This window comes from Cervus canadensis, chromosome 18 (genome assembly GCF_019320065.1).
Source record: "Cervus canadensis isolate Bull #8, Minnesota chromosome 18, ASM1932006v1, whole genome shotgun sequence".
NCBI classification, from domain to species: domain Eukaryota; kingdom Metazoa; phylum Chordata; class Mammalia; order Artiodactyla; family Cervidae; genus Cervus; species Cervus canadensis.
Window position 1 is genome coordinate 49,573,118 of NC_057403.1, and position 144,179 is coordinate 49,717,296.

Sequence of the window (144,179 nt, forward strand, 5' to 3'; positions counted from 1 at the left end):
GGAACTGGGTCTCCTGTATTGCAGGAAGATTCTTTACCAGCTGAGCTACCAGGGAAGCCCATAAGAGCTATCGAGAAAAGTAAATGGATCTGGGCAGTTCTCTCTGTACATTTATACTGTGAAATGAAATACAGAAGAATACATATGAAAATATAATTCTTTAGCCTGATTTCTATACTTTTATTGTTGTTATCAAACATCAGATTATATAGCATTCTCTCACAATGCACCAAGCATTATACATATAGTTGAACTCAGGATGTTAAATGTATGTGGATCAATTGCAGTATTTACATGATTGACTGACTTGAGCACCTGTGCTTCTGTAAGACTCAACTCCTTCATATAAAATGTACCATATTTTATAAATACCTATTACTGTGTATTCACTTGCTAGCAGTTTTGTTTATATCCATATTTAGCATTTCAACAATGGTATACTTCATAATAATAAAAGTTGAAGAAATATAATAGCAAGGGAGAGACCTAGGGTTCTCATGTTCTAAGAAAATTTACTGTCTGTTCTAAATCTTTTAGGAAGATGGACAGCCAGTGTCAGCTAAAAGTAGAATAATAAATTGATACATGCTCAATTACATGTGGGAAATTTAGCAAAAAATTTTTGAGCATGAATCTAATCAAGGGAAACAAATATGATATATAAAATCTGTGTCAGCCAAGCTTTTAAAATGCTGTTGTTCATAGGTCTTAGAAACTCCTTCCTCCCTTCCACATAAGTGAACCTCAGAAACCAAGTAGAATACCAAATGAGAGTGATACATAATGATCATTTTTCATATACTATAGAGTTTGATATAGTTCTAAAGAGTGAAAGAGAATCATAGACTGCCTGAATTCAAATTCCTTTTGCATTATAGCCATTACAGCTGGGGTATTTAAACAGACTTACTCAGGTTTTCTTCCCACGGTACATAAGCTGAACTCATGGCCTTTCCCACAGTGGTTATAGTCTCTTTACATCTTCAGTAACTTACTGTTTGTTAGCATGAGTATCCTAACATGAGAATCACAGTTTATTAGTAATATTCTCTATAAATTTTCATTATCATAAGTATGCCATTACTCCAATGTTTTAAATCTATCATTATCTCCAAAAGAAAATTTTATCTCACATTCAATGTGAGGGTGGGATATTTCAAAAGAACAGCATGTATGCTATCTATGGTGAAACAGATCACCAGCCCAGGTGGGATGCATGAGACAAGTGCTCGGGCCTGGTACACTGGGAAGACCCAGAGGAATCGGGTGGAAAGGGAGGTGGGAGGGGGGATCGGGATGGGGAATACGTGTAAATCTATGGCTGATTCATATCAATGTATGACAAAACCCACTGAAATGTTGTGAAGTAATTAGTCTCCAACTAATATAAAAAAAATAAATTAAAAAAATAAAATAAAAAAGAAAATTTTATCTCACATTCAAGTAATGGTAAAGTAAATTTGAATAATGAGCTTAAATCTTAAATTCGGTCACTTCAGGTCACTCAAGGCCAAGAAAGACCTGACATGAGAAAAGCTTTTAGCTTTATAGAGCACTGTGTTACATCTGCTTTTTCTTTCAGAGTTTTAGTTAATTATCTGTACTTTTGTCCTCTGCTTAATAAAAGGTTTAATAGGTGATTATGTATACATTCCTGGTTTAATCTTATTTTAATTATTTTCATTGATGGGATAATGCCCTTTTTTTGAGATATGTAATTATCTTAACACAGCATGTTGTCAGGCTTTTCCTAAAAAGGAAAATGTATTTGGTTCTTCTGTCTCACAGGTATTCAAGTACAGAGGATTTCTTACCTTTCATGAACCGATGAATATTTCATAGATTTTAGAATATGGTGTAAACATGAAATATGGCTGGTGACAGGACAATTTGTTTTCCTTGATTGAATTGTATTAGTATCGCCAATTCTAAATGAATCTGACTGATATTTATCTAAAATACTGATGACTCAAGTTGTCCAAAGGAGTCACCTTGGTAGAAGAAACGTTTTCTTTTTTTTTTTTAATTGAAGGATAGTTGCTTTACAGAATTTTGCTGTTTTCTGTCAAACTACAACATGAATCAGCCATAGGTATACATATATCCCCTCCCTTTTGAACCTCCCTCCCAGCTCCCTCCCCATCCCACCCCTCTAGAGTGGTACTGAGCCTCTGTTTGAGTTTCCTGAGCCATACAGCAAATTCCTGTTGGCTGTCTATTTTGCATATGGTAATATATGTTTCCATGTTACTCTTTCCATACATTTCACCCTCTTCTGCCTTCTCCCCATATTCATAAGTCCGTTCTCTATGTCTGTTTCTCCATTGTTGCCCTGTAAATAAATTCTTCAGTACCATTTTTCTAGATTGCATATATGTGTGTTAGAATACAGTATTTATCTTTCTCTTTCGGACTCACTTCCCTCTGTATAATAGATTCTAGGTTCATCCACCTCATTAGAACTGACTCAAATGTGTTCCTTTTTATGGCTGGGTAATATTCCATTGTGTATATCTACCACAACTTGTTTATCCATTCATCTGTCGATGGACATCTAGGTCACTTCCATGTTCTTCTAGCTATTATAAATAGTGCTGCAGTGAACAGTAGGATATATGTATCTCTTTCAATTTTGGTTTCCTCAGGGTATATGCCTAGGAGTGGGATTGCTGGGTCATATGGTGGTTTTATTCCTATTTTTTTAAAGGAATCTCCATACCATCTTCCATAGTGGCTGTATCAATTTACATTCCCACCAACAGTGCAAGAGTGTTCCTTTTTCTCCATGAAAAGATGCTCAACATTGCTCATTATTAGAGAAATGCAAATCAAAACTACAGTGAGATATCACCTCACACCAGTCAGAATGGCCCTGATCAAAAAGTCTACAAACAATAAATGCTGGAAAGGGTACGAAGAAACATTTCTTTAATAAACAGAGAAGTTCATCTGTAGGAATTGGCTATATGAAGAGCGGTTGCTATAGGGATGGGATTCTGTATGAGGATGATTGGAATTTAGTAGAGTTGATGATTGTACAGCTTTGTGAATGTACCAAAGACTGCTAAATTGAACACTTTTAAATGATGAATTGTTTGGTAAATTGTCTCAGTTAAAAATAAATCAGTGAAAGAACAAGACTCACAAAAGTCTCACTGTATTATATATACTTTGATTTTGTATAAATATTTCACTCAGTTCAGTTCAGTCACTCAGTCGTGTCTGACTCTTTGCAACCCCATGGACTTCAGTATGCCAGGCTCCCCTTTCCATCACCAACTCCCATAGCTTGCTCAAACTCTTGTCCATCGAGTCAGTGATGCTATCCAACCATCTCATCCTCTGTCATCCCCTTCTCCTGCCTTCAATCTTTCCCAGCATCAAGGTCTTTTCCAGTGAGTCGCATTGATTCTTTGCGTCAGGTGGCCAAGTATTGGAGTTTCAGTTTCAGCATCAGTCCTTCCATTGAATATTCAGGACTGATTTCCTTTAGGATTGACTGGTTTTTTCTCCTCAATCAAACCAGATCAAATGAGATCAAATATCTCACTAACCAACATATTTACTGACCTTAACCATAATACTAGGGCTTCCCAGGTGGCAGTAGTGGTAAAGAATCTACCTGCCAGTGCAGGAGACATAAGAGTCATGGGTTTGATCCCTGGGTCAGGAAGATCCCCTGGAGGAGGAAATGGCAACCCACTCCAGTATTCTTGCCTGGAGAATCCCATGGATAAAGGAGCATGGTGGGCTACAGTCTATAGGGTTGCAAAGAGTCAGACACAGCTGAGCATCTGAGTACATATAGCACACAACTGTAACACTTAAGTTTACATTTACTGCTCACACTGAAGACTTACCATCACTGGGAATGTTAGCAGATTCAATGTCTTCTGAAGGCATTCTCAAAGAGGATCACAAAACTGTCCTCAACAATGACATTGAAGTGAGTATAGAGCATCACAAGGAGCTTGCTTGGAGGACACACAATTTATAAAAATCAGTCGTAGTAACTTATTACATTCAGTTTTTCTTGTGCAGCAATCCCAGGCTACTCTGGGCCTTATGAGGTATCTCATGAGGCAGCTCAGAAAAGTATTTGGCCCTCCTCAGAGTCAGATTCTTCACAAGGGTGCAAGTAGACTGCATCTCCATTTTCCTTTTCTTCTAACACATTTGATTACTTCAAAAATAGAGGACCTGAGGAGAAAGATGACCATGCTTAACAATAAATTAAGCTTTTAGTGTTTACTTTCTTGTTAAAAAACATTACCTGTTATCTTTTACTTTAAAAATATTTATTGAGGGCCTATTCTACTGAAGCAGATTCTGAATGCTGATGATACAAGAGTGAATGCTGCTGCTGCTGCTGCTGCTGCTAAGTCGCTTCAGTCGTGTCCGACTCTGTGCGACCCCATAGACGGCAGCCACCAGGCTCCCCCGTCCCTGGGATTCTCCAGACAAGAACACTGGAGTGGGTTACCATTTCCTTCTCCAAAGCATGAAAGTGAAAAGTGGAAGTGAAGTCGCTCAGTCGTGTCCGACTCTTCGAGACCCCATGGACTGCAGCCTACCAGGCTCCTCCGTCCATGGGATTTTCCAGGCAAGAGTACTGGAGTGGGGTGCCATTTCCTTCTCCGCAAGAGTGAATGAGAGAGATAAATTTAGGAAGAGTAGACAGTAAACAAGCAAATCATAAATAAAAATATAAAGCAGTGCTAAATCTGTGCAGTGAATTGAAGTAGGTGATGTAGAGTGACTGGTGACTACACGAAAGTATTGTTTTCTGCCTACTACAAAAATCTACATACAAATCAAACATACTTAAACCCCTGCCCACCAAGAGATAACCACTGTTAGCCTTGGCTTCATATCCTTCCAAACCCTGCTGTGTGTGCTCAGGAGTATGTATAAAGATGTATGTGATGTTTTGTATATATTGTAAAACAAGATCATACTACTTTTTTCATTTAACATATTATGAACTATTTTGCATGTCAGTAATACTACTTTTATAATGCTGTTTTAACAGTTATAAAATATTCCATTTGGTTGATTTAATCAGTTTCCAATTATTGGATGCTTAGAGTATATTGCATTACTCAAAAAAATCACATGAAAGGATGTCATATTAAGCTAATGCTCACATAATTAGAAATATTATTCATTTATAATATTGAATGATTCAAGTTTCTCTCCATCACTGTTAAGATATATACTTTTCATTCTTCTGATTTGGTTTGTTGTTTGGGGTTTGTTTGTTTTTTGTTTGTTTTATTGTTTTGACTGCATTGCAAAGCATGTAGGATCTTTAGTTCCCCGACCCGGGATCGAACCTAATACTCAAGCAGAAGTGCAGAGTCTTAACCACTGGACCACCAGTGTACTGGTGTACCACCAGTGTAGTCCTGGATGTTTTTTGTTTTGTTTTGTTTTTTAATCTTCTATCTACCCCCTGGATACATCCCACAAGGCAGAATCTTCAACTGTTGACTTTTTTCCCCTGTATTTCTTTCCTCAGCGATTGCATTCATATTTACAGCACAAGTTTCTTAAATTCTAGTTGAAAAACCCCTAGATCTTTATCTCAAACCTTGTCATCTCTGCCCCATGGCTGTCTGACCATTTCCCCAATCTTATCAGAAACCAAACTTAATCATACCTGCTGACTCTTCAAAGCCAACTCTTCCTCATAATTTCCCTATTTATTACAAAGATAACCTCATGGCCAAATCATTTTAGCCTAGAAAAGTTCAACGACCTTTGACTCCTCCATGAAGCAGGTACAGTCTTCTTTCATAATGTAATTTTCCATCAACACTGCCACCTTCCTAGTTCAAGGCACTTTCTGCTTAGCCTGAATTATTAACAGTTTCCTCATTGATTTTTTTTTTTCAATTTGGTAACCCCTTCCTTTCAATACTGCCTATATCCTCTGGATCTTGCTCCATCAATTATCCCCCCTTTGACTTTAGAACCTTCTCATACCACCCTCTTTTCCCTCCAATCTTTATTTAAATACATACAAGTCTCCCTAAACTTAAAGATATTTTTGTGACTGTGGACAGCTGTCTCTACTTTATTACCTGAAATTTACCCTTAATCTGCCACAGTCTGGCTTCAGGCCATCCTACTCTACTAAACCTCTCATTCAGTCCCACTGACCTCTAATTGATAAATCCAGTAGATACTTAACAGTCTTTATGTCACCAAGTTTTCATCCACATTTGCTGTTGATAACTTACTCCTAAAACTTTTCTGGTTCTCTCTATATTCTAACTTTTCCTATACAATCTCTTCTGAGAATTCTTCTTTACCTTGACAACTTTAAATACTGGTATTTCTTAGGGTTCCATGCTCAGCCCTTGTTCTCACTCTGCATATTCTTCATCTATTTTGGCCACTTCAGTTACCATTTAGAAGCTGAAGTGAAGTGAAGTCATTCAGTCGTGTCCAACTCTTTACGACCCCATGGACTGTCGCCTCCCAGGCTCCTCAGTCCATGGAATTTTCCAGGCAAGAGTACTAGAGTAGGTTGCCATTTCCTTCTCCAGGGGATCTTCCCGACCCAGGGATTGAACCCAGGTCTCCCGCATTGCAGGCAGATGCTTTACGGCCTGAACCACCTGGGAAGCCATAAATCTTGGCATCTGGACCTCACATTTGTGTGTATAACTGCCTGGTGGATCTTCTCTTGGGTGCTCTACCAGTGGCACCACAAACCTGAAACTATCTTCTCTTCCCTAAAACTGTTCTTAGTTTTCTGTTTATCTCAGATGGTGTTACCTTCGTTCACCCAGTCATTCAGATCAGAAATATGGAAGCCATTTTTCATTTCCCTTTCATTTCATCCTTCCCTTTTCTCTCATCCAGCTCATCACTGCATTGTACAGTATTCACAACTAAACAAGAACTAGTGTAGTTTCCTAACCAATCTTTGTTCCTCTGTGTTTATACCTCATAAGTTGTGGTGTATCCATGAATTCCTTACATTGAAAGTCTCAATATCCTGTTTATACCATTACCCAACTAACAAACAAAATGACCATTATATTTCACTTTACATAATTTAAAACACAAATATAATACCTAGAAAAGAAAAATGTTGTAGTGGCCACCAAATTAGCTCATGTAAGGAATGCCTTTGACTAAAGATAAAGCAAAACATGACAGGATCTTTTCTAACCACTTATTTGACAGGAGCTTACCAGTCAGTCTTTTCATCGTATTAAGTTTGGCCTTTTCAGTTGGCCTTGCTCTGCTGAAGATGCTTGCTTCCTCTATTCATTCAAGAAACATTTACTGTTTGCCCACTGACTCTCATAGCCTAGCTGCTATTAGGGGAATAAAAGTGTTGCTTTGCCCAGAGCTCAAGTGAACTTTACTCTGGACATCAAGTTTATCATCACTTTTCATATATATATATACACATACACCTATCCATACATACACATATTACCTTAGGTTAAGATTCTGCATTTAGCAATGGCTGGGCAGCATGGATTTCAGAGCAACAACTCAAGAAAAGAAATATTTCATGCTTTTTAGAGGATTCCTGATTGACTTATTTGTATCTCTTCTTAATTTGTTTTTCTTCTGTGTGTAGAACTGCCTTTCTTAAGGTTTACACAGAAAGACAGACATATCCCCAAATTGAAGCTCCTTTCCTTCCTTGTGAGCCTAGGCTGATAATGAAATTGGGGAATTAGGAGAAAGAGTTACAGACCATCTAGAAGAGCAGAAAGCACTAGATATAGAAATGACTAAAGCAGCCAGGAAGAAAATCAAGCTTAAAAGTTAAATGGTCCATCAGCTACCTTTCTTAATGAGAAATAAGACAGATGCACACAACATATTAGCAATAACAGCTTAAGATAACCCAGTTTTTCAAGTGGTAGCCAGTTTTATAGCCATGAAGAGATATTAAAACCAGCCTCAAGGCTGCACACTGGAAGTGTAAATATTGGCCTGTTCAGAGAAGAGGCATCTGATACTGTGCATTTTGCATATTGTCACTTAAACATTTCCTATGGGTGTTTTTTGTGGTTTAAAATTTTCTGCACACATTGTGTGAAATGGAGAAGACAAGTGTCAAAACCGTAGAATTTTTAGGTTTTTTTTTTTGTTGGGGGGGGGGGATTGTTTGTTTTTTGCCATGCTGTGCAGCATGCAGGATCTCAATTTCTGACCATTGCTCCCTGCAATGGAAGCACAAAGTCCTAACCACTGGACTGCCAAAAAACACCTTATTTTTTATTAACAGCTTTACTAGGCAACAATTCACCTACTATGTGCAATTCAGTGGCTTTTAGTGCGCTCACAGAGTTGTGCATGCATCACCACAATTTTAGAACATTTTCTTTGTCTGAAGAAGAAGCAACCTGCCTTAGCCACAACTCTCCAATCTCACTAGCCCTAAGAAATGACTCATTTTATCTCATGTTTGCCTATTCTTAGCACTTCATATAAATGCAGTCATATAATATTATTACATAGTAGTCTATGACTGGCTTGTTTGACTTAGCTTGTGTTTTCAGGGTTCAAGTATATGGTAGAATCTATCAGTACTTCATTTGTTGTTGAATAATATTTCATTGTATGGATACACCACATTTCATTTAGTCATCAGTTGGTGTGTATTCAAGTTGTTTCTCCTTTGGGGCTATTTTGAATAACAGTGCTGTGAACGTTCATATACAAGTTTTTGTGTGGACATGTTTTTGTCCTATTAAAATATACCTAGAAATGGAATATACTTAGAAATAGAACTCTTTGTTGAACCATTTGAAGAGCAACCAGACTATTTTCTAAAGCATCTGCACTGTTTTACATTCCCATCAGCTCTGTATGAGTTCCAACCTTCCCATAAACTCACCAGTATTTGTTATTACCTGTCCTTTCTATTGTCACTATCCTAATAGGTATGAAGTGTTACCACACCGTGGTTTGCAGTTTCCTGATGTGTGATGAGGTTGAGCTTCTTTTTGTGTGCTTACTGGCCATTTGTGTATCTTGCTTGGATATTCATCCACTTTGATCCTTTACCCATTTCTAAATTGAGTTACTTGTCTTTTTATTGTTGAGTTATAATTCCCAACAATATATGTGTTGGTGAGTTTATTTCTTCTCTGTCTATTCTGTTACAATGATCTGTTGTCCATCTTTGCGGCAGTACCACATGCTTTAATTACTATTGGTTTATAATGAATAGTGAATTCGTGTAGTATAAATCCTCAAACTTTATTCTTCTTTACCAACATCATTTTGGCCATGCTAGGTCCTTAACGTTATCTGTAAATTTCAAGATCAGTTTTTCAATTTCTCAGGGAAAAAGTCTCCTGAGATTTTGATTGATATTACATTGACTCTATAAATCAATATGGGGATAGTAACATCTTAATATCAAATCTTCTGCCCAATATCAAATCTTCTGCCCATAATTGCTGTGTGTGTGTATGTGTCCTTTTTTTTAAATTTAGGTCTTTAATGTTCCCAGCAGTAATTACAGTTTTCAGTTTACAGGTCTTGTGCATCTTTTATCACTTTCCTAAGTATTGCATTTTTTATTGCTTTCTCATTCATACATTTGTACTGAAACTGATGATTGTTGTTTGCTAGTGTATAGAAATGCAATTGACCTTTGTTTATTGATCTTGTATTCTGCCACCTAGTTAGCCCTATGTGCTTATTATTTCTAGTAGTTTTTTTGTAGATATTAATAGGATTTTCTAAATAGGTGATCAGATAATTTATGAACAAAGACAGTTTTTCTTCTTTCTTAACAATCTTGTTGCTTTTTATTCATTTTTCTCACCATTTGCAATAGCTACAATGTAAATATTATGTTGAATGGATGTGGTGAGGGAAGATATCTTTGTCTTGGAGGAACAATGCTACTAGGAGAATAGCATTCAGTCTTTAACTGTTAGTATGATGCTCATTGTACATTTTCTGTGGATGCCTTGTATCACATTGAGAAAGTTCCTTCTGTTTCTAGTTTGCATCGGGGATGGATATTGGATTTTGTTAAATATTTTTCTACCTTTATTGAGATGATCATGTGGTTTTCCTTTTTTTGTCTATTAGTCTGCTGAATTAAACTGATTTATTTTAAAATATTAAAGCAACTTTGCATTCCTGCAATATATCCTATTTGATCATGATGTTTTTATCTTTTTACTCTATCTGTAGTCCTCACTTTGAGAGATACTTAATTTGCTGAAACATGTCCATATCAGAGTCATGTCATATCTTTTCATGGTTCCTTGGATATCATGAAGCAGAGACATGATTTCAAAATGCATGAATTTGAGTGAACTCTGTATTGGTCAGAGCATAATCTGAATCTACTGTTGAATTTTATTTTCTAGAATTTTGTTAAAAATTTTTATATCTGTGTTCATGAAGAATATTTGTCTGTAGTTCTCTTAAAGTATCTTGATCTAATCTGATGTATATGATGTGGCTTCACGGACTATTTTCTCAAGAGTTTGTGTAGGACTGGTATTATTTCTTCTCTAAATTTTTGGTAGAATTCATCATTCAAACCATTTTTACCTGAAGTTTTTCAGGGTTTTTTAGAAGGCTTAAAATTACAATTCAGATTTCCTTATCTTCTGAATTAGCATTGGTTGCTTGTGGCTTCCAAGGAATTTGTTCATTTCATCCAACTTATCTATTATATTGGCACAAAATTTTCATAACATTCCTTTATTATCCCTTTAATATCAGTAAAATCTGTTGTGATGTTACCTGTCTCATTTTTGTTATTTGTAATTTCTGTCTTATCTCTTTTTTTAAAAATAGCAATTCTAATTGGAAGTTTATCCATTTGAAAACTGTTCTTTCCAAAGAAACTGACTTTTGGTTTTGTTGATCTTTACTGTTTTTCTGTTCTCTACTTCATTGCTTTCCTCTTTGTTACTGCGTCCTTTCTTCTACTTATTTTAAATTTTATTTGCTCTTCTATGTCCAGTTTCTTAGGATCATTGATTTGAAATCTTTCTTCTTTTCTAATAAAGTGTTTAGTGCTATAAATTTCCCCTTAATACTGCCTTAATGACATACTACAGATCTTGATGTGCTGTCTTTATTTCCATTCACTTCAAAGTACTTTGAGATTTCTCTTCTGCTTTCTTCTTTTGCTCATAGTTATTTAGTGGTATTAAATTTCCAAATATTTGGAGATTTTCCAGATATCTTTTATTGATTTCTTTTTTTTTTTTTCGTGTCTTCCAGTTTTATGAGACATAACTGACATATACTGACATTGTGTAATTTTAAGGTTTATGGTATTATTTGATAAATGTATGTGTTGGAAAATGTTTACTACATTGAGGTAGTTCAGTTCAGTTGCTCAGTCGTGTCCAACTATTCAACTCCATGGACTGCAGCACGCCCTGTCCATCACCATCTCCTGGAGATTAATCAAACTCATGTCCATCAAGTCAGTGATGCCATACAACCATCTCATCCTCTGTTGTCCCCTTCTCCTCCGTCCATCAATCTTTCCCAGCATCAGGGTTTTTTTCAATGAGTCAGTTCTTCACATCAGGTGGCCAAAGTATTGGAATTTCAGCTTCAACATCAGTCCTTCCAATGAACATTCAAGACTGATTTCCTTTAGGATGGACTGGTTTGATCTCCTTGCAGTCCAAGGGACTCTCAAGAGTCTTTTCCAACACCACAGTTCAAAAGCATCAATTCTTCCGTGCTCAGCTTTCTTTATAGTCCAACTCTCATGTCCATACATGACCACTGAAAAAACCATAGCTTTGACTAGACGGACCTCTGTGGACAAAATAATGTCTCTGTTTTTAATATGCTGTCTAGGTTGGTCATAACTTTTCTTCCGAGGAGTAAGTGTCTTTTAACTTCATGGCTGCAATCACCATCTGCAGTGATTTTGGAGCCCAAAAAAATAGTTTCTCACTGTTTCCATTGTTTCCCAATCTGTTCACCATGAAGTGATGAGACTGGATGCCATGATCTTAGTTTTCTGAATGTTGAGCTTTAAGCCAACTTTTTCATTCTCCTCTTTCACTTTCATCAAGAGGCTTGTTAGTTCTTCTTCACTTTCTGCCATAAGGATGGTATCATCTGCATGTCTGAGGTTATTGATATTTCTCCCAGAAATCTTGATTCGAGTTTGTGCTTCATCCAGCCCGGCATTTCACATGATGTACTCTGCATATAAGTTAAATAAGCAGGGTGACAATATACAGCCTTGACGTACTCCTTTTCCTATTTGGAACCAGTCTGTTGCTCCTTGTCCAGTTCTAACTGTTGCTTCTTGACCTGCATACAGATTTCTCAGGAGGCAGGTAAGGTGGTCTGGTATTCCCTGTCTTGAAGGATTTTCCAGAGTTTGTTGTGATCCACACAAAGGCTTTGGCATAGTCAACAAAGCAGTAGTACATATTTTTCTGGAACTCTTCCTTTTTTGATTATCCAGTGGATGTTGGCAATTTGATCTCTGGTTCCTCTGCCTTTTCTAAATCCAGCTTGACATCTGGAAGTTCACATACTGTTGAAGCCTGGCTTGGAGAATTTTGAGCATTACTTTGCTAGTGTGAGATGAGTGCAGTTGTGCGGTAGTTGGAACATTCTTTGGTATTGCCTTTCTTTGGGGTTAGAATGAAAACTAACCTTTTCCAATCCTGTGGCCACTGCTGAGTTTTCCAAATTTCCAAATATGCTGGCATATCAAGTGCAGCACTTTCACAGCATCATCTTTTAGGATTTGAAATAACTCAACTGGAATTCCTTCACCTCCACTAGCTTTGTTTGTAGTGATGCTTCCTAAGGCCCATTTGACTTGGCATTCCAGGATGTCCGGCCCTAGGTGAGTGATCAAACCATTGTGGTTATCTGGATCATGGAGATCTTTTTTGTATAGTTCTTCTGTGTATTCTTGCCACCTCTTCTTAATATCTTCTGCTTCTATTAAGTCCATACCATTTCTATCCGTTACTGTGCCCATCTTTGCATGAAATGTTCCCTTGGTATCTAATTTTCTTGAAGAGATCTCTAGTCTTTCCCATTCTGTTGTTTTCCTCTATTTCTTTGCATTGACCGCTTCAGAAAGCTTTCTTATCTCTCCTTGCTATTCTTTGGAATTCTGCATCGAAATGGGTGTATCTTTCCTTTTCTCCTTTGCCTTCCACTTCTCTTCTTTTCATAGCTATTTGTAAGGCTTCCTCCAACAGCCATTTTGCTTTTTTGCATTTCTTTTTCTTGGGGATGGTCTTGATCACTCCTTCTGTACGATATCTCAAACTTCTGTCTGTAATTCTTCAGGCTCTATCAAATCTAATCCCTTGAATCTATTTGTCACTTCCACTGTAAAATTATAAGGGATTTGATTTAGGTCAAACCTGAATGATCTAGTGATTTTCCCTACTTTCTTCAATTTAAGTCTGAATTTTGCAATAATACATTATCCCACATGATTGCCATTTTCTTCTTAATATGGTTAAAACATTAACTCATAGCAGCTTTCTTGATGGCTCAGATAATAAAGAATCCACCTGCAATGCAAGAGACCTGGGTTCGTTCCCGGGTTAGGAAGATCCCCTGGAGGAGGCTATGACAATCCACTCCAGTATTCTTGCCTGGCAGATCCCCATGGACAGAGGAGCCTGGCAGGCTACAGTCCACGGGGTCTCAAAGAGCTGGACACGACTGAGTGACTAAGCACAGCACAGCGCAGTGTTATTAACTGCAGGCACCATGCCACACATGCATCCCCTGGACCCAGTCACCTCATAGCTGAGAGTTGGTGCCCTTTGACCAACATCTCCCCATTTCTCCCACCCCTCAGCCACTGGCAGCCACCATTCCACTCTGTCACATATAAGCAATATCACACAGTATTTGTCTTTCTGCATCTGATTTATTTCACTTAGCATAGTGTCCTCTAGGTTCATCCATGTTGTCACATGGCAGAATTTTCTTCTGTTCTTTAAGGCTTAATATTCCACTGTATGTGTATACCACATTTTCTTTATTCATTCCTCCAATAATGGACACTTAGATTGTTTTCATATCTTGACTGTTGTGAGTATTGCTACAACAAACATGTGAGTTCAGCTCTCTTTGAGATCTTGATTTCAATTATTTTCAATCTATATCCAGAAGTAGGATTGCTATATGGTAGTTCAGTTTTTAGTCTTTTGAGGAAACTTTGTATTTTACATCTGCTTATGTCATTAAGAACATATTGAAAAGCAGAGACATTGCTTTGCCGACAAAGGTCCATATAGTCAAAGCTATGGACATGACTGTTTTTCCAGTAGTCATGTATGGATGTGAGAGTTGGACCATAAGGAAGGCTGAGTGCTGAAGAACTGATGCTTTTGAACTGTGAAGTTGGAGAAGACTCTTTGAGAGTCCCATGGACTTCAAGGAGATCAAACCAATCAATCCTAAAGGAACTCAATCCTGAATATTCATTGGAGGGGCTGATGCTGAAGCTGAAGTTCCAACACTTTGGGCATCTGATGCGAAGACCTGACCTTTAAAAGAGACCCTGATGCTGGGAAAGATTGAAGGTAGGAGGAGAAGGGGATGACAGGACAAAATGGTTGCATGGCATCACCAACCCAATGCACATGAGTTTAAGCAAGCTCCAGGAGATGGTGAAGGACAGGGAAGCCTGGTGTGCTGCAGACCATGAGGCTGAAAAGAGTCGGACACAACTGAGCAACTGAACAACAAAATATCATTAACAGGCCTTCACAGTGGCTCACTGGTAAAGAATCTACCTGCCAGTACAGAAGACACAGGAGATGAGGGTTCGTTCCCTGGGTTGGTAAGATCCCCTGGACAAGGAAATGATCATTCACTCCAGTATTCTTGCCTGGGAAATTCCATGGGTAGTGGAGCCTGGCAGGCTACAATCCATGGGGTTGCAAAGAGTCAGATATGACTTAGCAATTAAACAACAAAGTCTTTAACACTACAATGTGTTGTTTAATTATCAATTATCTTTCAAGAGACTTAAATAACAGGATTAAAGCTCAACATTCATAAAACTAAGATCATGGCATCCGGTCCCATCAGTTCATGACAAATAGATGGGGAAACAGTGGAAACAGTGGCTGACTTTATTTTTCTGGGCTCCAAAATCACTACAGATGGTGATTGCAGCCATGAAATTAGAAGATGCTTACTCCTTGGAAGGAAAGTTATGACCAACCTAGACAGCATACTAAAAAGCAGAGACATTACTTTGCCAACAAAGGTCCATCTAGTCAAGGCTATGGTTTTTCCAGTGGTCATGTATGGATGTGAGAGTTGGACTATAAAGAAAGCTGAGCGCTGAAGAATTGATGCTTTTGAACTGTGGTGTTGGAGAAGACTCTTGAGAGTCCCTTGGACTGTAAACAGATCCAACCAGTCCATCCTAAAGGAGATCAGTCCTGGGTGTTCATTGGAGGGACTGATGTTGAAGCTGAAGCTCCATACATCGTCACTTGATGCAAAGACCTGACCCATTGGAAAAGACCCTGATGCTGGGAAAGATTGAGGGAAGGAGGAGAAGAGGATGACAGAGGATGAGATGGTTGGATGGCATCACCGACTCAATGGACATGGGTTTGGGTGTACTCCGGGAATTGGTGATGGACAGGGAGACCTGGCGTGCTGCGGTTCATGGGGTGCAAAGAGTCGGACACGACTGAGCAACTGAACTGAACTGAAATAACAGGAAAATCTTTTCTGTTTGCCTGCGTATTTCACATTTTCACTGCTCTTCATTCATTTTTGTAAATGCACATACTCCTCTGGTGTTTTTTTCTATCTGCCTGATAGATTTTCTTTAACATTTATTATAGTACATAAGAAAAATAAACAAGTATTTATGTATTATTATAGGGCTTCCCTAGTAGCTTAAACAGTAACGAATTTGCCTGCAATGCAGGAGACCCAGTTTTGATCCCTGAGTTGGGAAGATCCCCTGGAGAAGATGATGGCATTCCACTCCAGTAGTCTTGCCTAAAGAATTCCACAGACAGAGGAGCCTGTTAGGCCACAGTCCATGGTGTCACAAAGAGTTGGGCACGACTAAGTGACTAACAGTTTCATGTATTATTAATCATTTAGTTAAACCATGCATTGATAAGCAAAATAAAAGGCTGGAGTGACATGTTTGGAACATATCAGAGTAATAACATCATGTATAATAATAACCGCAGATATTGAAAGTGTTCTTTGCTATGTACTGGGCACCATATTAAACCATAAACCATTTATCATTTATTTTCTCCTTTAATCCTTACAACAGCCATTTTAGGTAATGTACTGTTTTTACCCTCATTTTACAAGTAAAAATATGAGAATCCCAGGTAGGGGCTAATGCCCTTAACAATCAGAGATCTAAAATCCAATAATTAAAAAAAGTAAAGTACCAGTTCTTAAAAGAAATATGAATAGATAATAAACATAAAGGTAATACTCAGCATCTCTCATAATCAGGAAAGTGAGATAATTTTTCAGCTACCCAATTGGCAAAACTAAGCAGTGTTACTAATATTGGCAAAATAAGAAGGATATACTTGTATACTACTAGAAGTATAAATTGGTACATTTTTTAGAAGACCATTTAGCTTTACCTGTTAATATTTAAAATATGCATATCCTTTGACTAGATGACTTTATTTGGAAACCCTTATACAAATTCTCAATGAAAAATGATGTGTGTGTGTGTGTAATGGGGAACAGTTGAAGACAACCTGACTATCAGTAGCGGGGTATTGAAACTGAATGATGACTTAGCTGTATGATGGAGGAAGCTTTGAAAAGGATGCACGTGTGGGGAGACAGGCAGCGTGCTGTGCTGCTGCTGAGGAATATAAATCGGTACAGCTTCTCTGGGGGTAATTTTCAAAATAGATATCAACAGTCCTCATTCAGACTGTATCCCTTTTCCCATTTGTATGCTATATTATTGAATAGAACGAAAAATATTGCAGAATCATACGTATAGTAGAACTCAACTGGGTTTTTTTTTTTTTTTAAGGATATATGTACTTAAATTTTCTATGTCCCCAGATGAAGGTTTGGAAAGAAGCTCACTAAATTGTAAACAGTGATTATCCCTGGAAAGAAAAAATTTCAACTTTTTTAATGTCTCTATTGCTTGAATTTTATAACTTTTGAAATAGTTTTTTAAAAGTTATATTGGTTGTAATTGTGTAATTGCAAAAAAACATAGAGCAATTGACTCAAAGAAGCAAGACTGTTTCCCCCAAGGGTTTCCAAACCTAATGAATCAGTATTGTGTCTTCCTGGGCTTAAATGGAATTTTATTTTTATAGATGTGGGGCTCTACCTAGAGGGGTCAGTAGAGCTTAGAAGAACTGACATTTTTCAGACCCCATGTTGCAGAATACAAGACAAACCTGTTTAGTGAGTGTTTAGCCAAGAACTGTGATATGTAGCATTTGTAATCTTTACAAATTCATATCAGAAGTTAAAATGACATATTAAATTATTCAAATGCAATTAGAGTTTTTGTTGCAGGTTACATTGTGTATTTGAAACTATGGCTAGAGTTGTAATACAATAATGAAATCCTTGCATCCCCATTTTGAAAAGGGAAACCAGAGACAAGTGCTCACTCAGAATGTTGCCAGTGTGATGCATTGGTCGTAGAAGATTGTTGAAAGGCTGCACTGGCTCTCCAGTGGTAAGACTCAGTGCTTTCACTGCCGTGGGCCCAGGTTCAATCCCTGGTCAGAGAGCTAGGATTCCACAAGCTGCATGGCATATCCAAAAAGAGAAAAGAAAAGTCACCTTTGTCACTGGTTCTCATGTTTTAATATTATTTAATAACAACATAGAGTATTCTTCATTTCTGTGAAATATATAGTAAAATTGTTTAGCTAAAAAGGTTGGATGGGTAAATACCTGTAGAAAGGTATTAGGTTGGTGCAAAAGTAATTGCAGTTTTGCACTGTTGAACTTTGCCATTTGATAGTAGAATATATTCTTAAATAAATGTGGTTATGTTATACATCATTCTAAGGTGCATTTCTTGCTTTATGTATTTTTGCTAATGAAATATTGCTGTTTATTTTATATGTATTTTAGACTAGGGAAATGATGTTAGACAAAAAGCAAATTCAAGCAATTTTCTTATTCGAGTTCAAAGTGGGTTGTTAAGCAACAGAGACAACTCGCAACATCAACAATGCATTTGGCCCAGGAACTGCTAATGAACATACAGTGCAGTGGTGGTTCAAGAAGTTTTGCAAAGGAGATGAGGAGCACAGTGACTGGCCATTGGAAGTTGACAGCGACCAACTGAGAGGATCATCAAAGCTGATCCTCTTTCAACGACACAAGAAATTGCTAAAGGACTCAACATCAACCATTCTATGATTATTTGGCATTTGAAGCAAATTGAAAAGGTGAAAAAGCTTGATAAGTGGGTGCCTCATGAGCTGACCACAAACCAAAAAATTGTTTGTTTTGAAGTATCATCTTCTCTTATTCTAGGCATCAACAATGAACTATTTCTTGATCAGATTGTGAAATGTGATGAAAAGTGGATTTTATACACCAACTGATATCCACCAGCTCAATAGCTAGACTGAGAAGAAGCTCCAAAGCACTTCTCAAAGCCACACTTGCACTGATAAAAGGGTCACGGTCACTGTTTGGTGGTCTGCTGCCGATCTGATCCACTACAGCTTTCTGAATTTCAGCAAAACCATTACACATGTTAAGTATGCTCAGCAAATGATGAGATGCACCAGGAGCTGCAACACTGCAGCCAGCATTGGTCAACAGAAAGGGCTCAATTCTCCATGATGACTGACCACACGTCACACAGCCAACGTTTCAAAAGTTGAACTAATTTGGCTATGAAGTTTTGCCTCATCTGCCACATTCACTTGACCTCTCGCCAATCGACTACCACTTCTTCAAGCATCTCGACAACCTTTGCAGGGAAAATGCTTCCACAAGCAGCAGGAGGTGGAAAAGGCTTTCCAAGAATTTGTCAATTCCCAAAGCACAGATTTTTATGCTACAGGAATAAGCAAACTTATTTCTTGTTGGAAAAAATGTTTTGATTGAAATGGCTCCTGTTTTTATTAATAAAGATGTGTTTGAGCCTACTTATAATGATTTAAAATCCAGAGTCCAAAACTACTATTACTTTTGCACCAACCTAACATTACAAAATAGAATTTTAAAATCAGTTATTAGGAGACAAAGTAGAAGTTATTTTTCCTTCTGGTAGAAGAACATTATTATATGTTAGGTCTTGATCAAAGTCACCTCAGAATGTTCCATGTAAATGTTGTAATCTGTAAGTTTAAACTATTTGTGGTAAAATTTTTTAACTAGGAAAATAATGTGAAACCAATCATATATTAAGTACATCAAACGAATGTTTTACTTGTGTTTCATTACTGTCTTGAACACGAAAATATTTACCTTTCTTACAATAGAACTTTCTTTTCTAAAATGCCCAAACCCAAAGTAATACCCAAAATAATATTTTCACATGAAAAAAGAAATGTCTTTATAGTTTTATTTAAAATAATTATTAGAGAAAATTGAACAGTAATAAAATTTAAACCTTTTAGCTTATTATTTTCTATGTAACATAAAGGGACATTAAGGAATGTAAATACTAGAAAATGCCTAATACAGGAGTCATTTTATAAAATCACACTATTTACTAAAGTTATTTCTGTATTTAAAGAAAATATTTTTACATGGCATGGTGTTACACTACTTAATAACAGTGATGATAATAGTATAAACACTTTTACTAAGATTGGACTGGATGGCAGGAATTGTTCTAAGTGCTCTGCAGTCAGTATTTCATTTCTTTTTTATAACAATTCTATAAGTACTTATTACTCAGCTTACAAATAAGGATCTGAGTCTTCAAGAGTTAAAATAACTTTCTTAAGGTCACATAACTGCTAAATGACAGAAACAGAATTTGAATCCAGGTAGTCTGATTCCAAAATCTGAATTCATAAGCACATTGCCTATAGAGTAAGATTGTCAAAGGGGAGGGTTTCATAGCTATGCGAAATACAATAGTTTTTTTTTTTTTTCTATCTTTTATCTGAAAGGTGCTCAGCCTACTATCCACCTGGGAAGCTAAAATTCTGTCATTGTAGACTTATTGCTTAGGGTTTGTAAGACTTAGGGATGTCAGGAATCTCCAGTTAAAATGCAGATATTCACCTGAGGAGTTATACACATCTAAAGGGATTATGACAGTGTCCAGGAACCCAGTAATAAAACACTGGGTTCACTGGCTGTGGAGCAGCAAAGGAGAGCAGAGAGATAGACTTGGGAACCAAAAAAGAAGAGAGAGAAGCCAACAACTGACTAACCTGAGGATTTTTGCCAAAGGCTGAAAAAGGATAGCCCACAACTGACTAACCTGAGGATTTTTGCCAAAGGCTGAAAAAGGATAGCCAACAATTTAAGCTTTTTGTGACTCAGGACAACAATTATTAAGACATTGAGATTTTTTTCATATTTCTTCAGTAGATACCATTTACCATCTCTTTGATTCTAGGAAATATAGCACAGCTGACGTTACTCAGCACTGATATGTTTTATTATTAACTAAATACCTCTCCTTTGTCTCACAGCAATCAGCAGGCCTTTTTATTGGAGAATGTCCCTTGTAATAATGCAAGCTGTGAGGGGGCACATCGTATGTTTAAAGTCTACTGGGAGCTGATGGACCTAAACCAAATCAGAGATGCAGTGGTTGCCACCTTCTTTGACATTTACGAAGATGTGAGTTCAGAGCTCTTCTGTGTGTTTGGAATCTAATTGCCTTCTACCTTGTCTCATTTTCACTTCACCCTATTTAACCAGACAATAGATGAGATAATGAAAGCAAACGAGTTAATTAAAGAAAACCCCTTTTAATGTTAAATGACAGAAAGAACAAATTAATTGATACCACTGGCTGATCAGAACAGTGAAATATGAAAGCGTCTTTATCTCATTTTATGCTTGTTTAGATGAAACCACTAGAGAATTATGCTCATGGCAATTGTGCATGTGCCCAAGTAGAGAAAACAACAGCCAACAGATGACAAACCCTTAAACCTAAGCAGGATCACAGAAGAATGAGTTGAGTGTGTACTCTCTCTTAACCTCGTGAACTGGAGGTAGCATCTATTGCCCCAGATTCTTGTGACTGTCCTCAGTTGCCAGGTGGCCTGGGAAAGGCACACAGGGTCCTGGTTTTCTTCTTTCTAATGTCAAAAGCCAGTTTTGGAGGAAAAAGTAAATTCTGATAAAAATGTGTTAAATTCCAGAGTTAATATGTCACAATATATCCTTGTAAAATAACTTGATTATTTTAAAAAGTTAAATCTCCATCAGGAAAACTGTGTCCAATGCTAACCCAGTTGGTTTTGTTTGGAGGACCCAAACCCAGTTGCTTTTTGTAGGAGGCTGATCTTCAATTACAAGTATCTTCCAGGTCTTTGTTTTCCTCTCTCTGCTACCAACTCTTGTGTTGTTTGACTTTTTATAAGCAATTTCCAAGCCTAAAAGTAATTGGGTAAAAATATAACAAGAGGAAAAATCAATAGAATTAACTGTAAATCAGCTTTTAATTTCTATACATTAAAAAAAACATAAATGAAATTTAAAATTGCATCTAAATCTAGGAGATAAATTAGCTATGAAAGAGTTAAATAATTAACATTCTTAACATGCGTGTGTGCCTGCTAAGTTGCTTCAGTCATGTCCAACTCATTGTAACCCTATGGGCTGTAGCCTGCCAGGTTCCTCTGTCCATTGGATTCTCCAGACAAGAATACTGGAGTGGGTTGCCATGGCTACCTCCAGGGGATCTTCCCAACCCAGGGATCAAACCCATGTCTCTTATATCTCCTTCAATGGCAGGCAGATTCTTTACCACTAGCACCTGGGAAACCCACATTCATAACAGGCTGTGCTGTGCTTTGTCGCTCAGTCGTGTCCGACTCTTTGCAACCCCATGGACCGTAACCTGCCAGGCTCTTGTGTCCTTAGGAAGTCTTCAGGCAAGAAGACTGAAGTGGGTTGCCATGCCCTCCTCCAGGGTATCTTCCCAACCCAGGGATTGAACCCAGGTCTCCAGCATTGTAGGTAGATTCTTTATCGTCTGAGCCACCAGGGAAGCCCACATTCATAACATAAAAAGGGTTTATTCAAACTGATACAAGTCACCAGAAACTCCTACTGGGAAAACAACATGATTAAGTCAATTTACAGAAAAAACAAAAAGATGTGAGTAAAAAAAGCTAATGTGAAATATGGATCTTCCCTGTAGCTCAGATGGTAAAGAATCCGCTTGCAGTGCAGGAGCCCTGGGTTCAATTCCCAGGTTGGGAAGATCCCCTGGAGAAGGAAATGGCAATCCACTCCAGTAGTCTTGCCTGGAGAATCCCATGGATAGAGGAGCTTGGTGAGCTACAGTTCGTGGGGTCGCAAAGAGTCAGACACGACTGGGTAACTAACACTAACTAACATGTGAAAAGATAGGATAAATGATTGACCTCATTAAGAGTCAGCAGAATGAAAGTTTAAATGAGCACCTTTTTTACCCCCAATAAAATTAGCAAAGCTTTCCACTTTTTTTAGAAAAAAAGATAAGAACCAGCGCAAATAAAAAGTTACCTTCTTTCTCTGATGATTGGAAACACTTCGGTAATCCATATCAAAGGCCTTTAAAAATTAATGCATGGGGCTCCATAGTAGATCAATGGTAAAGAATCCTCTTGCCAATGCAGGAGACATAGGTTCTATCCCTGATCTGGGAAGATACAACATGCTGTGGAGCAACTAATCCCAAGTGCCACAACTACTGGGCCTGTGCTCCAGAGCCTGGGAGCCACAACTGCTGAATCCCACGCAACCTAGAACTTGTGCTCCACGAGGGAAGCTATCACAGTAAGAAGCCTGTACACCACACGCAGCTGGAGAGTAGTTGGGTGTGTAGGCTGTCTGCAATGAGAAAAGCCCACACAGCAACAGAGACCCAGCACCATGAATAATAAATAAATAAGTTTTTTTTTTAATTCATGCAGATAAGCCTGGAAGGAAATACGTGTAAGAGTAACATTTATCTTCAGAGATTTAAATTATAGGTGTTTTTTTTTTTTCATTTTATTTAAAGTTTAATATTCTAGGTTTTATATTTTTAATAGTATTTTTATTTTAAATATCAAGTTTAATAAGTAAGGTCTGTGTTTGCATGATAAACATGTCATGCATTTTCATCATTTTTTTCAGTCAGTCCAGTAGTTTGTTCTTACCATTTTTATGTTTTTTCCAGGGAATCTTGGACATTGTAGTACTAAGCAAAGGGTATACAAAGAGTGATTTTGCCATCCATACCCTAAAAAATAACTTTGAAGCAGATGCTTATTTTGTTAAAGTCATTGGTGAGTATTTGTTTTATATGCTTTATTATTAAGTATTAACGTCTGATTTTGTGTTCTATCAATGCACATTTTCCAAAGGGTGAAACATGCTTCTGTGTAACAACTCTCCAAAGCAGACAAATCAACTTCCGTACAACACAACCACCCTGTTAAAATTTTTCCAGCTGTCCCAACAATGGCTTTTTCCTTTCTGATCCAAAGTCTGTTCAGGAATACTATGTCACATCTTCTCCAGTCTGGACAGTTCCTTTTCATGCCCTTAGCAGTTTTAAAAAATACAGGCCTACATTCTGTAGTGTAACCCTGTTTCTTCTTTACCCAGTTCAAGATACACATTCTTTGCAGAAACTTCACTACATGGACTTTGGTGGAACCTATGCTGTGGCCTTTCAATGCATCATATCAAGAAGCACATGATGTTGACCTGTCCCACCACCATGATGATACCCTTGATCATCTGGTCATCTTGATGACTGCTAGTTTTCCCACCTTAAATTAACTTTTCCCCCTTTATAATTGATTAGTATTTTGTGGAGAGGTATTCTGATACTTAATATACTTTCTCCATATCAAATTTTTACCAGTTTTAGAATCCATTGACAACTCCTGCCTAAATCAGCCTTCTATATGACAGTTGTCAACGAGTAGTTCTCTGTTTCCAATGCTGCTGCATTTTTTAGTTGGCATTCTACTCTACATCTGCCATCTCCTCCACCTAACACTTACGTTAATCATAGAGATCCTGAACATGTTTTGTTAAGTGTGTGCCTAAGTATTTTGTTTTCTTTGACATAATTATAAATGATACTGTGTTTTTAAGTTTAGTTTCCACATACTTGTTTCCAATGTATAGAAATACAGTTGATTTTTGTGCGTTGATCTTATATACTGCAACCTTGTTCAACTCATTTATTAGTTCCAGGGGAATTTTTTAATTTTTATTCTGTGTAACTTTATTTTTTTCTAAACTTTTTATTGTGTATGGAGTATAGCTGATTAGCAGTGTTGTGATAGTTTCAAGTGAACAGCCATGGGACTCAGCCATACATACACAAGTATCCATTCTTCTCCAAACTCCCCTCCTATCCAGGCTGCCATATAACATTGAATCCAGTTCCCTATACTATACAAAAGGTCCTTGTTGGTTATCCATTTTGAATATAGCAGTGTGTACATGTCCATCCCAAACTCCCTGACTACCCCTTCCCCCACTTCCTTCCCTCTGGCAACTGTAAGTTCATTCTCTAAGTCTGTGAGTCTCTTTCTGTTTTGTAAGTAAGCTCATTTGTGTCCTTTATTTTTAGAGTCCACGTATAAGGAATGTCATGATATTTCTCCTTCTCTCTCCGACTTACTTCACTTAGCATGACAGTCTCTAGGTGCATCAGTGTTGCTGCAAATGGAATTATTTCGTTCTTTTTAATGGCCAAGTAATACTCCATTGTATATATCTACCCCATCTTCTTTATCCATTCTCCATCAATGGATATTTAGGTTGCTTCCGTGTCTTGGTCACTGTAAACAGTGTTGCAATGAACATTGGGGTATATATATTATCTTTTCAGATCATGTTTTTCTTCAGATATATGCCCAGGAGTGGGATTGCAGGGTCATATGGTAACTCTTTTTTTAGTTTTTTAAGGAACTTCCATACTGTTCTCCATAGTAGCTGTACCAATTTACAGTCCCACCAACAGTGTAGGGTTCCCTTCTCTCCATACCCTCTCCACCATTTATTGTTTGTGGGTTTTTTGATGATAGCCATTCTGGTAGGTGTGAGGTGATATCTCATTATAGTTTTGATTTGCATTTATCTAATAACCAGAGATGTTGAACATCTCCTCATGTGCCTCTTGGCCATCTATATGTCTTGTTTGGAGAAATGTCTATTTAGATCTTCTGCACAGGCAGAAGGATAAAATTAACCTTCTGCCTGTGCTGTTACTGATTCCCACAACAGCACAGATCCACAGAATGCTCTTTAGACAGGAGACTTTCTGGGCTACAGAATTGGAGGGGTTCCCTAGCTCCCCTGAATCAGAACTAGCTCCTGGCTCTAATTTTTTTCCTCATTCCTGTCAGCTTTTAGAGCTTTTCATTCTGATTCTACTAATACTTAACACAAATTTCTAACAAACATACATGAACCTGTATTTCCTTGGATTGTTAAAATTTTAACAGTATCTTCACCTTTCACTTCCCAAATAAGATGAGACCTTTCAAAAGCTTTTATTCCCCTGCCTGCTTCCAGATTTTGTTGAAATAATGTGGAAATTTATTTCTGGATGATTGACTTAGTTTTACCTTTTTTTTTTTTTTGAAGGATAATTGCTTTACTGAATTTTGTTGTTTTCTGTCAAATATCAACATGAATCAGCCATAGGTATACATATGTGCCCTCCCTCTTGAACCTTCCTCCCATCTCCCTCCCCATCCCACCCCTCTAGGTTGATACAGAGCCCCTCTTTGAGTTCCCTGAGACTTACAGCAAATTCCCATTGACTGTCTATTTAACATATGGTAACGTAAGTTTCCATGTTACTTTCTACATACATCTCACCCTCTCCTCCCCTCTCCCCATGTCCATAAGGCTCTATGTCTGTCTCTCCACTGCTGCCTTGCAAATAATTCATCAGTACCATCTTTCTAGGTTCCATATATATATGTGTTAGTATGCAATATTTATCTTTCTCTTTCTGACTTACTTCATTCTGTATAATAGGCTCTGGGTTCATCCACCTCATTAGAACTGACTCAAATGTGTTCCTTTTTATGGCTGAGTAATATACCATTGTGTATATGTGCCACAGCTTCTTTATCCATTCATCTGTCAGTGGATATCTAGGTTGCTTCCATGTTCTAGCTATTGTAAGTAATGCTGCAGTTAATATTGGGGTACATGTGTCTTTTTCACCTTTGGTTTCCTCAGGCTATATGCCTAGGAGTGGGATTGCTGGGTCATATGGTGGTTTTATTCCTAGTTTTTTAAGGAATCTCCATACCGTCTTCCATAGTGTCTATATCGATTTACATTCCCACCAACAGTGCAAGAGTGTTCCCTTTTCTCCACACCCTCTCCAACATTTATTGTTTGTAGGCTTTTTGATGATGGCCATTCTAACTGGTGTGAGGTGATATCTCATTGTAGTTTTGATTTGCATTACTCTAGTAATGAGCAATGTTGAGCATCTTTTCATGTGTTTGTTAGCCATCTATTTGACAAAATTCAGCACCCGTTTATGATTAAAACTCTTCAAAAAATGGGCATAGAAGGAACATACCTCAACATAGTAAAGCCAATATATGATAAGCCCACAGGAAACCTTATTCTCAATGGTGAAAAACTGAAAGCATTCCCCCTAAGATCAGGAACAAGACAAGGGCGTCCACTCTCACCACTGTTATTCAACAAGTTTTGGAAGTCCTGGCTACTTCCAAATTGCTGCAGCAATCAGAGAAGAAAAAGAAAGAAAGGGAATTCAGATAGGAAAAGAAGAAGTAAAGCTCTCACTGTTTGCAGATGATGTAATACTATACATAGAAAACCCTAAAGAAAACTATCAGAAAATTACTAGAGCTAATCAATGAATTTAGCAAAGTCACAGGATACAGAATCAATACACAGAAGTTACTTGCATTCCTATATAGTAACAATGAAAAATCAGAAAGAGAAATTAAGGACTCAATCCCACTCACCACTGCAACAGAAAGAATAAAATATCTAGGAATAAACCTACCTAAGAAGACAAAAGAATGTATATAGAAAATTATAAGATACTAATGAAAGAAATCAAAGACAACATAAACAGATAGAGAGATATTCCATGTTCCTGGGTAGTAAGAATCAGTATTGTGAAAATGACTAAGCTTCCAAATGCAATCAACAGATTCAGTGCAATCCCTATCAGATTACCAATGGCATTTTTCATAGAACTAGAACAAAAAATTTCACAATTCATATGGTTTTACCTTTTGTACCTTCTATTTTCTAAATCCTTAACAATTTATAGCCATGTTAGCAATGATTGTTTAAACTTAACAAGTTTCACTAGCTTTACTGTCACCATATATTTATATACCACATGTTTACCTTTCTTCATTCAAATTCTGGAGTGTTTCTTCAAGAGATTTTCAGAAAGGTATACATAGGTTAATATATTTTCTGAGTACTGGTATGTTTTAAAATATCTTTTATTAATCACAGAATTTTTTTAATTTAAACAATTTAATTTAAATTAACTTTTAACTTAATTTAAAAAATGAATGAAAGATAGGTAATCAATGACAGATAAAAAGTTTTCTATATACAGTCTAAAATAATGTCTAAATGACAAGAATGGCTGAAATGGGAGTCTTTATTTCACATGTAACAAAAACTAAAGACATTTTCAGAGAAATGAATGTGAATAGCCACCCATAATCCAGGCAAGACTTTTCCATTTCAAATGTTACTAAAACCATTATACAGTATTGACCTTTAGTTTTGACTTTCTATCATTCTTCTCCCAACCTGTACATTTATTTAGTGTTACAATATTTATGCACAATTATTGCAGGTTTTTTTTGGTTTTGGCATTTGTGTAAAGTAGCTAATGTAAACTAAATCACAAAACTGGAAGTGAAAGTTTTATACTTGAAATATCTTTAAGTATACAAAGACTATAATGTATAGTGTGGTTTAGCATGAAATGTTAAGATCCTGAGCATTGTCATTTTAAAGAAAACTTACAGATTGCACATCCCATTGGACATGTTTTAAGCTAATTTAATAACCAGTAATGCACATAGCTCATTAAACATTTTAATTGCAGTTTTTCATTTAACTCTGTGACTAGGCTGTCTTCTTAAATTTCATTAATCTTTTTTAAACAACTTTGGTTTTTAAAGTCTAGGGGTATTAGAAATTACTTTTTAGAACAGTTTATTTAAAGGGGTATTATTATAAAATGCTATAATAAATCTCTTTTGACCTTTATGATGTGGTTATAAATACTAATAAATTATAAAAGTTGATGAAATTGTTAAAAATCCTTAAACTAGACTGTGGCTCAACCAAGGACACCTAGTTAGTAGGAAAACATTTATTGACAACTTAAAATGAGAAACATCATGTTGAGGCTTGACAGGACACAACAAAATTCTATAAAGCAATTATCCTTCAATTAAAAAATAAATAAATTTTAAGAAAAGAAAAAAATGAGATACTTCAAAACTAAAGAATTAAAAAAGAGTTCTTGATATCAAGAAGCTCACAGTGGCCAAAAAAAAAAAAAACACAAATAGTAGGAGGCAGAAATTATATACCAGTATCTGTCCTGTTGGGGCTTCCAAGTTGGCTTGGTAATGAAGAATCTGCTTGCCAGTACAAGAGACGTGTGTTTGATCCCTGGGTCAGGAAGATCCCCTGGAGAAGGAAATGGCAACCACTTCAGTGTTCTTGCCTGGGAAATCCCATGAACAGAGAAGCCTAGCGGGCTTCAGTCCATGGTGTCGCAAAAGAGTCAGAACACAACTTACCAACTTGTTCAGTTGCTCAGTCAAATAAACTATCTATCAATAAGAACTGATTAAATTATGTTGTATCCATACTGTTGGTGGTGTTCAGTTGCTAAGTCATGTCCAACTCTTTGCAGTCCCATGAACTGCAACACGCCAGGCTTCCCTGTCTCTCACCATCTCCCAAAGCTTGCTCAAATTCATGTCCATTGAGTCAGTGATGCATTCCAATCATCTCGTCCTCTGTCGTCCCCTTCTCTTGCCTTCAGTCTTTCCCAGCATCAGGGTCTTTTCATTAAGTAAACAACAACAACAATAAAAGCTATGCTGTTAAATTTCCCTTTCCCATAGTGGGCCCTTTTATGTGTTTTAGCTGTTCCCAGTTTTTGTTATAGTTGCTTATGAAAAATATTTTACTGTACTTATGTGTGCTCAGACACTCAGCCATGTCAAACTCTTTGCGACCCCATACCTGATGCGAAGAACTGACTCATTTGAAAAGACCCTGATGCTGGGGAAGATTGAAGGCGGGAGGAGAAGGGGACGACAGAGGATGAGATGGTTGGATGGCATCACTGACTCAATGGACATGAGTTTGAGTAAACTCAGGGAGTTGGTGATGGACAGGGAGGCCTAGCATGCCATAGTCCATGGGGTTGCAAAAAGTCAGACATGACTGAGTGACTGAACTGAATTGAACTGAAACGATCGGCCCCCAGGCTCCTTTGCCTGTGGGATTCTCCTGGCAAAAATACCGGAGAAGGGGACAATTTTCTCCTCCAGGGGATCTTCCTGACCCCAGGATCAAAACTGCATCTCTTACATCTCCTGCATTGGCAGACGGATTCTTTACCACTGGTGCCACCTGGGAAGGCCTTTATTATACTTATAGCCATATGTTTTAAACAAAAAATATAACTGTCCCACTTCTAGGAATTGAGCTTTTACTATAATAATAACTTCTACCTTGGAACATTTAGGAGTTGTTTGTTTTGTTTTGTTTTTTTCCTAACTAAAGCACAAAGGATGGCATTTTTATTTTGATGTCACTGAGGAAATTACATTCTTGCACTGATTTAATTCACTATTGGTACTTTTTATTTGTTCCTCAGCTTGACACTTGGAGTCTTAAGATAGTAATTTCAGAGTGACATTTATAAAAACATTTCCTTTTGATTATGTAAGAGAATTTTAAGGCATTATTCTTTTTTTATTTGTAAATTTTTAATTTGGTATTTATTTTGCTTTTTCATTATAAAAATAAGGCAGCCTGTTGTAAAAACATTTGGAAAATCTGGAAAAGTATTAATATTTTTAAAAAGCTGTGATCTTTACCACTTACTAGATACAATTACTCTGAACACTGAGCATTCTGCTAGTTCCCTAAAATTTCAAAAGTAGCTGCAACAATGAAAGCTGATGCTTTTAAATCCTGGAGTCCATGATGATAGTATCTATAATTTATTTTATTTCATTTTTCTATAATTTATTTTAAAAGACAAACAAGACTAGCTAATATTTATTGTTTAACATGTACCAGGTCCTCTGTGTATTTTGCATGTGTTATCCCATATAATAATACCTATACATGATAATTTTTAATATATGTGAAGTATAACTTTTCAAAATATTATAATCTTACATATTCTGTAAGGAGAAAGAGAAAGAAAATTTAGCTTACAATACAAGAAGTTATACTTCTGGTTCTTGTCTTCATTTCTGACTTTAGAGAGCATGTGTCATCCATGATTCAGCCTCATTCATTCAGACTCTGCCTGTTCAAGGCTCCCACTTTTCTAGATAATTTTCTTGTATGTGAGCAAACTTATACAAGGAACCCTTTAAAACCAGACTACTTCCCTCTGTGCCAGGTCAGAGTGTTAAGCACCCGAAGCAAGATAGATCCTGTTTGGAATCATAGGATTTGGAAGTTTTTGTAAACCTTATAAATTATTTTAAAATAAGGAAAGGTGAAGTGAATTGCGTTGGCTCACACAGCAAGAGATGGCCACGCTTAATGGAATATCCTATACTGCATGATTAGAAAGCCTAAGAAGAGCTGAACTTCAGGTTTTTAGCCAGTGTTAGTATCAGGTAGTTACTTTGGGATTTGCTCTTGGTGAGCAGTAATGACCTATATAGATTTTAGTATGATTAATCTGATATATACTGAAGCTGACAACAACAAAAATCCTGTTAATAACAGAAGATGAACTACTAACACATATATAAAATGTATGCTATATTGTGTTTCTCAGCAACATTTGATTCAGTTCTTTCTTTCTTTTTGAAGAAACTACATCTAATTATAATATGTTTAAACATTAAAGCTATGTTTAAACCGTACTGTGAACCTGTCACCTTAATATACTAAGATGAGAAGAGAAATGAAAATAAAACTTTTCCTGTTATAGTCTATTATTTAAAGAAACCTAATGTTTTTCAGACTTTTTTAAAATTTTATTAGTTCAAGGGAGAAAGATAGTAAGATGTATGTATGTGAGTAGGTGTGTTCCTTTTTTTCTTTAATGGTAAAACTAAGGAGGGTCACAGAAGGATTTAGAGATAAAGCCAAAGCTAAGTAAAATTTCAGTGTTCTCTAGCATTCCTTAACAAAAGCAGTATAACAGCTGAAAGTAGCCAAAGACATTTTTTTTTTCTGCCTTACATCAAACATACATAGTGAGTGCAGCCCAGAAATGATACAGTCTAAATATGCCTTTCCTGCTGCAGTACCTATATAGATGTCACTGGAAAAAAGGTCAGGTTGTTTTATAGTGAAATAATAATTTCATGCTAAGAACAAGTTAACCTTTATTTGGGAGTTCTGCATTCCTAATTAAACAGTTATCAATATTATCAACAATATTAAACAATGAACATTCTTAATTAAACAATAACATTAATTAAGCCCAAGGATTAGTATTATTCCTTCTTGTGTCTTTAGTTGCAAAACTCAAGGAAATGCATATTCTATCTGTATTATGTAGACAGCTCTTTTTATAAGACATATATGTGTACAGACACACCTCAGAGATACTGCGGGTACTTGGTTACAGATGACTGCAGTAACTGAGTATCACAATAATGTGAGTTAACAAGCTTTTTTGGTTTCCCAATGCCTATGAAAATTATGTTTATATTATGCTTTAGTCTATTAACTGTTCAACATCATTATGTCTTAAAAATTATAATTAAAAAATATTTTATTGCTAAAATATGCTAAGCATCGTCTGAACTTTCAGCAAGTCATAGTAATAACATCAAAGATGGGTGAGCACAGATCATTGTAACAAATGATAAAGTTTGAAATATTGTGAGAATTACCAAAATGTGACACAGAGACACAAAGTGAACAAATGCTGATAGAACAATGGCGCTGACAGATTTGCTTGACACCAGGTTGCCACAGATCTTCAATTTATTTTAAAAAAACACAATGTCTGAGAAGTGTAATAATGCAAAGCTCAGTAAAACAACATATACCTATATAATATATATGACATATGTATGATATGTATATCTATGATACATTTAAATCTTCTCATTATGATCCTATTATACACTATAGTGTGAAACTTCAAATTTAATAGAGGAAGTCTTGTTAAAAACAAAAATAGATACAGGAACTCAGTTTTTATCTTGGTATATATAAAATGAAAGAGACTCATGTAATTTTTAATAAATACTCTCAACTATGCTAAATAAAACACAGATATTTTGTACAGAAAATAAAATAATTCAATGGTTCATTGATTTCCCATCTTATATAAATATAGGATAATGTGTTTTTTAAATGAGTTAGTGTCTAGTGACCACGTGGTCTTTCAAGAGTGTCGTTCCCTTTCTGACCTTGAGTAATGTACTGGCCCAAGCTTCAGTTTCTGCTCCTGAAGAAAAAAGGATGGGAGGAGGAGGGTAATTAGACTTACTTCACAGCCTTGCTGTGAGGATTAAGGAAGAGCATATATGAAACTTCAGCATATGAACTTTGGGGGCGTGTTGGTACAAACATTCAATCCATGACAGTGGATTAAAATAAGTTGGTAACAGTATCTGGATAGTTCAGTTAAAGTGATTTTTATTTTCTCCTTCCTGCTCTATATTTTAAAATTTTTTCTCGAATAACATATGTTATTTTAGAAAAGTATTCACAAATATATATAGTAAGTGAATGGTAGATTAGTGGTTGTTTTGGGCCAGGGGTGGGAATGGAGCATGACAGATAAAAGGTACAGGGTTTCTTTATTGTGATGAAAACTGATTGTGTTGATGATTGCACAATTCTGGGAATTTACTAAAAACCATTGAATAGGACCCTTTGAACGGGTGAATGCTCTGATATGTGAATTATATCTCAGTAAAGTTGCTACAAAAATGAATGTATGAAGGGAGGGTTTTGGAAATATTGTAGATCTGTTTATTAGCACTTACAGTCACTATATCTAGTAATCTTCTCCCACATTTGCACATTATTGTCTTCACTTTGACTGCTGCTTAGTTTTTCTCAGTGAGGATCTATCCATTTATGTAGCAACCATCTATCGTTGTCAACTTGGAAGAGGAAGAGGTATGCATGTAAAATAGCTAAAGGACAGTGAAAAGAACTTTATACTCAAATGTTGAATGGAACTATATATATATAAGATTATTAAGATCAAAGAAGTCTTCTGTGAAGATGATAGTTGAGAACCTAGATCCTTGAAAGATGGTTAAGGTTTAGAAAAACCAAAATGAGTAGTGGTATAACATTCTAGGAAGGAGAGGCCATGATCATAGTAAGCAAGAATGAGCAGATAGAAGTATAAACTAACTCACCTCCATGTACTCTGTTGAAGATTAATAAGAGAGAATATTGATAGTATCATTGATAAATGGGCACCTATGGCAAAGAAAAGATTTTGTCACTGACCCAATAACTACAGAGACTTACTGAATTAATCAAGATTCTCCAGAAAAACAACATCAATAGAATACAGAGAAAAAGAAAGATTTATTATAAGGAATTAATTCATAAAGTTATGGAAGCTGGCACGTCCAAAATCTGCAGAGCCAGTGTCCCACTTTGAGTCACAAGGCCAGCAGGCAGCTGTACAACCAGGAAGAATGGTGTCCAGTTCATCGGGCAGGAAAAGGTGATGTTCTAGTTTGAGGACCCATCAGGCAGGAAGCTTCTTCCTAAGGAGAGGCCAGTCTTTTGTTCTATTCACCTGGGTGGATGAGGCCCACACATTACGAAAAACAATCCACTTTACCCAGTTTACTGATTAAATGTTAATGTTATCTGAAAACACCCTCACAGACACACCTAGAGTAATATTTGATCAAATACCTGGACACCTCATGACCCAGTCAAGTTGGCACTTAAAATTATCTGTCACACTTACTATTTAGATTCTTCATCAAAAAAGTCTGTGATCAAGTGTGCAGATAAAGAAGATGAATTTTACAGCAATGTCCAGAAGAAAAAAATAGATGTTCATTAAAAAAATTGATGTTCTGACCTGAGGGCTTTGACGAGAGTAACCACCTAGGAATACAGACATCTAGGTGTGAGCTGACAAGACAGTAGAAATACAGTTGTGGCAATGGGTGTTCATGTGCATAGCTTGGTAAGATTTTACATAGGTACCTTCCCTTATAGCCACACTCCAATCGAAATAAAATACTTCCCGTACCCAAGAAGGGTCCCTTCCTTATATTCCCTGCAAAAGTATAACCACTGTTCTGATCTCTGTCACCACAGTTTTTCCTTTTCTAGCTGTCCTATAAATGTAATCATACAGTATATACTCTGTGTCTGACTTCTTTTATTTAATATTGTATCTATGAAATTCATCCAACATATACATTTGTAAATATAATCTTACTGAACATATCTGCCTTTGTCTTTTTTTTTTTTTTTTTTTACCTTAGCAAGAGAGTATAAACCCCCTTTCATGTCAACAGTTGTAGGTAGTCTCATGCTTTAGATGGCAAGGCATCTGCCTACAATGTGGGAGACCTGGGTTCGATCCCTGGGTCAGGAATATCCTCTGGAGAAGGAAATGGCAATCCACTCCAGTATTCTTGCCTGGAGAACCCCATGGACTGGGGAGCCTGGTGGGCTACAGTCCATGGGGTGGCAAAGAGTCGGACATGACTGAGCGACTTCACTTTCACTTTCACGCTTTAATAGCTCCATGTCATTCCATAAAACTATAGATGTTCCATAATTTATTTAGCATTTTCACTCTTAGTGGACACATAGGTGGTTTCTAATATTTCATATACATGAATTTGATGAGTTGAGAGGCTGTGTTTTTAGTGTTAATCAGTTCAGTTCAGTCACTCAGTCGTGTCCGACTCTTTGCAACCCCATGAATCGCAGCACGCCAGGCCTCCCTGTCCATCACAAACTCCTGGAGTTTACTCAAACTCATGCCCATCGAGTCGGTGATGCCATCCAGCCATCTCATCCTCTGTCGTCCCCTTCTCCTGCCCCCAATCCCTCCCAGCATCAGGGTCTTTTCCAGTGAGTCAGCTCTCTGCATCAGGTGGCCAAAGTATTGGAGTTTCAGCTTCAGCATCAGTCCTTCCAATGAACACCCAGGACTGATCTCCTTTAGGATGGACTGGTTGAATCTCCTTGCTTTAGTGTTAATAGACAGTACTAAATTACCTTTCCCAAAGATCACAGACATTTATATCCCACCAGCATAACACTGTCCTGTTTACCACATATTCATCTGAGCACTCTGAATTTTTATTTCACTAAGAAATTTGGTTTTTTACTAAATTTGTTTTTCACCATGTAAATGGTGAAAAAAATACAAGAGTCTATAATGGTGAAAAGTAAGTCCCTTTTGCACCAGTTTCCCAGTGGTCCATTTATTGCCCCGCAAAGCAACCTCTTCTTTGTGTCTGTCCAAGATATTTTATGCACTTAAACAAGCACATGTGTTGATATGCTTTTATTTTACGTAAATGGTAGTTCTAGACTTTGCTTTCTCCACTTAACAATGTATCTTAGAGATTATACCTTAACAATATAGTCTAGAGCTACCTCATTATTTTAACTATCAAACAGTATCATGTAGTATGGATACTGTTCATGTTCATGGGTTCTCAGAAAATGGAGAAGAGGGCAGCAAAGGATGAGACAGGTAGCATCACCAACTCAGTGGACGTGAATTTGAGCAAACTCTGGGAGATGGTGAAGGACAGAGAAGCCTGGCGTGCTGCCATCCATGGGGTTGCAAAGAGTCAGACAAGACTTAGCAACTGAACAACAACAGTATGAATACAACATAATTTAATCAGTTCTGATTGATAGATTACCAGTTTATTTTCATTCTCTTGTTATTATAATTAATACCTGTAGAATAAATTCCTAAAAATGGAACTACTAAAAAATTATGTATGTACACTTTTAAAATAAACTCTGTTGAACTATACATGTAGAAAAGTGTACATAAGTACAGAGGTCTGCACGTTTTGACAAAGTAAATATACACATGTGACTACACCCAGATCAAGAAAAACATTATACCAGCAATCAGAATCTTCCTCCTGCCCACCCTTTCTGCTACTAGCCCAGTTCACCTAAAGGTAACCAGTAATTTAATTTCCAACACCTTAGATTAATTCTGCCTGGTTTTGAATTTGTAAGTATCTTTTATTTTAACAGATATCCCTTCATGAAAATTTGATGTTGACACTTCTACTTTTATATAGGAGAATTCACATTTCCTAACACCTTCACCAACCCAAAAGATTATTAAACTTTTTGAGTTTTGCCAACTATAAAGTGAAAAGTGTTGTCTTATTTTGCATTCTTCTTATACTGAGTAAAGTTCTGCATCTTTTCATATGTTCAAGAGCCATTTGTACTTTTATTTCTATGAATGGATTTATACCATAGTATATATTAGATTAATCTTTTATGATATAATTTGTAAATATTCTTCATAGTTTGTCATTTATCTTTGGTTTTGTTTTTCCTACAGACATTTTTATTGGTCTTTCATTTTTTCCTTTCTGTTAGGGTATAAAATTGATTTTTTTTTCCTGACTAGTGAGGCTGAGTATCTTTCATCCTGGTTTTTTTATTATTATTTGTATTTTATCTTCTGGATATTGCTTCTCTATATCCTTTGTTTTTATTAGATTATCATCTCCTCATCCATATCTAGAAGCCTTCTGAATGTTAGCAAGTATCTCTTTGTGTTTTTTTTAAAAGTTCACAGCCCCTTGTCATTTTTTTAATTTTATGGTATCTTTTATTTTGTAACAGCTTTATTGAGATGTAATTTACATACCATGCTGTTTGCCCATTTCAAGTATACAATTCAATGGCTTTTAGCATATTTACAGAATTGTGCGAGTATCACCACAGACATTTTCATCACCACAGAAGAAGCCTATACCCTTTTTAAAAAATTTTTAATTTTATACTATAGTTGATTAACAATGTTGTGACAGTTTCATGTGTACTGCAAACTGATTTAGTTATATATATACATGTATCCTTTTTCATGTCATTTTCCCATTTAGGTTGTTATACAATATTGAGCAGAGTTGCTGGTTTTAGACAGTAGGTCCTAGTATAGCAGTAGGTACATCTCAATTCCAAACATTTTATCCCTTCCCCCCACCCCCACCCTGCTCTCCTGGTTCATCCTCTAAGTCTGTGAGTCTGTTTCTGTTTTGTAAATAAGTTCATTTGTACCAGTTCTTTTTCAATTCTGCATATATCTTATGTTTCTTTCTCTGACTTACTTCACTCAGTATATAGCAAAAACTAAAAATAGAGCTACCATATGATCCTGAAGCCCTGTACCCTTTAGCTGCCACTATCAATCCCCCAGCCCCAGCCCTAGGCAACCACTGCTTTCTGTATTCATAGATTTGTCTATTCCTGGATATGTCATATGAATGGGGTCATGTAATACGCGGTCTTTTGGGACTGACTTCTTTCACTTACCATACTGTTTTTAAGATCCATCTTTGATATAGCATGCATCAGCACTTTATTCCTTTTATTGTCAAATATCCACATGAATTGTCAAATATCTATATGAATATTCCACATTTTGTTTATCCATCAGTTGATAGACATTTGGATGATTTCTACTTTTTGGCTATCATCAATAATACTGTTGTGAACATTCATGTACAAGTTTTTGTGTGGACATATATTTTAATTCCTCTTGCTATATACCTAAGAATGAAATGGCTGGGTTAAATGGGAATTCTTTGTTCACCTTTTTAAGGAATTGCCATTTCCAAAGCAGCTGGGCCATTTTGCATTCCCATAGAAATGTATGAATATGCAGTTTCTCCACATCTTCACCCAAATTTGTAATCTGACTTTTTGATCATACCCATTCTAATGGATACGAAGCCTGGCGTGCTGCAGTCCATGGGGTCGCAAAGAGTCAGGCACAACTTGGCAACTGAACAACAACAAAAATGGGTATGAAACGGTATCTCATTTGTTTGTTGTTTAGTTGCTAAGTCGTGTCCAACTCTTTGCTACCCCATAAGACTGTAGCCCACTAAGCTCCTCTGTCCATGAGGTTTCCCAAGCAAGAATACTGGAATGGGTTGCCATTTCCTTCTCCAGGGAATCTACCCAGGGATCAAACCCAGGTCTCCTGCATTGGCAGGCGAATTCTTTACCACTGAGACACCAGGGAAGCCAGTATCTCATTATGGGTTTGTTTGTTTACAATCTTAACCTTTTAGTGTGTGTGGTTAAAAAAAAAAGTAACATAAAATTTACTATCTTAACCATTTTTAAATGTTCAGTAGTGTTAAGTATATTCATACTGTTGTGAACCAGATTCCGGAACTTTTTCATCTTGTAAATTTGAAACTCTGCACCCATTTAACAGCTGTCCCCTTTCCCTCCCCCTAAACCCTGGTAACCACCATTCTACTTTGTTTCTCTGAATTTGACAAACTTAGATAGCTCATGTAAGTGGTATCATACAGTATTTGTCTTTTTATGACTGGCTTGCTTAGCATAATGTCCTCAAAGTTCATCCATGTTTTAACATGTGACAGGATTTCCTCCCCTTTTAAAGTTGAATTATATTTCTTCTGAGTGTATACCAAGTTTTGTCTGTTCATTCATCTGCTGCTGCTGTTATTGTTCAGTCTGTGAGTCATGTCTGGCTCTTTGCAGCCCCATGGACTGCAGTATGTCAGGCTTCCCAATCCTTCACTATCTCCCAGAGTGTGCTCAGAGTCATTTATCTGCTAATGGACATTCGTTTGGGTCGTTTCCACCTCGTGGACATTGTGAATTGTGTACATTTCATTGTGATTTTGCTATGCATTTCCCTGATCACTAATGATGCTGAGCCTCTTTTCATGAGCTTTTTGTATCTCTATATCATCTTTGGAGAAATTCCTATTCAGATCCTTTGCCCATTTTTTAACTGGGTTGGCTTTTTATTACTGAAGCATAAGAGTTCTTTATATTAGTTATGTCTTTGCCCAGTGTAATTTTCATGTTATGAATCAAAGTCTAACTTTATTTTCCTCCAAGTATCCAACTATCCAGTACCATTTATTGAATAATCCATCTTTTACCTTTTTTAACAAGCATTTATTGAGCAAATAGATTTGGCTAGGCCCTAAAAACATGATAAAAATTATGCAGAACTTTCATACTGGTACAAAGACAGACTTGTGAGTAAATAGTGTACTGTTTAGCAAGATAATGTGTTAATGAAAATTTAGGAAAATCATTTTAGGACAAGTGAAAAATAAGTACTAATGTCTGCCTAGAGTTGAGCCCATGGCTGATTCATGTCAGTGTATGGCAACAACCACTACAGTATTGTAATTAGCCTCCAATTAAAACAAATAAATTAATTTTAATAAAAGGAGAGGGAGAAATAAGGTCATGGAGTGTTTGAGAATAAGAGAGTGAGAACTAGGCACTATGCTGGGGTAAGGAACTTAAACATTAAAAACTGATTTGGAGGTATAAAATATTTTTTTCAGGTCATATTTAATATAAATGTTTTGTAGTAAATAAACAGGCATTTTCCTTTGTGATGAAATATGTCATGTTCATTTCTTAATGCCTTTGCATTTTATATACCCTTCCCAAGTATAAGATTTCTGTTAGAATGATTATCATTTCACATTTGTGGAATATAAATGAACATAAAGAACCATTTTCCTATGGTTATATTTAACTAGCCAGTAATCACAATTATTATTCATACAATTCATTACTGAGTGGTATTATCAGCTATTTTCCTTTAATTTATAACATATAAAATATTTAATAGCACATAAAGTGTGCCTTCTTACAAAGAAATTAGTTTGCATGAGGTGGTAGTAGTATAGTTATGTTTCAAAGCTTATATTAGTTATAGAAAGAATATTCAGATATCCTTGTGGTTGTTGTTCAGTTGCTCAGCCATGTCCGACTCTTTGTGACCCCATGGAAACAAGCAAGTTGACAATATATACAGCCTTGACATTCCTTTCCCAATTTGGAACCAATCCATTGCTTCATGTCTGTTTCTAACTGTTGCTTCTTGACCTGAGTACAGGTTTCTCAGGAGGCAGGTAAGGTGGTCTGGTATTCCCATCTCTTGAAGAATTTTCCAGTTTGTTGTGATCCACACAGTCAAAGGCTTTAGTATAGTCAGTGAAGCAGATGTTGTTCTGCAATTCCCTTGCTTTTTCTATGATCCAATGGATGTTGGCAATTTGATCTCTGGTTCCTATGCCTTTTCTGAATCTAGTTTGTCTTATACATCTGTAAGTTCTCAGTTCACATGCTGTTGAAGCCTGTCTGGAAGGATTTTGAGCATTACCATGCTAGCATGTGAAATAAACCCAATTGTGTGGTAGTTTGACCATTCTTTGGCATTGCCTGTCCTTGGGATTGGAATAAAAACTGACCTTTTCCAGTCCTGTGCCACTGCTGAGTTTTCCAAATTTGCTGGCATATGTAGTTATGTTTTCCATAAAAGTTATCAAGGGTGCCTAAATTCTTTGACCCAGAAAATTTGAGTAGATAAATGGTAACAGTCGTTTGAGATATGAAATATTAAATGTTCTATTTGGTTTTTTTCAGTATAAGTTTTAATTGGTTTGTACTTCTCTGTCAGATTCTAAGCCATCCTTGGAATGTAGCTAACCAGCTGGGAAATAGGGCCAACAGATACGTTATATATACATAGTTAATCATATCACCTATATATTTCAAAAAATGGCATCAGCTTGACTGCTTAATAAAGGCTTTTGAAATAACTGGCATAAAGTGAACAACAGAAATTTAATTTACTCAGATCTTAGGAAACTGGGTTGATTTTTACTTGTGATCATGAATCAATAGGGCATATTAATAGATTTTTAGGGGAAAATTAGAGCTCACTTTAAATATAAGCTTACATTATAACAGTAATAATAGGCTTTTTTTAATTTTTCCACAGTTCTTAGTGGTCTCTGTTCTAATGACTGTCCTCGTAAGATAACAGTAAGTAACCTTAATTCTTAGTTGTAAATATTTCTGTTAAAGTTCTCTGCATGATAGATACACACAAAATAGTTGTTATAGGTTTAACTAAATTGATATTACTTTTAGAAGTGATTAAAATGTCCTTCATTGCTCAAGTAAAGTTTACTAGGAATAAAGTTCCTTTCCTAAAAACTTTCTCATCTCAAGGTTTATTTCCTTATTGAATCTTCTCTGATACACTTGGAAAAATGACCACAGCTCCCATCATTTCTGGGCATCCTGCTGCCATTTCACATGTGTAATACTTGGTCACACTTTATCTGTTCATATTTAATGCATTTCCCCAGACTGTAATCCCTTGAGGTCAAGAACCATACCATCTTTGAATACCTCACTCATAGCACAGGATCAAGCATACAGTAGATAAATAATGAATTTTTGGTATAATCTTAATATTGACTTGCTGTCTAGTGGAATGTTTCCATGAAATAACAAATGTGAAAATAATAAGAAATTGCCAATTCATTTAAATTGTAATAAGAATACTACATTTCATTTAAAAGCATGAGCGCATTCACATGTGTGTCTTTGTGTGTGTGTGTTGGTATATTCTGGTTTGAGTCCTTGTAGTAACCGTTGTTACATAAGGAATTATCCTGAATTTAAAGATGAGGAAACTTGAGGCTCAGAGAAATAAACTATCCAAAGTCATAGAGCCATTAAGTAGTGTAACTAAAAGACAGAACTAGGTATTCTGATTATAGCCTCATATTTTTAACACACCTTTAAAGCATTGCTTCATCATCAATGTCCTATGTACGGTTGGGAAACGTCCTATATTTAAGACATTTGGAATACCTGACCCAGAGATTTGCATGCAAAGATTTAATCTAGACTCTTCTTGAGAGTAAGACCTCTGGAGTAATGAAGACTGTCAGAAGAAGTTGATCTGTGAGCTGTGAAGCAAAGATGGTTTTTCAAAGATGGCCCAGATTGAAGCAAAAGGGCCATGCCTTTGTATTCTGCATCAATCAGACATTGCATGCAGGCAGTCCCCAGGAAGGGGTTATAATTTATACAAGCCAGCTCCCTTTGGCTGAGAACAATTTTTAGGTTAAGAACTCAGCTGTGAGCTATCCTCAACCAATACTTGGAGCAGCTCAGGGAATATTGTCTCAATCCTAAAGGGGAGGTCTGTCACCACAGCCACTGTGAGTACCACATGAGTACCTGGTCAGACATACCTGCTTTCATATCAAAAATGTGAACATCTTGAAGGGGAGGTCTGAGGAGGAGAGATGCAGAGGGTACATGGGAATTCTTTGGACTTTCCACTTAATTTTGCTGTGAATCTGAAACTGCTAATAAAAATAATGTCTTTTTTTTTTAATTAAGTGCAAGTCTGACTAATTGGAGGCCAAAGATTAACTTGGTTATTCAAGAAATGTCTACCCAGTTTATGAAACATTCAGAGCCTTTGTTCTTGTTCTTTTCTCTGATTGACGATTTTCCCATCATGTGGCTCTTTCATTACCCTAGTCAAGCAAAGAACTTTACAGAAGTTGAAACTGAACCAACTCATTTTACCGACAAGTTCTAGCAGAAAAATTGGTAGAAAAGGCCATTTGCTTAAGGCAGGTTGTATTTGTATTTCTGAGATCACTAGTGCTCCCATTCTCCATATCTTAAATTTACATCATGTGGAGAACAGAGTCATTGAGAAAGTCACGTAAGTAAAGTGCAGCATGCAGAGCTGCTCTTACAATGGTTGTCTTAGCAGTCCAGCACCTTTGGGCTTTTCTGCAGGTGATATGCCTGCCTCCCATTCACTCATTGATTTCTTTATTTGAAGTTCAGATCCTGTTGAACTGCCCTTCACATTTTCCTTCCCCACTGATATCATAGATCACAATTTTGTGGCAAACTAAAAGAAACAAATACACACTATACTACCCCAGTTCTCCATATATCAAACATATGCCCACTTGTGAAATTATTTATTTCATGATAAAGTGGGCCTTCTTCATATTGCTTTGATATCAGATCTACTTGATCATAGTAGAAAATGTTATGTTAGATATGACCCAGTATAAGACTAAGAGGAAAAGGTGCATACCATATGATATTCTTACCAGTTGAGTTAAATTATGAATTGAATAAATACTGTCCTGCTGCCTATATATTCCCACCTGCTACAGGCAACCTGTCTGCTATATGGAGAGAGGAAAGAATATTTAAATCAGCAATTCATCTCACCCAAATTCGTTTGTTTCCAGACTCCTTCATCTTCATTCAGCTTTAACTGCTCGCTCCTGTGTCCGTGTGATAGGCCCGCTGCTTCGTTTGCTCTGTGTTCGGTCGCTGAGTCATGTCTGACCCTTTGCGACCCTGTGGACTGTAGCCCACCTGGCTCCTCTGTCCATGGGATCTTCCCAGCAAGAATACTGGAGTGGGTTGCCATTTCCTCCTCTGGGGGATCTTCCCAACCCAAGGATCAAACCCGTGGCTACCCGTTTCTCCTGACTTGCAGGTGGATTCTTTACCGCTATAATGATGGACCTTATCTATCAGAAATGTTTAACTTTTGAAATCTCAGTGCCATCCATCAACTCTAATCCAAAGCTATTTTTTCCAGTCTTCTCACACTTGTTATTATAACTATACCTATTCAATTTTAAATCTGTTAGTTTCTTGACCTGTATCAACCTGTTTTCTGTACCTCCCTCCTTATTTAGCTACCATATATCAACCATCACTTTTGCCACTATGTTTAACTCCCATAAGCACTATGCTTTTCCTCTACCTGCCTGGCAAAGATACACCCCTGGGTTAATCCAACTGTCTCTCTTGTTCACTCCCAGCTCTCGGCTACTAGGCATTTCTAAAGAAAAATACACAGCCATGAATGTTGTCACCACCACTGACTCATTGTCGTGAACCTCAAATGAGTATTTCTAATTGTATCATAGTGTTACATGGATTCCTTTACACCTTTTCTTAGGGTACTTTCAGGATTTTCTCTTTGTCTTTGATTTTCTACTGATTTGAGTGTGATATGTATAGATATAGGTTTTTAGGTATTTTTCCTGTTTGGTATTCTCTAAACTTCCTGGATCTGTGGTTTGGTGTCTGTCACTAATTTTGGAAAATTCTTATATTATTTCCTCAAATATTTCTTGGGTTCTTTTTTCCCTTTTCCTTTTGGTAGTCCCACAATACATATGTTACACCTTTGATAATTGTCCCACAGTTCTTAGATAGTCTGTTCCAAATTTTCATTAGTTTTTCTCTTTCCAATTCAGTTTTGGAAGTTTCTATTGATATATCTTCAGGCTTACTGATCCTTTCCTCATCTGTATGCAGTCTACTGATGAGCTCATCAAAGGCATTTTTCATTTCTATTGCAGTATTTTTTATTTCCTCCATTTCCTTTAGATTCTTTCTTGGCATTTCCATCTCTTTGCCTACATTAACAACCTTTCATTGCATATTGTCTACTTTTGTCCATTAGAGGTGTTGTCATATTAATCATAGTTACTTTAATTTCTGGTCTGATAATTCCAGCATCGCCATATCTGAGTCTGGTTCGGATGCTTGCTTTGTCCTCTCACACTTTGTTTTCTGCCTTTTGGCATGCATTGAAATTTTTGTTGAGCACCAGACATGAGCTACTGGGTGAAAGGAACTGTGGTAGATAAGCCTTCATGATGAGGGTTTATGTTTATCTGCTAGGAGTTAAGACTGTTCCTGTTGGCAGTAGCTGTGCTGTGAAGAGACAGAGTTTTCCTCTAGCATCTTTGTTTTTGTCTCTATTGTCTTTGTGTCACCCTTAAATGGATCAGAGGTCTTCAGATCTTTTAACTGTAATCTCATTACTAGGAACCCAATTGATGTGGTGGTGAAGTATAAAACTATGGTAGGAAAAGCATCCTGTAATCCTCTGATTAAATCTCAGACTTCAGTGAGCCTGTGTCCCTAATCTGTGACTTGCACAAGTGCTTCTCAGCTGGCCCTCCTCTACAGGTTAAATAGGAACTCTCAAATTAGTTCACACTGATTCTCCAGCAATTTCTCAATCAGTTTAAGTGTTCCCCCCCAGTACTGGCTCTAATTTCAGTCTTTTGCTTCTGAGCTTCTGCTCCCAGTAAGCTGTGATTCCTAAAACATGTTAAATGTTATGATATAAGGGTAAGAGGGCTTTCCCAGTGACTCAGTGGTAAAGAATCCTCCTGCCAATGCAGGAGATGCAGGTTCAATCCCTGGGTCAGGAAGATCCCCTGGAGGAGGAAATGGCAACCGACTCCAGTATTCATGCCAGGAAAATCCCATGGACAGAGGAGCCTGGTGGGCTGCAATCCATGGGAGGGCAAAGAGTCAGACACAACTGAGCAGCCGAGCATGCATGCCTCCCAAGGGGTAAGAAACCAAACACATAGGCTCAGGGGTCAGTCATATCATGTCCATTGGGAAGGCAGAGTAAAGATTGAAGTACTCATTATGTACATAGTACAGAGCAGCAGTTCTCAAAACTTCTTATTCTGAAGACTACAAATAGTTGTTCTTAGGTGAGTTTTGTTTATCAATATTTCTATTTGAAATTAAAACTGGAACAATTTTAAATATTTCTATTAAATCATTTTAAAACAATAAAACCATTACATGTTAACCTCTGTTTTATTACATAATAATTTCCTGAAATTCAGCAGTAGCAGTTACTTAAGTTAGTTGTAATGTGGAATTTGAAGCTATATCAGTGAATTTTTCCAACTCTGTCACATAACTTACTGGTTATTTAGAAGTCTGTTGTTTAATTTCCACTCATTTATGAATTCCTCATGTTTGTTTCTGTGGTTGTTTTTGTTTGTTTTGTTTTATTTTGTTTTTTTGCTGCACTGCGTCTTCATTGCAGTGCAAAAGCTCCTCATTGTTGTGCGTGGGCTCTGTTACTGATTGCCAGTTTAATTCTGTTGTGGTCAGAGAACAAACTTTGTAAAAATTTCAGTACTTTTACATTGATTGGAACTTGTTTTATGGTCTAGTATATGTTTCCCCTTAGAGAATATTCCTTGTATGTTTGAGAAGAGTTATGTATTCTGCTAAAGTTGCATAGTGTTCTAGTCTACTAAATCTATTCTAGTGTTGTCCAAGTCTTCTGTTTCCTTATGGATCTTATGCTTCATCGGTCTATCCATCAATGACACTAGTGTTATTATTAGTACTTGTAAGAGTATCCCCTATTGTTATCTATTTCAACCATCAATACCTCATATATTTGAGAGCTCAATTAGGCACATTTATGTTTATAATTTTGTCTCCTTGATGGATTGACTCTTTAGTTGTTACAAACTCCCATTTTCTGTCTCCAATAACATTTTTATGTTAAAGTCTGTTTTGTCTGATATTAATATGGCTACTCCAGCTCTTATTTGGTTACTGTTTGCATGGTATATCTTTTCCATGCTTTTACTTACTTCAGCCTATTTGTTGTAAAAGCATTTGTTTTTAAAGTGTGTCTTTTATAGACAGCATATACTTAGATGATGTTCTATCCTGCTCATCTCTGCCTTTTGATAGCAGAGTTTAATCTATTTACATTTAATATAATTACTAGTAAGGTAGATTTATGTCTGCCATTTTGCTATTTTGTTCTTTAGTGTTGCTGCTAATGCCCACACTTTTTACCAATGGGGCTTTTGGACTCCAGGGGTCCTTGCACCACACTTTGAGAACCGTTGTATGAAGGAATCACGTCTGGATTTCTGGATTCTTGTTTTTCAATGTCAGAGTGACTGGTGCATGGTAGGAAGTTAATTTCAGCTTTAGGACTCATAACAGAGACTTGCTTATATGATTTTTTTCAATTGACTGTAGAACAAAAGAAAAAACTTATAAAATCTGTAAAATAAGATATTATAGATAGGAGTATGAAATTTTCCAAATGAGGATTAGAAAAAAATATTCAAGAATTTAATTGGGAAGGTTCACAAAATACAGTACTTACAGCCTAAGATACCAGTCTTCCAGTACATAAACTCGACCATGGGTAATAAAATGAATCTGAGGTTACAACACTGTGATAAATATAGTCTCACAAGTATTATCTCCAAGCCTCACTGCAATGAGACAGGTTTAAAATATTAAAGAGCATTCACCATTCCAAAGAAACAAACCCATAAGAGATGAAATATTTTGTATTAAGAAGTGTATATCACATTAGTGATGTTTGTTACTAAGCGTGTGAAGTAATTTACAGCTAGTAGAAGTGATAAATGTTTGCATTTATGCATTTGGTGACATACATAAGAATCATGTTTATCATGGCAAAAAAAATGGAAATGAGTGTTGATCAACAAAAGAATGAAAAATATTTGTGCTGTAATCATGCAGTGGAGTACTCCACCTGTGCATAGGTGGCATACATAAGAATGCCATGTTTATCATGGCCAAAGAAGATGGAAATGAGTGTTGATCAACAAAATAATGAAAAATACTTATGCTATAATCATGCAGTAGAATACAACCTTGAACTATAGTACATGCTTAATCATGGATGAGTCTCACATTAATATATTTTTTAAACAGTCACAGAAGGATACATAAAGTATTGTTCCATTCACGTAGAAATTTAAAAGAGGCATAACCAAATATATTTTAACATGTATATATATATGATAAAACTTACATTTTCCTTAACTGGAAAAGAATGTATTCTCTAAGTCTAGTGCAGGATGTAAAATGTTTTAGAACTACTCATCAGTATTTTTTATCCTATTAGGATTACAATGGATGGATTTTATTTATATTTACTGGGAAAATATAAACTATTCCAGTTCATTCCCGAAGGGAAAAGCAATGCTATATAGTCAACAGAAATGTCATAATAAAACTACTCAAGGTGGGACCAAAAGTAGTAAAGAAAAGTCTTCCTTAAATATTCATCTTTATGTAATAAAGAAGAGACATTATTAGATTTTAGAACCATCCAATAAAATTAATGGACTATATAAATAAAATTACCAAATCACTTAAAGTTAAGACTTTCTACTAATACAAGGTTTTTTAATAGATAACACTGGTTATCTATTTATGAACATGTTCTCTAACTGCTATCTAATATGAATGAATTTTATATAGAAGTATTTACTTTTTGGAATAGATTTGCCTGAAACTTCTGATGATGCATTTACTTTCCAAGGCTTAACTATTTCTTTTTTATTGTAGCCCTTTGGAGTAAATCAACCTGGACCTTACATCATGTATACAACTGTAGATGCAAATGGATATCTCAAAAATGGTTCAGGTAAGACTAGATATGCATAATAGTACATTTAATCAATATATTGGGTTGGCCAAAAATTTTGTAACATCTTCCAGAAAAACCCAAACAAACTTTTTGGCCAACCGAATATTAACAAAGTAAACTGAATGGCAAAAATTATCGTTCTGTTTTCACACTCTTTATAAAATCTTCACTTTTTATATTATACCTTGTCTTTCTGTGTACTTACATCAGTAGATTACAAAAAGTCCTCGTGACAAATATATTAACACTAAATTCTTTATATATCCCTAATGTATGTAGCCAAATCATTGTCCTTATTTTTCAGTTGAAGTAACAGAGGTTAGGAATGATTACTTGAGATATCTTGATCAAAGTATGAAGTGGTGAATTAGTTAACAGAGCTCATCTTAAAAGAAGTAAAAATTAGGATTCAATTTACTAGATTAATCCTAGTTTTTTTTCATATGTTGAATAGAAACTGGAATATTATACAAATTTATATAACATGTAAATTGTTTTGATATGTGACTATAAAGAAAAATCTTGTTTTACATTAGATAAAAGGAAATGCAATCAAAGCAAATGGGAAATAATACAAAGCAAAGGATGTCTAATCTTAACAGATGGCTTAGCTGACTGAGATAAGGTCCAAACATTTCAATTCTCTAAGAAGGAAAAGGAATCCTTACATACAACATAAGCTTCTTTGAGACTGCTCAAGTCCTAACCATGAAGTTACATGTAAACAGAGGTATTGTTACTCCTCCATTTTTAAATGAACTAAATTAAAAAAGAACTCATTATATGGCAATTTTCATTTTATATAATTTTATTAAATATGCCAGAGTGCACTTCCTTTAAGCTAATTGTACACATTTAACATTGTCATCATGCTGCTTCATAAGCACAGAATTTCTACATTCCATAAAACAAAAACTGAAAAATTCAAGGAGAAACTGACAAACTCAATTACAGTTTACCCTTGAACAACACGGGAGGTTAGGTGCACCAACCCTCTGTGCAGTTGAAAATCTGCCTATAATCTATAGTTGGGCCTAATTCCTCTATATCCTTCAATTCAGCCAAGTGTGAATTATGTAGTACTGTAGTATTTACTATTGAGAAAAATCTGCATATGAGCAGACCTGAGCAGTTCAAATTTGTGTTATTCAAGAGTCAATTATATAGTCAAATATGTTGATATACCGCTGTCAAAGAAACTTAAATCTGGATATAGATGATTTGAACAAATTATACTTTAAAACATACGTATATTAAACCGTACAATAGATTCCAAGACAAAAACTGGTTTTATTTTTTATCAATTACCTCTTTTAGACTTTCTTCTGTAAAGCATATTTCTTTTACCTTTGCCTGCACTGGGCCTTCGTCATGGCATACTGTGGTGCTCATGCTCCAGAGAGCGTGGGCTCTGTGATCCGGTCAGGCTGCCCCACAGCATGCGGGGTCCTGGTCCATGAGCAGGGGTCGAGCCCATGTCCCCTGCACCAGAAGGCGGATTCTCAATCACTGCACCACCAGGGAAGTCCCTCTTTCAGACTTTCAAGATGCCGATAATTTCAGTTCTAGATTAAATGTTTCAGAATGCTGAAAAAGATGAAGTTATTCATTCATGTTATGAAGCTAATATAACTTCATAAAGCTAATATAATTTTATAGCTAGTTTACAAAGCTACTCCTATATGGATCACAGCCTTGTCATGGCAAAGGGGCTGACGTAACTCAATGAAACTATGACCCGTGCTGTGCAGGGCCACCCAAGATGGATGGGTCACAGTGAAGAGTTCTGACAAAACATGCTTCACTGGAGGAGGAAATGGCAATCCACTCCAGTAGTCTTGCCGTGAGAACCCCATGAACAATATCAAAAAGCAAAAAGATATGACACCGGAAGATGAGGCCCCCAGGTCAGACGGTGTACAGTATGCTACTAGGGAACAGCATAGGGCAATTACTAATAGTTTCAGAAAGAATGAAACGACTGGGGCAAAGCAGAAAGAATGTCAGTTGTGGATGTGAAAATGATGGTGGTGAAAATACAGTCCAATGCTATAAAACAATACTGCATAGGAACCTGGAACATTAGGTCCATTAAACAAGGTAAATGAGATGTGGTCACGCAGGAGAAGGCAAGAGAGAACATCAACATCTTAAAATCAGTGAACTAAAATGGATGGATGAAACTGGAGCCCATTATACAGAGTGAAATAAGCCAGAAAGATAAACACCAATACAGTATACTAATGCATATATATGGAATTTAAAAAGATGGTAACGGTAACCCTATATGCAAAACAGAAAAAGAGACACAGATGTACAGAACGGACTTTTGGACTCTGTGGGAGAAGGCGAGGGTGGGATGTTCTGAGAGAATAGCATTGAAACAAGTATACTATTAAGTGTGAAACAGATCACCAGCCCAGGTTGGATGCATGAGACAAGTGCTCAGGGCTGGTGCACTGGGAAGACCCAGAGCAATGGGATGGGGAAGAAGGCGGGAGGGGGGATCGGGATGGGGAACACATGTAAATCCAATGCTGATTCATGTCAATGTATGGCAACAACCACTACAACATTGTAAAGTAATTAGCCTCCAACTATTAAAAATAAATGAAAAATAAATAAATAAATAAAATGGATGAAAATGGACGAATTTAATTCAGGAGACCATTGTATCTATTACTGTGGGCAAGAATCCCTTAGAAGAAATGGAGTAGGCCTCACAGTCAACAAAAGAGTCCAAAACATAGTACTTGGGTGCAGTGGCAAAAACAACAGAAGGATCTCGGCTCATTTCCAAGGCAAACCATTCAGCATCACAGTAATCCAAGTCTATGCCCCAACCATTAATGCCAAAGAAACTGAAGTTGACCAGTTCTCTGAAGACCTACATCAGTTTCTAGAACTAACATTAAATGTCCTTTGGTGTCCTTTTCATCATAGGGGATTGGAATGCAAAAGTAGTAAGTCAAGAGATACCCAGAATAACAGGCAAGTTTGGCCATGGAGCACAAAATGAAGCAGGGCAAAAAATAACAGAGTTTTGTCAAGAGAACATGCTGATCATAGCAAATACACTTTTCCAGTAAGCCAAAAGATGACTCTACACATGGATATCACCAGGTGGGCAATACAGAAATCAGACTGATTATGTTATTTGCAGCTGAAGATGGAGAAGCTTTATATAAAATCACCAAAATCAAGACCTGGAGCTGATTGTGGCTCAGATCATGAGCTCCTTATTGCAAAATTCAGCATTAAATTGAAGAAAGCAGGGAAGAGCACTAAGCCATTCGGGTATGACCTGCATTAAATCCTTTTCGTTTAAATAGTGGAGGTGACGAATAGATTCAAGGGATTAGATCTGGTAGACAGAGTGCCTGAAGAACTATGTATGGAGGTATGTAACATGATACAGGAGGCACTGACCAAAGCCACCCCAAAGAAAAAGAAATGCAAGAAGGCAAAATGGTTGTTTGAGGAGGCTTTACCAATAGCTCAGGAAAGAACAGAAGCCAAAAGCAAGGGAGAAAGGGAAAGATACACCCAACTGACTGCAGAGTTCCAGAGAATAGCAAGGAGAAGTAAACAGGCCTCCTTAAATGAACAATGCAAAGAAATAGAGGAAAACAGTAGAATAGGGAAGACTAGAGATCTCTTCAAGAAAATTAGAGATACCAAGGGAACAGTTCATGCAAAGATGGGCACAATAAAGGACAGAAATGGCAAGGACCTAACAGAAGCAGAAGAGCACTGAAGGCTGAGCACTGAAGAATTAATGCTTTCCATTTGTGGTGCTGGAGAAGACTCTTGAGAGTCTCTTGAACTGCAAGGAGACCAAATCAGTCAATCATAAAAGAAATCAACCCTGAATATTCATTGGAAGGCCTGATGCTGAAGCTGAAACTCCAGTACTCTGGCCATCTGATGTGAAGAGCCAACTTATTGGAAAAGACTGTGATGCTGGGAAAGATTGAAGGAAAAAAGAGAAGGGGGCAACAGAGGAAGAGGTGGTTAGATAGCAGCACCAACTCAGTGGGCGTGAATTTGAACAAATTCCAGGAGATGGTGGAGGGCAGAGGAGCCTGGCGTTCTGCAGACCATGGGGTCACAAGGACTCAAACACAATTTAGGGACTGAGCAACAACAACGATACAAAGTCAGCATATCTAAAACCGAAAATTTAGCCCACTTGCAAACTATCAGTCAAAAATGCTATCAAAAATACTATTCATTTAATTACATTTGTATTTTGAAAGAATTTCTTAAGACCGTCAAGCAGGTGATTATCACAGGAATGCACTGATGGTTTAAAAATGGGGGAAAATCTCTTTATTTTCATAAAGGTAGATCAGTTTTTTAAAGACTTGTCTTCTTTTTTTTTCATATAATAATACATTATTTAAATCTTTCCATGTCCATACAGCTAGTCCTAATTTTTTAAATTGAAGTATAGTTGACTTAGTGTTATATTAATTTCAGGAGTACAATATAGTTATTCAGTATTTTTATAGATTATATTTCATTTAAAGTTATTATAAAATATTGGTTATATTTCCTGTGCTGAAATTATATCTGTGTATCTTATTTATTTTATACCTAGTTGTTCTTAACTCTTAATTCCCATCCCCTCCATTGCCCATCACCTCACTGCTCTTCCCTCTGGTGGTGATGGTAGTTTAGTTGCTAAGTTGTGTCCAACTCTTGTGACCCCGTGAACTATAGCCCACCAGGATCCTCTGTCCATGGGATTCTCCAGGCAAGAATACTGGAGTGGGTTGCCATTTCCTCCTCCACGTCCCTCGGGTAACCACTGGTTTATACTCTCTATCTATAAGTCTGTTTCTCTTTTGTTGTATTCGTTTGTTCTACTTTTTAGACTCCATATAAGTAAAAATACAGTATTTGTCTTTCTATGACTTACTTCAATAAGCATAATACCTTCAAAGTCCATCCTTGTTGTTGCAAATGGCAAAATTCCATTCTTTTTAGTTCTAGTTTCCTGTGAAATTGTTTTACATGTGGATACAATAACTGGATAATTTGCTCTTTTTTCCCCAACAGTAAAGATAACAGTAAAGATATATTTGATATGTTTTTGTGTACTTAAATGAATAATACTTCATAGAAAAAAATCTAGAAAAATACTCATCAAATTGTTAACATTTATCTTCGGAGAGCAAGATTTCAAGAGATTCACTTCCTATTTGTTACATTTTCATAACTATTTACTACTTTTAGTGCTTTTTCATTTTTTAAAAAAAAGGTAAATTATATGCAAATTTAAACCTACCAAAATACTACTCTTAAAATCACATACAGAAAATTTTTTTTAAGAGGGATTGTTGTTTACAATATATATTTATTGAACTTCTACTACAAGCCAGGCATTGACACCTAGTAATATATCTAATTAGATGTTAAAAACCCATTCGATGATACTTACTACCCACTGCTGTTTCTAAGTGAACGGAACAGTATCCTCAATTTGGTTGCCCGAAACAAAAACAGGACTTTGGGCTTATTCTCAGTCATTTAAATATTTACTTCTTCCTAGACTGGGAAGGGATCTGTAAGCATAAAAACAAAGGAGAAAATATCTATAGAAAAATAAATGCAACTGAATTAATAAATCAAATAAATGCATACATTTTCATGGCCAAAAATAAAAGGCTGTAGCAAACTGGGAAAATCTAAATGTCCAAAAATAGAGAAATAATAAATGATGACATTTTATTATAGTTTCCAGCCTGCGAAATATTTTAGAATAATTTTTGATGAACAGATGTTTAGTGTCTAACACTTGGGAAGGAGGCACATCTGTGTGCATAATCTAATTGTATGAGTGTAGATGTCTTTAGTATACCCATGTGTAGGAAAAATATAAAAATAAAATGACATATAGAAATGTTACTAGGATTATCTTTTGGTTGTGGGATTTTCTTTATATAATTTTTGCATTTTAGTTTACTACACTGATCATATGTTGCTATGAAAAATATATTTAATTTGAGAAATATGTTAAATAATCATAAATATTTTTTAAATATTTTAACCATATGCTATATTTCATGTATAAATATACATTCTAAACAGGGAAGTAGCAGTTACTTAGGGAAGTAATATTGTGAAAACCTATGGCAAAATTTAAAGGATGAAATTTCTATTTTAAATGTTAATTAAGCATGTTGATGGGCTTCCCTGGTGGCTCAGATGGGAAAGAATCTGCCTGCAGTGCGAGACCTGGGTTCGACCCCTGGGTTGGGAGGACCACCTGAAGAAGGGCATGGTAACCCACTCCGGTATTCTGGCTAGAGAACTCCATGGGCAGAGGAGCCTGGCGGGCTGCAGTCCAGGGGGTCGCAGAGTCAGACACAACTGAGCAACTTTCACTTTCACTTTTCAAGCATGTTGGAATCTAAAGAAATTGGTTAAGCCATACCTTCCAACCTATCCAGCCCCACTTGTAGAGTACTTTCTACTCTAGGAAGAGAATGACCACATAAATAGCCCTGGTTTTCTTATAGAGCAGCTAAGGTCACTACTCATTAGTGAGTCATGAAATGATTTTAATGATTTCTGGTAAGGGCCTTATATTTAATAGAATAAAAGGTAAAAAATATCAACAGTATCCCACATTTAGTGTTGTTTCATAAAAGTTTTAGTGTTTGTGTTCTTAACTGGGTGATGACATAAAATTTAGCTTTTATTGTGGACTGTGGTCAAAAATGTTTGAAAGCCACTGTCAGAGACAATAACTTGCCTTCGTGTTATTCAGAAAAGGCCTGGCCTAATTATCCTTTTTGCTTATAGACAGATTTTATCATTATTACCAAGTATTCTGTGGTCCTACTCCACTTCCTGCCTAAGTCAATAGCTAAATGTTGTTAGACAATTATATTACAGAGGAGTCATGAATTTTCTAAATAACTGTTTACTACTCTTATAAATTAGCTAGAGATCTACAATAAGGACCCAAATTTCCTAAATAATATTAAATAAGAACTTAGTAGATCGGAGCATGTAGGCCAGATTGTGTGCATTAGTGAGTTGTTGGTCATTTCTAAATAATAACATTATTAGACCAAGAAGTATTTTTTTACCTCTTAAATTGCTTATTTAGCCCTGCTGTTATAAAATTATTTCCTGTTAGTCCTCTAAAGTTTTGTTAACATATTTGTTAACATATCTGAGAAAAGCATTAGTAACCTTTACCTACTATACACCCTTCATCATAAGCCTCAAATATAAGAACAATTAAAATATATGGCAGACTGATATAAAAGAAGCACTGAGAAAAAATGATTTGTTGTAACACATAATAAGCACATTGTCTTTCTAAAATTTTAACCTTTCAGGTTTCTCCATTTTAATAAATCACTGTCAATTAATTACATCTTCCAGTGTCAAAAAAATGTATTATTCTTTATGTTCATTTCTCACCTACATATTTTCTGAAATTATCTCCAGAGTATAGTCATGTTCCATTTATCCACATGTAATTATCTATAAAAGAATTTTTTAGTCCTAGGTCATTTTATTTTAATCACTCATCATACTTTAAATTGTCATACCCAGAAATTTTAGCTTGAGCAATATTTAATCAGGCATATTTTTGTGTCAAAAACCATAATTCATAACAAAAGAGAATGGAGTTGTTGTGCCCTGCTGGGTTATCCATGACATTCTTTTTATCTTAAAGAATGAATTCTTCTCACAAGAAGAATCATTCCCTTTCCTTAATCTTATACCAACTAAAGATCTGATAGGGATTGTCAAATCCACAGAGATTAAGATGAGGGCATGGCTAATGATGATTTTTTTTCAGTGGAATGAAAGAAAGGGAGGGAGGGAAATACGAAATAGCTTGTAAGCAGTACTGATATATCCTCTTCATTTAATTGTAAGTTGAATTTATTAATTATTTAATTATAAGAAATGCAGAAAGTCTGAGAAACTGCAAGGGAAATTTACAAATTATTCAGCTGTTGAGCAGTTAAAAATTCCATCTGCACAGTACAAGTGAGTCAAAGTCATGTTCTGGGAAACCAAAAGAAAGAAAATAAGAAATTATAGTGTCAGTGAAACCAAAAAAATTGGTTCATGAAATTCTGTTTATGAACTGAGTTCTAGTATCATAGATACTAGATTGTAATACTAATACTGAAGGGAAAACTACCACATAACAGCTTTGAGAACAGAAAGTGGGGCAAAGAATATAATTTGTCTATTCTGTGGTTTCTGCTAGCAAATGTTTTGTCATCCTACAAGGTGTAAATTACTCAGCAAATTCTGTCTACAGTAAGTATATTTGGTAAAGGAATTTCATTAAAATCTCACTCATTACTCAGTAATACTATTCCTTCTCATTCCTAAGTCTTACTTAAGGACTACTGTCATTAGCCATGTTTCCCTCTAACTTAAGTTATGCACAACAGGAACCATAGAAAGTTGCTAAGTGCTACAGTGAAGATTTAAATTCACAAATATATTATGTATACAATGCCTGTTACTTAAGAACCACTCAGTATACCCTGAACAAATGCAAGAATGAAATAAAATTCTGAAGATGAAATAGAATGGCATTTGGAAAAAAAAAAAAAGAAGGTATTTGAAAATAACTAGATTTTGCATCTCCTTAATTAATTTTTCACCACTCCCTATCTTAAATTCATTAGAAATACAGTACAAGGTAAAGTCAAATAAGTAAGTTTAAAGAAAGTACTAATTTAATCACAAATTATATTTTTAACAACTTCCTCATAAGTATTTCCCTTTTTAAACTAGCTCTACCCTAAAATTCTAAATTTTTATCTTCTCATGTGTTTTTTCCATTATTGATCTGGACTTTCTAGACAACAGAAAAACAAATGTATGTTACAGACCCATAATGATAATGTGCTACTCAACATAATGCCTCATAGGTCCCCACACTACTCCCACAAAGACCTAAATCATGGATCAATATTTTCTCATCTTCCCATAATCTCTTGACATTGCTCATTGTAAATTTAGATAACAGTTGCCTGAACAGTTGTGCTCGGTAACATAGAGATTAGTTTCTAGAATGCTGAGATCTCTTAGAAATCTAGTTTCTTGCTTTTATATCCCTAAGTGGCTTCCTTCTGCCTAAGAATCAAGGGTTTTCATAATTGAACCCTAAATTACCTACCAGCCTTATCTTTTCTTATTCCCTTTATGCATCTGATACATATCCAGTTTGGTTTCCCATTTATCCAGCTTCAAAGACCTTCCAAGATAAAGGCCTTTGTTCATGTTTTCAATCTCTAACTCTTCCCCATCTTATATCTCAGAACTTCAAATTTAACAATATCAGCACCATCCCATTGGCTCTCAAAACCGGAAATAAACTCTCTTTCCACCAAATGTCAATAGAATATTATCTCGTACTTCTCCTTACAACACCTACCCCACTCTACCTTGTATCATTTGTTTTGTCTTATCTCCCATATACTGTAGGTGCATTGAGGAGTGTATTTTGTATTTATGTGTGTTGCCCATTCTAGGACATCCAAATAGTTGTTGAATGAATGATTACATGAAATCAGTACTAAGACTTCCATTTCTTTAAAATAAGATTTAAGGCAGAAAACTTTACCAAAATCGATCATAGTGACAGTTCGTAACTGATTATAAGCAAATTTTTAAAAATCTAACATAAAGTAGTGGAATTAGTTCATAAAAACTGAAGTAAGATTACTAGAGCTGTGGATGTTTATATAAAGCCCCTGCCTTGTGCTGGACACCATTCGGACCCACTACATGTCCTCTCATTGAATTTCACAGGAGCCTTGCTAGGCAGTCCTCATTCTACAGCTGAGACTCTGAGAACTAAAGTAATTTAGCTGTGTCATTCAGCTGTTAACTAGTCAAGCTAGATTATTCAAGACTAACTACAAACCCACACATTCTTAACAGTACTCCAGTATTTTTAAATGTCATCTTGTCAAAAGCTTAGCATATTTCTAAAAAAGGAAATCATTCCTAACTCTGTTTCATTTCTATTTAAACTGTGGTAACTGTGTAAAGTGAAATGATGACTACAGTTTAACAAACACAACTTTGTTTTATGATGCTTCTGTTTCTTTTTTATTGCTATAGGCGTATGATTTTTATACTTCATGATCTTTTATTTTTCATAATGATTTCAGAAACAGCACTTGGGTAATGGGTACATTCTTTGCTTTCTGGGATGTTGCTGAATTTATCCCTGCTCGATATCACCTTACCACTACACACAGGCTGAAGAAATAAAGCAAACATCAGAACCAGACTCAGATAAGTCACAGATTTTGGAATTATCAGATAGGAAGGATACAATAATTATGATTAACATATAAGGGCTCCAATAGAAAAAGTGAACATAATGTAAAAACAGATGGATAATGTGGGCAGAGAGATGAAAATTCTAAGAAAGAATTGAAAAGAAATGCAAAAAATCAAAATAGTGGTAACAAAATTAAAGAATGCCTTTCTTTGATAGGCTCATCAGTAGAGTGGACATGCACAAGGAAAAAATCAGTGACCTGAAGACATGTCAATAGTAATTCCCCAATCTGAAATGGAAAAACAAACAAACCAAAAAAACAATAGGGGAGGAAAAATACAACAGAACATCCAAGAACTGTGGGACAAATTCAAGGTGAAATATATATATATATATATATAATTGGAGTATAAAAGGAGAAGAAAGGACAGAACATAAAAAATATTTGAAGAAATAATGTCCAAGAATTTTCCAAAATTAATGACATATACCACAGTTCCAGGAAGCTCAGAGAACATCATATGGGATAAATGTCAAATCTTCACCAATGCATATTATAATCAAACTGCAGAAAACCAAAGACAAAGAGAAAATCTTAAAAATAAGCCAGAGGAAAAAAATATCTTACGTCTAGCAGAGTAAAGGTACAAATTACAGCCAACTTTTTGTCAGAAACCAGTGCAAGCAAGAAGGGAATGAAATATTTGAATTGTTGAGAGAAAAAGCTATCAACCTATATATTTAGCAAAATTATCTTTTCAACATGAAGGAGAAATAGACTTTATCAGACCAACAAAAACTGAGGGAAGCATCCCCAGTAGATATGCTACCCAAAAATAGTTAAAGAGGTTCTTCAGGGAGGACTATGACAGGTCAGAAACTCGTATCTACATAAGAAAGGAATAAATATTCCAAGAAGAAATAAATGAAGATAAAATAAGCCCTTTTATTTCTTAGTTGATCTAAAAAATAACTTTTAGATTGTTTAAAGTAATGATAATAACAGTGTGCTGGGTGATGACGGCATATGAATGAGTAATATGAATGACAGCATTGTCATAAGCGATCGGAGAGGGAATCGGGAATACTCTGATGTTTATTTAAATTAGTCCTTTCCGTTTACTTAAATGACAATCAGGATATCCTTACCATCAGATTTGCATGATAGCCTCTTTCAGAGAAACAATAGTAGGTTATAAAACTTAAATATACTTTATCGTTACATCCACATTCATTTGTTCACCACATATATTTACGTTTATCACAGCCTCCCTTGTGACTCAAATGGTAAAGAATCTGCCTGCATTGCGGGAGGCCTGGGTTTGATCCCTGGGTTGGGAAGATCCCCTGGAGGAGTCCATGGCAATCCATTCCAGTATTCTTGTCTGGAGAATTCCAAGGACAGCAGAGCCTGGCGGGCTACAGTCCATGGGGTCGTAAAGAGTCCAGACAGAACAGAGCAACTGAGCACAGCACAGCATAATTTTATTGGTGCTTCCTTGGTGCCGATTTACCGGTCCAGTGGTAAATGCAGGGGACAGGAGTTCAATCCCTAGTCAGGGAACTAAGATCCAAAGTGCCACAGAGCAACAAGCCCTCGCACCATGACTAATGGACTCCACCTGCCACAACTGGAGAGTCTGTGCACCACAAGGATCCTGCATGACACAACGAAGATCTCGAATGCCACAGCTAAGCCCCAATGCAGCCAAACAAATATTTTTAGAAATTGTAATTATAATTATGTATGTTTTCTGAGAATGGGGGCTATGCATACAGTAAATTGCACAGAGATAGTGGTTTGCTGTATGAAGATTTTTTATTGTTATTCAAAAAATATTTATTGAACATACAAGTACAGCCTGTAATCCTAGATACTTTTAAAAGTATGAAATATAATCAGGGGCTTGCTGGTGGCTCAGTGGTAGAGAGTCTGCCTGCCAGTGCAGAGGACACAGGTTTGGTCCCTGGTCTGGGAACATCCCACATGCAATGGAGCAACTCAGCCCGTGCACCACAGCTATCAAGCCTGTGCTCTAGAGCCAAGGAGCTGCAGTTATGGAGCCCTCCTGCCAAAACCACTAAAGCCTGTGCACCCTGAGCCCCTCAGCAAGAGAAGCCACTACAATGAGAAGCCCACTAGAGAGTAGCTCCCACTCACCAAAACTAGAGAAAAGCCTGTGCAGAAGCGAAGACCCAGCACAGCCAAAAATAAAAGATTCACAGTTCACATTAAAATATATATATAGTCATTATCCTCAAAAAGTCTACAGTTTATTTGGGAAGTAAAATCAAGAAAAAATAAGATGATAAAGTACTAATGAAAGACAAAATATTTGTAGAAGACTAATAACTTTCTGGAAGATGACTTACTTCAGTATTCACAGACCTCTTCTATGAGACTTAGGTGTCTAGAGTGAAATAATGAGAAAGGACTACAATTCCATATCATTACCTACAAAACTTCCTAGAAATCTGATATTCTTCTCCTTATTTGCCTGAATAACTTAAGATGAGACTTTGCCAGGTGCTATGAATGTGCAAAAATATTAAGACATGGTTACTTTATATTTCAAATATCAGGAACGTTATATTTCAAGAACTAGACATATGTTTTAAACTATCTTCTTAAATAGTAATTACAAAGCAATAAGCATCAAATTAGTGACAACAATAAGTGTGATAGGAACTCAAAGAAGGAAGAGGCCATTGTAGACTGATTTACAGGTGACATTTTTGTGAAGGAAATCAGTTGAAGGATTGGTGTATAATATGGATAGCACTGGAAAAGTCAAAACGTGAAAAACGTAACTTTATTAGTGAAAGTGAAAGTCACTCAGTCCTGTCCAACTCTTTGTAACCCCATGGACTATATACAGTCCATGGAATTCTCCAGGCCAGAATACTGGAGTGGGTAACTTTCCCTTCTCCAGGGGGTCTTTCCAACCCAGGGATCGAACCCAGGTCTCCCACATTGCAGGTGGATTCTTTACTAGCTGAGCTGCCAGGGAAGCACAGGAATACTGGAGTGGATAGCCTATCCCTTCTCCAGTAGATCTTCCCGACCCAGAAATCAAACTGGAGTCTCCTGCATTGCAGGTGGATTCTTTATTAGGAATGACACAAAAAGGATTTTGTCAATCAGTAAAGAAAATCTTATTCTCTTTGTTAAAATCTGTTTTGTACACACAAAAGCTATAGTATCTTTGACTATTTCCTTTTTATTTTCATAAGTGCATTGAGGAAAAACTCTAGTAGCCTAGATAGATGTTCCCTCTGGTTTTATTTAGTTGCTTCAGTGTTTTTGTGTAACTTGGCAATGGCCTGGAACTTAGTTCAGTCATTGGTCTTTACACAAAATATTTATTATTTTAAAATTTAATTCAGTGAGCAGTTTACTAACCATTATGATACATTTTACTTAATTGTGTATGTTTATAAAAAGCATCAATTTAGAATATGAATCGGAGAAGGCAATGGCAACCCACTCCTGTACTCTTGCCTGGAAAATTCCATGGACAGAGGAGCCTGGTAGGCTGCAGTCCATGGGGTCGCAAAGAATTGGACACGACTAAGCAACTTCACTTTCACTTTTCACTTTCATGCATTGGAGAAGGAAATGGCAACCCACTGCAGTGTTCTTGCCTGGAGAATCCCAGGGATGGCAGAGCCTGGTGGGCTGCCGTCTATGGGGTTGCACAGAGTCGGACACGACTGAAGCGACTTAGCAGCAGCAGCAGAATATGAATGCTACTGATTTCAAGATTTTATATTGTTTTAAAAATCAATGAACAATGTAAAATAGACCTGATTGCCCATTTCCTAAAATATATTTTAGAGTGAAAGAGAAAGAAAAAAAGTGAATGAAAAATCTCCATTTAACAAGTACAGTATTGGAGACTTCTGGTTTCTGGACCAACATGTAAAGAGCTTAGAAATCATACTCCAATCCTCCCCTTCCACCTCACCCCACCCCCCTACCACCCACCCCCACCTGCCAAAAGATGACCAAAATGAAAATCAATAACTCTTGTTAGATCCATTAGAGAATTGAAGACATGGGGCAAACCCTGCCCCCACACTAGAAAGACAGACAAATGCATAGAATGGCAGTTTATCAGAGCAGAAGCCACAGCTAGGACCACCCACAGGCAGGAACACTTCAAGTGTAATCCTGGAGAAATCCTGCCCTTGGGGACCCAAACTTTAATGATTTTTACCTCAGTGAGCCACACAAAGTTCTCAGGGTCAATATCTAAGAAAAATTCCCTTGTGCTTCTGTCAGGAGAAAGAGAAAATTGTTGTTGTACAGTCATTAAGTCGTGTCTGACTCTTTGCGACCCCACAGGCTTCCGCATGCCAGGCTTCCCTGTTCTTCACTGTCACCTGGAGTTTGCTCAAACTCATGCCCGTTGACTCGGTGATGCCATCCAACCATCTCATCCTCTGTCGCCCCCTTCTCCTCCTGTCCTCAATCTTTTCCAGCATCAGTCTTTTCCAGTGATTCAGCTCTTCACATCAGGTGGCCAAAGTACTGGAGCTTCAGCTTCTGCATCAGTCCTTCCAGTGAATATTCCTAGTTGATTTCCTTTAGGAATAATTGGTTTGATCTCCTTGCTGTCCAAGGGACTCTCAAGAATCTACTTTAGCATCACAGTTGAAAAGAGTCAATTCTCGGCACTCAGCCGTGTTTATGGTCAAACTCTCACATCCATATATGACTACTGGAAAAACCATAGTTTTGACCCTGTGGACCTTTGTCAGCAAAGTGATGTCTCTGCTTTTTAATACACTGTCTAGATTTATCATAGCTTTTTTCCCTAGGAGCAAGCTGCTTTTAATGTCATGGCTGTAGTCACCATCTGCAGTGATTTTGGAGTCCAAAAAATTAAGTCTGTTGCTGTTTCCATTTATTCCCCATCTGTTTGCCATAAAGGGATGTAACCAGATGCCATGATCTTGGTTTTCTGAATGTAAGAGGTTCTTTAGTTCCTCTTCACTTTCTACCATTAGGCTGGTATTACCTGCATATATGAGGTTGTTGATATCTCTCCCAGCAGTCTTGATTCCAGCTTGTACTTCATCCAGCCCAGGATTTTGCATGATGTACTCTGAATATGTTAAATAAACAAGGTGGCTTTATACAGCCTTGTTGTACTCCTTCCCAATTTTGAACCAGTCCATTGTTCCATGTCCAGTTCTATCTGTTGCTTCTTGATTCGCAGGTTTCTCAGGAGGCAGGTAAGGTGGTCCGGTATTCCCATCTCTTGAAGAATTTTCCACAGTTTGTTGTGATCCAGACAGTCAAAGGCTTTAAAGTAGTCAATGAAGCAGAAGTAGATGTGTTTTTGGAATTCCCTTGCTTTTTCTATGACCCAGCAGATGTTGGAAATTTGATCTCTGGTTCTTCTGCCTTTTCTAAATCCAGTTTGTACATCTGGAAGTTCTTGGTTCATGTACTGTTGAGGGCTAGCTTGAAGGATTTTGAGCTTTACCTTGCTAGCATGTGAAATGAGTGCAACTGTATGGTAGTTTGAACATTCTTTGGCATTCCCTTTTTTGGGACTGGAATAAAAACTAACCTTTTCCAGTCCTGTGGCCACTGCTGAGTTTTCCAAATTTGCTGGGATATTGAGTACAGTGCTTTAACAGCATCATCTTTTAGAATTTGAAATAGCTCAGCTGGAATTCCGTCACCTCCACTAGCTTTGTTCATAGTAATGCTTCCTAAGGCCAACTTGACTTCACTCTCTAGGATGTCTTGCTCTAGGTGAGTGACCACACCATCATGGTTATCTGGGTCATGAAGATCTTTATTGCATAGTTCTACTGTGTATTCTTACCATCTCTTCTTAATATCTTCTGCTTCTGTAAAGTCCTTGCCGTTTCTGTCATTTATTGTGCACATCTTTGCATGAAATGTTCCCTTGGTATCTCCAGTTTTCTTGAAGAGATCTCTAGTCTTTCCCATTCTTTTGTTTTCCTTTATTTCTTTGCATTGTTCATTTAAGAAGGTTTTCTTAACTCTCCTTGCTATTCTCTGGAACTCTGCATTCAGTTGGGTGTATCTTTCCCTTTCTCCTTTGCCTTTTGCTTCTCTTCTTTTCTCAACTATTTGTAAGGCCTCCTCAGACAACCAGTTTGCCTTCTTGCATTGCTTTTTCTTTGGATGGTTTTGGTCACCATCTCCTGTACTATGTTATAAATCTCCATCCATAGTTCTTCAGGCACTCTGTCTACCAGATTTAATCCCTTGAATCTATTCGTCAGCTCTACTGTGTAATCATAAGGGATTTGAATTATGTCATACCTGAATGGTCTGGGATTCCCTGGTGGCTCAGATGGTAAAGAATCTGCCAGCTATGCGGGAGACCCGAGTTCCATCCCTGGGTCAGGAAGATTCCCCTGGAAAAGGAAATGGCAACCCACTCAGGTATTCTTGCCTGGAAAATCCCATGGACAAAGGAGCCTGATGGGCTACAGTCCATAGGGTCACAGAGTTGGACACAACTGAGTAGCTTCACTTTCACTTGCATACCTGAATGGTCTAGTGGTTTTCCCTATTGTCTTCAATTTAAGCCTGAATAAGGGGGAAAATAAACATTTTCAAATATTCCCAGAGCTACTGTTCTCGAGGGCCTGCCCTCGAGGGAAATTATTTTACCAAAATGTAAGCAACTTTGTTTTTAACCAGAGCCTAATTGACTTGATGGAAATGAAATATCCAGCTCGAGCCCTCTCCAGTCTTCCTGCCTCACCTATGAGGATGGATTGGGGGTGGAGAGGCACTTACGAAAGTCACAGCCCAGGGTCACAGACTCACTGAAAACTGAGACCTTATCACAGGGCTGGAGAGCACTTCCCCTCCCTTTATATCTCACCACCACATCAGTCAGGTTCCTGTATAACAACAGGGGATTACAGCCGAGCAAGGTAAAGGAAACCCAAAAATAAAAGAAGAAACAATAACAAGGACAGGAGAGGAAATTTTAGCCTCTGACACCTGCAGTTACAGGAACCAGTAAATGCAGTGCAATTCATAGCCAGGTAAACAAAAACTAAAGGCCTGTTTATCTTAGTTCTTTTTGCTCAAAACATCAGCTCCAGCTTTCAACAGAAAATTTCAGGACATGCTAAAAGGCAAAAAAAAAACTGTACTTTGAATAGACAAAGAAAACATTAGAACCAGACTCAGTTATGACAGATTTTGTAATTATAAGGCTAGGAATCTAAGGTAATATGATTAATATCCTAAGGGCTCAAATGAAAAAAAAAAATTGAAATGCTAGAAAGCAAAAACACCATAACAGAAATGAAGAATGCCTTTGATTGGCTCAACAGCAGCTTGGACATGGTCAAGGATAGAATCAGTGAGCTCAAAGATGTGAATAGAAACTTCCCAAACTAGAAAGAAAGTGAAAGGGAATACAAAATATAGTATGTCTTAATGAATATTGAGGTATGAATTGCTACATTAATGGCCACAATGACTCAGAATAGTCTTGTTCCACATTCACTCTGCTTAACCAAGGGGACATCAGCAAACATGACACAAATAGAGCTTTGGTAAACTCTTAGACTTTGAGACCTACCTTTTTAGAATGCTGCCTGAAGTCTGCCCAGTCTAGTCACCTTAAGAATGAAAGAGAGTAAAGAGAGATGCCTACTCAGGCATTCCAACTGACCTACCAGCTTAATGCAACCAGTAAGTCCAGCCAATCCACAGAATTATGAGAAATAAAATGGTTAGGATTGTAAGCCACTAAACTTTGAGTTGGCTTGTTATATGATAATATATAATCACTAAAAATAATGTATTCTGTTTGCTTAAGAGCCAAATATGAAAGAATTTACAGAAATGGACCTATCAACATTATGAAAAAGGTACGTTTGGGAAGTACAGTAAATACGAGTACATTTGAATAGACTGTAAAAGGAAAGAAGTATGGAAAAGGAGAAAATGAAAACTTAAGAGTTTAAGAGAACATGGTTACTGATATTCACAATTTTAATCACATCCTCTAGGGAAAAGGTACATGTGAAATAAGTGACTTTAGTAAAGGAAAATTTATAAGGTATTTTTGGGTTTTGTTTCTATTGATAGCCAAGAATTGCATCTACCTCTCTCCAAGTTGACTAACATGTGACATCTACCTACTCTAATAAACATTTACTTTTAAATCACATTTCATTATATATAACCTATCTTGTGATTTGAAACTAAAAAATGGCTGCCTCTTACCTTTGGTTTATAAAGTAGTCATGTGTCTTTTATCCTTATATCAGAACTAAACAGTTTTACTCCCTTCTGGTTTTCATCACCACCAAAAAACAGCTTATAGCAAAACTCTGTGGCCTGTTGGTTTGCCTCTCAAAGGGGTATAGATCTCCAACTTGAAAAACAAAATGCACTAAAGCACAAGTCAAGCTATTCCCACTTAGGTCATTTATACCACATCGTCCACTTTGGAAATCAGAGTTCTATCTTTTTAATCCAGAGAATGATAGCTGAAATATAATAGCACATAATCTCAGGAAGGTTTACTTCCTTTATACAACTCTGTAAAGGAGCACAGACCATTAAATTAGACAATAACACCCAATGCAGTTCAGCTTTATGAGAGCTGTGGATATATTTTATTGTTTCCCTTTGTATTCTTTTTTCATGCATTGACAGTGGCTTTTATCATTCCTTCATTAGATGCTTATGTGCATTAGGTTCTAGAAAAGCAGTTATCAAAATCAAACCTACTCAGTTACTTAAGAACCTAATGAACCATTAATTCCACTCTTATGTATATTGCCAAGAGTCTAAAATATATGTCACACAAAAATTTCTACATGTATATTCATAGCATAATATTTGTATTCATAATAGCCAAAAAGTCTAACAAACAAACCAAATGTCCATGAACTAATAAATGAATAAACAAAATGTGGCATATCAGTACAATGGAAAATTATTCCATTAAAAACATGAAACATGCTATAACCTGGATGAACCTTGTAAAACAGTATTCTAAGTGAAAGAAACCAGATACGAAAGGCTTCATATTACATGATTCTATTTATATTAAATGTCTAGAAAAGGCAAATCTGTAGAAATAGAAAGGAACTGACAGTGTGGGGTACCAAGAACTGGGCTGGAGAAGAAATGGGAAGTGACTGCTAATGGGTCCAGGGTTCCTTTTTGGAGTGATAAATGTTCTGGAACTAGTGGTGACAGTTGTACAACCTTGTAACTAGAGAAAAAACCACTGAATTGTGGACTTTTTTTTTTTTTTTGAATTGTGTACTTTGAATTGGTGAACTATAAAGTACATGTGAACTATGTATCAGTTTAACAAAAGAAAAGGAAGGAGAATACTCACATTCTAAATTTATAATTGGAAAGCAGGATGACAGGGAAAGCTTGAATCAGGGTTTTAGGCTTCCTCATTTATTCCAAAAGAGAAATCAAAAACTTCTATGAAAAACTGGTGTTACGGTGTTTTTCAGGAACTAACAAATATCACGTTGAAATTCAGCCTAAGAAAAAAACAGAAACCATGAGGAATGAATAATCAAAATAGCAAGTAACATTAGTATAGTGCTTTGCAATTTTTAAAGCACTTTTATATACATTAAGAGTAAGTTCTGATGTAGTAATTACCTTATAAAAACCTGTTCAGTAGGTGGTATTGTAATTCTAATTTTATAGATGAGGAAACATTCAAGTTATATTTTTCTGTTGTTATATCTTTAAGCACCCCCAAGTCAAGATTTGCCTTTTTCATCTCTGTTAAAGGCCTAAAATGTGCATTCAACAAATGTTAAGGTGAATGAATAAACAGATAAATTAAGGCTTAGAGAAGGCAAGGAACTTTCTAAAGATCAAACAAAGCAGGGTCCCCTACTGTCTTTGGCATTCAAATCCTGTGTGCTTTCCATCATATCACATCACAGGTCTCCTGTGTTAAGGAACATATTTGTTCAAGTTCCAACCTTTAAGCTGGTATCAAAGTTATTTTAATTCAAAGCCAAAATGGAGGTCTTCAACAGCAATCATTTATATGGCATATTACTAAACCTCATGAAAAACTAAACAGTTGTACACATTATATTTTGTTATTTACTACCAAATTATATATTTGTTATTTACTTCAGGTAAGTAAAGCAGACATTTACCAGATGCCTGATATGTGTCAGCTACTATGTGGGCCTTGGTAATGGAGCATTCAGTTCAGTTCAGTTGCTCAGTCATGTCCGACTCTTTGTGACCCCACGGACTGCAGCATGCCAGGTTTCCCTGTCCATCACCAACTCCTGAAGCTTGCTCAAACTCATGTCCATCAAGTTGGTGATGCCATCCAACTATCTCATCCTCTGTCATTCCCTTCTCCTCCTGCCTTCAATCCTTCATAGCATCAGGCTCTTTTCAAATGAGTCAGTTCTTCGCATCAGGTAGCCAAGGTATTGGAGCTTCAGTTTCAGCATTAGTCCTTCCAATGAATATTCAGGACTGATTTCCTTTAGGATGGACTGGTTTGATCTCCCTGCATTCCAAGGGACTCTCAAGAGTCATCTCCAACACCAAAGTTCAAAAGCATCAATTGTTCAATGCTCAGCTTTCTTTATGGTCCAACTCTCACATCCATACATACTACTTGAAAAACCTTCAGCAAAGTAATGTCTCTGCTTTTTAATATGCTATCTAGGATCGTCATAGCTTTTCTTCCAAGAAGCAAGCATCTTTTCATTCACGGCTGCAGTCACCATCTGCAGTGATTTGGGAGCCCAAGAAAATAGTCTGTCACTATCTCCATTGTTTTCCCATCTATTTGCCATGAAGTGATGGGACCAGATGCCATGATCTTAGTTTTTTGAATGTTGAGTTTTAAGCCAGCTTTTTTACTCTCCTCTGTGGAATGGGGCATAGAAATGAAGAAGTCACTAGATTGGAAACACGTAAGCACCTGTTCTTTTTATTTTTTTTTTCTTTGTTATTTTTTAAATAATCAAAGATGATAATACATTTTCAGGAGATTTGGAAAATATAGAACAAAGTTACATATAGTTTCACTAATCAAGGTTTTTAGTTGCAGTTTCAATATCAAACTCTCAAAAATTAACAGAATGAATATACAGAAAAGTAGAAAGATATAGTAGGCCTGAAAAGCACTGTGAACCAATTCAACATAATTAAGACTTCTACAGCTTTCACACAACAGTAGGATGCAAATTCTATTCAAGTTCCCATAGACTATAAACTAGGGGACACTGGAATGTATCCAGGGACATAAAACAAGGTGCCAAAATGTGATGGTCTAAAGGTACTGAAATCATACAGAGTGTGTCCAGTTATCATTGTGGAATTATGTTAGAAATCAGTATCAAAAGATATTTGAAAATAACCTACATATTTTCAAGTACAATGTGACATTTACCAAGAGAGATCTTTGACTTAGCCATTGAAAGCCTCAATAAAGTTAGAAGACTGAAAAAAACACAAAAGGTGATGGCAGAGAAGAAAGCATTTTATCAAAATGTGAAATTAATATCAAAGATACTTTTTTAAAACCCAGGTATTTGGAAATTAAATGTCCACTTTTAAATGATGGGTTTATCTAAGAAGCCAGAAAAAGGAAAATTAGAAAATATTTGTAACAGATTAAAAATGAAAAGAGAATTTACCAGAATTTGTTGCATGCAGCTGAAGCTGCTCAATGCAATTAAATACCATTTGGAGTCTTGAATAAGGTATGAAAACAAATAATGGACTCTAGCATAAAATTTTGTGAAATTTGAGTAAAATCTATACTTTAATAATACTGTATCACATGTTAGTTTACTTTTTTTTTTTACAACATAGTATTTCTCCATATTCTGAGAATTGGACTAGAAGTTTCAAGCCTCATTCAAAATTTTTTTTAAAAACCACTAAAATAATAAACCTTCTAGGCTTTCAGCAGGAATATTAGATGCCAAAATACATGGAACTATGTCAAAGTTTTGAGTGAATATAAATTAGAAATCTAGTGTTCTATTCATTCTAAGTCAAACAAGTGGAATTCTAAATGTCATAAATTTTTTAAACTAGGCAAAAATTCATTAAGTTTTCTAAAATATATTATACATACTATTTATGTATATGTGTGTATACAGAAGCTTTTCTACTATGATTGATAAAGACCTAAGTACCTGTTCTTATGGAGCTATTTTCAGTCTAGTAAGAGATTCTTCTACATGTTACATCACTTTATCTTTGTCAGTTATCTAGAAGCTGGGTTCAGAAATAAGTCAGAATACTCCAAAGGATAGTCAATGGATTCCTTTACTCTCCATTAAAAGCCCCCCACTGGCTACAAGGAAAAGAAGCCAACCATTATTTTAAGAAATTTTCCATAAATTGCTATAATACTGACTTCTGAAATCCAGGAATTCAGCATTTAGGCATGTAGCTTCATGAATTCTCCATGCAGTGTTTACTTATTAAAAATACAATTAAAAATACAGGCTCGCTCTTCTGGATCTACATTCAAGAGCGCCTAGTAACACCACATACTATTTAAAGCTCTTAACTACTTTCTATACATGGATTATGCCTTTTTATGAAGACAGCCTATTTCTTATTTTTAGGATGATTGCTAACTAGGACTGTTAAAAACCAAAGAGTATTTATACAGTTACATTAAATTAACATGTGTCTTAGATTTATAATTTGATCACAAATTGATTAAGGTGCTTCTCCAGTTGACAGAGTATCTGATATATAGCAGGAGCTTAATATCTATAGAACAAACAAGGTAATTAATTAATCACAAACCTTAATAAGTAAGTGATTAGTAAGAATCCATTTACACTCTAAACTAGGTTTTCTAAAATTAAAAAAAAAAATTGTCTTAGTCGTACAAACCAGTAGAAGATTTTACCTTCAAGCAGAAAACTGCTTCATTTATGTTTTCTGTGTGAGTTGCCATACATTTAATTTAAATCAATGAATTTTAAGACAGAAATAAGAAGACAAGCTATGATTTAGTAAATGTTTTAAATGTCAAGTGTCTGTAGCCAAATTTTAAAATTAAACACCAATATTTTTATTATTCTCAGTCAAAAATTTTTTGGCTTCTCCTTCCAAAGCTATTCTGTCCTCTTTTTTCCCCACTTCTGAATTCTGGTGTCACATTACAATATGATGTCAAGAAGCACAGGTAAGTTTAGCCTGTTAACAATAAGTAGCCTTTCTTATTACTATGTTCTATATATAGGAATTAGCTGTCTCTCCCTAAAACTGACTAAAGACTTCAGCACTGAATTTAAATATTTAAAATCATCACTGTTTTAATACATTTTTGTTGTTTTTTGTTTGTTTTTTTATATTTTTTTAATACATTTTATCAGTTTTCTTTCTTTGTTGATAATTTATTATTTAAAAAGTAGTCATCTGTATATTACTGGAAATCATCCTATTATAACAGCTATGGTATTTTAAATTGTCCAGAAATTTGGGGCATGGGGTCTCAGATCAACTCAAATATTTTTTTAAGCCACAAAGATCACCTTAGATTTTGTAATTAATTTCAGAATTAGAATATATATATATATATATATGTATATATATATATATAACATCTGACATAGAGATTCTTTTCTGTAAAATTCACATATAAGTTATTTGAAACTTTTAAAATTAAAATATCAGAAAAAAGATTATATTATCATAGTAGATTATAAATAATTTCATTGCTAGACTTTTTCTGGCTAGGATATCTGATTTGATTAACATTTATAAATGCCATGTTGACTGGAATGACTATGTAAAAAATGTTACAGATTTCCAGATCGTATCCTAGGACCCCACAAATATAGAGATACAAACAGTAAAAAAAATGAACAATGGGCATTGGTGGTGGAGGGGGTGTTATTCTGTCATTAGAAGTCCTTTTTATAGAGCAGTAAGGCAAATAGCATGTTTTTTTCCAACTGAATAAAAGGATCACAGGTAATGATAAAGAGTGTGGAATTTGGAATTAAGCTGCCAAAGTGAAAATCTCAGCTCCACCATTTACTAACTATGTACTTTTGATCAAAACATTTGACCTCTTGATTTCCTCGCAATAAAGATAATTGATACTGTAAATGCTTTTTATGTATTATTATAAGTTGTTCAAAATTCTTATTTATAACTGATACTTTACCTTTAAGTAGACTATCTTTCTGTACTGGTATCTATGTGGTATAAATTGATATAGTATTTTTGAATCAGAATATTTTACAAATCTCAGATCTGACACATCTGGAGGGTAAAAGTTCTTTCATTTATTCCTTCATTCATTGAACAAATACGTACTGAGTGCCTAATATATGATAGACCAATTCTAGACTCTTTATGTAGGTTAATAAAACAGATCAATTTCTTGACCCTCATGGAGATTACATTCTAGTAGATGAAAAGAGGCAATAAATCATATAAATAAATACTTATGATAAGTTACTTAATACTATGTAATGGTTAAGAGGTGATAACTACTGTGGGAGGAATAAAGCAGGGTAAGAAGGATAGAGGAGTCATCAGATTTATGTATGGTGGTCAGAGTGGGCTTCTTTGAGAAAATGTCATTTGAACAAAGATTTGAAGACTAAGGGAATCACACATGGTTATTTTGAAGAATATTCCAGGTAGAGGAAAAAGCCAGAGCAGAAGCCCTAAGGTACTCCTGGAATCTCCAAGGAACAGTGAGTGAAGAGACCCATGTCTTGGAGTAGAATGAAAGCAGGGGATTTAAGGAGTAGAAGATGAAATCTCAGTTAAATGAGGGAATGTAAACTAAGTGAAACAGTAGAGTATAGGAAGAACAACAGCTAAAACAGGGAAACTGATCAGAAAACTATTAAAATAATTCTGGTTAGAAATGATGGTGCCTTTGACCAAGGTAATAGCCATGGAGGTAGAAATAAGTGTTTGGATTGTGGATGCTTGGGGATTGTGTATGGATCAGTGGTAGAGAATCTGCCTACAATGCAGAAGCTGCATGAGACTCGGGTTCTGTCCCTAAGGTCGGGAAGATCTCCTAGAGGAGGGCATGGCAACCCACTCCAGTATTCCTGCCTGGAGAATCCCACAGACAGAGGAGCCTGGAGAGCTACCGTCCATAGAGTCAAAAAGAGTCTGGCATAACTGAGCATGCATACACAGTGTTTTTAAAACATGGAAGTAAGAGATATTGAGCTTAAAATATGGAATAATAGGTTGGATATAAGAACTTAAGAGTTCAAGGATTGTAACTCTAAGCTGGCGTTATAAATCGGGGAGTGTTAGGGACTGACCTAAGTTAAGTTGGCCACATAAACTCTTTGGTTCTTTTTGAGGTAAGTTTAGTCAAGGAATTCATTGTCGCCAACAATTAGGAGCAACTTTCCTTACATGAAAGAAAATCTCAAACCAATTTTGTGCAAATAAAGATGTTAAATATAGATTCATTGCCAAGTGAACACAAAATTGTTGACATAATCTTTTACATCACCTTGGATGAATGGTTCACTCATGGCAGATGAGACTATATATTAGTGAAATTAGAAAATATTTGGAGAAGAATGAATGACAACAAATGTAGCATACCAAAATTTAAGGGATGCTGCAAAAGCAGTAAATACTCAGAATTTTATGACTGTAGAACTACAGTAAAAACAAGGAAGATCACCAAGTCAACAACCTAACTTTAAGGAACTTGAAAAAGAAGAGCAGACTAAACCTAGAGCCAGTAAAAGAAAGGAAACAATAAAGATTCAAGCAGAGATAAATGAAATAAAGTGAAAAACAGTAGAGAGAATCACAGAAATCAAAAGTTCATTTTTTGGAAAATCAACAAAGTTGAAACTGTAGCTAGGCTGAATAAGAAGAAAAAAAGGCACAAATGAACATGGGGACATTGCTACCAACCTTGCAAAAATTGAAAGGATTATAAGTGAAACCATGAACAAATTAATACATCAACAAATTAATTTAGATGAAGTGGGGAAAAAGTCAACACACACTCGTTGGAAGGACTGATGCTGAAGTTGAAACTCCAATACTTTGGCCACCTGATGTGAAGAACTGACTCATTTGAAAAGACCCTGATGCTGGGAAAGATTGAAGGCAGATGGAGAAGGGGAGGACAGACGATGAGCTGGTTGGATGGTATCACCAACTCAATGGATAGACATGAGTTTGAGTAAGCTCTGGGAGCTGGTGATGGACAGGGAGGCCTGGCGTGCTGCAGTTCATGGAGTCACAAAGAGTCAGACACGACTGAGCAACTGAACTGAACTGATGCCTATATTGACTCAGAGAGAAGTAGAAAAATCTCAACAGACCTAAAACGAGTAAATAAACTGAATCAGTAATCAGAAGCCCACCAAACAGAAAAATCAAGGATCAGATGGCTTACTGGTGAATTCTTCAAAGCATAAAAGAAAAATTAGCATGAATCCCACCCACACTCTTCCAAGAACTAGAAAAGGAGGGAACATTTCCTAACACATTCTATGAGGCTGGTATTACATACATACCAAGCCAAATAAAGATGCCACAATAAAACAAAAACTACAGACCAGTATTGTGCATGAATATTGATGTAAAAATCTTCAGCAAAATGCTTACACGCCAAGTCTAACAGGACATTGTAATAAACTGACCAGTTTGTCCCAGGAATGCAAAGGTTGTTCACATAAGAAAAATCAGTTAATCCATCCCAGTTGTAGAACTGAGGGGAAAAAAAACAAATGATCCTCTCATGTGTTTCATAGGAAAACCATTTAACAAAATTCAGTACCTTTTGATTTAAAAAAAAAAACTAGGAATAGATGAGAACTTTCCTATCTTTCATAAATGATAAAGGTCATTTATGAAAAACCCACAGCTGACATCATCCTCATTGGTAAAAAACAGAAAGTACTCCCCCTAAGATTAAGAACAAGACAAGGATGGCCACCTTCACTACTGCTATTCAACTTTGAATGGAATTCCTGGAGAGAGAAATTAGGTGAGAAAAAGAAATTAAAAGCATCCAAATTAGACAACAAAAAGTGAAACTTTATTCACTTTTTGCAGATACTATGATTCTGTATAGAAAACCTCTTAGCATGCATACACAAGAAAAACCTCCAGAGCTAATAAATGTATTCTGCAAAATTGTGGGGTGAAAGGAAAACATCCCTAAATTAGCTATGATTCTATACCGCAGTGAGCAATTCAAAATGGAAATCTTTTTAAATTGTTCAATTTACAGCAACTCCAGAAGAATAAAATACCTAAGGATAAATTTAACCAAGGAAGTGAAAGACTTATACACTGAAAACTATAAAACATTGCTGAAAGAAATTAAATAAGACCTAATAAATGGAAAGACATCCCATGTTCATGGATTAAAAGACTTAATAATGATACAATAGTCATATTCTCCAAAGTGCTCTATATATCCAATGCAATCCTTATCAAAATTCCAGTGGTCATTTTTGCAGAAATGGAAAAGGCAAAGTTCAAACTCATAAAGAATTGCAAAGGGCCCTGAAAAGTCAAAACAATATTGAGAAAGAAAAACAAAGGAGAGGAGCTTATACTCTCCAAGTTTAAAACTTAATCAACTGTGTGGTGCTGGCATAAATGTAGACATATAGACCACTGGAATACAATTGAGAATCCAAAAATAAACCCAAACATCTGTGGGCAATTAACTTTAACAACAATGGTGCCAAGGGACCATTAAATGGATATGATGCCAAGGCAGGTAAAAACCCAGGTAAGATGGTAGGCACTGAGAGAGGGCATCAAAGGGCATACAGACTTAAACCATAATCACAGACAACTAGCCAATCTGATCACACAGACCACAGCCTTGTCTAACTCAGTGAAACTAAGCCATGTTGTGTGGGGCCACCCAAGATGGACGGGTCATGGTGGAGAGGTCTGACAGAATGTGGTCCACTGGAGAAGGAAATGGCAAACCACTTCAGTATTCCTGCCTTGAGAACCCCATGAACAGTATAAAAAGGCAAAAAGGTAGGATACTGAAAGATGAACTCCCCAGGTTGGTAGGTGCCCAATATGCTACTGGAGATCAGTGGAGAAATAACTCCAAAAGAATGAAGGGATGGAGCCAAAGCAAAAACAACACCCAGTTGTGGATATGACTGGTGATAGAAGCAAGGTCCAATGCTGTAAAGAGCAATATTGCATAGGAACCTGGAATGTTAGGTCCATGAATCAAGGCAAATTGGAAGTGGTCAAACAGGAGGTGGCAAGAGTGAACGTCAACATTCTAGGAATCAGCAAACTAAGATGGACTGGAATGGGTGAATTTAACTCAGATGACCATTATATCTACTACTGTGGGCAGGAATCCCTTAGAAGAAATGGAGTAGCCATCATAGTCAACAAAAGAGGCCAAAATGCAGTACTTATGTGCAGTCTCAAAAATGATAGAATGATCTCTGTTCTTTTCCAAGGCAAACCATTCAATATCACAGTAATCCAAGTTTATGCCCCGACCCAGTAACGCTGAAGAAACTGAAGTTGAATGGTTCTATGAAGACCTACAAGACCTTCTAGAACTAACACCCAAAAAAAGATGTCCTTTTCATTACATGGGACTGGAATGCAAAAGTAGGAAGTCAAGAAACACCTGGAATAACAAGCAAATTTGGCCTTGGAGTACAGAATGAAGCAGGGCAAAGGCTAATAGAGTTTTGCCAAGAGAACGCACTGGTCATAGCAAACATCCTCTTCCAATAACACAAGAGAAGATTCTACACATGGACATCACCAGATGGTCAGCACTGGAATCAGCTTGATTATATTCTTTGCAGCCAAAGATGGAGAAGCTCTATACAGTGGGCAAAAACAAGACTGGGAGCTAACTGTGGCTCACATCATGAACTTCTTATTGCCAAATTCAGACTTAAATTGAAGAAAGTGGGGAAAACCACTAGACCATTCAGGAATGACCTAAATCAAATCCCTAGAGTGCCTAATGAACTAGGACGGAGCTTCATGACATTGTACAGAAGACAGGGATCAAAACCATCCCCGAGAAAAAGAAATGCAAAAAAAGCAAAATGGCTGTCTGAGGAGGCCTTACAAATAGCTGTGAAAAGAAGAGAAGCAAAAAGCAAAGGAGAAAAGGAAAGATATACCCATTTGAATGCAGAGTTCAAAGACTAGCAGAGAAAGATAAAAAAGCCTTCCTCAGGAATCAATGCAAAGAAACAGAGGAAAATAGAATGGGAAAGACTAGAGATCTCTTCAAGAAAATTAGACATACCAAGGGAACATTTCAGGCAAAGATGGGGTCAATAAAGGACAGAAATGGTACGGACCTAACAGAGGCAGAAGATATTAAGAAGAGGTGGCAAGAATACACTGAAGAACTGTACAAAAAAGATCTTCACGACCCAGATAATCACAATGGTGTGGTCACTCACCTAGAGCCAGACATCCTGGAATGTGAGGTCAAGTGGGCCTTAGGAAGCATCACTATGAACAAAGGTAGTGGAGGTGATGGGATTCCAGTTGAGCTATTTCAAATCCTGAAAGATGATGCTGTGAAAGTGCTGCACTCAATATGCCAGCAAATTTGGAAAACTCAGCAGTGGCCACAGGACTGGAAAAGGTCAGTTTTCAGTCCAATCCCAAATAAAGGCTATGCCAACGAATGCTCAGACTACCACACCATTGCACTCATCTCACACGCTAGTAAAGTAATGCTCAAAATTCTCCAAGCCAGGCTTCAGCAATATGTGAACCATGAACTTCCAGATATTCAAGCTGGTTTTAGAAAAGGCAGAGGAAACAGAGATCAAATTGCCAACATCCACTGGATTATCAGAAAAGCAAGAGAGTTCCAGGAAAACATCTACTTCTGCTTTATTGACTATGCCAAAGCCTTTGACTGTGTGGATCACAACACACTGTGGAAAATTCTGAAGGAGATGGGAATACCAGACCACCTGACCTGCCTCTTGAGAAACCTGTATGCAGGTCAGGAAGCAACAGTTAGAACTGGACATGGAACACCACACTGGTTCCAAATAGGAAAAGGAGTATGTCAAGGCTGTATATTGTCCCCCTGCTTATTTAACTTATATGCAGAGTACATCATGAGAAACGCTGGGCTGGAGGAAGAACAAGCTGGAATCAAGATTGCTGGGAGAAATATCAATAACCTCAGATATGCAGGTGACACCACCCTTAATGGCAGAAAGCGAAGAAGAACTAAAGAGCCTCTTGATGAAAGTGAAAGAGGAGAGTGAAAAAGTTGGCTTAAAGCTCAACCTTCAGAAAACTAAGATCATGGCATCCAGTCCCATCACTTCATGGCAAATAGATGGGAAAACAGTGGCTGACTTTATTTTTTAGGGCTCTTAAAACACTGCAGATGGTGATTGCAGCCATGAAATTAAAAGACGCTTACTCCTTGTAAGCAAAGTTATGACCAACCTAGACAGCATATTAAAAAGCAGAGCCATTACTTTGTCAAAAAAGGTCCTTCTAATCAAGGCTATGGTTTTTCCAGTAGTCATGTATGGATGTGACAGTAAAGAAAGCTGAGCACCAAAGAATTGATGCTTTTGAACTGTGGTGTTGGAGAAGACTCTTGAGAGTCCCTTGGACTGCAAGGAGATCAAAGCAGTCAATCCTAAAGATCAGTCCTGGGTGTTCATTGGAAGGACTGATGTTGAAGCTGAAACTCCAGTACTTTGGCCACCTGATGCGAAGAGCTGTCTCATTTGAAAAGACCCTGATGGTGGGAAAGATTGAGGGCATGAGGAGAAGGGGGGAGAAGGGGACGACAGAGGATGAGATGTTTAGATGGCATGACCGACTCAGTGGACATGAGTTTGGGTAAACACCGGGAGTGGGTGATGGACAGGGAGGCCTGGCATGCGGTGGTTCATGGGGTTGCAAGGATGAGACACGACTGAGTGACTGAACTGAACTGATGCCAAGGCACCATTAAATGGATATGATGCAATCTCAAAATGTCAGAATGGTCTAAGTTTGCCATTCATCATCACAGTAATCCAATTCCCCAACCACTGATGCCAAAGAAAGTGACACTAACTGGTTCTATAAAGACCTACAACACCTTCTAGAACAAGCACTAAAAAAAAGATGTCCTTTTCATCATAAGGGATTGCAATGCAGAAGTAGGAAGTCAAGAGATACCTAGAGTAACAGGCGAGTTTGGCCTTGGAGTACAAAATTAAGTAGGACAAAGGCTAACAGTTTTCCCACAAGAACACCCTGGTCATAACCAACATCCTTTTCCTCCAACTCAAGAGACGATTCTACACATGGACATCACCAGATGGGCAGTACAGAAATCAGATTGATTATATTCTTTGCAGCCGAAGATGGAAAAACTCTATACAGTCAGCAAGAACAAGACCTGGACCTGACTGTGGCTCAGATCATGAGTTCCTTATTGCAAAATTCAGGCTTAAATTCAAGAAAGCAGGGAAAACCACTAGGCCTTCAGGTATGACCTAAATCAAATCTCTTACGATTTTTCAGTGGAGGTAATGAATAGATTGATGGGATTAGATCTGGTAGACAGAGTGACTGAAGAACTATGGATGGAGGTAGGTACACTATATAGGAGGCAGTGACCAAAACCACCCCAAAGAAAAAGAAATGCAAGAGGGCCAAGTGGTTGTCTGAGGAGGCTTTACAGATAGCTGAGGAAAGAAGAAATGTGAAAGGCAAGGGAGAAAGGGAAAGATACAGCCTACTCAATGCTTGGGAAAGCCCAAAATGGTGAAGTAGAAGGACATGTGCTTATCTTTCCATTCAAGAACAAAATTGCAAGTAGCTATTGAACAGCCATCAACAGGACGACGTTGGAACCCACCATAAAAAATGCCCCACGTCCAAGAACGGAGAAGCCGCAACAAGGTGGAAGGAGGGGGTACATTTATGTTAAAGTCAAATCCCATACCCACCAGGTGCGTGAGCCACAAACTGGAGAACAATAATACCAAAGAAGTTCTCACATAGTTGCGATGGTTCTAGGCACCACATCAGACTTCCCAACCTAGGGATCTGCCAAACAGTCTGGGAATCCCCAGGAAATCTGTCTTTGAAGGCCAGCAGGATTTATTTACAGAACTTACATAGGACTGGGGAAAAGAGAGACTCTTGGAGGGCGCAAACCAAACTTTGTGTGCACCAGTACCGAAGAGAAAGGAGCAGTGACGCCACAGGAGAGTGAAGCAGGCCTGTTTGTGAGTGTTTGGGGGTCTTTTGCAGAGGCATGTGCTGGCAGTAGTCTGCCACAGGGACAGGGCCACTGGCAACATCAGTCCTGGGAGGCACATGTTGACATAAGTCCTCTTGGGGGTTGCCATCAGCCCTACAATAGAGCCTGTAGACTCCAGGACTGGGTCTTCTCTGGCCAGACAACTAACAAGGAGGGAGCACAGCCCCACCCATCAGCAGGCAATTGCATTAAAGATTTACTGAGCATGGCCTTGTCCACCAGTTCAGTTCAGTTGCTCAGTCGAGTCCAGCTCTTTGTGACCCCATGGACTGCAGCATGCCAGGCCTAGGGAGGCCCCTTCTCCTCCTGCCTTCAATCTTTCCCAGCATCAGGATCTTTTCAAATGAGTCGGTCCACCAGAGCAAGACCCAGTTTTCCCCACTTCCCATCAGGAAGCTTGCACATGCCTCTTATCCTCATCCGTCAGAAGGTAGACAGAAGAAGCAAGAACTACAGTCCCACAGCCTCCAGAATGAAAACCACAATTACAGAAAACTAACCAAAATGATCACATGGATCACAGACGTGTGTACTCAATGAAGCTATGAGCCGTGTCATGCCGGGCAACTCAAGATGGAGAGTCATGGTGGAGAGTTCTGACAAAACATGGTCTGCTGGATAAGGGAAATGTCAAACCACTCCAGTATTCTTACCTCAAGAACCCTCATGAACAATATGAAAAGGCAAAAAAGCATGACACAGGAAGATGAGACCCCCTCCCCTAGTTGGTAGCTGTCCAGTATAATACTGGAGAAGAGTGGAGAAATAGCTCCAGGAAGAATGAAGAGGCTGAGCCAAAGCAGAAATGACACTCAGTCTAGTCAAGGCTATGGTTTTTCCAGTGGTCATGTATGGATGTGAGAGTTGGACTGTGAAGAAAGCTGAGCACCGAAGAATTGATGCTTTTGAACTGTGGTGTTGGAAAAGACTCTTGAGAGTCCCTTGGACTGCAAGGAGATCCAACCAGTCCATCCTAAAGGAGATCAGTTCTGGGTGTTCATTGGAAGGACTGATGTTGAAGCTGAAACTCCCAATCCTTTGGCCACTTCATGCGACGAGTTGACTCATTGGAAAAGACCCTGATGCTGGGAGGGATTGGGGGCAGGAGGAGAAGGGGACGACAGAGGATGAGATGGCTGGATGGCATCACCAACTCGATGGACATGAGTTTGAGTAGACTCCGGGAGTTGGTGATGGACAGGGAGGCCTGGCATGCTGCGATTCATGGGGTCACAAAGAGTCTGACACGACTGAGCGACTGAACTGAACTGTGGATGTATCTGGTGGTGAAAGTAAAGTATAATGCTATAAAGAACAATATTGCATAGGATTTCAGTGTTCCAATAATCTTTCTCTCCACGTATCTATTTTTAAAGAGTTTTAATAATATGAGAATATTTATGAAATAACATTGAGTGAAGAGCAGTAATACTAAAGTGTGTTAATGTGTTTACTTGTTCATGCACATGCCTAGGCAGAAAATTACATGATTAAAAGTATGCTAAAATTTTTTTAAAGTATGCTAAAATATAACTATGTCTGCATTTTGAGATTTTTTGATAATTTATTTTCATTATTCTTTTTAATAGTTTTTAAGTTTTCTTATGAAATATACAGTTTTATTTGGAATTTATGTTCTATGATCTTCCTAACAGAGTATTTATAAATGTTTTTATTTGGTTCTTTTCAGTGAGGTAGTTACAGAGAAATTGTTTTTAAGTCTAGTTTGATGTCTATTAAGTCAGTCTGTGCTAAGTATAATGAAACATGTATATATTTAACATTTACTTTAACAGTGTTTACTATATTTGAGGCACTCTTTTAAGCATTATCATTCAATCAGCCAAGTCTACAAGGTAAAGTAATTCCATACCCCTTGCAATTAACTATATTGCTTTATAGTTTTACATACATAAACTTTATTAATAGTTATCCCTAAATTCACTGTTCCTTTTCATTATACCTTTCTCTTACTAACATAAGAATTATATTAAAAATTAGGTATATATACTTTCCAATGATTTCATATTTCTGGGTAACATTAGTAGACGTTTAGCAGAGTCCATAGCATATTATAGTATTTAGATATTAAGTAACCCTGTCATTTAAATAGTTTGTTTAATTATGTTGAAAATACCTAGCAAGTAAATAGCAGTCTTTAAAAGTGAGCTATAATAGGAGAGATTGATTTTTGGAATGCCAGTGTAAGGACTTCATGAACCTGCTGTCCCCTCCCCCCACCAATAAGCAAACAAACAAAAAATGCTGGCTAAATAACTAATATTAACTATTTTAGAACTCTGGAAATTAACCAAAGCCACAGAATGTTCCAGGCATTGTCTGTCCAGGAGGAACTCCTGATCCTTAAGACAACAGCGTCTGGGGCATTTCAGCTTGGGACTGTTTCCCTCCCACCTCCCCTGTCTACTAAATGGTGCAGCCGCCATAAACAGCTAGTAGCCTCTCAGTCAGTGGGCAAGACTGACCTTTGGAGCCCCGTTAAAATTATCATCCCTATAACACTGTCAGTATTTGTCTAAACTAGCAGCTCCTTAGGAAATCTCCACTCTCAGAATGTTGGGGCTATCTGATTTGACTCAGAGTTCAGCCTAGCAGGGGAAATAAAAAGCCCAATCCCTCCAAGACATTACCAAAAACAACAGTGTGCTGGCAGAATCCCAGGTGTAGTGAACAAAAGCCTGGCCAAAACATAAAAGGAAGTCCCAAGGCACTCGACAACCATAGGCAACCATAGGCAACTTTGAAATGCTGGAACATCTTCTTGGACATCTAAGAACATGCCTAGAAGGGAAACTACCTCATTCAAATACATAGCTTGATTATGCTACCTTGAGGCACTGCTCAAGCAAGAAATGAATACGAAGGCTATCTTATAAAAACACATATACATTTTTTAAAAAATGCAGACAACAGAAAATGTGCATAGTAATGTTAAACTTAGTTAACAGAACCTATAAATTGGCTATTAAAAACATGTTCAAAGACCTAAAGGAAACTAGGATTAAAAAACCTAAAGTAAGCATGACAACTGTGTCTCACTAAAAGAAAATACAAATAAGAAGTAAAGATCATTTTAAAAAATCAAATAGAAACTCTAGAGTTAAAAAGTACAATAACTGAATCAAAAATTTCTGTAGAGTGTTCAACAACAGATTTGAGCTGGAAAATGAATTGTTGTTCAGTCGCTAAGTTGTGCCCAACTGTTTGTGACCTCATGAACTGCAACACACCAGGCTTACCTATCCTTCACTATCTCCCAGAGTTTGCTCAAACTCAAGTCCATTGAGCTGGTGATGCCATCCAACCATCTCATCCTCTGTCACCACCTTCTCCTCCTGTCCTCAATCTTTCCCAGCATCAGGGTCTTTTCCAATGAATCAGCTCTTTGCGTCAAGTGACCAAAGTATCGGAACTTGAGCTTCAGCAACAGTCCTTCCAGTGAATATTCAGTTCACTGGTTCATCTCCTTGCAGTCCAACGACTCTCAAGAGTCTTCTCCAGCACCACAATTCAAAAGCATCAGTTCTTCAGCATGCAGCCTTATTTATGGTCCAATTCTCATATCTGTACAAGACTACTAGAAAAATCGTAGCTTTGACTATATGCACCTTTGTCTGTATGCATCACTATATGCAAAGTGATGTCTCTGCTTTTTAATACACTAGTTAAATTTGTCATAGCTTTCCTTCCAAGAAGCAAACATCTTTTTAGCAAACCTGAATATAGGTCAATTGCAAGTTTACAGAAAGAAAAAAAGAAAAAAAAAATCTCAGAACCTGTGAAACCACCATCAAACATACCAATGTATGCATAAAGCAAGTCTTAAAAGAAAAATAGAGAAAAGTGAAAGTGATAGTCACTCAGATGTATCCAACTCTTTGCAACCCCATAAGTTGTAGCCCACCAGGCTCCTCTGTCCATGGGATTTCCCAGGCAAGAATACTGGAGTGGGTTGCCATGCCCTTCTCCAGAGGATCTTCCCTCCCCAGGGACCAAACCCAGATCTCCTGCATTGCAGGCAGATTCTTTACCATCTGAGGCACCAGGGAAGCCCAAAATAGAAAAAGGGGCAGAATAAATATCTGAAGAAGTAATGGCTAAAACCATCCAAATATGATGAAAAACACTAATCTGCACATATGAGAAACTCAACAAACTCAAAGTAACTCAAAGAGTCAGCACTGAGATACATAAACTATCAAAAATAGAGACAAAAAGAGACTTCATAGCAGCAAGAAGGATGCAGTTAGTTACATGTAAGGGAGCCTCAACAAGATTAACAGCTGACTTCTCATCAGAAACCACAGAGGGCAAAAGGGGATGATACATTCAAAGTGCTGAAAGGAAAAAAAAAAAGTGTCAATCAAGAATTTTGTTGGATTGGCCAAAAAGTTGATTTGGGTTTTTCCATAAAAGCAGAGAAACCCAAATGAACTTTTTGACCAACCCCATATATGTGCCAAAGCTATCCTTCAAAAATGAAGAATTTTAGATACACCTAGATAAAAATAGAATTCATCACTAACAGGCCACTCTTCTAAAATACTAAAGGGAGCCTTTAAGCCTGACTGAGAGGACAACTAGACAGGAACTTAAATCCACACAAATGAGTAAAAAGCACCCGGTAAGACTATAGAGAAGTATAAAATACGGTTTATGTATTTGTGTTAAATAGTACCTCTTATTTCCTAGGTGATTTACAAGACAACTGCATAAAGTAATTATAGATTTGTGTTGATGGGCTGAATATATAAAAACATAATTTGTATAATAACAACACAAAAGGGTGAGAACTTTGGAGCAAAGTTGTTGTTATGTGCTAGGTATTAAGTTATTTTGTTAAGTTAATATGCTAGTTGCAGTCCCCAGGGTAACCACTAAGAAAACAGCTCAGAAAATATATAATAAAAGAAACTACAGAATTAAAATGCTGTAACAGAAAACAAAGCAGCAGTGGAGAAATAGAAGAATTAAAAAGACATACAGAAAACCAGCAGCAAATAGCAGGCAAAAGTCCTACCTTATCAGTAATTACATTGAATGTAAATGGAATAAATACTCCTATCAAAAGGCAGAGATTGGCAGAATGGATATTAAAATATAACTCAACTAGGTGCTACCTGCAAGAGAAACACTTTAGATTTGAAGATATAAATAAGTTGAAAGTTTTAAAAAATGCGATAAATTGTACCATGCAAAGAGTAACCAAAAGAGAGTTGAGTTTCTCTAGTTGCAGACTTGCCCCCTCTCACTGAAACTAGACAAAGCCCGTGCACAGTAAAGACCCATTAAATAACCCATTTAAAAAATATATCTGGAAATGAAACAACACACTCCTAAAAACCCAGTGCGTCAAAGAAGAAATCACAATAGATACTAGAAAATAGGTGAATAAAAAAAAAAAAAAAACACAACATACCAAAATAAATGGGATGCAGTGAAAGCAGTTCTTAGAGGAAAGTTTATTATAAATACCTAGAACAGTCTGAAATCAATAACCTAACCATCTATTTCAAGAAACTATAAAAAGAGCAGCAAATTAAGCCCAAAGGAAACAGAAGACAGGATATAATGAGAGAAAATATGTAGGGGATTGAGAATCAAGAGAAAACCCAGTTGAACCAAAAGTTGGGTTTTTCAAAGAGTAACAAAATAGACATACCTTTAGCTAGACTGTTCAAGAAAAAGACCCAAATTACTAAAATCAAGAACGAAAGAAGAGACAACTAAAAACTTTGAGACCTAAAAAGGAAGCTACAAAAATGGCCAATAAGCTCGTGAAAAGAAAACAACATTAGTTATTAGGTAAATGCAAATGAAAGCCACAATGATATACCACTTCATAACCACTAGAATGGCTGTGATCAGAAAGATAAAGTGTTGATAAGAATATGGAAAAACTGGAACCCTCATATATTATTGGAACTGTGGAATGATACAGCCATTTTGGAGAACAGAAGTTGGCACAAAAGCTTGTATGTGAATGTTCACAGCAGCATCGTTCATCAAGAGCACACATTACATGATTGCATTTATATGAATCTCCAGGATAGCCAAATCTACTGATATAAAAAAGTAGATTAATGGTTACCTGCATCTGGAAGAGCAAGGGTTAGAAATAGAATTAACTGCTGATGGGTATGACTTTTCTTTTTGGGGTGATGAAAATGTTATAAAATTTGATTGAAGATACTCAGAATCACTCAACTTATACTTTAAATGGGTGATGTTTATGAAGTGTGAATTATTTCTCAATAAAGCTGTTGTCTTTAAAAAGTGAATTATTAATATTATGAACCAGGCATTTCATTTCACATATTTATCCTTAAAGATAGGTTATAGAAACCTAAATTTTTAACATTTTATAATTTTAATATTTGATAAGAACAGTGTCTCCAAAGATGTTCTTTTTTCTTTTTTAAAAATAAATTTAGCTGGACAACTTAGCCAGTCGGCGCATTTAGCTCTCCAACTGCCATATAATGTACTTGGCTTAGGTCGAAGTGCCAATTTTCTTGATCATCTTTATGTTGGTATTCCACGTCCATCTGGAGAGAAGGTGAGTAAAAATTTACAAGTAATCTGTTTTTTAATATTTACTATTCAAATATTTGAATTTAAATATTTTCATTTCCTTTAAAGAATTTTAAAAGTTCACTGGTAGTGACCAATCTAAGCTTATCTTACATACAGAACATTATAATTTGAAAATATACCTTAAGACTTCCTACCCCTCTTCTTCCCTGCTTTTTCTCATCATTTTCACCATCTAACATACCAAATATTTTTGATTACTGTCAGACTCCACCTCAACTTGAATTTTAGTTCCAAAGCAGCATTTGTACTTAACACTTTGAACAGTGCCTGCTACATAAGAGTGTTCAATAAATACTTGTTGAATTAATATATCCATAAGACAGAAATATAATCCTTCCCTGAAAAGATTAAGAAATTTTTGCAAATAGGAACCCTATATGGAACCTTACATATATAAATTTAACTTAATCCATACGTAGAATTTCAATTTATCAAAAAATGCTTAAGCTTTTTCCTTATTTAGAATAATCATGTTTTTAAAGTGTACTGAATCTTAAATGTTCTTAAATGTTCTTTTTCTAGTCTGTACGAAAACAAGAATGGACTGCAATCATTCCAAATTCTCAGCTAATTGTCATTCCATATCCTCCCAATGTTCCTCGAAGGTAATGCCCTTGCTTGAATTGAATTTGGTAAAAATACTGTCAACTCTGAATCATAGATACATCTTTTTAAAGCTCTATTTCTGTTGTGTTCCTATGAGTGTCATCACTTAGTTTGCTTACAGCAGACTTTAAATGGCTAAACATACCTACACATAAGATACCTGACATTTTCCACAAAGAACAAGTTAAACCTTATTAGAAAAACAGCAGGTTAACTAGGGATTTATACATGTTCTGATTAAATAAGCTGGTCTTCAGTTATTAAATAAACTGGTCTGATGCAAAGAGCTGACTCATTTGAAAAGACTTTGATGCTGGGAAAGATTGAAGACGGGAGAAGGGGACGACAGAGGATGAGACAGTTGGATGGTATCACCAACTCAATGGGCATGAGTTTGAGTAAACTCTGGGAGTTGGTGATGGACAGGGAGGCCTGGCCTGCTGCAGTCCATGGGGTCGCAAAGAGTCGGACACAACTGAGTGACTGAACTGAACTGAACTCAGTTTACTGGCCATAAATTCTAAAATTTCAGGCTGCTGAACTTCACAAGCAATGATCTTTTTAGCAAATGCTTTTGAGAAGTGGTTTGTGTCCCACAGTGGTTAGGCAGAAATTTTGAAGTTCAACACACTCAGGCAAGAAACTCAAATCCACTGCTAGCTGACTAAAACAGGAAGCGAGTCCTTCCTGTTGTCTCTGAAGAATTGTACAGTCCGTGGAATTCTCCAGTCCAGGATACTGGAGTGGGTAGCCTTTCCTTCTCCAGGGAATGTTTCCAACCCAGGGATTGAACCCAGGTCCATTGCAGGCAGATTCTTTACCAGCTGAGCCACAAGGGAAGCCCTTCTGCACTGTAGAATGGGAAGTAATATACCTGCCTTACAAGGATGAGGATGGAATGTGCCTAACACAGTACCCAGCAGATACTGTTTTCAGTGAATGATAAATATTTTTAACCTTACTAGCAAAACATATTCCTTTTATAATGTAGCATTTAATTCTAAATCTTTATCTGTTCATTTTTCTTTAAATTATTAGGTTGATTCCATTATTTCAAAAAATAGGTGATGAAGGTATTCATTAACATTTAAATTTCATTGGGAAAAATATAACTTGTTCTTAAGGCTGTTCTAATGTCAATATGAAAAAATAACCTATGAATTTGTAACTAGTGGCTTATTATATTTCTTCTCAAAATACAGGCTACACTGTTGTCTTCTTCCAGTTTTAGTGAGATACAATTGACATACAGCACTATGTAAGTTTAAGGTATACAGCTCATGATTTGACTTAGTTACATCATGAAATGATTATCACAATAAGTTTAATGAACATCCATTATCTCACATAGGTATAAAGTTATAGAAACAGAAAAAATATTTTTCTTGTGATAAGAACTCTTAGGATTTACTCTTTTAACAAATTTCATATATAACATGTGGCAGAGTTAATTCTATTTATTATGTTGTACATTACATTCCTAGTATTTATTTATCTTATAACTGGAAGTTTGTAATTTTTAACTGCCTTCATCCAATTCCCTCCCCTTACACCTCCCAAATGGCCCTGGTAACCACAAATCTGAGCTTTTTCTATGATTTTTTAAAATATAACTGACCTACAACACTATGTTAGTTCCGGTTACACAGTATGTTGTTGTTGTTTCGTCACTAAGTCATGTCCGACTCTTTGTGACCCCATGGACTGCAGCATGCCAGGCTTCCCTGTCTTTTACCATCTCCTGGAGTTTGCTCAGACTCATGTCCATTGAGTCAGTGATGCCATCCAACCATCTCATCCTCTGTCATCCCCTTCTCCTCCTGCCCTCAGTCTTTCCCAGCATCAGAGTCTTTTCCAGTGAGCTGGCTCTTCATATCAGGTGGCCAAAGTACTGGACCTTCAGCTTCAGCATCAATCCTTCCAATGAATGTTCAGGGTTCATTTCCCTTAGGATTGACTGGTTTGATCTCCTTGCTGTCCAAGGGATCCTCAAGAAGCTTCTCCAGCACCACAGTTTGAAAGCACCAGTTCTTCCACACTCAAAATATAGAATACACAATACAGTGATCCGATGTTTCTGCACATTTCTAAATGATCACCACAGTCAAGTCTGATTACAGTTTGTCATCAAAGACATTACATAATCATTGACTATATTCCCTACATTGTACATTTCATATCCATGATTCATTTACTTTGCAACTGGAAGTTTGTACTTCTCAATCAACCTCACTCATTTCTCTCCTTCCCTCTTCCCTTCCTCTCCCCTCTGGCAAACACTTATTTATTCTCCGTAACTCTGTTTTGTTATGTATGTTCATTTGTCTTTATTTTTTAAATTCCATATAAATGAAATCATACAGTATTTGTCTTTCTCTTTTTTCACTTAGCATAATACCCTCTAGGTCTATCTGTGTTGTCACAAATGGCAAGATTTCATTCTATTTTATGGCTAAGAAATATTCCATCATGTGTATGTGTATATGTATAAATGTGTGTATGTGGAAAGAGAATGAGGACTCACATTCTTCTTTATCCCTTCATCTACTGATGGATACTTAGGTTGTTTTCACTATCCTGACTGTTATATATAATGCCACAGTGAACATAGGGTTGCATGTATTTTTTCTAATTAAGGTTTTCATTTTCTTTGGATAAATACCCAGGAGTAGAACCAAACTACTTAAGAAAACAACTCTGTTACAGCATTATGTTTGAAGTAAGATAACATCAATAATGCCAGTTATGGTCTGAGTTCAGACCTTTTTAATGAGTCTATTAAAATTTTGAAATTTATAACAAAATGAATTACACAAAAAAACTATATGAATTATAGTACTTCTATATCATGTAATATCATGACATAGAACAGTCTCTTAAAAAGAGTGGTAAGGTAAAAGACAATAGAAAATGCACTTAAAATATGTATAATAAGCAGTGATTTGTGATTTTAGAAGATATCTATGCAAATATGTTTATATATATATAGATATATAAGAAACTGAGAAGAATGACTGCTTCTGAGTAAGAAACTGAGTATTGGCCTTTTGTTTAGTATTTTTTATTACCAAAATTTCTTTATTCATTTTTAATCTAATTTTAAATTAGAACCACCCAAAAAATCTCATGAAAGGACTTTTTCTTAAGTATGAAGTAAGGCACTGAGAATAGCCAACCTCGACTAATGAACAGTGTTTAAGGTTTTCTTCCTCTGAGTTTCTGGGGAATTCTGTTAAAGCCTTTCTTCCGTAAGCTCAACATTTTTCATGTTTCTCTTGCTCTTTCTGAAAAACAAATGTTCTTTTCAAATTTATGTACATAATAAAAACTAAATTGATTTTAGTTTGAGGTATACTTTGAGATTTATTGACTAGAAGCTAACTTATGGATCAGTAAATTTTAATTATCCCCAAATAAGTCAATGACTGCTTGCAATTTATCAGCATAATCCTTACCTTTATTAAAATTTAAAATGAAAATATATCCATTATCTATTTTCAGAGAAAACAAAAAGTTCTTTACATATAACCACCTGCAGTGTTGGTGATATGGACTTCAGTTTTAGGTTTTTCACAGTTTTCAAAGGTTTTGAGGGTTTTATGTGGACTGTTTTAGAAGAAAAAGCTAGTTATATTATTTATGCTGTTTGTATATTGCCATTGAGGGACTAAAGTCATTTTGTAGGAAGTCTCACAGTGCCATTGGAATGTTGTAAACCTTCCAGCATGACACTTGGCCCAAGTCCCTGTCTACACCTGCTTGGACATATGGTTATTTTTCTTAGTCATAATAAACATGTGAGCAGGGGTCAAAAAGTAAGATATAGAAATCTTATCAAAATCATGTGACAGTTTAGCCTTAAAGTTCAGGGTTTCAGATTCAGCAAGTCAAACAAGACGTAAAAAGGATGTGTAAAATTGCCCCGAGTGCCCTGAACAAGTTTGTCGTAGTGGTGGTGGTGGTGGTTCAGTCAGAGTCGTGTCCGACTCTGCAACTCCACGAACTGTATGCAGCACGCCAGGCTTCCCTGTCCTTCACTGTCTTCTGGAGTTTGCTCAAGAAAAATCCTCACAGGAGCAAGGAAAAGTATCAAAGCATCTCAATCGAAAATTCTTTTCTGTTTCATTTCTCGAAGTAAAATCTGAACTCTGCTGGTTTGTCAATATTCTTAACCCTATATAATTTTAATTGCTTTTGTTTTACTTGTAACAAATTGGATATAGGTGGAAGAATTAATGAATGACTGAACTGATTATTAATTAATAAGAACTTTTGCTTTTTGGTCACAATAGAATTTTGTTATTTTTAAGTTAAAATGTGTAATTTCAGTTCTTCTCTTTTCATCTACAGCTGGAGTGCCAAACTGTATCTTACACCAAGTAACATCGTTCTACTTACTGCTATAGCTCTCATTGGTGTCTGTGTTTTCATCTTGGCAATAATCGGCATTTTGCATTGGCAGGAAAAGGTTTGTTCACTTAAATGAAACTTTGATTAATTTATAATAGTAATATGTTGCTTTTTTAACATTTTTTAAATTAAAAAATTATATCTTCAACTTTTTCACGACTTAAGATTTTCTGATTTTTCAAGTTCTGTTCATATGTCATTTTATTGATGATAATTTCTTTCATCTCCTTAAGTTACTAATGTCTCAATGATTTCTACAAATCAAAGAAACTATGTATTTTTAAATTTTGATACTACACAAAAGTAATAAAGTGAATACCCTAAATCAACAGGTATATCAAAAAGCTTAATTAGAAGTAATTTCATAATGGCCTTAAAAATAATAATCATTTCTTAAATGACCCTGTGTTCACTATTTACTATTAATAATAAAGCCATGGACTTTTTTTCCTGGGAATAATAGCTATCTCTTTATAAAAATTAGATCAGAGAGAGTTTAGGTGGGAAGTAACAAAGTGATAAACATCCTTTCCATCTATTAATAACAGGTATTCTTTGCATTAAACAAGACTGATTTCTGTTCTATAGTATAACACCATAAATAATAACTAAAAACAGAACTCCAAAAGTATATTTTATATAATATTAATGAGGAGAAACAAAAGGCTTTCACATAAATGTATTAGTAGTTTAGATATAAAGGAAAAAAGCTAATTTCTATTTGTATATGAATACACAACTAGGAGGTTCCAAAAATGTTCTCCAAAAAGGGCTTCTTTGTCACAAAAATGTCTTCCTTTTTTGCGCCTATTCACTTTAGATGTGATACTTATAATGATCATTAAAATTACCATCTGTTCTATGTTACCAGTTTTAACTATGAAAGAGAATATATTATTGTTCTAATAAATGTTCATAGGTTTGTCTATCAAAAAAATCACTCCTTCCATATAAAAAATGATAAAGTTACATATTCAGTTGATTTTAAAACTTCAACGTAAGAAGATCATCGCAGAAACCAACACAACACTGTAAAGCAATTATCCTCCAATTAAAATATTTAAAAAAGAAGAGTTAAGATAGAGGTGACCCTATTTACTTTCATCTGAAGTTTCAGAATGTAGTATGAAATATTATATAGCTCTAGACCTATGAAGGAAAAGAAATTAATTTTATTAATTTTACAGTAGGTCTGATTACAGTATAAGCAGACTCACAATGATGATACAGTGGCTAAAAACTGAAGTTTTAAATATAAGGATGGATCAAAATACATATTTGTAAACTGCCTCTTCCTGTGGTACTGTGGTTCTTCCCCCCCTTGGACCACTTCTTTTTCACCTATTGGCTGTTCTTTCTGCCACAGTGTCTGCCGTATGCCCTCTTCTTTATACACATTCCCCTGCCACTTTTAGTTCAGTTCAGTTCAGTCACTCAGTCGTGTCCGACTCTATGCAACCCCATGAACCGCAGCACGCCAGGCCTCCCTGTCCATCACCAACTCCCGGAGTCCACCCAAACCCATGTCCATTGAGTCGGTGATGCCATCCTACCATCTCATCCTCTGTTGTCCCCTTCTCTTCCTGCCGTCAATCTTTCCCAGCCTTCATCTCTCTCTAAAGCTCCCTCCTTCAAACTGTCACCATGACACTTCTACCCAGATCAATTACAAGCAACTTAAAACTAGTTTCTTTCTTACTCATTACAGGATTTACCAGTTGCCTTCCTGTATGTGCCTTCATACAATCTCTGAAGCTGACTCCACTTCTGAATTCCTTACATCAGTACTTTAATTTAGTTCAACTCCGTGCTATATCCTCCCTGTCCTCCCAAATTCCATTCTCTCCCCTCCACTCCATTTATCACATTGCTGCCAGATTACTCATCTTTTAGTCTTAATCATGTCACTCCTCTGCTCAAAAACCTTTGGTGCCTACCGCCTGCCTAAAATATGTAACCCCATTAGCCTAGCCTTCATGGTACAGTCTTCCTTCTGACTCCACCATATACTTTTCCAACCTTTCTCTTACCAGTTGCTTCCATATTTCCCATGCTCCTGCCAGACTTCCCAGGATTGTTCCTGCTCTTCCCCCATCTTACAGAGAATGTCCCTCTTAATTTCCATAAATGCTGTCTTTCAAAGCTTTCCCTTTCATCAGGCCAACCAAAAGTAATCTCTCAGAATTTTGGTAACATTTTATCCTGAAATAGAGTTATTTAGTATGTTTTCAGTATGTTTTTCATTCTAGACTTTAGTAAATTCCATGATACAAAACTGAGGAGTTTTCTAATCCCTCAAAATTCCAAGCACATGGGACTTAACCTAGTGGTTGAGTAGTTAAGAATTCATTCTTCCACTGCAGGGGCACAGGTTCCATCCCTAGTCAAGGAACCAATATCCCAATGCAAAATCAATAGGTTAACCCCAAAATAATTAATGCACTTTAATATAATTAGATTCAGCAGTATTAAGAACAGGAAAAATGTAAGAGTTGATTCCATTCTTAGAAAATCTAATGTTTACTCCTACTTTCAAATAATATATAACAAACTAAGCTTTTAAGGATCATTTCTTGTTAGTTTTTTAAATTCAGTTTAAGAGATCATTAATTATAGAATAGCTACTGTAAATTATAAAAATATTTCATAAGATTATTGCATAATAAAATCACACCTACTAATTGCTGAGGGCTTTTTTAATTAACCACTTCATATTTCAGAAAGTCTTTGTTTGACATTTTCTTTTCATTTATAAACCAGTCTAAAATTCTTTTTCAGAAAGCAGATGATAGAGAAAAACGACAAGAAGCTCATCGATTTCATTTTGATGCTATGTGACTTGCCTTTAATATTGCATAATGGAACAGCTATTCACTTGATAAACTGAAATGCTAAACCTGGCTTATAGAAGAAAATAGGAGATTTTGAACATTACTTATAAACGATACATCCCTTGGTAATTATTGCAAAATGTTCAAATAAATATGGTCTGAATGTGTTACAAGGTCTTTTTTTAAAGTACTTTGTATACAATAGTTTTGGTTCTTTTTTCAGTTGTACTGTACATTTTTTTCCCTTTGTGGAATGTGTTGCATGTACTCAGGTGTTTATGTATTTATAATCTTATTAGAATAATGATGATGGAAAAAGACATGTAAATAAAAATTATTTAAATGAGCAAGGTTTTTTGTGTTCCACTTGAATCAATCTTGCTTCTTAGTCTAACAATGCAAATTATACTTCTGTGACTGTATCATAGGTAAAGTTCTTAACCGTTCACCCTAATGATAGTAGGTGAGGGGTCTTTCACTGATGTCATACAATATAGTGATTGGGTACTCTGGCTTTGGAACCACAGTCAGACTTGCTTTAAACTCTTGGTTACACCATTTACAAGCTGTTTGTTGAACGTGGCTAACCTCTTAAGCCTCAGTTTTCTTGTTTATAAACAGAGCTAATACTATTACACAGTTGAGTTATAATATACATTAAATGGGATAATGTATACAAAGTACATAGCTTAGTGCCTAACACAGAGTAAGGTTTCAATACGTGGTAGTTGTCGTTACAATTATTCTTAAATCATTTTTTACAGACTTCTGCAACTAATTATCAAAATATATAGACTTCATAGGATTTTCTTTTCAGGCATGTGGAAATCATAGTCTTAGGAAAGCCTAAATTCTTCGTGGTTGACACCCTATATAAAGGTTTATTATTTTCTTATATTAACTGAAAATTATAATACCCTTCAAGAATTAATGTGCCCCAATAATTTTCATTTGAACACAGATCCTTATCACGTGGTAGTGAAAAGCATTTGATTTCTTGAAACATCTGGGAATGCAAATCTTCAATCACATTTCTATTCTCAAATGCTTGTAAGAGTCTGTAATTTACATTCAGACTTCAATGCAAATTTTTGTGAACTTCATCAAAAAGTTACATCTAAGTTTATATGTCAGTGCTAATAACTTCCTAACATGCAAATGAACATATGATGGATATAAAACATAAAAACTTGTTTGAAAACAATTTTGTTCTCTGTGTTATTTTTTTTTTCTTACAGTTCACTGAGAATGGTGTGTATATAAGTGGTTTACTTTATGTACCTAAGCATGTCTTTATGTACCTAAGTCGTCTTAATAAATATTCTGTATTGAAACAAAGTATTTTGGGGAATGTGTAAATAATTACTTTGGCCCATGATAAGCCTTAGAGGTTATGAGGTCCACGTGCCTAACAGGGCTAGACAGGCATCTCCCAACTATAATACCCAGTTAAATTCACTAAATATTAATCAGCCTACAACACTGTGCCAGGCTCTGTTTTACACTGTCCTTAAAGACAGGTAGGTTTAGTATCTATCATCTGATACAGCATGAGTTTTAAAACTCATTGTAGTCAGAGTCTGTGAGGAATAGTGTTACAGGCAAATGAAATATCAATGACAAAAATATAATCAGTGACTATGTTTCTGTATCTTGATACTAACCTTCAATGCAACATCAGTGTCACTCATTAAGGGACAGCAAGTAAATGTTTCACAATGTTCAGAATCAAATACAGTTGACCCTTGAGCAAAATGGGTTTGGATGCACAAGTCCTCTTAAAAGTGGGTTTTTCAGTACTTAGGTACTACAGTAGTACACAGTTGGCTGAATCTGCAGATGCAGAATCTCAGATACAGAAATCCAACAAGAAAGTTATACTTGGGTATTTGCATAGAAGGTCAGCACATGTGCTGTTCAAGAGTGTAGTGGAAAGAGCACAAGACTTTGAGGTCAAACTAATCAGGATTCAGAGCCTAACTCCCATTTTGTGACTTTCAGTCAGTCACTTTACCTCTTTGAGCTCTGGTTTCTTCCTCTATAAAACAAGGATATTGAGTGATACCTACCCTAAAAAAACTATTTTGAGTTTTAAGTAGCAATATGTGCACAGAAGATACTTGAAAAGTGCTGGTTCTTTTCTTCTGTCCCACTTCCCATTGCAGAGACAAACAATAACTTAACATTTGACTCTCTTCCACTGACATATACTTATATAATCCTCCTCCTTTGGGGAACTAGGAGCAATCAAGACTTAATAACCATTTGAAGATAACAATCACATGCAAACTTTTTTTTTACTGTGCTTCAGTTTACTGCATTTCACAAATATTTTGTTGTTTTAAAAATTGAATGTTTGTGGCAACCCTGCATTGAGTAGGTCTACTGGTGCCATTTTCCAACAGCATTTGCTCACTTGATGTCTGTCACATTTTGCTAATTCTTGCAATATTGAAAATTTTTAAATTATTATAGTGACTTGTGATCAGTGATTTTTTTACATTACTATTATAACTGGGGTTTGTTTTTTGTATTCTTAAGGTATGTACATTGTTTTTATTTTTCTTTTTTTATTTTTTTGCCACACCATGGGGTATGTGGGATCTTAGTTCCCTGACCAGGGGTCCAACCCTCATCCCCTGCATTGGAAACATGGAGTCTTAACCACTGTGAAGCCCCTAGGATGTACAGTATCTTTAAAAAGACATAATGCTATTACATAATGCTATACTGTATAGACTACAATATAGTGTAAACAATGAGAAACCAAAAAAGTTCATGAGACTTGCTTTAGCATGATATTCTCTTTATTGGGGTGGTCTGGAACCAAACCCATAATATCTCCAAGACATACCTATACTTGCAAATACAATAAATACATTGTTGTTAACACACCGTTTATCTGGACTAACTCATACTTCTCTGTCTACCAGCCAAAAAAAAAAAACTATTTTCAGAAACTTAATTCTCAAAATAGTTTCTCCAAGAAGGCCTCAGGATTAGAGGTAATAACTTATGAACATACTCTTTATACTCTTCCTACTCTTGATAAGGTAGGAAGCTATTACAACTATATATACCTAGAGATTCACCCTCCGGTTAAGTATCCATAAATCTGTGATGTGCATCTCTACTAAAGACAGTGGTTACTAAACTATCAAAGGTAAAAATGAATTGGCATCAAAGATACAGCCTTTTCAAGCAAAGAAATCCTATAGCAAAATGTTTCAACATAGAGGAAAAATAAACACTAAGGATACTAGATTATTTTAGAAAAAAAAATAATTTTACATATTACTAAAAATAAGATCACCAAGGTAAATTAAGACAGATTTATACAAAAGTCCAGTGAATTCATATAGTAACTGCAAAAGAATGAGTTTTATTCCATGTTTCAATTTTTTTTTCCTTTTGTTCTTTAGAAGATCTCTAAGAAAGAATAAAAGTCCGGAAATATTAATTTTTACAAATAGCTAGAACTGACTACTCAAAACTCAAAACTTGAAATGTGTCCAAGAGACCCTGATTACTGAGGCTTAAGTTATGATTGTTGTTCAGTTGCTAAGTCCTGTCCGATTCTTTGTGACCTCATGGACTGCAGCATGCCAGTCTCCCCTGTCCCCTACTATCTCCTGGAGATTGCTCAAATTCATGTGCATGGAGTCCGTGATGCTATCTAACCATCTCATCCTCTGCCACCGCCTTCTCCTTTTGCCTTCAATCTTTCCCAGCAGCAGGGTTTTTTTCTGAGTTGGCTCTTCACATTGGTGGCCAAAATATTGGCGCTTCAGCATCAGTCCTTCCAATGAATATTCAGGGTTAACTTCCTTTAGGATTCACTGGTTTGATCTCCTTGCAGTTCAAGGGACTCTCAAGAGACTTCTCCAGCACTGCAACTGGAAAACATCAATTCTTTGGCACTCAGCCTTCTTTATGGTCCAACTCTCACATCCATATATGACTACTGGAAAAACCATAGGTTTGACTCTACAAACTGTGAGCAAAGTGATGTCTCTGCTTTTTAATACACAGTCTAGGTTTGTCACAGCTTTCTTTCTAAGGAGCAACTATCTTCTAATTTCATGGCTATCTTCACCATCTGCAGTTTTTCTGCAGCCTAGGAAGATAAAATCTATCACAACTTCCACATTTTCCCCCATCTATTTGCCATGAAGTGATGGGACCAGGTGCCATGATCTTAGTTTTTTTAATGTTGAGTTTTAAGCCAGCTTTTTCACTCTTCTCTCTCACCCTCATCAAGAGGCTCTTTAGTTCCTCTTCACTTTCTGCCATTTTAGTGGTATCATTTGCATATCTGAGGTTGTTGATTATCTCCCAGCAATCTTGATTCCAGCTTGTGATTCACTCAACTTGGCATTTTGCATAATATACTCTGCACAGAAGTTAAATAAGCAGGGTGACAACATACAGTACTCCTTTCCCAATTTTGAGCCAGTCAGTTGTTCCATGTCCAGTTCTAACTATTGATTCTTGACTCACATACAGATTTCTCAGGAGACAGGTAAGGTGATCTGGTATTCCCATCTCTTGACGAATTTTCCACAGTTTGTTGTGATCCACACAGCCAAAGACTTTCACATGATCAATGAAGTAGAAGTAAGTGTTTTTCTGGAATTCCCTCCCTTAGCAATTTGATCTTTGTGCCTCTGCCTCTTAAAAGCCAGTTTGCACACCTGGAAGTTATCTTGGTTCATGAACTGCTGGAGCCTAGGTTGAAGGACTTCGAGCATAACCTTGCTAGCATGTGAAATGAGAGCAATTGTACACTAGTATGAACATTCTTTGGCATTGCCCTTCTTTGGGATTGGAATAAAAACTGACCTTTTCCAGTCCTATGGCCATTGTTGATTGTTCCAAATATGCTGACATATTGAGTGTAGGATTTTAACAGGATCATCTTTTAGGGTTTTAAATAGGATTTTAAATAAGCTAGGATACTTAGGGGTAACTCCTTAGTATAATAGTGAACTAAAGAGCTTCCCTGGCAGGTCAATGGTAGAGAATCTGCCTGCCAATGCAGGGGGTACATGTTCAGTCCCTGGTCGGGGAAGATCCCACATGCTGCAGAGCAGCTAAGCCTGTGGGCCACAACTATTGAGCCTGTGAGCTACAGCCCAGGAGCCACAATTACTGATACCAACATTCTCTAGGGCCATGCTTCCCAATGAGAAGCCTAAGCACTGCAACTAGAGATTAGCCCCTACTCACCACAACTAGAGAAAAGCCCGGGCAGCAATGAAGACCTAGCACAGTCAAAAATACTGAATTAAAGTTAACCAGCCCTTGTGATGACTTGCAGCCTACTTTGCATCACCTAGCCAGTTATTTTTAAAGACTAATAAAACAGATAATAGATTAGGAGTGCTCTTGGTCAACACTTGTACTGAAAGGACAAGGAAGGAAGCAAGACTGGGCAGAGGCAGAAATCAAGTTGTGATGCATTCTCAGTGAAATGCCTCATACAGTGCTACAGTGCGTCTTGAGGTAGGATGACCTCCTCTATTTCCTAACCTGTCCTAAATTAGGGTAAGAAGGCTGGGCCTTTATACCCCCACATTCATCAGTTATTGGCTACAGGCTGTCCCAAGAGCCTCTGTCAAGGAAAACAAAGCAGGCAGGAATAACTAACATCAGAAATGATAAAGAAGATATAACTATAAAGTACATATTAAAAATAGGAAGAGGTTAAGAACAATTTTATACCAATGAATTTGAAAGTTAACAAAACAGACCAATTCCTATGAAAACATCACTAAAACATATTCAAACAGAAAGCCTGATAACTTGTCTGGTAGGTGCTATGATGTCCAGATCCTCCTTCAAAAATAAAGGATTTATTATCCTAATTTCTGAGAGTACCTTCAACACATAGCTGTCAGCCCCTCTGGGGCTCTGCATTAGCTACAGAGTAGACTCAACTAAGATCCCTCCTCTCTTCTTGACACAGAAATCCTAAATGTGTATAAAATAAATATATAAAGCAAAACAGACATGTAAGGAGAAAGAGCCACACCCCAATCTAGGTTGGAAATGTCAATTCTCTTCTATAGTGAGTGACAGAAAATGTAGGCAGAAAATCAGAAAATTTAGAGATGACCTGAAAAGCATTACCAACCAAGTTAACTTAATGAAGCAGAAAACACTTCAACAAGAGCAGAACACAGAGTTGCCGTACATGCACGCAGAACATTCGCTGAAAGAGATACTAATCTGGGCTATCAAAGAAACCGCCCCAAATGCAAAAGAGCAGAAATTGTACAGAAGATCCTCAGACTAAAACTGAACTAAATTAAAGAGATACCTGGAAAACACTCAAATAGTAGAAATTAATGCACTTTAAAATAACCATGGGATTAATGAAGTCTCAAAGGAAATTTTTTTAAGTTTTTAACCAAATAAAAACACAACATAACAAAATTTGTAGGAGACAGAAAAGGCAGAGCTTAAAGGGAAATGTATAGCATTAAATATATATATTAACAAAGAAAAAAGATCTAAAATCAATAACCTAAGCTTCCACCTTAACTAGAAAAAAAGAAGATTAGATCTAAAGCAAACAGACGATAGAAGGAAATTATTAAAGCAGAAATCAATAAAAAGATGGTTCTTTGACAAGATCAACAATATTGATATACCTCAAACCAGGGGAAAAAAGGAATAGACATAAATAACCAATATAATGAACGAAATGGAAGACATCACTCCTGATCCCACTGACATTAAAGGCATAATTTTTTTAAAATATGAGGAATTATCTATGCCCATGAATTCAATAAATTAGATTAAATGGACCAGTTCCTTAAAAGATTTGTTGTTGTTCAGTCACAAGTCATGACTGACTCATTGTGACCCCACAGATTATAGCATGCCAGGCTCCTCTGTCTTCTCCTACCTCCCAGAGTTTGCTCAAATTCATGTCCAGAGTGTTGGTGATGCTATCTAACCATCACTTCTCTGCTGCACCTTTCTCCTTTTGCCTTCAATCTTTCCCAGTATCAGGCTCTTTGCCAGTGAATTGGCTCCTTGCATCAAGTGGCCAAAGTACTGAAGCTTCCGCTTCAGCAACAGTCCTTCCAATGAATATTCAGGGCTGATTTCCTTGAGGATTGACTAGCTTGATCTCCTTAAAGTCCAAGGGACCCTCAAGAGTCTTCTCCAACACCACAATTGGAAAGCATCAATTCTTCGATGCTGAGCCTTTTAAATGGTCCAGTTCTCACATCCGTACATGACTACTGGAAAAATCATAGCTCTGACTATACGGACCTTTGTTCACAAAGTGATGTATCTGATTTTAATACACTGTCTAGGTTTGTCATAGCTTTCCTTGAGTAAGCAGCTTTTAATTTCATGGCTGCAGTCACCATCCACATGACTCTGGAGCCCAAGAAAAGAAAATCCTTCACTGCTTCCAATTCTTCCCCTTCTATTTGCCATGAGGTGATGGGACTGGATGCCATGATCTTAGTTTTCTGAATGTTGAGTTTCAAGTCAGTTTTTTCACTCTTCTCTTTTACCCTCATCAGGGGGCTTTTTAGTTCTTCACTTTCTGCCATTAAAAGATACAAACTACCAATAGAGACATAAGCAGAAATCAATAAACACTATATATATTTTTTAAAGTTAAACCTTCATATTAAAAACAAACCTTCCACCAAAGAAAACTCAATGGAGCAGATGGTTTCACTGGCAAATTTTACAAACATCTAAGAAATAATACCTATTTTACCCAGTATCTTGAAGAAAAAGAAGAGGAAGGAATATTTCATAACTCTTTTTAAAAGGTCAATATTTCCCTAATGCTAAAACCAGACAAAGACATTGTAAGAAAATAAAACTACAGGCCAATATCCCTCATAACACAGATATAAAAATCCTCAACAAAACAGTAGGAAATTTTGTGCACAAATATATAAAAAAGATAATATATCATTACCAAGTGTTTTTCATCCCAGAATGTAAAACTAGTTCACTATTTGAAGGGGAAGAAAGCAATATAATTTACCATACTATTAAGTCAGAAAAACCATTTTATCCTCTCAATAGACACAGAAAGATAATTTGACAAAATCTAACATCCACTGTCAATTTTTTTAAAAAACTAAGTAAACTATGAATAGAACCTCCTTAACCTATTAAAGGGCATTAATTTTAAAAAAAGAAAAAAAAAACCACAGCTAACACATACTTAATAGTGGGAGACTGAATGCTTTCCCTCTAAGATGAGGTACAAGGTAAGGATGTCCTCTCCCACTGATAATTTTTAACATAATACAGAAAATCTTTTTTTTATATCTGTTTTAATATAAGACCTTTTAAATTTTTTTAATTGAAATACAGTTGATTTACCATACTGTACTGGAAACCTTAATTAAAGTAATAAGCCAAGAAAAGAAAAGAAAAGGCATACAGACTGGAAAGGAAGAAATAAAACAGTCCCTATTAGCAGATGACATAGTAGTCTAGAAAATCTATACACACACACACACAATCTCCTAGAACTAAGTGAATTCAGCAAGTTCAGCAGGATACAAGGTCAACACAAAAAATCAATCATATTCCTATATAAATGCAATGAGCAACTGGAAATTCAAATTCTTTTAAATTTCACTTAAAATAGATCCCCAAAATGAAATTCTTAGGTATAAAAATAACAAAGCATGCATAGGATCTGTATGCTGAAAACTATGAAAGAGCAATAGAAGAAATAAAGGAAGACATAAAAGATATTGTGTTCATAGACTGGAAGATCCAACCTAGGAAAGATGTCAACACTCCCCAAAGTGACCTATAGATTTAATAATATCCCTATCAAAATTCCAACAGTATTTTTTGGACATAGATAAGATGATTATAAAATTTATAAGAAAGAGTAAAGGAACTAGAATAGTTTCAAATAATTGTGGAAGAGATGGCAAAGTTGAAGGTCAAACTCCTGATTTTAAGACTTATAATAAAGCTATAATAATCAGGATAATGTGGCACTTGCAAAAAGACAGACACATAGATCAATGGAACAAAAGAGAAAGTCCAAAAATAAACCCACACAAATATAGCTGTTTGATATTTGACAAAAGTTTAAAAGTGATTCAGTGGAAGGTGGTCTTTGAAATAAACAGTACTGTTAGAATATTTGGTCATCCATATGCAAAGAAAAAAAAGAACCTTGACCTAAACCTCACACCTCATACAATAATTAACTCAAAATGGATCATAACCTTAAATGCAAAAGATAAAACTATCAAACTTTTAGAAGAAAACATATAACAATACATTCATGAACTGCAATAAGCAAAGAGTTCTTAGAAATAAGACCAATCGTATGATCCATAAAAGAAAAGTCTAAATTTAAAATCATTTTCTTTGCCAAAAACACTTTCAAGAGAATGAATAGACAAGCTACATATGCAACGGAAATATTTGCAAATCATATATTCAATAACAGACATATCCAGAATGTATAAAATGTAAAAGAACTCTCAAAACTAAACAATAACCCAATTTAAAAGTGAGAAAGAACTTGGACACTGCCCCCAAAAAAGATATATGAATAGCAACTAAGCTCATGAAAAGATACTCAACATCATTTGCCATTAGGGAAATGAACATTAAGACCATGGAAAGATATCACTACATGCCTATTACTGTACCAAGAGACTTGCATTTGTTTCAGTTTTAGTAAACAGGGTTAAACATAAAGTAAACAGATCTTTCAAAATGAGACTCTGGCTTTTAAGAAAAAGATACATGTATGTTAACAATGCTATTCTAAAATATATAATTACAACCTAAGTTTCTCAAGTAAATGGATGACCAGAAATCTTCCCGATAAAGTTGAAATACTTAAGCACTGGTAGAAGATAACATTTCTTAAAATTTCTCTTGCTTTGCAATTATACTAGGCAGAAATTTGAAAACAGGTTTAGGTGACATCATTACCAAATGACCCGGTTTTGACTCCCTGGAGACAAGTCTTCTTCAATAACATTGGCACAGGGATAATTTTGGTTTATAAGTGTATGGACTGAACTGTCTTTCCCCTCACCCAAATCCATATGTTGAAGCTCTAACCCAAAATGTGATTATATTTGGAGATAGGGCCTTTAAGAATGTAATTAAGGTTAAAAGTGGTTAAAAGAGTAGGATCTTAATACAATCTGACTGATATTCTTATAAGAAGAGGAAAAGACATGAGTTTGTGGCTATGTGAAAACAGTCTGCAAGCCAGGAAGAGAGGTCTCACCAGAAACCAACCCTACTTGTACCCTAATATTGGACTTCTAGCCTTCAGAACTGTGAGAAAATAAATTTCTATTGTGTAGATCACCCAGTCTATGACATGTAGTTATGACAACCCAAGCCAACTAATTCAATAAACTAAAAAAATCTTCCTCCTTTCCTTCCTTTAAAAACCCAACTGAAATCTTCATATACTGAACTCTTCATACAATGAGATTCTATATAATTTTGCTTTTCACTAAATTTCATCATTGAAGTTATATATGCACACTGTAAGAAAAACAGTATAAGACACCCCTCCCCTTTTTTTTTTTTTACTACAAATAGATTTTCTATGTATTAGTTTGGTTATGTGTCAATTCCTGTATCTTCATTAGTTATGGTATATCTCTGTACTAGTCTGCTTAGGCTGCCATAACAAAATGTCATACATTAAGTGACTGAAACAACATTTATCTTCTCACAGTTCTGGAGGCTGGAATCCCTGATTAAGGCTCCAGCCAATTTGGTTTCTGGTAAGAGGGCTTGCAGGCTGCTGCCTTCTCCTCAGGCCTTCACCTGGCACTCCCTCCATGCCTGTGCTCTCTGCTGTTTCTTCTAAGATACTAATCCCATCGGGTCAGGGTCTCACCCTTATGACTTCATTTAACCTTAGAGGCCTCATCTCCAATACAGGCACACTAGGGGTTCAAACCACAACACATGTATTTTGAGGGAAACATTCAGTTCATAACCATCTCTAAACATAACCTGCCTTTCTAGGCTATCGTTTAATAAAATGTAAGAGCTCCCAAACTCCAGCAAAAGAGACAGACAATAAAAATCTGTTTGGTACATAAACACGGAGATAAAATGCAGCATTTTTAAAATAAGTCAGTGCTCCACAACGCCATTCAAGTGCTACAGAAGACTTGGTCAGAGAAAACAAAATGTAAATTACAGGAATGCTCTTGAGGAGTTTCAGAGGCTAGATCTATGCGTGAAAGATCAGGCGAGGAGCAATGAATGACAGCAGAGTTCTCAATCACCTGGGCACTGGAGGTAATCTGGGAACAGATTGGGTGCTACTGGGTGGTCTTCCAGGGAAATAATGTTTCAAAAACAGAACTCCCCAGCTGGGAGAGATGCAAACTGCTTTCCTTTTGATTTAGTCAACATATGGACACACAGTAATCTCAGCTATGCTCTGTGCTTTACCACACTCCATGGAAGATCTACTGTAGACAATTACATCCAAAAAATAGGTGTCTTAACAGGTAGCCACAAAATGAACATTCCCAAACCACTCCTTGGGAATCTACTCCCCAGCCAACATACTACAGAAAAGACTTCTTAGGTTTCACCAAAATGTTAACTACCAGTAAGAGGTACTAGACTAAATGAAACAGTACTGTGTATATACTTTAACTACAGTTGTTAACTACAGTTGTTTTACTCTGTCCCATTTTATCTTCAACTCAACTGCCAGATTTATCTTTCCAGAACTCCACTGCTCCACTATTAAAAATTGCCCCTCTGGCCTCCTGAGTCAGATATAAACTCCTTCACCTAGCAATTAAGCAAAATCCCCATAGACAAACCCACCATATTCAACTTCATCTTCACTCCCAATCACCACATTTGCCCCCAAAAAGATGCTTGCTGCTGCTCCTTGCCTGATGTGAAAGCTCTTCTACCCTCTCTCCTCTCCACTTGGTATCCACAGACTTTTCATTCTTCATGTGTCACCTCCTTCACGAAGCATTCTCTGATGACATCATACACACATGGATTCTTCCTTCAGCCAATAATTATGCATTAAGAACCATTATTCCAAGGACTTCCCTGGTGGTCTTGTGGTTAAGAATCTGCCTTTATTGGCAGAGGTCCCAGGTTTTGGATTCCCAGTTAGGGAACAGGGGAACTAAGATCCCACATGATGAGGGGTAAGGAAGGCTGCAAGCCACAACTACTGAGCGCTTGCAATGCAAGGAAGACCCAGTGAAGCCAAAGAAAAATAAAAGTACATTAAAAAAAAAAAAAAAAAAACCATTATTCCAGAAGCTGAGAGGGCTCCTTCCTCCTAATTCTTTTTGTCCACCACTGTCTGTGACTTAGATTTAATAATCTTAATACTGTCCTAGTCTCTCAATGAGTCACTTTATTCTATCAGTGGAAAAGCCTCCTAAAATGCTTTATTTACTAGTTGGTTCTTGCATTCAGTATCAATTTAACTGTTGGTAAGTTGTCCTTAGGAAGCCAAACATACACATCATGTATCTTTCATGGCACATGGTGAAGGGCTACCTTAATATTAACTGATGTTAAATATGCTTTCACTTGTAGACCTTGTTAATACTTTGAGGGACAGAAGGAAAAAGAGTTTCAGTTGCCACAATTTGTCCTTAACTTTAACTTGTTAGACAAATATTTATGGAGTTCCTACTATGTGTCAGATACAGGTATAAATATTCTTTTACTCTAGGGCCTTAATCATGGGTGTTTCCCCGGCACATATCACAAGCAACTTGTTTTAATCGTGTGGTAAATGAGACTCAGGTGATGAACAAATAAACAAGTAGTAGATGGGCAGGGTAATTTCAAAGCATGATAATCACTACGGAGAAAACAAAACGGAATTAATACCACATACTATGCAGTTGTTTACAAATGTGGAGATTTCGTATCAGCAGAGTCAAGTGACACCATCAGCATGGCTTGGTGGTAAAAAGGGTATCTCTGGAGGCGGATCTGTTGGGTTCACCACCCGGCCTCCCTCACTCCTTGTGGGGCTCCGAACAAAGTATTTAACCTTCCCCGCCTCCTCTTTCCCATCCCGCAGGAGGTGAATCGAGGATCACAGAGTTGATACGTGAAGTGTTGGGTGCTGTGCCCGGCAACCCGGGAAGCGGGTCGGTAACTGTTAGTAAACATTACCGTGGGTCACGTTAACTCGCCTGATGCTAAAGGTGAGAACCTCAGACTCGCTCGGCCCCGAGCCCCGCCCAGGTGCGCGCCCGCCGCCGAGGCAGGTAGTCGGGCAGGGCTGAGGAGGGCGGAGCTCTGACCTTGAATTGAGGTCCTAGGAAGGTGAGGGGTCAGGGCCCTCTCTCCGTCCGCGAGGGCAGACGGAGGTGGGCAGGCGGGCCAGGGCTGCCGAGTGCCATCCCTCCCTCAGGCGGAAGGCCACGAGGACTCGGACCTGCTCACCCCGCGCCCCGCGGATGGCGGGGGACGGGGGACGGGCCGGGCTCTCCCTCCGCGCCGGGCTCTCCCTCCGCGCCCGCCTCTCCGAGCGCGGGCGAGACGCCGGCGCCCCAGACCTCCTGGCCCCGCCCCCAGCCCAACGGCGGCCCGCGGGGCGCACCGCCCACCCGGGGTGCGAGGCCGCGGGCGGGCTCGCCCGGCGATTGGCCGGGAGGGGTGCGAGGGGCACGCGGGCGGGGGCGGGGGGCGGGCACAAGCGCGCAGGCAGCGCGGCCGGCACGCGGCGCTCGCGCTCCCAGCTTAAATGAGCCTGGGCTCCCAGCGCGCCGCACTTCAGCCGGGCCCGCGCTGCGGCCGCAGGCGGAGCGGCCGGTGTCGGTGCCGGCCCTCGCGTCCGAGCTCCTGGGCTCCCAGGCGGTCGATGGGACGGAGCGCCGTGGAGCAGGAGGCGGCGGCCGTCGGGGGGCTGGGTCAGCGCGAGAGCCCGCCGTGGGGCTCGGGCATGGCGGGCCGCAGGACCTGAGCCCTGCCCCGCGGGGAGCAACCTGGTGGCGGGCGATGGGGACGGAGCGGGGCTGCAGCCGCGCCGAGCCGTGAGCGCCCCGCTTCCACCGCCGCAGCCGCCGCCTCCTCATCGTCGCCTCGGCCCCTCGCGAAGCGCCGGGCCGCTTGGGATCATGGCCCTGGAGCAGCTCTGCTCGGTCCTCAAAGGTAAGCGCCCGGGGCCGCGGACGGCGCCCCCTGCGGGCGAGACCGGCCTCTTCGCGTCCCTGCCCGGCGCCGGGCGCCCGACGCGCCCCTTTGTCTGGCACGAGCGGACCGCGGATCCCCGCTCCCGCCGGGATCCACTTGTTCCGCGAGCGCTTCTTCTCAGCCCTTTGCGTGTGCCTTGGCGGGGGACCCGGGAAGCTCATCGGGATTCGGCGGCCCTTCCGGCCCTGAGAGCTCTGCCCTCGCGCCTCTTCCTCGGAATTCCGTACATCGCTTTGCAAAGTTGTAGGGTTCGTGTGAGTGGAGCGAAGGCCGGTCTTTTCAGTATTAGTAACAGAAAGTCAACCCTAGCGAACAATAAAAAACCCAGCTGAGGCGTCGCGGAGCGGTTCTCGAAAAGCCCCGCGGTGGCGGGCGGCGAAACGGCCTGCCCGCCGGCCGGGTCCCACCTGCTGCGGCCGCGGAGGCTGCGGCACCACTGCGGGCGCCGCGACCCGGCCCGGCCCGGAGACGCTGCTCGGGGCTGCGCCCGGGCGCTCCCCGGGACCTCAGACACCCTGCCGCCGCTGTCTGATTCTTTCTGATTTGTTGTACCGGGAAATAAAACAGCCGACTTGCCAAGTACACAAAGCTCCAAAACATACTACAGCTGCTTTGCATTTTCCAGGAGGTGTAATATTAGATTAAAATTTATGTACATGGATAATTAAGATTGTGATACAAAGTTGTTTCTGAAAATCGAACTGAATAAATCCTTTTTTTCGGCCCTCGGAGGAAAACACCACTACCAATAAAGGGCTTCTCTTTTCTGCTACTGACTTAGATTGAAAACTGAATAGCTGTGTATTTGTAATGTTACGAAATGTTCTCTTTTTCAAAATATAGGGTAAGGCGTTAAGGCATTGATTAGCGGTACCATATACCGCTTTTCATTGTATCTTAATATTTGTACAGTGAAAAATGTTGGGTTTTTCCCACCCATTAACACTTTTGAATTTTGTTTTACTGGAAAATTCAGTATGATTTTGCATTCAATTTTAGTTGCAAAAATTACTCCATATATTTCTAAATTTATAATTGAGATATCAGCAATTTAGCTATCCACTGTATATGTATAGTTTGTACAAAGGTAACCTAGGACTGTTTCGCAGTCACTCCATAAATCATTAATGATTTCCTCATATTAAAATGTTAAAACTCTGAAACTAATTTCTATAGTCTTTCCTGTCTGTAATTCCCAATTTACATCGCCATTCCTTGGAAATTAAGATTTTGTTTTACTTTTTCAAAACAAATCATTCGCACAGTAGGGTTTGTGATAGTGCTCCTTATCTGAATTTGCTTCGTTGTCCTCATTCCCTTAGGATGTTCAGTATAATAAGGACATTCCATCTGAGTAGCCCTCTCTGGGGAGAAATCACGTAGATCTGTTACACAGCTCTACCTGCAGAACTTGACGAAACTGGGCTGGATAGGACGGAATCTCTGATACTCCCAGAATGGTGAAGGGTTTTGCAGCTTTTCTGCCTTTGGGTTTGTCGTAGGTACACACTGCCCTCTCTGGCCACCAGCGTGAAGCATTTAGTGTTTGCACCTTTCAGGAAAGGATTATGTGGTTGATGGCAGAGCTACAGTGGAAACAATGAATTTCAGTAATACCTGGCTTTTCTTTTTTTCTGCACTATTTTTATGCAGCCTACACTATTTTTACACGCTGGTGTATTTTTAAAGTTCAGACTAACTTGTTGTTAGGCTTACTAGAGAGAAAGCAAACTATTTTTAAGTCTTCTAAAGTTCATGGATATGTGCTTGTACATAGGAGGAATCCCTCTGGGAAGACTCAAGAAATTAACAAAAGTTGATTCTGAGAAAAAGATCTAAGAGACTGAGAAGAGTAAAAGGAAGACTTCTGTTTCACTGCCCACCCATTTGTATCACTTGATTTTTTTTTTTTAAACCAAATGCATGTGTTACCTATACAAATATTGGTGGTTTTAATCTTAAAAAATTACATTTTAAAAAATACTGGCTTTTTCTGGTGCTTCCATTCATTGTGTGCACCAGTGCATAAAAAAGTAGCTCTTAAGATGTAAATTGTTTCAACATTGAAGAGGTTCTTATCAGAAGCAGTTATTTAACATCTGCATAATTACAGATATTACCTACCAAAAGCCTTGTTTGGAATATTATGGTCAGTTTCTACTAAAACAAATCAGCCATAATGAGTGTGTGGAATTTTAAGTAGAAGGTAATTTTCTTTAAGGTGCCTGTTGATTCTTAGGTTTTACTTTCAGCAGTGAGAACAAAAGGATAACTCTGCTAGGCTTTTAAACCTTTCATATATTGTTAAAACTGAATAATTCACTTTTAACGGTTTACGATCACTCCAAGTCTAATAAAATTTGACTTGTATCAAAATTAAGTATCATAGTCACATGAAAATATTAGGCTTATAAACCCATTTTTCACTGTTCATATTCATTCTGCAGACTTGTGTCAGGAGAATCCTATACTCAGTTACATTTAAATCTATAAACTGTGGTTAAATTTATGGTGTTACAGTGCGTAACTGGCACTGTATTTTAAAAATCTTATTTGAGACTGTGACAAATAATAACTCGTGTCCTTCATCCTTAAGTCTTTTTCAAGAAATTAAACAATACAGAAAAATAAGTACCATACTGAAAAGTTATCCTTTAAAGAGGGAAGTTTTTAAAGATAGATAGCCTTGTTAAAATTATTTCCTCCCCCCCCCCCCACCCCCAGGAGTTAGAGAAAATGTTTTATTAGTACCATTGAGAAATCTGACTAAATGATGGTTTTATTATAATTTGATAGTTTGATTTCTTGAATCCAATTATCTGTTTTGAAACCAAACTGACCTTTTAGGAAAAACATACAGCACTGTAATACATGCACATGCACATTATAAGTTCAAATCAAAGCCATTTTCAAAGCCCGTTTAGGAATAAGATAGAAAAAAGATTATTATATAAGTAAAGTTCATTATCTAAAATTCTAAAGAATAATTCAAGTTGTGCTCTTGGTTACTACCCATTCAGCACAATCCCCTGTAATTTTAAAATTTATGATTCTTCAGAATAATTGATTTTTTTTTTAATGTGTCCCTGGGGCACTTTGAGATCCCACTTAGTGTGGTCTTTAAGTTGCAAAGGGGAATCCTAAAAGGTTTCCAAACTTTCCTTAACAGAACTCCCTCAAAGGAATTCTTGGTGGAGGGAGGAGATGTAGGTCTTAAAACTCAACAAAAGCGAACAAGGTTGCTTTGATTGCTGTGGGGCCTCACCCTCTCAGTCGCTCATCAGTGTGACCCAGATTAACTGACACTTATTAGCATATTTGTTCATAAAATTACAGGGTGTACTAATCTGAAGGTTCAATTTGTCCTAGTCAAAATGACATTTAAATGTATTGGTTTAAGTATGCCCAGGATAATATATTGGAAATTACAGTGTTAGTGGGTGAGAAGACATCAAAAATACTCATCAAAATGTGACCTGGTCCCATTAAAATCCGATGGTAGCTGCTGTGGATGTCTGAGGAAGACTCTGGTATGATTAGAGCATACAACTATATTGCCATCTCCAGAGCGTTTTGACTCACAAGAAGGTTGTCACATTCTGCAGGCAAGAAGCAGCACTTCTGCAGTTATGCTTTCTTTGAAGTGATTGGCAGTGGGATTAGCATGAAGCGGTTGGAGTGATCCCAGAGTTCTTCAAGCTCCATCTTCCTTCTTAACTAAAAAGTTAAATTGAGTTTGATTAAACTAGGGTACTTTTTTGTTCTTTGGAACAAAAAGTTACTACCTCAAGTATATGGACTCCAATTGAACTCCATTCTGCTTCAGAAAACAGGTGCAGGGAGACCAGGTAGGCAGTTGTTACATTATGGGATCTCATGACAAGTTTACCAAACCTTACCTTTACCACTTAGATGCTGAAAACAGGAAAACTTAGAAAGAGGTATGTTTAATTACTAACAAAGGTAAAGTGAGCTTGATAAAAGTAAGAAAAGTAGCATACCTGAAAAGGAAAAAAATCTATTCTCTTTCTGTCCCCTGACTTATGCTCAAAGAAAAGAAGCCGGGTCATCTGTGTGCCTGTTCTTAATCAAGGTTTGTGCTTGTTAATTTGTTAGTGTGGCTCTCTGTGCTGTATGTTGTAGTTACAAAGGAGATATAACCAGGATTATGCTTAGTCACTTCACATATTCATCTAATTTTGAGTGCTGTTGTGGGCCAGCCAGTCTTCTCGTCACTAGAGATGCATAAGTGAATCAGACAAGTCCCTCTTTCTAGTAGAAAGAGACAGATAATAAGAAAATAGTGGGTAATTATAAGTAGTAATTGAAATACTATTTATGTATTTGCTTATTATGTATTATTATTTATGTATTTATGTATAAAACAAGATGAAGAAAATACGGAGCTTCTTTAGCAGTCGGAGAGCCCTCACAAGACTTGAGTAACAGGAAGGAACCAGCCATGCAGAGTGTGTCTAGGCAGAAGGAATACCTAGTCCCTAAGGCAAGAGTTAGCTTGGTGTGTTGAAGTAATGGAAAAGCCTGTAGCTAGTAGTCGGAAGGTCAGCGGGATGGTCAGGACATAGGACTTCTGAAGTCAGAGTAAGAAGTATGGATTTATTCCAAATGGAATAGGACTCTGTTGGAAGATTTTATGAAAGGCTGTGATGTGATCTGATCTATATTTTGAAAGGATCACTAGCTGGTGGGTACAGAGTAGATTATAAGGGACTATGGCAGACGTAGCCAGTGTTTTTCCAATATCCATTTTACCTTTCAGTGGATCTCTGAACTTTAAGCACAAGATCACCCAAAATAAATACTAGATTTTCCAGTTTTCCTTGGGATTAGGTGTGGCCATGTGACTAAGTCTGACAGTTACATGTGTGTTCAACTTTGGGGGAGTGGTGGTGGTTTTGTTACTCAGTTAGAATTTTTATTTTGACATCATGGTAGATTCTAAGCAAATGTTTTTAAAGGAAGGAGGAATGCGCTGTGTCATTTCTTCATTTTCGCTAAGTGTAATGCAGGCATGGTAGCTGTCAACATACAGTACCTGGCACTCCAGCATCTATACTGGCCCGTAAGAGACCTTGGGAATGTACAGCTGAACAGTAAGATAGAAGAAGCTCAGCCTCTTTGTTTCTTTCAGTATACTATCTGAAAATATGGGGCCAACAGCTTTAACCTCACTAGGGAATTTGTTATAGTGCAAGTTTTCAAGCCCCACCCCAGACTTACTGGATCAAAATCTCTGGAAGTAATGCCACCCCCACCCAAGTCTGTGTTTTGATAAACCTTCCAGGTGAATATGATCCGTGCTAAAGTTGGAGAACTGCTGTCCCAGTGATTTATTTCTCAAACATGGAAGAACTGAGTAGGATGTGTACATTTTTAATCCTCGATATATATATATTACCAGATTAACCTCCTCAAAGCTGTGACACTTTACACTTTACTGACTTACAGTGACAACGTAAGTCAGTTTCCTATATCCTGACCAATACTAGAATCTGTATTTTTTATATTAGTAAGGCTGAATTTCTCCATTGGTTTTTTTTTTTTTTTTGGCTCTTTTCTCTAGTGGCATAATCTTTTTTTCCCATTTATTTGTACTTTTTATGTTTCAGTCTTTTGTGAATGAAGTTGTTCCCTACCCAAAAGTATGAATTCACCTTTTTTCATTCTGCTATTAATTTTTCTATTTAGCTTGAAAAGGGGATCTACTTTTTTCCAAATAATTGACAAGTTATCCCAGAACCATTAATTAAAACTGCCCTCTCACCAAGTATTTCAAATATTATATAAATCGTAGTAAATTCTGGGATATACATGTCTGTTTCTGAGCTTTTTTTCTTTTCTTCCATTTTATAACCTAAAAGCCCATTGAGAATAAGGACCATGTCTTTTTGTTTCATTGTAGTTCCAGGGACTGACTCAGCTACCTGTAATGCAGTGAATGCTAGTAATGTTTGTTGACAGATACCAGTTTCTTTCTCCACCATTGCTACATTTTACAATTCTTGTAGCTTTATTATTTTTATGCATTATTATTTTAAGCATGTTATTTTTATGAATTTTTTAATATTTTCCTTGGCCAATATGGAAAAGTCTTTAAGATGACCATCAGAAGCATTTTAAGTATCCAGAAAAAAGTGAAGATTTTTATTAAAACATCATTAAATATTATATGACTTACTGGGAAGAATTGTTACCTTTACATTGTTTCATTATTCAAAATGTATTACTTCTCTATTGTATTACATTTATTTACTTACTTGTTTAATTTATTTTAGTCTTACGCCCTTCCCTTAATAGGTGTAATAATTTTCCTGGTAATTCTCTTGGGACTTGTGGGTTTTAAAATAACATTGTCTATAATAGTTTTGCCTCCTTTCCAGTATTTATTGTATTGGCCAGAGTTGCCACTGTTAAGTAACAGTGAAAAGAATAAACCTGACCTTGATTTTTACTTGACTGAAAAGTACAGCCTTAAACTGGAAGGTCTGGAGACAAGACTGCAGGTGGAATGCTAATGACAATGATTCAGGGTTAAGAGGAGTAGCTTGGAGGGTTTTATTTAATACCTTGAAGAGCAGTTGTCTTTATCATTTAGGCCTTCATGTTTAAGTCAGATCTGTATAGTACCCTACGCTAAACTCCAAAATCAGAGGTGAAAACATACCTGGTGGGTACTACTTTTTTCAAACATGAGATGGCAAGCAATTCTCTGCGTAACTAAACTTTGGGGTTGTGGAGTTTAGAATCTTTATTTTGGCATGAATTTCTTTTCTTTTTTTTGGCATGGATTTCTGCTTTAAAGAATTAGTGCCTTCCTGGGTATGTTGTTTTTGAATTCAAAGTGTGAAATCTTTCTGGATTTGAGAAATTATTGACCCTTTGGTAAGAGAAAGAAGGGAACAAGTGACACATAGATCAGGGCTAAGGACAGAACAGAGCACAACATCACTGCTTCACGTACCGGATGATTCCAGTGTTTGGCATCGGTGGGGTTTGTTTTAATATCTCAGCCTGATTATAGCAAGCAGCTTGCAAAGATCCTATTGTACTACTGGGGGAAAACTATGTTTGTTGTGATACAGAATTTAGAATGATTAATCGTTACAACTGTATCACCACAGCTACCACGATATATTTCTGTCCCCAATTGTTCAAACTTGCCTTATTCATCCCTTTTATTCAGTGGCATGGTTCACTTGATTGATTGAGTTGTGAGTAGTAACATTTGGGGAGGGGGCTATGAGCAACCCCCTATATAAAGTAGCAGGAATAACAAGGTTATTTGGTCTAATTTATTTTTAATATGATTTTTCTACCTCAGTTGTATATTGTGTGCAAATTACCTAAATCATGTTTTGAAAAGACGTGGTTTTTTTAGTCATTATATAGTATAATTTTCCAGGCACAATTCATCTTTTTGCCATAGTTTTACTGTTCCCCTGGTTTCGATTTATTGATTTCTTACTTTCCCTTTCTGCCTGACTTTGTATTACTTACATACTATGAATTACAACTGTGAAAACTGGTAAATTGTTATGCCTGTGAATCAGGAGGAAAGGTACAATGAGCACAAAATTTTGACCAGTTGTATGTCATCTGAGATGATATATCGGGTAATAGTGTCCTCTATCAAGATACATTGATGCAGTTTTGATATTTGCCGAATTGTCAAACATCTATTATTATTCTAGTTTGTTTTTCTTTTTTTTGGCCTTTTCTTACTGCTTGCAGGATCTTAGTTCCCAGACCAGGGATTGAACCCAGGCTCTCAGAGGACGAGGCTCAGCATCCTAGCCACTGGACCACTAGAGGATTCCCTGATTTTTCTTTTTGATCAGGAATCTTCTGTGTTTTGTGTTTTGTTTTTTTTAAATAGTGTTTCAAAAGTCTATTCCCCTAACTCTGAGCCAGTGCAAAGATGTGAAGAGTTTGGAGAAAGGATTGTTCCTACCTAGCATGAGATCTTCAATACTACTAGCAACCAAAGAAAAGGAGGGGTAATTAAAGTTGTTGAGAGTTGACAGAGGAAACAGGGGTCAACAAGGATACAGCAAACCAAAGATGAAGATGTGTGATTAGATCAGAAGATGTAAACAGCACAAGATCACAAGAACTGTTTGCACATTGGTGACTTTGAGTAGTAGATGCCTAGTACATGGTACTGAGTGAAGAATGGCTTGACCATCTGCCAGTCCCTTCACTAGCAGTCTCTTCTGTGCCTCCATCTCCGTCACCCCTAAACATCCTTTAAGTTACTAAATGCAGGTAACACTACATCTGAGTCATAATCATGTCATAAATCTCTCCTGCTCCCCATTTGCACTACCACTGCTCTGCTTCAAGACCTTAGCATCTTTACTTCCTAAATGACCTCTCTTTTTAAAAATTTAGATTCCACACACTCATCAAGATTAGTGATCTGAAACACAAATGTGATAATGTCACTCTCTAGTTTAAAAAAAGAAAACTCAGTTATTTCTCCTTGTAGTCAAAGGTTTAAACTCTGTAGCATGGCATTCAAGGCTTTTTAAAATCAGATCTCATCATATATTTTTTTTTGTTTGTTCCTTCACTGAGTCTCTGTTGCTCTGCTTGGACTTTCTCTAGTTGCAGCGTGCTGCGGCCGCTCTCCATTTCAGGGCAGAGGCTTCTCGTTGCCGTGGTTTCTTGTGGAGCACGGGCTGTAGGCATGCAGGCTTCAGTAGTTGCAGAAGGCAGCCTCAGTAGTGGCGGCTCACAGGCTTAGTTGCCTCGTGTGTGGAGTCTTCCCTGGCCAGGAATCAAACCCATGTCTCCTGCACTGGCAGGCGGATTCTCATCCACTGCGCCGCGAGGGAACACCCTCATCCTACTATTTCTAACCTGATGTATCCCTTTTCCCCTCCACATGCTAACTGTTCTGTCCTACTCAGAATTCACTAAACACTTCCTAGGTAAGTTTTCATTGTCTAAGCTATTTCTTTCTCCCTCTCCTGGGTAGAAGTTCTATTAGGTTTCACTAGAATAGACCTTTTTTCCCTAAAGTTTTCCTCACTCTGTTCCTCTTAAGCCCCAGCAGAATGAACAAATGGTTCCCTTTTCTGCTTCCGTTGTTTTCTGTGTAATCCCTGCTAAATTCTTTTTCACCTTGTAGATTGTCTTTGACAATAGGTTGACTCCTTAAGGATGAAAGTTTGTCCTAATATCTATGGTTTAGCAGAATGCCCTAGCACATATAAAGGGCTCTGTGCAATGTACATCATCATCATCTCATCTCATGTTCACAACAACCTGTGTGGTTGGTGTTATTAATACAGCGTCCCCATTTTGCAAATAAGTAAACTGAGCTGAAAAGGTCTCACAGCTGGTAGAAATCAAAATTTGAACCCCAAACCTAAATCCACCTAACTCCTTGGAAGTCCATTCTCTTATAACTGTTTTGCTTTATGTCTCTCCTGCCTTAATCTGTGCATCCTCTGTGCCTGCTCTCCAGGAGGTGCTCTGACATGCTTGCTGACTGACTGAATGAATAATACAAATTCCATTTCACACAGGAGGCCGATAATGTGGTTTCCATTGAGAGAGTGAAAGGTACCGGTGCACCATTAAAAAGAACGTTACCGTCAAAACACAAACATGTACAAAACAATATATTATTCATTGGGGATCAGAAATGTTAAACGTGGGGGGAGGGGAGAAGCTCCATTTTCTAAGAAGTGCCAGCTTTTGTAATGCAGAACACAGCCTAGTAGCACAGCTATAGAACGTCTAGAATTGATTTCTAGGAGACTGCTGCCCCCTTCTCTTTATTATGAATGTTGTTACAAGTCAAATAATCTAATTGAACTTTTACTGGCATAATATATTGCAAAGCTAGCCATAATGCGTGTAAGGTCTATGGAGGTAGAGTACAGTAAATATAGGATAATTGGGATCAGCACAGTTCGTTGTACAAGGAAAAAAAGGTATGTATTTTTGCATTCATCATAAATTGAAAATGTACTTATTAGTGCTTGTATAAATGAGTGTGATATCAATTGTGTTTTTTCTTGGGTTGTCTTGTCAAATAGTAACTCAGAACATAACAATTAATAGTACTGAGTGTGAATGTTAGTAAGAAATAGGTTTTAGTTCGGTTTTTTTTTTTTGTCATCTGATTTTTCTCATGAACTTGGTAAAATCTAATATAGATCAACTTTTTAACTTATCTTCTCTTATTTCTCTAGTGTTGTTAGTAACAGTACTTGTAGTGGAAGGAATTGCTGTGGCCCAAAAGACCCAAGGTAAAGAATTTACAATGCTAATTTACTACGTGTTCAGAGCAGTAGGATGGCTTTTTGGAAGGATTACAGCTTCTGCGTACTATTTCCATAATCCCTCTGGGGTGTTTCAGTGACCTAAGGCTTTCTGTCAGTCTATCAGCTTTAATTCAGCCAGGTTCAGCGGCAGTTAACTAGAGTAAATTGTTACAGTGTAAAGTCTTACTCTGATACATTTTAAAAATTGGCATAACTAGTGACTCCTAGAACACTATGGATTATGTCCAAAAATTAAATAAGATTCATGCTTTATCACCAAGCAAAAAATAAAAATCCCTTTTTCCAGTGTAGACAAATGAAACATTTCCATCAATATCTTATTCAAACCCCTGAGGACATGTTCCAGTTATTGTTTATGAAAGAGGATTAGCTAGTATGATTTTTGAGCCAGATTTTTATTTCAGAGTTTAGTACATTTCCTAAATAACCCGACTTATTTTCATCAAAGTTATACATACACCTGACAAAAATTAAAGCATTCTAAAAAGATAATTAGGAAAAATCAGTCTACCAGCCTCCCAAACCCCACTTCTCCATGGTAGTCTACTAGCCTACCAAACTACTCTCTTAGCTGATTCTTTTGGTATTTTCCTGCATATTTCTGAATAACAAAGTATATGGTTATTCTCAGTTATTTCAGTTTGAAGTAGTAGATAATAATTTTCCCACCATGGAAGATAAAAAATTAGCTCTTTCTTGCACCTACTCATCTCCCCCGGCTACATATGAATGTTCTTTTTAACTTTGCACCTGCAGTACCCATGTCAGTATTTTTACAATTTTGGTTACATGTATTCAAGTTACCACTGGGCTTTTTCAATCTGAAAATTTTATCTTTGGTTGTAGGAAATTTTTCTTTCCCTTTTTTCTTGTTTAATTTTTAAAATTCCCTTTTCTCCATTTTCTCTCCTGTCTTTAAGGAATTCTTATTATTTGGTTACTTTTTTTAAAAAAAAAATCTTTTCTGTTTTTCCATTTCTCATTTAACTGTTTTCTTCTCAGTAGCCTTCACTGAGACTTCTAAACCAAAAATTGGAAAACTTTTTTTCTATAAAGGGCCAGATAGTAATTGTTTAAGGCTTTGCAGGCCATTATAGTCACAGGAGCACCTACTTAGCTCTGCAACTGCAGGGTAAAAGCATGAATGGGCATGTATATATTCCACTGAATTTGATTTTACAGTAACAGGCAGCAGACCAGATTTGGTCCAAGGCCATAGTTTATGGGAAGTGAAAGTGTTAGTCACTCAGTGGTGTCTGACTCTTTGCGACCCCATGGACTGTATGTAGTCCACCATGGAATTCTCTAGGCAAGAATACTGGAATGGAATGGGTAGCCATTCCCTTTTCCGGAGAATCTTCCCCACCCAGGGATCAAACCTGGGTTTCCTGCACTGCAGGCAGATTCTTTACAGTCTGAACCACTTCTGCTCTAAACAGTTGTTGTTGTTTTTAATTCTATTTTTAGAAACTTTCTTTTGTTTTCTAAATAATCTCTTTTTCAGAATATGCTGTGTTCTTGTGTTATAGGTATACATTTGACCCTTGAACAATGCAGAGGCTAGGGTTGGAGTTTAGGGTTAGTCAGAAACCTGCCTGTGACTGCTGACGGCCCTCCGTATTTGAGGTTCTGCGTCCTCACATGCAGCCAGCCACAGGCGAGCACTGTACACTTACACTGCACCCACGTGGTTCACACCTGTGTTGTTCAAAGGCCGGCTACCCTCCTGTTCTCTGAGAAGATTAAATGGTAGTTTGGTTTAGTGCTTTTTTTTTTTTTTTTTTAATATTCTAAAACCTTTGCTTCTTCAGAGTCGCTTTTTTGTTTGTTTTTAATCTGTTTTTCATATCGGAGGCTTCCCTCACATGTCTGGTGCTCTGCTTGATCACCATCTGCAAGTGTAGACAGGGCTGTTTTACTGCTGCCTTTCCTGGTGAATGACTGAATCCCCCTATGAATATTTTTCTCTGGGCTCATTAGTTTCCCCAGAAAAGGTTAAGATTCCATTTCCTGCTTAGAGGCCCTATATCTGACCCAGAGGCCTTTGGGGAGTTGAGTGGGGCGGGGGAGCAGGGGAGTGTGGTTCAGCATGTCAGCATTCACCGCTTCCCCCTGTTTTCATGTTGGTGTTTTCACCCTCTGCTGTGCCTGATGTTCCCTGGTCCAGCAACCCTGTTTACTTTCTCCAAAGAAATAGTATTATTTTTTGATGTGGTGATAGAGCAGCGTCTACCTGGATTTGTGGAGTGGGAGAGGGTATTAGGAGTCAAACTGATTGCAGAGACTTTTACCGAGTCTCATGTTTTTAAAAATACCCAAATTCACCACTTCCACCCCCGCTTCTAGAGATACCTACTACTGCCAGTAGTTATTATTGCATGTATCTATTTGTATTTATGGGTTTATGCCCTTAAAAAAAATTATTTACTGTTTAAGTGGACTTTGAAGAAGGAGCAGAGCTAAATGCATGTGTTCAATCTACAACCTTTAACTAAAATAAAATCCCTTTGCAATCTTTGAATGTTATTTCACTTTGAATTAAACTAAATGTGGAGGTATCATACCTGACATAAACTCCTGGAATTCTTTTATTTTTGTGTCAGAGTTGAATTTTATAGAGTTTTACTAATTTATCAGATTCTCCTACATGTTTTTGCCCTTGTAAAATCTAAGCATTTTACTTCCCTGTTCTTTTACATGGCAGATTTGTCCTCTAGAGCGAATGCTTCTGCTGTGTTCATTCTGTTATGCTAAATTTGACAATGGTTCTTAAAAATTGTGTGTGTGTAACTCAGTGGGCAGTTGTTTGGGGAAGTTGTAGAGGAAACCATAACTAATGTTTTAAATTTTCCTTAAGATGGACAGAATATTGGAATGAAGCACGTTCCTGCAACCCAGTGTGGCATTTGGGTTCGAACCAGCAATGGAGGTCATTTTGCTTCACCAAATTATCCTGACTCATATCCACCAAATAAGGAATGTATCTACATTTTGGAAGGTATTTGACCAATTTCTATCTTTCATTGGATGAATGTTAACTTTTTTTGTAAAACTAAATAACTGGTTAAATGCTCTTTTTAAACCAGTTTGAACAAAATTTAAATATGTATTTTAATTAAATCCTAGTCATTATAGATATTTCTTAATACTGCCAACATTAACAAAATAATGGTTGAAGTTTTATAAGAATTTTTAATCTCCTACAATATATTTAACTAGATGCATCAGTATATATGGGAAACTTCTCTGATAAGAAACTTAAACTTACTGACATCTCTTATTAGGCTTTATGCAAATTTATGTCCATAGTTACATTATGTTTCTTTCATTTCTTCTGTTTTTCTGTTCCATCGTGGTACATTGTATCTCATGAATTAAGCATTAGCTTCTCAACTCTTTTAATTTTGAGCATTCTGCTACATTTAACTAATTTAATATATAGCATATGCCAAAGGGAAAGATTACTGTAATTCTACAGATAGCATTATTATTAACATACAATGTAACAGTCATTATGAATTTTATATATAATAACTTTCAGTATGATCCTCATCTGTAAAATAGTAACAGAGCAGTTGTGCTTTTCTCACTGTGTCAGGACATTTTTACTTTTTCTTGTTCACTTGCCCTGATTTACTTAATCTTTTTTTCTAGCTGCTCCACGTCAAAGAATAGAATTGACCTTTGATGAACATTATTATATAGAACCATCATTTGAATGTCGGTTTGATCACTTGGAAATTCGAGATGGGCCATTTGGTTTCTCTCCACTTATAGATCGTTACTGTGGTGTGAAAAGCCCTCCATTAATTAGATCAACAGGGAGATTCATGTGGATTAAGTTCAGTTCTGATGAAGAACTTGAAGGACTGGGATTTCGAGCAAAATATTCATTTATCCCAGGTAAATAAGTTATTGTTTTAGTAGCAAGGTCTGACTCTGGTTTTAGAATCTTAAGACTAGAAAACAGAAAATCCAGTCAAGTTTATCAAATAAAGGTTTTAAAGAAATTGCCAAAGTCAAAGGGAAATCAGCCCATGAATAAATATTTTAAAAAATTAGAAATAGAGCTGTAACACTTGAATTTTGAGGCATGTCATATATGGTGTTACATTATTTCTTAGATTTCTTTAAGTTTTATAGCATATATCAAGGCCAAAGACATCACAATAAATAGATTTTAAAAATAATTCAACAAATTGTCTTTTCATGATCTCTACCAAAAATTATTTTGGCAGGTTTTTTCCCTTTGGAATGGTTGAATTAAACACTCATTTGAATAAACAGTCCCTAGAAAATACTGAACAGTAGAAAGAATAGTGCTCTGTACTTAGAGGCAAAAGATCTGGGTTTGAATCCTTTCTGTGCCACCTACTAGCTATAAAATTTAGCATTAAGCAGGACTTGTGCCTGAGCATTGCTGTTGGTAAGGTAGGAATACCTACATGAGGCTGCCGTGAGTAATTACCGGAAACTTGGCAGCTGAAAACAATGGTAATTTATTATCTCAGAGTTCTGGAGGCCAGCATCCAGCAGGGTCACTTCCCCCTAGGAACTCTAGGGGAGAATCCTTTCCTAGCCTCTTCTTTGGCGGCTGCCCCAGCATTCCTGCACTTGTGGCCTCATCACCCTGATCTCTGCCTCCATCTTCACAGCCTCCCCCACCCCCGATCTTCTCAGAATGCTTAGCTTAATCACATCCTTTGCCTTAGAATGTCATATTCACTTTTTGTAACCTTATAAGGTAATAAGGTAACCTTTTAACATTATAGGGTAATAGTCATAGGTTGTGACCGTTGTGATGTGGACATAGATTTGGGTGGTGGGAGAGGGTCTCCATCTTACCTACCGCAGTTATGTGGAAACGCTTTGTAAGTCCTCAGAGCCTGTCCACTGTAAACGTAAGCATGTCCCTAATGCAGAAGCCCGAAGATACACTAGTTATTACTCCTGTCCTCAAAGAACTCACAGACTTAGCAAGATGAAAAGTAACTTAATGTGAGAATCATGTAATCTTTTTATTTATGTTTTCATGCAAGAAATTTACTAACTTAAAAAAAAATTTTAATTAGAACAGCCAAATGAAAATATCATAACCTATCACCCTATAAACAAAAAACCAATATAAATAATATGTATCACTTCAGATGTTTTTATCTTTTTATTTTGTTTATTTTGTATAACAGAAGTCATGCTATTCTTTCAACTGTGTTACCAGTCTTTTTTTTTTTTTCCTGAACAGTATATTCAGCTTTTTTTCCCCTGTTAGTTTTAAGTGTCACTTCAGTATTTAAGTTCTCAATGTCAAAATGATAACACTTTCAGAAAGTAAAATTTATACTTTTTTTTTCAGGAATTTTAAGCTTACAGCAAACTGAGTAGAAACTATAGAGTTAGGGTATACCTTCTAACCACCCCCGTACACACAGCCAACTATAGAGTTAGGGTATACCTTCTAACCACCCCCGTACACACAGCCACCGCTAAAACCCAAGATGAACATCCAGCACCCAGGGTACATTTGTTACAACTCACGAACCTATCGCTTCTCGGCCTTTTGGCTAAGATCAAGTGTAGTAGAACTCATGAACCTGCAGCGATACAGCACCGTCACCTCAAGTCTGCACTTTACATTAGGGTTCCCTCTTGCTGTCATGCATTCTGTGAGTTTGGGTAGATGGAGTGATGTAAGGACGTATCTACCAATACAGTATCATATGGAGTATTCCAGCTGCCCTAAAAATCCCGTGTGCCCCACATATTCATCCCTCCCACTCCAGCCCTGGCAACCAGTGATCGTTTTACTGTCTCCATAGTTTTGCCCTTTCCAGAATGTCATGCGGTATGACGTAGCCTACAGTGTGTAGCCTTTTCAGGCTGGCTTCTTTCACTTAGGAATGTTTGTTTAAGGTTCCTCCCTATTTTTTCATGGCTTGGTAGCTTTTCTTTTTAGTGCTGAATAATACTTCATTGTATGAATGTACCACAGTTTGTTCATTGTGTAGAAGGATATCTTGGCTGCTTCCAGGTTTTAGCATCCACAGGTAAACCTACTATAGACATCCATATGCAGCCATTTGTATGGACAAGTTTTTAACTCATTTGGCTGAGTACCGTGGAGTGCAATTTGCTGTATCATATTAAAATTTGTTTTAAATTTTTCCTTAAATGGAGAGTGGTGATGTTTGCACAGCATTGTGAATATATATAATGCCACTGAACTGTATGCTTAAAAATGGATGAAAGGGTAAATATTATATTTTACTACAATAAAAATAAATTTTAAAATTACAAACAGGTGTCTAAAAAACTTAATTTGAAAATTCACATAGGAGACATATATATATAAACTTGTCAGAATGAAAAAATTACAAGTCTAAAATATCTTTAGAATCTTTAATTAGCCTGTTTAAACCTATTTTAATTGACAGTTTTTTATATGTAACTGATTGCTTAATTCTTGTTAATTTCCTTTTTTTTTTTTTTGCCATGCTGCATGGCACGCAAAATCTTCCTGATCAGGGATTGAACCCATGTCCTCTGCAGTGGAAGCACGGAATCTTAACCATTGACTTTCATCATGATTATCAAAGTACATGTTGAAAAAAGTAGGAAAAATTTTAGCTTAATTTAGAATATATTACAGAGACTCTTCTTTTTTAACTTAACTAAACCCAACCTCCCTAAATAAAAGAAAGTAACAACACTTCACCAATTTTGCAGAGATGTGTCAAAGAGAAATCTAAATCTTAACCAGCATTAGAGTAAAAAATTCATAGCAACTATCTGGCAAGTGAATCAGAACTTCACATGTAGGCAAGAATTCTAGGGATATTGTCATTATTGCACTAAAATTTTCAGAGTTATTCCAGTTACTTCCAGGAAGTAGGAACCCATTATGAGCCTCTGCCTCAACAAATACCACCAGTAGCTCAGAGAATTTCATGTATTTAAAAGATACTAGTTTCTCATCACTAGGAGGTTTCATCCACATTTACAAATCCCTGGACAAAATTATTTTATAAATATGGCTTAAATAACTAGACAGCCATGATTTAGCTACTTATGAATTGCCTGTTTATTTTGACCTTTTTTTTCCTTTAGTAGTAAGATTGTGGCATCCTCACCCACGTTATAAAAGTAACATGATAGAGAAAGAAAAATTGTCTAGAGATTTAGAGTTTAGTCCTGATTTTGCCATTATATTATCTAAAACAGTCATCATCTCTCTCTGATTCAGTTTGCTCATCTATAAAATAGAATATTACATGATCTTGATGTTGTTATTAGCATAATATTAAACATAAGGTATGTAGAAACTCTGAAGTACTATAAAATGCAAATGTAAGGTAATTAGTCTAGAACTTAAACATTTTATTTTTATTTTAATGTGTCTATATTTTAACCATAAACCATATAAAGTTGCTCTCATGATACATATAATAGAAAAAGAGCTGCTTTTCTTCCAAGAATCTTTACATATAAAGTTGCCTGACTTTGTTTTTTAATATATTTTTTTTTAGATCAGATGCTTAAATTGAATTTTTTTTTTTCATTTATTTTTAAAAGCATTGTTCAAATGATTAAGGTACCTTTTTTCTTTCAGGTAGTCTAAACATATTTGCAAAAACCTGACTCTATGTAAGACTTTTTTATGTAATGTATTTTTGGTGCTGAAGTATCAATTCAGTTAATTGATTTAGTTCTTAAAAATCAAATACCTGGCCAATTTAATCAAATCAGTTATTTTAATACAAAGTATTGGTTGTCAACTTTCTGTGAACTATTTTACAGGGCAGAATATCCTATATATCATTTAGTCATCTTTCTTTTTACTGCCATTGTGAAAATACAGCTCATTAAGCTACTACAGTTGGCTTCCCAGGTGGTTCAGTGGTTAAGAATCTGCCTGCCAATGCAAGAGACACGGGTTCGATCCCTGGGTCAGGAAGATCCCCTGGAATAGGAAATTGCAACCCATTCCAATATTCTTGCCTGGAAAATTCCAGGCAAGACAGACGAACCTGGTGGGCTACAGCCTGTAGCTTAGTCACTCAGTCCTGTCCAACTCTGTGACCCCATGAACTGTAGCCCACCAGGCTCCTCTGTCCATGGGGATTTTCCAGGCAAGAATACTGGGTTGGGCTGCCATGCCCTCCTACAGGGGATCTTCCCAAAGCAGGGGTTGAACCCAGGTCTCCTGCATTGCAGGCTGATTCTTGACTGTCTGAGCCACCAGGGAAGCCCGAGGATATCAGTGGGGATATCAGTGGAGTAGGTATCAGGCCTGCCTGGTTCCCTGAGTTACCAGGGAAGCCCGGGCTACAGCCTATGGGGTCACAGAGAGCTGGACATAACTGAGTGCACGCATACACAGCTACTACTATGGTGAGGGGGAGTAAATTATGTGTAATGTAAAATTCACTATTTTAACCCTGTTAAATGTACAAGTCAGTGGCGTTGAGTACATATACAGTGTTGTACAACCATAGTCACTGTCCATCTCCAAAACTGTTTTGTCTTCCCAAGCTGAAATTCTGTCCCCATGAAATACTTAACTCCAATTCCCCTATCCCTACAACCCTGTGAAAACAATCTCGATTAATTTGACTAATCTAGGGACCTCAGTAAATTCAGTCTTACACTGTCCTTAACTGTCTGACTTATTTTACTTAGCATAATGTTTCAAGACTCATCCATGTTATATAGCATATGTCAGAATTTCATTCCTTTTTAAGACTGGATAATATTTCATTGTAGTCTATATCTTACTACTAGCTACTGCAGTTGAGAAAGAGTTGTGAGTTTTCAGGTAGCATAAATAAGTTATTAATTCACAATATGATCAAAAATATAAGCATTATCATTTTTAAAAACATCAATCCTATAAGTGAGCAGTGCTTTGTAGTATACACCAATGAAAGCTTTCTCTTGCTTTGTTATTAAATGCAGCATTAGATATAACATAAGACATAAGCCTTAAATTAACTCTAAAATATCTCAGTGCCAATCACTTTCTTCTTTTCTCTGTTACAGATCCAGACTTTACTTACCTAGGAGGTATTTTAAACCCCATCCCAGGTTTAGTATATTACCTCTTTTTTTTTCTCATGGCATCTTTGATTAGTCTTTATTTTCCTTTGAACATCATTCATCTGTTCTTTCTAGATTGCCAGTTTGAGCTGTCAGGAGCTGATGGAATAGTGCGTTCTAGTCAGGTAGAACAAGAGGAAAAGACAAAACCCGGCCAAGCAGTTGACTGCATATGGACGATTAAAGCCACTCCAAAAGCAAAGGTAGTATGAAGTACGCAATCACTTCTGAGAATAACGTAATAAGATGTGGTTTGTACACTGTGTTATTTGGTTCATGCAGATATTTACTGGTTAGTTAAACTGATGTTGCAACTTTTTTAAAATTTTATTTCAGTCACATTATTGAGCATCTAACATCAGCATTGTTGTAGTTAAATAAATTACAATACAAACTTTAGGAATTTACACATACGTTAATATTCTTATTTTAAGATTCTTAAAATCTGTGTATTCCTAACCAGACAGTACAGGTATTGATCAGTGTGATCATAGATTCATAAACATCTTCATGAACAGGTAAAACAGGCCATAAGAGGTTGAAGTGTCTTGTCAGAGGTCTCAGTGTTGGTTATAACAGTGTCAAAACCAAAGCACAAATATATTATCTTAGTTCTGTGTTCTTATCATGCTGTCCTCTGCTAATCATGTAGAATTTTTAGTGGAAAGTACCACAGGGAAGGATGCTTTTACATAGCTGACAGATTGAGACTGGTTCCTAACTACTCCTGCTTTTGCTTTTAATTTCTACCTCTGGGAATAGTAACAGTTAAAATTGTATTTATTTTGTGTGTGTGTGTGTGTATATATATATATATATATATATGTATATATATATGTAAAAAGAGGAAAAAAAGAGGGTAAGAGAACAAACCTTTAAAGAATTAACAAAAATCAAATTTAAAGTTGCTGATAATGTGATGGATTAGATAACCTGAAAACCTACCTGTTACAAAACACCTAGAAACATTGAATAATATATAATAGACATCCTTTTTAAAGCTTAGATAATCCCCTTAAAAGAAAATTCTTATGAACCATAAGTGCAAGAACTATAAACCAGAGCAATAAGCTAAAAACTTGGAATTGATGGTACACATGCCCCTTACTGATATCAGTAACCTGTGACTACTTGGGTGAACATGCCAGGAGCGTGATATTACCCACACTGAGACAAATAAAAGGCTTAGGGTTCATGTGGCCTTTGTGAGGTTCATCACATAAAGCTGGAACCCACAAAGGGAGATGATTGCCTTGAAATGGTAAAAAAAAAAAAAAAACTCTTCCATGAGCACAAGTTGTAACAAAAGAAGCTTATCTTTCTGGGCTCAGTCTCAGGATGGGGGTGAGGCTGAGGTCTCCCCTAACAGTTGATACCTAGAAACCTGAATTTATTAGTTTGGGGTATAAATTTATGTTCCATGTTCAGCCCAGGAATCACTTAGCCCCAAAATGAAGAAAATGGTCCTGGGCTTATTACACCTTTTGACGCATCTGGCACAGATAAATACAAATAGCCATGTAGGCTACAAGATTGCCATAGATAAAACAATAGACACCAAAATTAGACAGCATGTAGGTGAACAACCCACTGCAAGTTGAGGTAGCACACAAAATAGCAGGAAGTTTCTTAGATCCCCAATATCTGAAGTGTTTTTTATATCCAACAAGTAGTTATCAAAATATGAGAAAGAAAAATATCAAGTAAACTTTAAAAATAACCACATCAATCTTCCTCAAGTAAAAAGTATAGTATTGAGAGAGAGATTTGAGAAAATTACCCAGAAAGTAGCTTGAGGATGGGAGACAGTGGCAATTTATTAAGAAAATCCCAAGAAATAACAAGAGGCATTGACATATAGTAATTCTCAAAGCAAGGGAAAAAAGTCTTAATTGACCCTGAGTTTCAATCAGCATCACAGACAACACAAATGTCTCCAAGCCACTAGAGAGAGAAGAAATTGCCGAGAAAGAATAGCAAAGGAATAACCAATAGCAAAATAGAAGCCAGCAAGCAATAGAATAACATCTTCAAAGTGCTATGGGAAAAAATTAACCAGCAATCTAAAATTCAAACATTCCATGTCCAACTAAACTGTCATTCAAGAATTAGGGCAAAATTAAGGTATCTGGGGGCAAAAATAGTAATCAAACCAAGTGCTACAGTTAAATTCCAAATGTATCTGTTTTAGGTTAACTACAGAGAATTTTGAAAATACAAAAAGAGCAGAGAAATAAATATTAAAAGAGCTAGTATAACTACTCAAATTGAAATCAAGATGGTTATGAACTCATAATTTTAAATATATGAGATATATTTTAAATTTTATGAATTAATATAGCCTCAAAATATACAAAACATGAATTGACAGTTGTCAAGGGAAAATTGTGACAAATCCACAGTTGTAATGTGTAAATCTTTTAACCTTTCAATAATTTAATCAAGCATGCAAAAAAAAATGTCAAGGCTTAGGTTTAAAAAACCCAGTGTGCGGAATGGAACATGGTATTCTAACTCCCAACATTCAGAGATTTTGCATTCTCCACAGGCAGGCGTGAAACATTTATGGAAACTGATCCATACACTGGATGGAAAAAGGAATTCTGACATACACACCAGTGCTTGGTATCATACAGAGCATTCTCTGACGAAAGTATAATTAAATTAGCAACCAGAAACCAAAAGATAACTTTAAAACTCCATATGGTACTAGTAAAGTTGGATAGTTGCTTATAGATCAGTGAAGTTAGAACGCATGTTCATACCATACATATACAAAAATAAACTCAAAATGGCTTAGAGACTTAAACTTTGAAACTCTTGGAAGAAAACATAGGCAAGCATTCTCTGACATGAATTGTACCAATGTTTTCTTAGGTCAGTCTCCCATGGCAATATAATTAAAATAAGCAAATGGGACCTAATCAAACTTACAAGCTTTTGCACAGCCAAGGAAACTATAAACAAAATGAAAAGACAAGCTATTGAGTGAGAGAAAATATTTGCAAATAATGCACTGACAAGGGCTTAATTTCCAAAATACTCGAACAGCTCATACAACTCAACAAAAAAACAACCCAAGCGAAAAATGGGCAGAAAACCTGTATAGACTTTCTCCAAAGAAAAAAATAGATGGCCTGTAAGCATGTGAAAAAGTGCTCAACATTGCTAATTACTAGAGAAATGCAAATAAAAACTACAATAAGGTACCACCTCACGCTGGTCAGAATGGCCATCATTAAAAAGTCTACAAATAGCATATACTAATGAGGGTGTGGAAAAAAGGGAACCCTCCTACACTGTTGGTGGGAATGTAAGTTGGTGCAACCACTATGGAAAACAGTACAGAGGTTCCTCAAAAAACTAAAAATAGAATTACCATGTGATCCAGGAGTTGCACTCCTGGGCATATATCCAGATAAGTAGTGCCTTCCTGTGTTCCTAGCAGCACTATTTACAGTAGCCAAGACATGGAAACAATGTAAATATTCATTGATAGTTGAAAGGATAAAGATGTGTTACATGTATGCAATGGAATACTACTCAGCCATAAAAAAGAACAAAATAATGCCATTTGCAGCAACATGAATGGAACTAGCTATTATCATACTAAGTGAAGTAAATCCGAAAAAGAAAGACAAACACCATAGGATATACTTACATGTGGAATATAAAATAGGACCCAAATGAACCTGCCTGCAAAACAGAAACAGACTTACAGACGTGGAGAACAGAACAGACGTTTGATTGCCTAGGAGGAGGGACGGTGGGGAGGAGATGGAGTGGGAGTTTGGGGTTAACACATGCAAACTATTACATATAGAATGGGTAAACAACAAAGTCCTACTATATAGCACAAGGAACTATATTCAATAGATATAGTTGAGTTAAACCATTTTGGAAAACAGTATCTTTAAATGTGTATATATACACATACACACATGCCTATATATGTATATAACTGAATAATTTTGCTGTACAGTGGAAATTAACACTGTAAGTCAACTAAACTTCAATTTTTTAAAAAATGTTTAGAAATAATATATCATCTACTAATTGATACATCACAGAGGAAATCAGGATGAAAATTTTAACACATTTATTAAAAAAATATTTAGCAATAGTGAAAATACTACATATTGTAACTTACAAGATATCCCTGAATGTACTTTAGGGAACTTGAGATCATAAATACTAATTTTAGAAGAAGAAAAAGATTTAAACTTAATGAGCTAAAATTCAGCTAAAGAAGCTAAAAGAATGACTGAAGAATCCAAAGAAAGGATAATAATAGAAGAGCAGAGATAAATGAACTTCAAAATTTATAAAAAGGAAGACTCAACAAAACCAAAAGCTAGCCTTTTGTTTAAAAAATAATAGCAACAAGCATACTTCTGGCAAGATTAATGTAGAAAAAAGACAATATTAGAAGTGGGAAAGGTCATTCACTCAACTATAGCTGAGATAAAAAAGAAAACATTGTAAGACAAACGATGAAGAATACTTGCTGAAGAACAACAAAGAGTAGCATTTCCTCAATAAATTGCAAAGGGAAAAAGAAAACCAGCAGGGGAGCATGCAGATTAAAAAAGTATGAGTCAGATGAGTTTGGATCCAAACAGACTACAAAAGGCAAGGAGCAGTAACAGACAATTAGAAGTCTGAACACTAGAATTTGATACTAAGAAATTGCTCATTTGTTTGGTTAGTAATAGTATGAAGTTATTTTTTAACATCTTTAACATTACATATGAAACTAATCACATAAAATGATATCTCTAGTATTTGTCTCAGAATAATATGTGAGAGGCAGAAGTGAAAGTGTGAAGGGAGTGAATGTGAAAGTTGCTTAGTCATGTCCGACTCTGCGGCCCCATGGATTATGTAGTCCATGGAATTCTCCAGGCCAGAATACTGGAGTGGGTAGCCTTTACCTTCTCCAGGGGATCTTCCCAACCCAAGGATCGATCCCAGGTCTCCCACATTACAGGCAGATTCTTTACCAGCTGAGCCACCAGGAAAGCACAAGCATACTGGAGTGGGTAGCCCATCCCTTCTCCAGGGGATCTTCCCGACCCTGGAATCAAACCGGGATTTCCTGTGTTGCAGGCGGATTCTTTACCAACTGAGCTATCAGGGAAGATAAAGCTAAAGTTAGGGAATGGGTAAAATGAGTTTATGATACTATTGTCTGCTTTTGTATGTTTGAAATTTTCCATAATTGAAGTACTTTAGACTGTTCTTTGCTAATACATTTGTGAACAGCCTAAGTGAACAGTTTACTGAAATATATAATGTATGTGTATACATACATGTTTACATATATATAATTTATCAAAGTCAAAGAAATAAAAAACCTAAATAAGCTCTTAACAAATTGACAAAATTGATTTTGTATTAGGTTGATACAAAAGTAATTATGGCTTTGCAGTGTTGAACTTTGCCATTTGAGATTGGAGTGCATTCTTAAATAAATGTTGTATTATAATCATTTTAATATGCATTTCTCACTTTATTTTTTTGATAATGACTATTACTTGCTGTTTATATTTATTTTAAACTGTAGAAATGATGTTAGACAAAAAGCATTTTTTAGCAATTTTCTTATTCGAGTTCAAATGGGCCAAAAAGACAATTCTCAACATCAACAGTGCATCTGGCCCAGGAACTACTAATGAACGTACAGTGCAGTGGTAGTTCAGGAAGTTTCGCAAAGGAGACAAGAGCCTTGGAGATGACCATAGAGGCCAGCCATCAGAAGCTGATAACAACCAGATGAGAGCCATCATCGAAGCTGATCCTCTTAGAACTACACAAGAAGTTGCCCAAGAACTCAACGTCAGCCATTCTGTGGTCATTTGGCATTTGATGCAAGTTAGAAAGGTGGAAAAGCTTGATAAGTTGATATCTCATGCTGCTGCTGCTAAGTCCCTTCAGTCGTGTCTGACTCTGTGCAGCCCCATAGAAGGCAGCCAACCAGGCTCCTCCGTCCCTGGGATTCTCCAGGCAAGAATACTGGAGTAGGTTGCCATTTCCTTCTCCATGATATCTCATGAGCTAACCACAAATCAAAAGAATTTTGTTTTCTCTTATGGTACTCAATAACAGCAAACCATTTCTCAGTTGGATTGTATATGACAACCAGCAACGACCAGCTCAGTGACTGGACCAAGAAGAAGCTCCAAAGCACTTCCCAAAGTCAAACCTGCACCCAAAAAAGGTCATGGTCACTGTTTGGTGGTCTGCCAGTCTGATCCACTACAGCTTTCTGAATCCTGGCAAAAGCAATCCATCTGAGAAGTATGCTCAGCAAGTCAATGAGAGGCACCAAAAACCTCAACGCCTGCAGCTGGCCTTGGTCAACAGAATGGGTCAATTCTCATATATAGTGGAACTATATGTAATCTTGTTCTGTATTTTCCAAGTCTGCTGTAAATGTGTTATCATACTTTCATAACGTAAAAACATAAAAATTAAATGAGCCTCGTTTTTCTCCATAATATCTGACTCTGACTACATGTCGCACATCCAGTGCTTCAAAAGTTGAATGAATTAGAAGTTTTGCCTCATCTGGCATAGTCACCTGACCTCTAGCCAATGTACTGCCACTTTTTCAAGCGTCTTGACAACTTTCTGCAGGGAAAACACTTCCATAACCAGCAGGATGCAGAAAATGCTTTCCGAGAGTGTTGAATCCTGCAGCATGGATTTTTATGCTACAGGAAGAAACAAACTTATATCTTGTTGGCAAAAATGTGTTGATTATAATGGTTCCTATTTTGACTAATAAAAATGTATTTGAATCTAGTTATAATAATTTAAAATTCACAATCCAAAAACTCAATTACTTTTGTACCAAGCTAATACTTAAAATATGGTAACAGAAAAACTGGCCAAATTAGGTTTTACCAAGTATTTCAGGAACATGGTATATAAACTGTTTTAGAAAACTGAAGAAGAAAGAACTTTCCCCAGCCTGTTTTATCAAAACTAAATAGACAGCATGAGAGAATTTTAAAACAGAATTATTTGTCAAATGAAGGAGAGAGAAAAAGACCCAAAAGACTAAGCAGCAATAAGCTAAACCTAACAAGTATTTTTTAGAAAACTTGACCAAAGATAGGCTTACCTTTGACATTTGTGGACAGCTTACTATGAGAAAATAGAAAACCAAATGATATGGTTTACCATATTGACACATTAAAGGAGATAAATCCACATATATCAATAGATGCAAAAAAAATCAAACTTAAAATCTATTAATAAATGAAAATCAGTAAGTCCAACATAGGATATATCTTCAGCATGATGAAAAATATCTTCTAAAATCCTGAAGCAAGCATCATAATTAATGGTGAAACCTTAAAATCATTTTCTTTAAGCTTATGTCTATTGCCAGTACTTTATTTGGTAGAGGTCAGTGCAACAAATGAATGCCGTGACAGATTTTATTTTCTTGTCCTCCACTGTGGATGGTGACTGCAGCCATGAAATTAAAAGATGCTTGCTCCTTGGAAGGAAAGCTATGACAGACCTAAAAAAGCAGAGACACCACTCTGCCAACAAAGGTCCATATCGTCAAAGCTATGATTTTTCCATTAGTCATGTACGGATGTGAGAGTTGGACCATAAAGAAGGCTGAGGGCAAAGAATTGATGCTTTCAAATTACAGTGCTGGAGAAGACTTGAGAGTCCCTTGGACTGCAGGGAGATGAAACTAGTCAATCCTAAAGAAAGTCAACCTTGAATATTCATTGGACAGACTGATGCTCAAGCTCCAATACTTTGGCCACTTGATATGAAGAGCCAGCTCATTGGAAAAGCTTCTGATGCTGGGGAAGATTGAAGGCAAAAGGAGAAGGGACGGCAGAGGTTGAGATGCGTCACAGACTCAATGGATGTGAATTTGAGCAAACTCCAAGATAGTGAAGGACAGAGGAGCCTGGTGTGCTCTAGGCCATGGGATCACAAAGAGTCGGACATGACTTAGTGACTGAACAACAACGTGGCAAAATGAGAGGAAAAAAGTTCATCAATTATAAAAATAAATTGCTTTCCAAAAGTAATTTGAAAATAAAACACAAAATCATAAAGTACCAGAAAGTAGTTTTTCAAGTTATATTGAAACACAGAAAAGAAGACCTACAGAAACGGCGAAAATCAGAGAGACATACACCATTTTCATGTATGAGAAGATGGAAATGTTTATTCCCAAATTAATCTATCAATTTAAAATTACAATCCAAATCCCCATAGGGCTTTCTGGGGAACTTGGCAAGCTAATTCTGAAATTCATATAAAGAGGAAAGGGTCCAGAAGAACCATGACAATTTTGAATAAAAACAAAGTGAGAGTACTTATCCTTTGAGATAATTTTGTGGTGGTTGGACGGAATGCATTTATCACTGGGGCATGCAAACTGATAAAACTGAAAAAAGTATCAAAACATAGGACCTCATATGTATGGAAGCTTAGTATATAATATTATAGCATGGTAGATCAAAAGAAAACACTTAATAATTGATGTTAGAACAATTGACTATTGATGTGAGATAACCTGTCTTGCACTTGGCATAAATGTTACAACTAAAACTTCTAGAAGAAAATATAGGAGTATAATTTTGTGACATTTGGTTGGGAAGCAGTTTATTAAAAACAGAGAAGACACAAAGTACAAACCATAAAGGTAAAATTTATCGATTTTACTCCCCTAAAATAAGTGACTTCTAGAACCAGCCAAGATATTGTAATCCTACTGTAGCTTATTGATCTTAATATAATGGAAAACTAGATAGAATACAGAAAGCAATTGCATAAGGATGCTGAAAAGTAACCATTAGAAGGTGGGTTGGAAGGGAAGTATTCAAAACTTGAATACTAATCCCAAAAGGGGGTGAGAGTCAGTAGTTTGTTGTGGGTTTTTTTCTTTCTGTTTGTAGAACTGATAGGTTCACTAGCCAGAACGCTAAGAGAGGGGCCCCTACAAACTGCATGGGGTGTCCCTGGTTGATTTGTTTTTTTCCCCTTGCTAACTGCCCAAGGTTAGCACCAGTCACAGCAGCTATAGTAACAACTAAAACCCCAAGAGAAACCCCATGTCCTAACTGGTGGAATTTAGGAGAAGATGTGGTGATGTCTAGAGAGTATGGAGGAAATCCCCATAGTTTGTGTTTTTTTTTTTCCTCTTAGTCACTCGGAACTCAAAACATATCAGGAGACTGAAAACTGAGGACAGTTTATCTTTCTAGCCAGCAGAGGACCTGGGAAGAGGGAACCAGGTTATTCAGAGAATGAGAAGGAAGCTTTGGAGAGCAGAGAGACAGAAAAAGGATGGTACTAATTCTGGCTTAGCCCTGACCTACGTATGCACGGAACAGGCCCACAGAAACATGGAAGAGGTATTGAGGACCGCAGTACATTATGAACACTGCCCAAGTGCCTGAGTAGGGTGTGCTTTGGGCAAGTCTGCGTGGCATAGCGAAGGTCTCGACAACTGAACCAGCAATGGAGCTAACACCCAGAAAGAGGCGGTACATGCAACCTGAACCGCACTGACTGGTGTCCTGATGAACAACAGAACTCAACATTTTCCACAGACTTTTAAGGACCCAGAGTCTCGATATTATATTCAAAATGTCCAGGATATAATTTTTTAATTACAATATAAAGAACCAGGGAAACGTGATTATTTCTGAAAGGGGAATACAGGCGATCCCAACTCTAACAGTAGTCAGATGACAGTTTTCAAAAGTTTTAAATCAATAATGTAACCATGTTCCATGAGATAAAGGTAAACATGCCTGAAATGAGTGAAAAGATAGAACTTAGCAGAGAAATAGAAACTATAAAAAAGAACCAAGTGGAAATTTTAGAACTGAAGAAATACATCTTAAATTTTTAAAGAAATTATTCAGTGTGTGGGCCAGTATAAGAATGAAGGAAAAGCAGTAAACTCCAAGAGGATTCAGTAGAAACTACCTAATCTGAAGAATTGAGAAAAAAAAGACTGAAAATAAATTATACAAAGGTTTTAGGCACCTGTGGGGACAATTTCAAAAGATGTAAAATTCATGTAACTTAAGTACCAGAAGAAGGGGAGAAGATGTTACAGAAAAAAATCTGAAGAAATAATTGCAAAAAATTTGGTGAAGGACATAAATTTACAGATTTGAGAAGCACGGCAAACAACTAAACAGGATAAAAACAAACAAAATACAAAGCCTACTCAAATCAAATTGCTTGAAACCGAAGGTTGAAAGCTTTGAGATCTGACAGAGAAATGATGCATTTTATATAAGGAAACAACAATTTGAATGACTGTGGATTTCTCTGCAGAAATTATCAAAGCCAAAGACTGTGTATCAAAACCTTTAAATGCTGAAATAAAGAACTGTAAAATTCAGAATTTTATATCCAGCAGAAATATCCTTTCAGAAATGAGGGCAAAGTAAGTACATGCCCCAACGAAGACAAAGAACTCATTGCCTGCAGACATGCTATAAAAGAAATGCTAAACACAGTTCTTTAAATAAAAGAGAAATGGCACTAGAATGAATCTTGAAATATCATGAATGAAAGTGTACAGAAATGGTAAATAATCTGGATAAATATAAACCATTTTACCAATGTCAGGAACAAAAGGGAGGATATCATTATAGACCCTCCATTAAAACAGTGGACCTTTCTGTGCCCAAATCAAATGTCTCAAATGAAATGACAAATTCCTTAAAAGCCTCAAGCTGCCCAAACACATCTAAGAAGAAATACGTAATCTGTATGACCATATATTTTTGAAATGAACTCAGTTTAAAACCTTACAAAGAAAGCTCCTAAATGGCTATGTGGACAAATTATATCAAATATTTAAAGAAGAAATAATGCTAATTCTTGTCAGTCTCTTCCAGGTAGTAAAAGAAGAGGAACACTTCTAAACTCTTAAGCATCACCCTGAAACCACCAAAGACATTATATGGAAACTGCCGATCAGTATTCCCCCTATGATGTTTTGCTTGATGATAGGAAATACATATATTTGGTGTTCATCCCCATTTTTGGCACAGAGCTTACAAAACCCTTGGAAAATTCCTGAATGATAAGAGCAGTGGGAGCATCTTATGTTAATGATATTTAATCTCGTCCTCAGTTCCTGAACATGTTTCAAGTGGGTGTGTTGTTATTAATAACAAGCCCCTTTCAACCACAAGTGACTTTATGTTAACAAGGTGACTTCTGGAAATCCATTGAATGTGGAGGCTCATTACCAGGGTAGCTGGTAATCTAGTAAGTAAACTGATGTTCTAAGTCCTGTAAGCCACTTTATTAAATTAAACTTTTAAATTTAAACTATCAAACACTCTATTAAACTAAAGGAATCCAAGAATTAATGCTTTTGAGCTGTGGTGTTGGAGAAGACTCTTGAGAGTCCCTTGAACTGCAAGGAGATCAAACCAGTCAATCACAGAGAAAATCAATCCTGAATATTCTTATTAGAAGGGCTTATGCTGAAACTGAAGCTCCAATACTCTGGCCACCTGATGCAAAGAGCCGATTCATTAGAAAAGACCTGATGCTGGGAAAGATTGAAGGCAGGAAGAGAAGGGGACGACAGAGGACAAGATGGTTGAATGGCATCACTGACTCAATGGATGAAAGTTTGAGCAAGCTCCAGGAGATGATGAAGCCTGGCGTGCTGCAGTCCATGGGGTCACAAAGAGTCAGACACAACTGAACAAGAATGAGACCTTAGGAAACTCAGACTTGTAATGAGTCAGAATCATGTGACAACCTGATCTTGTGTTTGGCCTCTGAAGTGGAAGCCATTCCCCTGGGAGTAAGCCCTCAACCTTTGGAATCTGATGCTCTCTCTGGCTAGCTGGAGTTATCACTGAATTGAATTGTAGGACACCTAACTGATATTTGAGGATTGCTGTTGTAGTTGGGGGATGAGGAGGGAAGACCCACATGTTGGAATCGGTATCATAGTTGTTACTCCAGAAAATTAGATAACAAAAATCTCTAACAAAGTATTGGCCAGTCTAAACCAGCAATATATTAAAAAGTATAATATGCCGAAATAACCACAACCAAGTGTGGTTTATCCCAGGAATGCAAGGCTGATTCATATTTGAAAAATCAGTATGGCTCATTATGTAAATAAAGAATTCTGCATGATTATCTCAGTTTGTTAAAAGAATCAGCACCCATTCATGATGAAAATATCAGAAAATTGAAAAGAGTGGAATTTCTATAACTTGATAAAGGATGTCTACCAAAATGTACAGCTGACACCATACTTAATGGTGAAAACCTGAATGCTCTTCCCCCTCAAAATTAGCAACAAGATAACTGCCACTGAACACCATACTGAAAGTTGTAGATAGTGAGACATGGCAAAAAAAACTATTTTTCCAGATGACATAATTATCTTTGTAAAAAATTAACGTGAAATATACTCTCAAAAAACTCCTGGAATAAAGAAGTCAGTTTAGCAAGGTTGGATAAAAGGCGGATAGATAAATGTCAGTTGTATTTTTTTGTATGTAGTTGATGCTTGAATAAGATGAGTTTGAACTGCACTGATTCATTTGCACACAGATTTTTTTTTTTTGAGGGTAAATACATAGTACTACACTGTCAATGGTTGGTTGAATCCACAAATGTAGAACCAAGGATATTGTGGGATAACTGTGAAGTTATACATGGATTTTTGACTGCAAGGAGGGTCAGCGCCTCTATGTCCCATGTTGATCAAGGGTCAGTTATACTATGTGATTCAATATTTGAAGAATGAGCAATTGGAATTCAAAATTAAGAAAGCAGCAATACCATTTAAAGTAGCCCTTCCTTCCCCCCACCCAAAAAAAAGTAACATCTATAAACTGCAGAACCCTGATAAAAAATTTGAAGACCTGGATAAATGGAAATATATACTGTGTTTTTATTCCAGTTCCAAAGGCAATCCTAAAGAATGTTCAAACTACCATACAATTATACTCATTTCTCATTCTAGCAAAATGATGCTCAAAATCCTTCAAGCTAGGCTTCAGTAGTACATGAACTGGGAGCTTCCATATGTGCAAGCTGGATTTAGAAAAGGCAGAGGAACCAGAGATCAAATTGCCAACATCTGTTGGATCATAGAAAAAGCAAGGGAATTCTAACAAAACATCTGCTTCATTGACTATGCTAAAGATTTTGTGTGGATCACAAACTGGAAAATTCTTCAAGAGATGGGAATACCAGACCCCCTTACCTGACTCCTGAGAAACCTGATTGCAGGACAAGAAGCAGTACTTAGAACCAAATGTGGAACAACAGATGTTCCAAATTGGGAAAGGAGCACTTCAAGGCTGTATATTGTCACCCTGTCTGTTTAACTCCTATGGAGAGTACATCATGCAAAATCCTGGACTGGATGAGTTACAAGCTGAAATTAAGATTGCTGGGAGAATTATCAACAACTTCAGATATGCAAATGATACTACGGTAATGGTAAAAAGTGAAGAGGAACTAAAGAGCCTCTTGATGAGGGTGAGAGAGGAGAGTGAAAAAGCTGGTTTAAAACTCAACATCCAAAAAACGAAGATCATGGCATCTGGTCCCATCACTTCATGGTAAATAGATGGGGAAACGGTGGAAACAGTGAAATTTTATTTTCTTGGACTCCAAAATCACTGTGGATGGTGACTGAAGCCACAAAATTAAAAGACACTTGCTCCTTGAAATGAAAGTATGACAAACCTAAACAACATATTAAAAAGCAGAGACATCACTTTGCTGACATAGGTCTGCATAGTCAAAGCTATGGTTTTTCCAGTAGTCATGTATGGATGTGAGAGTTGAACCATAAAGAACACTGAATGCTGAAGAATTGATGGTTTCGAACTGTGGTGCTAGAGAACACTCTTGAGAGTCCCTTGAACAGCAAGGAGATCAAGTAAATCCTAAAGGAAGTCATCCCTATATATATCTACTGGAAGGACTAATGCTGAGGCTTCAATACTTTGGCCAGCTGATGTGAAGAGCTGACTCATTGGAAAAGACTGATGCCGGGAAAGACTGAGGGCAGGAGAAGAATGGGGAGACAGGATGAGATGGTTGGATGACATCACTGACTAAATGGACATGAGTTTGAGCAAACTCTGGGAGACAGGGAAGGACAGGAAAGTCTGGTCTGCTGCAGCTCATGGGGTTGCAGAGTCGAACACAACTTAGCCACTAAACAGCAGCAGCGACACTGTGTACACCTATTGATGCGGACTCAGTGGTGTTAACGTAAGTTCTTCTGAAATAGATCTGTATAAACAAACAGTTCAAATTAAAACCCCTCCTATGTTTTTGTAAATATAGACAGACTGTTTCTAGAGTATAATGAAGATGCGAGGAATTTTAAGAGCCAAAACAGTTTTCAAAAAATACAATTACTCACTACGTGATTTCAGGACTTCAGATCTTCAGCAACCAAGACAGTGTGGTACTGACAAATGACAGACACAGATCAGTGGAACAGAATAGAACTCAGAAAAGGATTCATACAAATATGCTTTATTTTTTTCTTTAGAGATACAGTGTCAGTTCAGTGGATAGTCTTCAACAAATGGTGCTAAGAACAACCAGATACCCCTATTTAAAAAAAAGAATTTTAATTCTATACTTGTATTTATACCTTATATTAAAAATTAACCTAAACTGGATTATAAACACAAGTATAATACTGTAAAACTTTTAGAAGATAACATACGTGAAAACTTTGGGTTAGGGAAAGAGTTCTTAGATAAGACATCAAAGAAGAATCTATTTTAAAAAAACTATAAATTGAACTTCATTAAAATTAAAGCT

At 36.8% G+C, this 144,179-nt stretch overlaps 2 protein-coding genes across 4 annotated transcripts in view; both read left to right on the forward strand.

The window, feature by feature from the left end:
* The first annotated feature begins 16,783 nt into the window (after window positions 1–16,783).
* LOC122421319 (T-cell immunomodulatory protein-like) lies at window positions 16,784–96,076 on the forward strand. Its single transcript, XM_043437175.1, has 9 exons — window positions 16,784–16,877; window positions 20,606–20,781; window positions 23,321–23,429; window positions 41,372–41,415; window positions 48,619–48,697; window positions 87,721–87,845; window positions 88,406–88,488; window positions 92,840–92,957; window positions 95,678–96,076. The coding sequence occupies exons 1-9, from the start codon at window positions 16,784–16,786 to the stop codon at window positions 95,735–95,737; spliced, it is 888 nt and encodes a 295-aa protein (XP_043293110.1). The 3' UTR covers window positions 95,738–96,076.
* Window positions 96,077–109,429: 13,353 nt separating this feature from the next.
* Window positions 109,430–144,179, forward strand: part of NETO2 (neuropilin and tolloid like 2) — a 71,031-nt gene continuing 36,281 nt past the window's right edge. The window contains exons 1-6 of one of the 3 annotated variants that reach the window (XM_043437080.1): window positions 109,430–109,887; window positions 120,156–120,212; window positions 123,106–123,246; window positions 123,903–124,151; window positions 129,285–129,329; window positions 129,417–129,544. In XM_043437080.1, the coding sequence (XP_043293015.1) occupies window positions 109,854–109,887; window positions 120,156–120,212; window positions 123,106–123,246; window positions 123,903–124,151; window positions 129,285–129,329; window positions 129,417–129,544 (654 nt within the window). In that variant the 5' untranslated portion in view covers window positions 109,430–109,853. The remainder of the gene's footprint in view (window positions 109,888–120,155; window positions 120,213–123,105; window positions 123,247–123,902; window positions 124,152–129,284; window positions 129,330–129,416; window positions 129,545–144,179) is intronic. The other 2 variants (XM_043437081.1, XM_043437082.1) reach the window with 2 other exon arrangements.

Excerpts from the sequence above, each read along its gene's own strand:
- LOC122421319 (XM_043437175.1), top strand. The coding sequence starts at position 16,784 with ATGGAGGAAGCTTTGAAAAGGATGCACGTGTGGGGAGACAGGCAGCGT. Across the intron at positions 88,489-92,839 it reads CCTCCCAATGTTCCTCGAAG|CTGGAGTGCCAAACTGTATC; the intron begins GTAATGCCCTTG and ends TTTCATCTACAG. Across the intron at positions 92,958-95,677 it reads TTTTGCATTGGCAGGAAAAG|AAAGCAGATGATAGAGAAAA; the intron begins GTTTGTTCACTT and ends ATTCTTTTTCAG.